The sequence below is a fragment of the Dryobates pubescens genome, chromosome 8 (genome assembly GCF_014839835.1).
Source record: "Dryobates pubescens isolate bDryPub1 chromosome 8, bDryPub1.pri, whole genome shotgun sequence".
NCBI lineage: Eukaryota > Metazoa > Chordata > Aves > Piciformes > Picidae > Dryobates > Dryobates pubescens.
The window spans coordinates 24,658,360-24,802,538 of NC_071619.1; the positions used below are offsets into that span (position 1 = coordinate 24,658,360).

Consider the following 144,179-nt stretch of genomic DNA (forward strand, 5'->3'; position numbering starts at 1 on the left):
GATAAAGGACTGCTAATGCTCCTGTATGTTTCGCTGAAACCAATTCCTGTTTTAATTTTTTTTTTTTACTTGGTTCAGTCTGGGATGCTGAAAATAAATAGCACTGTTGCTTTTCTGTCTGTTGTTAATGGAAAGCTATGAACTACTCAGGGGTTTCAGAATGGTCTAGATAATTTATTTACTCTGGACACCCCAAAAGTTAAAACCTCTGTTTGTGCTTTGCTGTTATCCACAGTTGTTGTTCTTGTGATTTGCACAGTGTATTGTTTGTCATGTCTGAACAATGTTCCTGAAACTACACAGTGCAGAAAGGAAGTAATTTCCAGATCTGAAGGTGAGACTTGCATAAATAGGTTTGTGTCTGCTGCTTTGATGATTTTAATGATTCTTCTGTGCATCACTACATGATTTTAGTTTTAATAAGGTCAGAGAAGCATGTAATCAATAGACAATGACTAAATTACAATAATGCAATAACTGGAATTAGATATTCTGGAATGTTAAGTCTGGATCACTTCTAGTAAGAAATACTTAATTTGAATGTGGCTATTTGGTGTGTGTGTGTGTGTTTAGGTACATTCCAAGATGCTATTCTGGAGTCAAGATTATCTGAAGCTATTTTGTACTTTGATATTGGAAGTGTAGGATGCTCATAGCACTGTGTGCTTTATGCTGGAGGAACCTTCACACAATTCAACTCGTGTTCGTTTCTTCACTTCTCCCACTACGTGGCCAAGATCTTGTGTTACTAGGTGACTTATCTGAGGTAATTTTATGAAATTCCCTTTATCAGGAGTACTTCTGAAAGTGGTATTGGGTGGTGAGTATAGTCTGCTAAGCAGTGTTAACAAGTTCTGCTAGTTGGAAAGCTTTTGCGGGAACTAAGTTGTAATATTTCCTTGCAGATATAATTGTTTGTCAACAGGAGGCCTTGTTAACTTCAAAATACTCCCTACTTTAAAACAATTTTGTGATGGTTAGCACTTCATGGTTTTTTCCTCAGTAACTTTTACCGCTGGTTACAAAACAAGTAGTTGTTCTCTGGTTCTTCACTATTTACCACTGCAAGGTTGAGAATTTGATCTCCTGTGTCTTGATTGTGTGACTGAATGTACTTGGAACTGCTTCTAAAATGCTCTCATGGGAACAAGTTGTGCAATAGATCCTGTTACCTTTTTTTTATCAAGCAGCCATTTTTTAGTATGAAAGGATTCTGTAGAAATATCCAGAGACAATTCTTTTACTACAATTTTTCATTAGCATCTAAAGTTAAACCCAGCTTCTCTTAGTGGAGATGAAGAAGTGGCAGCTGTCTCCAAATCTTCACACAGACCCATTTGTAATTTCTAAGTAGCTTTAAGTTGTATCTTGGCCAAGCACTATATGGATAGTGAGCACAGTTCCTTGTAAACTTTACTTCTACTGAGTCTCGTTACAGTAGCTACAACTCTGAAATTAGGACAGGACCATGACCTCAGATACTTGAGGATATAGCTTGTGAGGCTAAGCAGATGAAGGCTCTGAAATGAGCTTCAAAGTTGGAAATTGAAAGGGAAGTTTGTTTAAAGGTGCAGTTTTGGGGTGCTTCTAACCTGTTCAGATAACAACTGGGCTCACGGGTTGTTTCACAACATGTAGAACTTGAATTGGTGCCAGATAGCCCTTGGCAATGTTTAAGCTACAGCTCTCACCTAATCTAAATCCTCTTGTTTCAGATTGCATGGTGTAAGTTTTAGATAATTTTTTTAAATTATTTTAATTTCCCATTGATACAAGTAAGTTGTGGGTGGTGTCCTGATATGAGAAAACCAAACAGCAAAAATATTTTACCAAAGTGACGATTGCCTGGTGCTTCTCATGTAGTATCTTAGAAGACCACTCACATGGCAAGCTTTACTCTTACTGATGTTGGTAACTCAGTGGAGAGCAGCACTGATGCAAGTATCTGTAGGCCAAATAGGTAAGAAATTTTTTTGGTATGTACATTTCTAAAAGCAGAAGCTGTACATGAGCTTTAGAAGTGTTGTTTATGTAGCAGCAAGACAAATACAAAGTAGGGTTGGCAAAGCTGGTATTTTATTGCATTTGCCTCAGCAGCAGGGCAGGGTTGCTGTGGGGAAGAAGGGAGTTTAGTGGGGTGTCTCTCCTCTAAGAATCTGTAATGTTGTGACAGCTTCCTTGACCACATTTGCGTTGCTGTGACTACAGAGTTCTTCAAGGGTTTCTTTAACCTTGTCCTCTTCTATTTCTTGTCTCAGATCACCTAAACAGGAGATGAAGTGCTGACTTTTAGTGATGTGCCATAGCATAGTGACTTACAATTGTTCTAAGATGAAAGTTAGGAATACTTGCTGGTGAAAATGAGCTGCTTTATTTAAGTAAACATTTCTCAGTAGATACCTTTCAGCCATTGGAAGTAATGACCAGGTTAAGTTGTTGTTTTGTTTTTGTTTTTTTTTCCCCGATTGACTTGCAAGAATTCAATGAACAAAAGAAAAGTACTGTGAAAATGTATTACATTATAGATCATATCTGCTGTGTCAGTACTCTGCAACAGCACTGAAGGATGCAGCTGCTTTTGCCTATTCCCATATTGTTGTGGCTACAGGGAACTAAGAGTATATGCTGCAAAATCCAGCTTGTCAGCCAATAGAGAGTGGCTCCAGAATTCAAAAGTCCTCTACCTTTGTGGCAGATCCTTGCCAGAGCACAGTTGTTGTTTTCAGTTTACATGATTGATATATTAAAATGTGAGAATCTGCTGTGAAATCTTTGGACTTCTGGGTTGAAGTGGTGGTTTAGTAAGTGCTGCTCATACAGAGTAAGTCTGATCTTGTTCAAAGCATTTTAAGTCTTCCGCTGTGCACAAAGTGAGTGAAACTGGAACCATATTGTTCACGTTTTACTGAAAGGTACTGTGCAAAGGCAGCGTTACTACAATTGCTGGTTTATCTCTGCTTTCTGGTTTGCTTACAGCATAGGCAGAAGAAATATACATCTGCCTCTGGAAGATGGTACTCCATTTCTTTGAACACAAAAATGCTGTAGTAACAACAGGACCTGAGACTGCCAGACGTGTGTGGTGACTTTGGACAAAAGATGTCTTTATTCCAAAGCACAAATTTTGCTTTTTCAGAATTTGATTATGCCATTTACTCTCTAAAATAAAGCCTCTTTTAATTTTTCATTTTTTAAACAATTTATTCTTTTGATGGTTTAGTCAGCTTTCTAATAAAGAAGCTGCTGGCTGGGATTTTTGGTGATCAATAAAGAGTGGACCTCCTTAGTATCCTTTACTGCTCACCAACTGCATCACAAACATCACATGTCAGTAACAGGAAAAACTGTATTTTCATCATAAATATAGAATCATCACAGACCACTTAAGAGGAAGTTACCTGAATTAAGAAGACAGCACAAAAGACTCATGGAGTTATATTTCACCTCAGGACTTGTATTATTATCTTGTAGAAGCTTGTGTAAGCTTTGAACTAGCTGTGATTCCTTGAAAGATTCTTCCAGGACTTCTGGAAAATAAATAAATACCCTAATTGTTACCTGAAAAGAAGCTAGAAAGAGAACATGCTTGCTTTTTTAAAATAAAATGTTTAACTATCTTCCATTTCCAAGTGGTTAAGGATGTCTTGGGCATTGCTTTCTCTGCTGGAGAATATTTTCTGTGTAGTATTTCTCTCTCAGCCTCATTCTAGAAGACAGAGCCTGTATGTTATAGAGCATGCAAAATAATGTCATACCAGATTGAAATGATCAGCACTAGAAATTTCGATTTGCATTAGTTGCCCAGTCAAGTTTGAGAGCCTTAATGGTGGACCAGACAGTAACACGGATTCATTACTCTTTTGCTTTTAGGCAAGGCAAATTCCAGATGTCAGGATGACTATTAGTTTTCAGTTTATCTTTTGATGTATGTAGATTTCCCTCATGACTGTTTTCATTGTGATAAATTGATAACTGTTTTAAATGTGCTTAGTCATACAGGAAAAATCTCACTGTCTGTCTGAAAATAAGCTCAGTGGAAGTAGTTAGAATACTTACATTTGTTTCATTTGCATTGTCTTTTCTATGCTTCTACTTTATTCTATCCTACATTCAGATATCTGTACTCTGAAGATTACTTTCTCTGTAGTCTCCACTGACCACGTAAGTCCATTATTTGTCATTAATTTTGCCTTCCTTCAGATGTTCTAATCTTTTTCTCTACTCATCTTTGCTTTTCCTGTTTTTCTAGGTACACCTTTTTGTGTAGGTTTCTTATCCATACAACCTGATCATTTGACTCTACCATAAACAAAAAATCTCCAGGGAATTTCTGAAACCTACTGCTTTTGTGATCTGGGTGGCTCACCTCCTTTATTTCATGCTGAAGAGGTAAATCTAGACAAGAAATGCTTTTTCTTGGGTATTATATAGAATTAACAGCATGAGACTATTTCTTAATAATTGAGGATCTGGCACAGATAAATACTTTTAGGAAGAAAATACCTAAGTCAATTGCAGATGCTATTGCCAAAGCATTCAGAGCCTCATTCTGCATGATAGTGTGCTCACTTGTTGCCATGGAAACCAGATGCTTCACTCCTTGTGCCTCCTGGATGGCTTTGACCACTTCCTGTTAAAGCAAAAGTAAATCATCACAGATAGAAATTTGACTTACGAATACAGCAGAATGAAGACAGAAATGAGATGCACCCTTCAGCATCTGTATAGATGGAAATCATTTACCTGTTGCAATGTAAACTGATAGTTGAAGACTAGAAATAATGTTGCTTTTCACACTGGTATATGTCTGCTTAGGGCTGGTCTAGTTTACTTGGAATATGAATACTTATGTATATGTATATCTCTAAGATGAGAGAAATATAGATTTCTTTTTTTAAGGCTTTACTTTGACCTTATTCCAATTTTTCATTTCAAACCTTTAATCTAGCAAACATCAGTTTTACTTCATTGAAGCCTGTGTAGATACCTACTTTATTTTAATCAATCCCTCAAAGCAAGGCGTGGTTGGGATGCCTGGGTATCATAGTATGAGTTACAAGAAACAGAAGCTTGTTCTAATATGCCAGCAGATAAATCATGACAGCTTCATCCATCACTGGGTTAGATAGTGGGCTGCTTTGAGCTCCTGGAGGACTGATGTTGGGATGTGCCTGGGTTATCTTTGCCACTTTAATTTGAAATTTGAAGCTAATATTTATGGAAATACAAAAGCTTTACCTGCTTACCATTTGTCAAGCCTTGCTGAAGGAGGGTAAGAGTTGACAACTAATAATAGGTGACACTTCTACTCATTTCTTTGCTCTGTCTGTGGCTGTGGAGAGCACTGGTCTCCTGCTTCCCTCCCCCTTACTGGTATTGAGGCAGTCTAGAGAGGGGTTTACCGTTAGCCTTCATATTTTTAATAGCAGAGCTGTGTGTACTAGTTTGTATTTAGCCTCTATAGTTATATTTACAAGCTTTCAAAAGGTAAGAGAAGAATAAAACAGAAATGTATCAGACCAACAGTTCTCGTACTTGTGATCTGTTGTGACGCAAGATTGATGCTAGCAGACGATTTGCTTCTCCATGAATGCTGCTGTGGTCGTTAGCAGTGCACCATTGCACAAGTCTGTTGAGCAGCATGGGGTCTTGGCCCAAAATTTCAGCCGCATCAGCTGAAGAGAAAAGCATCAGTAGGAGACATTAAAAATCAGATTTCTTAGACTTTCTGTTACAGAAATATAAATGTAGAAGTAGCCAGGACCATAGCCCTGAGCTTACATCCTTTAAGAACAGTATGTAAAACCTCAGCCTTTTAAGGGATCCTGAAGATGCTTACCTGAGGAATGCCAGTTGTGTTTGGGCAACTCTTGGAGATAAAGGTCAAAGTAAGCTGTTCCAGTAGACTTGTACTTTTAATAGGCTATTGAAGCAGGGCTTGAAATAAGCAGCTTTGTGTCTTTGAAAGCAAATATTCTGTTGCTGTACTGAAGTCTTTATGAAGACTATCCCTTTCCTGTTTCATTTCTTGCACTCGCTCTGAACCCTGCACAGATGTAATCATGGGCTCTTCAGAGCCTGTTCTTCCTTTGACAGTGCTCTCTAATGGTGAGAATTGCTGTTGGTAGCATGTGAGAAGCCAAGTCTTCTCAAGCCTTAACAATGTGTGTTTAAGTGTGTATTAGGCATCATCAAAGCTTTCCCCCAGAGTTTGGAGGAGCCTTTTGTGTTCCTCTGTCTCAGGAATCCTATCTCCAGACTTACTGGAGTATTAATCTCTGTCTGACATCTGGGATAAAGAAAACTCAGTAGATAATATTTCTGAAGAAGTGCAACTCCAACAATATGCTGTGGTTTGACTTGTTGCTGCTAATGGAGAACACTCTGAAAGCTCTTAGAAGTTCAGCAGCTGAAGGAACTTTATTCATGCTCCATATTGCATAAGTTGAACACATGGTTCCATGTGAGTTTTCTTGCATTTCAGCAGTTAATCTCTAAAGTGCTGTGGATCAGAAGTGACTGACTGGTAGAAAGTGGTTTCCTAAGCAAACAAAAAATGCAGGTATAAGGATGCTGAAGACTCCTAAGTAATCCAGATGCCTTAAGCAAGGGTTGAAGCCTGAGAACATCCTGGTAGATACTGCCTCAGTAATTTCAGTTTGTTGATTCTGTTCAGTACTTAAGTCTTTGAAATTGTTCATCTTAGTTAAACTGGAATTTCCCTCTGAGTGAAGGGTACCGTGAGAAGGATTAAGTAAGAATATGCATGGCTTACACTGCCTTTTTTGGTAGGAATTGAGTGCTCCCTGATTTGGCTTTGAGCACAAAAGAGGTGTTCTGTAAACTGCCAAACCACTGTTTCCATGTATTCCAGCTGATGATGAACTAAGAGTAGCAAGTTGAGAGGCAACAGTGTTCCTAAGACAGGTGCTCACTTTTGACGTGGAACTATTCTATTTGCAAAATATACACCACAGTCATAACATTAAATTCAAATTTAGTAGTCTTATGCAGTTAATTATAATTAACAGGTTTTCTTGTTGACTTATTTTGGTAAGTTTTAAGTTGTGTTCTGTGCCTGTCCCCCACTCCTTGATGCTTGAGGACCAGAGCAGATGAGCATTGTGCATTGAGTGCTCAGAAGAGGGAATAAAAGCCTTCATGAGAGGTGTATGTTCCCCAAGAAGGGATGTAAAGGGGCTGTGAGCTTTTCTTGATATTTCTCTGCTTTTACAATCTTAAAATAGTTCCAGGCCTGGAACAAGGTAACCACGGAGATCCTTGCTCCTTTGGAAGCAAATTGAGAAAGAGAAAAATGGGGAGAGCCTTCATGGTTTTAAGATACTGTGAAGTTTGCCTCTTGGAACTTTGCTGTAGCAAAGACTTGAGGAAGAGACAACATTAATGTTTTTGGCTGATAGGGGCATCACCTTGCTCCTTTTTCTTTAACTATCTCTTTCTATTTGTGTTGAAAGGGTCAAAGAGAGCATTCACCAGAAAGTTGCTGTCAATAAGTCACATGATGATATTTTGCAGGAACTGTAAGTCAACCTATACTCTTTCTATTTTAGGGAGAGATGTGAGGATGGATGGACATTTCATATTTTCAGTTTGTCTGGTACACTAAGAACAATAAACAGGTCAAAATCCCACAAAGAATCTGGGAGTTTGTAGCCTAGTTGAACATGTTTGTTTTGAGATAAGAGTTACATGTTATTGCACAACCACCTGTGTATTACCTCCTTTAATAAAAGGGCTTTTGTTTCTACGTCAGCTGTTACGTGTTAGTCTGAGGAGATTATGATAATCCAGGTTAGTACAGACAGCTGAAGAGGTAAGAGAATGGTGAATGGAACCAGTGTAAGAGGTTTGTTCAAAGGAGGTATCTTGACTCTGACAGAGACTTCCAGATGTCTACCAGCAATAGAGCCAAACCCAATTAGTTATTAACAGAAACAGGAGGACCTTTTAACTTGAAAAATACCAGATTTGAATAGGCTGTTTGTATAATTGAATTTTCAGGTGAACTGAAAGTCCTTTGGCTGTTGAAGTGCACAAATTCTCCTCTGAAGCAAAACAGTTTTAGGAACAGGAGTTAATGTCTCCTTAGGCTAATGAAGCTGACAAATCTGCCTGCAGTTTTCTATATTTAGAGACCTGCCTTTTCTAGTCTGTAGGCCTCAGCATGCCCAGTGACAAAGTAATGAATTTATAATAGATAATGCAATTAACTAATTTAATGTGGACTTCTTAGATGTGTATTCATAAATGTTTCAGTCTAAGTTAATTAAAGGAAATGTTAGTTCATGGGCAAACAGAATAGCAAGTAATTAAAAGTGGGAGAGTTCTGTACTCATTGGCAGCAATGGGTAAGCACTGAATAATCTTTTACTACTCCACACTTCAATATCTGCAGTTTCAGATTCAGAAGGGGTTGTTTTTGTTTCGGTTTGGGTTATGTGTGTATGCACCAGATTCTGAATTCATGCTAAAGCTAGTAAATAACATTGAAGGAAGGTGGTGAAAACCCCATCATTTTAGCAATATGATGTCTCAAATTTAGAAGCTAAATAATCTCACTTATTAATTCAGATACAACTTCAGAGAAATGACCCTTTAATGACTTCCTTCAAAGCTTGAGAGCAAGAACGTTGTTTCTCTGTCTTGTAATGTCAATTTCTTGCTGTGGTGAAATATAAGTGAAAGCAGTTTTTTTTCTGGACTGAAACCAGTGCAAATTAATGAATGCTAGCTGTAAATTTTATATTGTGTATAGTCATTTGAAAAAGAATGCTAGTAACTGCAGACACCACCTTCATATGGCAGTGGCTCACATAAGTGCAGCATGGAGTATAGAAGATTGTGATGTTTTCTCCTTCCATATAACTAAGGAATTTGTGATTGCAGTTGTTCCATACCAGCTGTCATTTCCCAGTGCAAAACTGATGTAGCTTTCCTGATTCTGTTTTTCACCTATTTCTTGTTATTCCTGCACATCAAGGTGGACTGTACTGATTAGTGTTCTAGAGCAGCTATGCTGGTCATACAAAAGAATTAGAACACTTAGTAAAAAACCCTGACCCCACAACACTTATTTTTGTGTATCTTGGTATATAGAAGCTAGAGAAATCTAGGGATAAAGTGCAAGTAGATATTCCCATATTTCAACTTGCAAAGTAAATCAAACATTTGAGCCCCATCAGCAAGATAAATGTGGCAACATGTATAGAGAAAGTGTGGCTGGTAGAAATTCCTCCCCACCCCAGCTCTCTGGATCCTTTTATATCCTCTGTTTCTGTTGATTTGCTTGCTTGTAATTTGGCCCTCTAAATCTGTAGCTTGGCTCTTTAGCATCATACTCCTGTCTTGCATATGTATTTATTGTAGAAATCACCTTCATTTTAGGCCTTCGCCATTTCTCATTGACAGCTGCAGACTATTCCATTAGGTTTGCTGCTCATCTACCATTGAGGCTGACTAGGTAAGTATGGAAGGTTGGCAGCCTCAGGTAATCTCTGTTGGAAACTCTCCAGATTAAATGGAGTTAGGTTAGCAGGACACTTAGCCTGTAGTCTCCTTGCTAGATCCATTGTCTTGGAGGGGGAGGAGAAGGGTGTGTGACATCAGTAAACATTGTCCTTTCCCCTACCTTGACCATCTGCTAACATCCGTAGTGTTCCAAGAAGCTTAAACTGCGCAGGAGGAATCTCTGACCTTAGAAGTGACTGAATCCGTTTTGTCACACCTTCTTCCAGCATTTGTACCTTGTTAACAACTAGGAAATGGAAAAAGATGTATGGCTAAGTAACTGCACAAGCATCTGAAAATGTAGATAGGACATAACAGATATTGTGAATTTTCTCTATTATGTTTTTAGCAGAACATCCAACTTGTTAGAGTGCTCAGAAATGAAATCAGGACTACTTGACTAGGCTTTTCTTCTGAGTTAAAACTTAGTAGGAATTGCTGTTACGATATTTTGGTTACTGTTCATCTCAGCCCTGCTTGGAATAAAGTGCATGAAAGAGGATAAACAGAACTACTGCTTCTCTTTCTTCTTGAGGATTATCCATCCACTCACCTGAGCAAATTTCCTGTGCTTGCTCATCTTAACTGTACAGGCCTCAAACAGCCCCAGGGGAGGTTTAGGTTGACTATTACACAAAACTTCTTCACTGAAAGGGTTCTCAGACCTTGGAACAGGCTCCTCAGGGAGGTGGTTAAATCCTCATCCCTGGAGGTGCTTCAAAGAAGCAGAGATACGATGCCAAGGGACATGTTTTAGCACCAGCCTTGGTAAAGTTACATAATAATTGGACACAATGATCTTAAAGGTCTTCCCAAACAGAAACATTCTGTGGCCACATGGCAGGGGTGATTTACATAGTGATACTTCTTGAGAGTAGATTTTCCTTCTGTATCTGAGCTCACTGGTCCCCATTCATTCATGCCTTTGTTTCTGTAATTTCCTAATTCTTGTGTCTGTGCTCCAGTTGCGTTGGTGCAGTAATCCCTGGTAATACTCTGAAGCTTGTCTGGAAAGAGTCCTAATGCTGCTTAACTGTGTTACAGAAAGCTCTTTCTCCAGAGCAATTTTCCTCTTCCTTTCAGGAAAACTGAGAAGCAGACACAAGTAACTTCCTCTTTAATACTGTCATTTGTCATTGACACAGACTATTTGGTAAAGCATAATGGGTTTTAGTGGGTTTTGTTCTGGTTTTGTTTTGGTTTTTTTATAAGCACCTGTTCTCTTTTATGATCATTTGCAAGTGTTGGCCCATAAGTGATTTGTTTTACAATTTGGGTTTGCACTCCTGTTTGTTTTGTTTTGTTGTGCAGTGTAGGAAAAGGATTTTAAGTGCTGTGCATTGCCCAACACTTAAAGCATGCTGGGGAAGACCTAAAATGGTTTGTAATAGCCTCAAACAGAACAGATAATGAAAATAAACATTATATTGATGCATCGGTATTTTAAAATTCAGAGTTGCGCCTTCTAAAGCACAGCTGCAAAGAACATTATGATCTATGGGTACTATGTGTAGCAGGCAGTGATATAGGGGTGAACTTGTAAGTTGCAACCACATGTTTCTGGAGTTTTAGATCCTATTATCTCTGCATTTTATTTTCATTGCTTTAAGGAATCCTAAGGAATACCTGGGCTTGACATTGGAAAAAGTCAGTCTTGATATTTGTAGAGGAACAGGTTCTGTTGTGAGTTAGAACATGATCATCTCTGCTTGTCATCAAGGAAAGCTACATCAAAATAGCTATCTTTCAAGTGAGATTAATTACTATCTTTGCTGCTTATAATCATTAAATCCTATTGTTTGTACTGAAGTCAGAATTAAGCATTGGATACTCTTAGGCTTGTAGATAAAATCTACCTTTTCCTTCTAATAGGTAGTTACACTTTTGTCTGCTACATTATTTTCCCAATTTGAGCCTCATGGCTCACCAGGATTTTCCTGATTCCATGGTTATTGTGTAGCTCCTTTTTAGATTGTAACTGTTGTAAGGTAACTGGCACACATGGTTGAAATACTCATAGCAGCAAAAAACAATTGGCACAAACCTGCGCTGATGTAAATGGTGGTGGAAAATCTCTTCGGATAAATAAAATAGACATAGAAGTAGTAAGGGGCTTATGGTCTGAAATAAGTTTGAGGTTACTGAACAGATATGACTGGTTATTATGATCCAGTGTGTGGTAATACTGTAAGCCAAACTAAATTACTTGAGAGCATAACAAAAGTTATAGTTCTGTAGGCAGGCATCTGCAAGAAGAAATGAGAGTGTATAGGCTCTGAAAAGAAGCAGTAGAGGCAAAGTAGCAACTAGTATATTCTGAGGTTCTTACTTGTTCAAAGCCATGATTGTGTATAGAACTGCTAAATCAAGAATGCTGGCTAGCTTACGTATTAAAATTGGAGGACAACTTAGTTCTTTTCAGAAAACAGGGCTGTGCCCTAGTTTCATCTGGGATTGAGTTTTTTTTTCCTAGTAGATGGTACAATGCTGTATTTTGGATTTAGTGTGAGAATGTTGATAACACACTGTTTTAGTTGTTGCTAAGTAGTGCTTATTGTAAGTTAAGGCGTTTTCAGTTTCCCATTTTCAGCCAGTGAGCAGGTGCACAAGAAGTTGGGGGAGAGTATTGCCAGGACGGCTGATCCAAACAAGTCAGAGAGATATTTCATACCTTATGATATCATTTTCCATATATAACCTGGCCAGGAGTGGGGATTACTGTTCTGGCATCAGTCAAAGATGAACAATTGCATAGTGTATCACTTGTCTGATCTTGGGTTTTGTTTTCTCTTTTTGGTGTCTTTGTTACAATAATAATAGTAGCTATTATTGTTACTATATTTTATTTCATTTTAGTTATTAAACTGATTTTTATCTCAACCCATGAAGGTTTTCTCTTTTTCCAATTCTACTCCCATCTTACTGCGATTTGGGAGGAGTGAAGAAGCAGTTGCATGGGGCTTAGTTGCTGGCTAGGGTTAAACCATGAGGCATTGGTGTCATGCCTTTCTCTGGAGTACTGTGGGATGGTGTAAGGACTTTTGCAAGGTGCTGTACTGATAAATATCTAGCAAAACATTTTTAGCCTGTATTGCACTTTCACTTGGAAGCAGTAAATATGAGATGAGAAGCAGGACAGTTTTCTGAGGTGTATTAAAATACCACAAAAGTGTAGAATTGTTTGAGTTTGACGGGACCTTTAAAGGTCATCCAGTCCAACTCTTTTGCAGTACACAGTGACATCTTCAACAGGTTGCTCAGAGCTCCATGCAGCCTGACCTTGAATTTTTCCAGGGATGAGGTTTCTAGACTGCTCTGGGCAACCTGTTCCAGTGTTTCACCACCCTCATTGTAAAAAAGTGTCGTCTTTATAGCTAGTCTAAATCTCTACTCTTTTAGTTTAAAACCGTTATCCCTTGTCCTGTCTCAACAGGCCCAACTAGTTTGCTAGTACCTTTCTTATAGGCCTCATTTAAGTAGTCTAGTTACAAAAGTGTGTTACAAACACCAAATTTGCAAGGAATATTGACTTTAGAGAAGAGCAGCAGATCTCTGAAATCTGTACCATCTGTGATGTGATAGCTCCTCCCCATACTCTGTGTTTTAGGCTATAAACCCTGTTCTGCATTTTTCTCTTGAACTGCTGTATGCTGTTTATACAAAAGCATTTCAGCAGCTGGCAATGAGATCACATTTTATTATCTTTAAATTTTTAGTGTAGATGAGAAGTCCTGGTGAATTATTCAAATATGTCTCTGCAGGAGCAAAAAAGTCATTTGCCCCTCAAAATATAAGAGACTGAAATTGATGACTTCGAGAGAGCCGCACAGAGCTCCATTAAATGAACCATCTTTACAAAGCGTCACAGTAAGTTAACTTTCTTCAGATTCTGTACCTGGTATAGCAAGGTTGCGAAGTGCACTGAGCGCAGCGTGTTGAACAGAGACATCCCCACTCTCCACGTGTTTCTCCAGTAAGTCCAGAAGCTGGTCTATGACTCCCAGCTGTACCATTCGTACACAGTTGCCATCTGAAAAAAAAGAGGCAAAACCAAGCAGGTGAGAGAGAGGAGAAACACAATAGAAATTAGTAATTCAAATTTGAGACTTCAGGGAGTCTTTGCTTGGACTGTTCTTGTGTCTTCACAAGATTGAGACAAGTTTTTGCATTGTTTTTACAGCCTTCAGCTCTAGAGATGAGTGGGCATCAGCCACCCCTGAACTAATGCTGAAACACGTTCAAGTAAAGCTTAGCTTGAGAGCTTTCGAAGGACAATCACTGTCAAATTCAAACCCGTATGTTTTTCAGTCAGTTCCTTGCCCATGGTGCCCTATTTTTCCAATATGTGATGGAATACTGGTGGCATTTTCCATTTCTCCACAGGATAGCTTTAATATTTCATTGTTGCCATTTTACTGGTTTGACTATTGTGAGACCAGGGATCTTATCCAGCAATGGTGACTTTGGTATCAGTCAAATAATCTGCCATTAACTAATCATCTGAAGAATCAGGCCTAGGTTTTTCTGAACTTTTTTTGAGAAACCCACTTTCAAAATGAGAAATGTAATTGCACTGCACTCTCATGACACTGGGAAAATGAGTTGACCTAGAGAGTTCTGCTTGTGAAAAAGCAGAGCTGTACATTCCAAGGAACTACCATTTTACCCAGTACATGCTCTTCAGGTTTCTATCTCTCTTAGTTGAAAACCATTACCCCTTGTCCTGTCTCAACAGACCCAACTATAAAGTCTGCCCCTATCTTTCTTAGGCCTCATTTAAGTATTATGGTTATAAAAATGTTACGAATGTAGTTACAATAATGCTGAATGCTGTTTGTTAAAATGTGGCAAAACAGTGTGACTGATGTATAGAAAGACCACATCTTCACCTAAAGTAAACAGTTATCCATGGAACTAACATGCTTCGTGCCAATACAGAATCTGACCAAAAGTAGCTTTAAGTGCTTGTCCATGCTTGTACTAACTGCATGCTTAAGATGAACAGGCTTCTAATTTTCGCATGTGGCCCTAGTAATTTTAACACCCTTGCTGGTTTGAATGCTCTTTTCACCCTGAAGTACTAGAAATTTCTCCATGTTGTCTTTTTAACACTGCCTAGTATTCCTTTAATATCTTAGCATTTGAGTTATTATTTTTCCCCTGTGTTACTAAAGATTTTAAGTACTAATTTGTCAAATGGTTATAAAATATAAGCTTATATATTTTCATGAGGTAACTTGACAATTTCAGTTCTACTCATGCAAAAATCTCTTTATATCAATTTATGCATACATTCTCCAAAGCTTATGTTTTTCCTTGTGATAATTCAAATGTTTTCTTGTTTGGTCCTCACATTTGGAGATCACAGTATGTGAGGTAAGTCGCCCAGTCCTCTTTGGGAGCAAGTTCTCAAGGAATAGACTATCTCTTTTGATCTGACAAAATTCTACAGACAAAATAACTGTGATCTTCCTATAGACTAACCTTAATGGAATTTAATTTCTTTCCTCCTTTCAAACCAGAGAATGACAGAGCATTTTTTATTCTTGTAGTAAAGTGCAAATAGGTAGAACCCATTAGTGGTTGCCTTGCTTTGATTGTCACAGAGATCCAAATTGGTTCTCTCTCCTACGGGTTTTTGCTTGGATAGTAGCAGAGCCATCAATTTAATGGCTCATAGTTGGTCTGTTAAGAACAGCCACTTTCGTAGTTCCTGAAGCTGCCTGTCATCTTTTCATTGCCTCAGAAATCATTTGATGCTGAGATCAGATTTCCGTAGGACTTTTTTTTTTCTTCTTAGATTAAAGGCTGTGCATACATCAGTGGCATATGCTGGGGCCTGAGAGGGATTGTTCAGTTTTTCCACATAAAACATTTAATGGGTTGTGGGGAAGTTGGAGGGGGGAAAAAAAGGCAAGTCACAAAGCAAGCCGTTCAGCTGCATGAATTGAAGATAGCCAGTTTAAAGTCACTGTGTGGACTTTGTAGAGCTGGGATGGACAATGGCTGCCTCAGAGCAAGGTATAAGACAAGAAAGAAAGGGAGTCTAGAAAGGATATGGAGGGGAAGGGTAGAGATGTTTGTGTCATAGCTTGCTTTAAATGGGGAAAAAAAAAAAAAAAAAAAAAAAAAGCAAAAGCTGATAAGAGCAACTAACCAAACAGATGTGAGGAAGTAGTTTATGATAATTAATCACGTATTGATAGAGAAAGTTGAGCAATGCTGAAAAAAGCTCCTTTCTGTTAATTGAGTTTGAACCCAGTACAGAAGCTATCAGTGAGAAAGGACAGAAAACACAGTGGGTTATCTCCTGCAGACTGATGCAGCACAGTATGCCTTTCAGGAGTCTGTTTATAAGAGTCTCTCTGCATAATATTAAGGCTCATTGCTTTCTGTAATAGAATAGTGTGAAAGATGAAATGGCTTATCCTGAGATTTTTTTTTTTCTGCCCTAGGTGTTTCTGAGTAACTTTCCCTTTCTCAAAGTGACTTAAAACCTTAACCATCAATAACTTTGTGGGTTTGTTTCTTACTTCTAACAAATGCATTTGCTGTGAAATATATTCAGAGTTTCCCCTCTAATAATGTGAGATTTTAGGGAGGAGGGGCACACACTAATATGGAAGCTTGCATGCTTGACCACCTTCATTTTTACAATTCTGTCCCTCAAATTATTTCAGTATCATTAGTATCTGTAAGTTAAAGGTCTGCTGTCTGCTGAAGTGCAAGAATGTTACTGTTTCAGAGGCAGAGAGCAGTGAAATCGAGCAGTGTTGCTTTTCTGTCTGCACACAAACAGTAGCTTTCCCTTTTTGAAAGGCAGAATAACCAACCTTACTATGTTTTGGTAGAATTAGTAATAACTGTTGCTTCTGTCTCTGTAGCTGCATGTGTTTGGGTGTGATACAAATACCCACATTCTGGGAGATGATGCCATATCCCTTAGCAATAAAAAAAACTACTTTTCTGTGGTGTGATAAAGAAAACATCTCATGTCTGTTTGTAATTGCCCCCAAAGTGAACTGTTCTATTTGTACTTGGGGAAATTTGAATCAATGGTGATTTAATGATTGTTGTTATAGTTAATAATTTAAGACCTTTGAATTGTTGGCTGCTTTGGGACCGGAGTGCTGAGGGGTGGTATAAGTGTCTGGTTCTTAAGGTTTTATTCTTTAATCTGTATTGCCCAAAAAAACAACATAGCAGGGCCACCTAATCCAAGTTGCTGTTAGGTCTTCAGCCTTTTTGTGTTGTTCCTAAAATCAGCTTAAAGACTTAATGAAAAATCTAGGTCAGCAGTGTGTGCAGTCTGCTCCTAAGAGACAGATACAGAAATTGCATTAGAGGAAAGTCTTTGCATTTCATTTGTTAATGGAAGTGTTTGAAGCACATGTGGATTTGGAATAGTGAATGAGGAAACGTGAGTAGTACTGCGTGAACTTAATCTGTTGGTTAGTTTAAATTTAAAATTGGTTCTTAGACCAGCTTTGGAAGTTAAGTTTCAGAAGCAGGATGTGAACTGACAATCGCAGATACAGCTACAGTGGCCTGATGTTCTTGTGCTTGCAATTGCATTGTGTGTGGGAGTGGTCACAGTGGTATTAGATGACCTGAGGCAATATATGCTTGAAGGGAAGCATGGAAGCGTGAGCAGTAGGCTCCTATCAAAGTGAAAAAGCATGGTGTCTGAAAAGAATTGCCCCGAGGATTACAAAAAGATTGCAGATGTGTCCCTGTTAAGGAAGTGAAAGTGGCAGAGTGAATGGTAACTCCTCTGCAAAGGGGACTTTTTGATGTAGTTTCTTTATGTATCTGGGCTGAAAGTATTTATTTTATTTATTTTTTCTTTACCTCCAAGAAGCAGAGAGGCAATAAGATTTGATGCAGCCTTCAGAATGCATGTATCTTCAGCTTGTGAACTGCCCTTGAGCCTCAGCAGGATCTCAGACAACACCTCTTGCACTCCTGCCTCCACCAACTGCACTTTCAGAGCATCTGTAGAGATCACAGTAAAAGCACACTAAAAGCTTCTTGGGTCTTTTTAAAGTGTTTCAGACTAGGAAGCTAAATCCTTGAACTTTAGCCAGTCTTTTTTTCAGGTGCAGCCACTGTTTTGATTTTGTTTGTAACAGACATTCTGGTGCTAGGATGACACCAACACACAAGCTTTGCTCATTCTGCCTTGATCTTGGACATTTCTTGTGTTGGTAGTCATGAGTTTTCATTTCTTCAACATCTGTATTGGGTATCTAGGTATTTTTAATAAATTATTCTCAGTGCTTGTCAGACCACTTGGACAACTTTTATGCTATTTGGTTGTAATTTTTTTTTCTTATTAGAAAGAAAACTCTCTAGTCTGCTTTCCCCTTACACACCATGAATAATATGAATTTGAATCTGCTATATTATGGATCCAGTGAAATAGAGTGGAATGCTAGTCTCTCCTTCCTTTCTTGGTTGCCTTCAGTCTTGCTTAGGCCAGGATTTCATATGTTCTGAAGGGATTGCTAATTCCATTTGTAGGATCCCGTGGCAAACTCAGAACCCAGAGCTTAAGCTAAGTGCTAGTATTCTGTATCCCTTCATTCCTCTAAGTTGAAAGGAGCCTTACCATTTTCTGCAAGTGCCTGCAGGATCTCAAAGACTATTTCTAACCTCTCATGGCTTTCTGCTCTTCTCAGTTGTTTCACCAGCTGTTCAGCAACTCTTGTCTTGCTTAGAGCTTCCTTGGCAGTATCTGTGTATATGATAAAGTCAGGATTTTGATTTTTTTTCCATCTGTAGTATAATTAATATATCAAGTTGGCATACACAAGTTTGCTGTAGCAGTATATTTTCTGCCTTAATTAGATGGTTCTAGTCTTGGTGGGATCCTAAATATATACAAGGTCTATGTTACAAGGATCAATTTATTTTCTTTTTTAAAGCTTGCTGCTGCTTGACACAGAACACATTTGAATGGAATATGGAATTCGGTAATTTAGGAGATCTATAAAGGACAGACCTCTTTAAGTGTGACAGTGTGATGCCATACCCTCTTCTCCGCTTCTCCTCCATAAATGCAGCAAGCAGTACATCAGATTGTCATCAGACCATGTGCAAGGTGTGTTAACTTTCTACTTGGTCCTTTTCTTCCATTGCTGCTTACAACTTCTTTAAAGTTGTGCAAATATATTTTAAATCAGTGGTGCGGTCTTTGTTTTGAAAGTTGTTTAAATGAAAAGGGAAGCCGTTTCATTAATTTTACATAAAAACTGACATGTCAATGTAATTTTAATATGTATTTAATGTACAGTGTCCAAAGGAGTTAAAAGTGTCATTTTGCCCAATGAAGCTATGTTATGCCCTCTGTACTTAGTTCTTGGTCAAATGCTGTCCGTTACATCTTGTTTTAATATAGTACCAGCAGTTTTTGGTACTCTAGGAAAGAGTAGTTGCTTCTCCAATACATATGCTGTGGCCAGTATTATTTAAAAACAAACAAAAAACAACAACAAACCAAATAAAGAAACACCCCCATCACCTCCTGCCCCATATAACCCACCCAAAAAAACACCCCAAAAAGCAACCCAAATCAAACCCACAAGCCTGTGAGTATTCTGCATGAACGTGGAAGGGAAGTGATAATGTGAACATGATATTTTCCTCCCAAGATACAAGAACATTTACTTACCAAGGTCTGCAAGATTGTATAAGGCCAGTAGATCAACGTGGACAAGTGGTTCACTCTCTGCATAATCAGTTAATATTCTGACAAGTGACGTGATTACTCCTACCTTCACCAGCTCTTCCTGAAGATCCCCTGGTAATTGTAAGCATGGAAATTAAAGGTGATTAAATAGGAACAAATTAAACCAGCAAAAAGGACCCAACCAAGATAGTCTGTTTTTTGTCACTTTCCTAGAGTTTGTACAGCCTTTATGCTGTGGGTTCAGACTAATGCATATGTGTGGGAAATGCAGGTTGAAGACAGTTTTGTAAAAACTCCTTGTTCTACTTTGACTTGAGGAGTTAAGCCAATGTGAAAAATACATAAGGGCAATTGCATGAGCACAGAATCATAGAGTTGTTAGTGTTGGAAGGGACCTCAAGGATCATCTAGTTCCAACCCCCCTCACACTAGATCAGGTTGCTCAGAGCCACATCCAGCCTGCCCTTAAAAAACTCCAGGGATGGAGCTTCTACCGTCTCCCTGGGCAATCTGTTCCAGTGTCTCTCCATCCTCATGGTGGAAAAAATTCTTCCTAACATCCAATCTGAATCCACCCATTTGTGGTTTTGTTCCATTTCCCCCTAGTCCTATCACTACCTGACACCCTAAAAAGTCCATCCCCAGGTTTCTTGTAGACCCCCTTAAGATACTGGAAAGCCGCAATTAGGTCTCCTTGGAGCCTACTCTTACCCAGGCTGAATCGCCCCAACCCAACAGCCCTGGTCTGTCCTCGTAGCAGAGGTGCTCCAGCCCTCTAATTCTTGTGGCCCTTCTCTGACCACCTGCAGTACTGCTGAGGTAAACACTGATAACTGTTTTCATTCTTTTTGTAGTTTGTCTTGTAATGAATGAAAGCTTACTATCTGACATGATTTTGGAAATGCCAGGAACTATGAAATAAAGAGTTGGACAGTGATGGTTTCTTAACAGTACAATGACCTGCTTGTGCAGCAATGTTGTGCTGAGAGCTGGACTGGAACTTGAGTGATAACATGTGTGACAGACACCAGGAAGTGTCTGGGTGCTATTATTACATATACAATTGTAATTCAGTCAGGGAATCACTGAAGCAGTTTGTTGGTTTTGTTTTGCTTTGGGTTTTGTTTTTTTTTTGGTGGGTTTGGTTTGGGTTTTTGTTTGGTTTTGGTGGGGGTTTTTTGTCCTGTTATGTATTTATTGCTGTGTTAGAAATCACTAAAGCATGTATCTTACAGTCAATCATGTTGTCAAATCCCTGTGCCTGTGTTCTAGCAGATGTGAAGCAGATTTGCTGTGTGGCTCTATGCTGTAGTAATGCTGGTATACAGTAAGTGTGTGAGCCTTTTATGTAATCATAGTGGAAAAGTTCTTTTAAACTGTTATGTAGCATTCCTTGGCTAATATATGTAATTTGCAGAGGGCTAGTGAAATTTATTATGAGGTACCTATCATGCTTGGATTTCAGGGGAGCAGTGCAGGGAGGTAAACCCATAGCTTTTTAGATAAAGCTACAATGGTCTACACTAGAAAAATAAGAAAAGGTTGGCTGAAGGTAGAGGGAAAAGGGTAGAAGATACTGGGTGAAATGTTCTGAATTACCTCTAGTAAGCAATAAACATTTCTAGCCAATCTGGGAATTAAAGGTTAAGGAAAAAAAATCTTCAACTCTGGGTGCAAGTAAATTCAAAGGTCTTAATTTGTGAGACCAACAGACAAGCTAGTGTACTGGCTTTGTGCAAAAATAAGGAGCAAAAAGATCTTCTGTATGCAAGCAGTAGTTCCCAGAGAATCACACAGAATCACAGACTTAAGTGTTGGATGGAACCTCTAGAGATGGAGTTCAACCCTCTGCCAAAGCAGTATCACCTAGGGTAGGCCACACAGGAATGCATCTGGATGCATTTTGAAAGCCTCTAGAGAAGAAGACTCCACAAACCTTCTGGGTAACCTGTTCCAGTGTTCTGTCATCCTCACTATAAAGAAGTGTCTCACATTGAGGTGGAACCTCCTGTGTTCTAGCTTGTACCTGTTGCTCCTTGTCCTATCACTGGGGACCACCAAAAAGAGACTGTCAGCTTCATCTTGGCACCCACATCTCAATACTTACAGATATTGATAAGATTGCCTCTCAACTTTCTCTTCTCAAGACTAAACAGCCCCAGGTCTCTCTGTAGTTCTTCACAGGAGAGATGTTCATGCCCTTTGATCATCCTTGCAGCTCTTTGTGGGACTCTGTCCAGTAGATCCCTATCTTTCTTGAAATGGGGAGCCCAATACTGGACACTATATTCCAGGTGTGGTCTCACCAGGGCAGAGTAGAGGTGGAAGAAAACCTCCCTAGAGCTGCTGGACAACACCATTCCTTGCATAGTTAAAAATCTCAGTATTTTTTAGAGTGTGTTTTTAATGATGCACTCTTTTAAAAAGTGCCTGCCTTTATAGGATACTGTTATTAGAGGAAGACATAACCATTCAGGATTTTGGCCCAAGACAGTTCTGTAAAATTAAGATATGTAGGAGGCTCTGCTGCTCTAGTACCTCTGTGGTGGTAGTTCTGACAAAGATGTGTCATCTTGAAGGTAAAAATATAGGAGTTTAGGTGGTGTTTGGGATACATTCAGCTTGGTGTCCGAGAGCTTTGTGGATTATGTATCTAACTGGAGGCTGAAGTGTATTGTGTCTTCAGGTCTCATAAAATGTATTATGAGTTACAGATGACAAAGCCTTATAAAATAGCTGGGGAAAATTGCATGTTCTCGAGTCAGTACTTACGATTATCGTAACAGATACGGCCAATAGCCCTCCCAGCATGAAGCAACATTTCTTGGTCTGTGCTCTCCAGGAAAGGTATCAAAATTAGAACCAAATCTGCTTCGATGCATGGTTTCTTCATTTCCTCTGTGTAGGTAAAGGAGAGGAACTTGGCAGGTTTTTGCCATGTTTGAATGGAATAATTGCAATTGCAAAACCAATAGCTGATAGCCATGAAACAAAACTCAAGCAGGGATACATACAGCTGTGTGCTGGAATCACCCTTGTAGTAACACTCTAGTGCAACGTACCATTCTTGGCTATCTCTGAAAGCACCTGGGCTGCTTTCACTGCACATCGTGGATTGCCCTTCAGGATTTTTGCTAAAGTTACGAAGATCCCACTCTCTCTGAGTAGGCTGGAGGATCTCTGCTCTGTAATGATAAGAATGTTAATAATACCTGCAGTAGGTTTGCAACTTTTTATTTTTTTACATGTTGCTTTGTTTCGTGGAGCTCTGAATGGATGTGGGATCCAAGGTTCTATTTAACAAGGTACTCGAAGGCTGTCTTGGCCCAAATATATGGGAACAGTTGCAGCAAGTGTAGTTCCAGCAGATTATTCTGCTTCATGCTGAATTGAATCACAGGTGGCAAAGCAAAAGAGGGAAGCAGTTTTATCTTCTCTGACTATAAAAGGATGCTTGCATACAGCACAGGAAGTGAGGGATAAAGATTCTATTCCTGAAGTATCGTCTAACAATTTACTAAGTAGGCACAACACCTTTTTATTAGACTAGTAATTAGAATAGTCAAATCCTTTAGTCTTCTCTTCCCAACCACCCCCCCACCCCCACCCCCATTTAAAATATAGCTAATTGTCTGTAGGGTAGTAAATTACCATCTGCCAGGAGATTCAAATAAATAGTGGTTTGTGTGCAGAGACTTTAAAGACTTTCTTGTAAGGAAACCACAAATTACTTAAATTCCTGACACTCCAATTTATTCCTGGGAGTTTGTGGTAAGTAAGATAATAAACCTGGACTTTCTCTGCAGTTTCAAGTATTTAGTGACTAGTGGCTTTATCTGGTTACAGGTAGATCTGTGAGTATACAAAGAAGAAAAAAACCCAAACAAAACAACAGAACAGGCTGAGGACAGCTATAGTTCCAGCAGCAATAATTTCTTGCAGTATAGTTTATCACAATAGATGAAAACCTCCAGGGAACGATCTTAGATTGTGCAAATGGTTAAATAGTGATCTGAAATGATACTTAGCTGTCTTCATTAAGAGCCAGGAGAATCCCATTCAGACTTTCAAGAATCTGATCTTCAGCTTCTGTGTCATCTCCACAGAGCGCAAGGTACTCCAGATTCTGACTCAGGGTTTCTAAAGAGCATGGGATAGAAAACTGCAGTGAGCCAGTATGGAATGTATTTGAATTGTTACTAGTATTTCTTTGCAGTGACACTAGCAGACCATAAGATTATCTCCTGAGAAGTCCAGATCTAAATGTGCTTATTAAATCATTTAATCATGAGGACAAAGGCTTGCTCCACTTCTCAGCAGGCATAAACATGCAGAGATAAATTTGGTCTAGAAAAAGAAACTATCATATAAAAGCTGTGTCAGAGTTTGAGGTGGGGAGAAAAGAGGAATAATTAGACAACCTAAATCAAGCTTGTAATTTCTAAATAATTCTATCATAAAGACAGCACTTGCAGTTGAACTAGTTGTGTACTCCTGATGGTGTCCGACAGCCGGCACTGAAAGAACAGAAGGATGAAACTGATACAGTAATGTATTTCTCCTGTGGTTTCAGGGAAGCTTGTCCTTTAAAGATATCCCTAGTATTTACATCAGAGTATTTAATAAATTTTGATGGACTTCTATTCCCTGAATGTATTTAATTGCTAATTTAAGAGAAATCAAACTTTTGATCTCCACAACACACTGTGACATTAAGTTCCACAGTTTCATGGTTGTAAGAGGAAGATACTTTTTAAAATTATCTACCAAAAAGTTCAAAGCCTTTGAGTTTCTGTAGTAAAAGAAGGGAGTGCTCCTTCACTGTTTGCCCTTATCATGATTAAATGAATTTTTATAATACTACTTCTTTGTAATTTTTTTCCAATTAATATTTTCTTTACAAGATCTTTGATAACTTGCCTCAATTTTTTTCCAGTTAACTTTTTTTTAAATATATATGAGGAGTTAAAATTCAAGTGTTTTCAAGACAGGGATTGTAACATTTCATTTTCTACTCTTTTAATCCTTTATCTATTTGAGAATGAGAAATTTTGAATAGCTGCACACAACACAATGTCTTATGGGCAGAGTGGGGTAATTTAGACCACACCTTTATTCAGTCAGGCTATGTTTTCCCCATCTAAATTGGCTTGCTTTTACAAACACTGAACTTCATGTGCCTCTTTGTCTCAGGTTGTGCAGGATGAGATATTTCTGCAACTCTCTACAGTCAGTTTTAGTGTTGAGTACTCAAAATAATCCAAAACCTCTCACTGTTCTGTTACATTTAGATTGTTTACAGATATATGGAATAACCTCTAATAATTATGACTCTCTATTGTGAAAACAGTCTTTATTCTGCCCTTCAGACTTCATCAGATATCCTTATTTCATATCCCAAGATAACTTAGCTGATAAGACGTGTCACATTGGTAGAAATTGAAATGCGTTAATAGTATTTCCTTTATTCAGCTTCTTGCCAGCTTAAAAATATGCTTAAAGAGAGAGAAGTTGAGCATTACTTGCCTCCAAAAGAATCATAGAATCATTGAATCAATAAGGTTGGAAATTACCTCAGAGATAAAGTCCAACCTATTACCTAACACCTCAAGAGAACTAAACTATGGCTTCAAGTGCCACATTCAGTCCCCTCTTGAACACCTCTAGGGATAGTGATTCCACCATCTCCCTGTGCAGAACATTCCGATAGCCAATTACTCTTTCTGTGAAGAACTTCCTCCTCACCTCCCCGGTACAGTTTGAGACTGTGTCGTCTTGTTCTGTTGGTGGTTGCCTGGGAGAAGAGACCAACCCCCACCTGTCTACAACCTCCTTTCAGGTAGTTGTAGAGAGCAATAAGGTCTCGCTTAAGCCTCCTCTTCTCCAAGCTAAACAACCCCATCTCCCTCAGCCTTTCCTCATAGGGCTTTGTGCTTGAGACTTCTCACCAGCCTTGTTGCCCTTCTCTGGATATGTTCAATTGTCTCAATGTCCTTCTTAAATTGAGTGGCCCAGTGTGGCCTAACCAGTGAGTACAGGGGCACAATGACTTCCCTGCTTCTGCTGGCCACACTATTTCTGATGCAGGCCAGGATGCCATTGGCCTTCTTTGCCACCTGGGCACACTGCTGGCTCACGTTCAGCCAGCTGTTAACCAGTACCCCCAGCTCCCTTTCTGCCTGGCTGCCCTCCTGCCACTCCGACCCCAACCAGTAGCACTGCATGGGGTTGTTGTGCCCAAAGTGCAGCACCCGGCACTTGGACTTGTTAAATGCCATCATGTTGGACTCTGCCCATCTGTCTAGCCTGTCAAGGTCCCTCTGCAGAGCCCTTCTACCCTCTAACAGATCAACTTGGTGTCATCTGAAAACTTCCTAATGGTGGACTCAATCCCCTTAATCCAGATCATCAGCAAAGATATTGAATAGGATTGGGCCCTGCACTGATCCCTGGGGGACATCACTGGTGACTGGCTGCCAGCTGGATGTGGCACCATTCACCACCTCTCTCTGGGCTCGACCCTCCAGCCAGTTCCTAACCCAGCATACAGTGCTGCTGTCCAAGCCATGAGCTGAAGGCTTGGCCAGGAGTTTGCTGTGGGGGATGGTGTCAAGGGCCTTGCTGAAGTCCAGGCAGACTATATTCACTACCTTCCCCACATGCACCAGGCAGTCACCTGATCATAGGAGATCAGGTTGCTCAGGCAGGACCTGCCCTTCCTAAATCCATGCTGGCTAGGCCTGATCCCTTAGCCATCCTGCAGGTGCACTGTGATTGCCTTCAAGATGATCTGCTCCCATAGTCTTGCCTGGCACTGAGGTCAGGTTGACAGGCCTGTAGTTTACAGGTTCCTCCATTAAGCCCTTCTTGTGGATGGGCATCATGCTTGCCAGTTTCCAGTCATCTGGGACCTCTCTGGTTAGCCAGGACTGGTGGTAAATAACGGAGGGAGGCTTGGCCAGCTCATCTGCCAGCTCTCTCAGCATCCTAGGTCCCTTGAACTTGTGAGTATCCAATTGTCTCAGAAAGTCCCTAACTACTTCCTCGTGGATTTCAGGGGGACTCTACTGCTCCCTGACCCTATCAATCAGTTCAGGAGGCCAGTTATCCCAAAGGCCTCCTGTTTTACTGTTGAAAATGGAGGCGAAGGTGAATCTCAAGATTTTTCAGTCTATGTCCAGGAAAACAAAAAACCTGAAGTGGTTGTAACAACTTAAGAAACCATGCTGGAAAACATGTCTGAAGCAGTTTAACATCTATTAGAATATAAAGTAAGAAGTTATCAACAGCAGTAAAATAATACTTGTACTTCACAGTGTATTTAATTGGAAAAGATGAGTCATGAGTCTTGGCCTAGAAATTTGTCAGCTGAAGACTAATTAATCTACTTTTGTTGTTTTGTGGATCCATTCTTTCCTCTTTCCTTAATGCATCTGTTAACATGATTTTTTTAAAATTGATTTTTTTAATAAGAAAATACATTAATTTGGTGCTTACAGAAATTGATTTCAGAGGAATCAGAGGTGTCTCGACCCATTTTGAAGAGAGGATAAATTATAGAGGGGGAAGTAGAACATAATTAACATCTGTTACTGTCTTTTGAGAAAGGAAATGTCCTTGGCTTGAAAATATTAAAGCCATTATTTAAGAACGATTAATATTTTGTTTTTGTGCTTTAAACAAGGTGTCGTCTTTAGAAAAGTCATGGGATTAATCTGTTTAAAAATGTATGTGAGGAAAGTTCAGTATTTCTTATTTCAAGCAGGAAAGTGAGGCCATATGTATTGATGTCTTTTAGAAAGGCTTTGTAGTTGAAGGTAGCTATTTGTTCATCTTTCAATGGCCTCTTCAAAATTATGTGCTATGGATGGCACAGGCATAAAACTGGTAGGAGATAAATGTTGGGTTTGTGTTTTGTTTTGTTGTTTGTGTGAGGTTTTGTAAACCTAAATATTACTTTGGATTAGTTGACTTTTATTAATGAAATCAGACTGAAAATGGAATGGACATACAACAAAGATATTTCCTTTGGCCTGCCGTAAAACAAACAAAACACAAAAAACCCCAACCAAAACCCCAACAATTAATCACTGTTTTCCATTTGTGTCCAGTTTTTCCATCAACTTGCTGAATAAATGATTTTGTATGAATGAAATTTGTGTTGAATGCAATTTTCTTACAGAAGAAAAATCACCTGAGCAGCCTGATAACTGAATCAAATTTGATCTTAAATTTGACCTAGTAGGAGTGGGTGGAAAGCTGTAGCAGCTGAGAGAGACATGAAATAAATTAGGGGACTATGAGACTGAATTATCTACAGCATTCTGACTATCATCCTTTTCAACACCCAAAATGCACTGGCATAAGGTAATGCATTTGAATTCTAGTACTGTCTTCTAATTAGTGCAATATTGATATTTGCAACTCTATTATAGCTTAAACTGTATTAGAAATATATGAAAAGGTGAGCAGATCTCATAAACAGGGGGAGGCTGTTGTACAAATAACATGGACCACTCTACATTACTGGTTACTTTAGGTTGATATAGTGGTAGTAGATCAGTAGGATAAGACTACATGCATGATCACAGAATCACCAAAACATTCAGGTTGAAAAAGACCCTCAGGATTACCAAGTCCAACTGATAACCCTACTCTAAAAAGTTCTCCCCTCAACCATATCCCCAAGCACCACATCCAAACGACCTTTAAACACAATGAGGGTTGGTGATTCAAACACCTCCCTGGGAAGCCCATTACAATGCCTGACCACTCTTACCATGAAAATTTTTTTCCTAATGTCCAGTCTAAACCTACTCTGTTGCAGCTTGAGCTTGCTCACCCTTGTTCCATCACTAATTATCTGGAGGAAGAGATCAGCACCAAGCCTCTCCCCAGTGTCCTTTCAGGTAATAGGAGAGAGCAATGAGGTCTCTCCTCAGCCTCCTCTCTTTCAACCAAACAGCCCCCACTCCCTCAGTTGCTCTTAAGATTTATTCTGCAGGCTCTTCAGTAGCTTCATTGCCCTCCTTTGCACTCACTTAAGCACCTCCACATCTTCCTGGTATTGAGGTGTCCAAACCTGAGCACAATACTCAAGGTGTGGCCTCACTACGGCTGAGTACAAGGGGACAATCACCTCCCTACTCCTGCTGGACACAGTGTTTCTGATACAAGCTAGGATGCCTTTGGCTTTCTTGTCCACCTAGACACACTGCTTGCTTATATTCAGTTGTCTGTCAATTAGAACCCTCAGGTCCCTTTCTGCCAGACAGCTTTTCAGCCACACTTCCCCAGGCCTGTAGTGTTGCTTGGGGTTGTTGTGACCCAAGTGCAGGACCTGGCATTTGGCCTTGTTGAAGGATGACTTAAGTCTTTGTAAAATATCCCTCTGGTTACAGTATGTAGTGTTGTGAAATTAGTACTTTAAGCAGCAGAATTGACCAAGTTGCTGACAAAAGAGTTACATTTATAAACATCTTGTAGAAGGTAGCATTTAACTGTAGCCCTTTTAAAATACTGAATCCTCTTTGCAGATATGCAGAATTTTATCACATTGCATGTTAGTTATAAAAGCTTGATTAAATTAATCAACATGGACTCGTCTTTAAGTCCTCCAGTACTCCTTCTGAAGAGAAATTGAAGCAGTTGCTGTAAGACACATTTTTTTGTTGAAAGGCAATAATAGCAGCACACATACAGGCTGTGACTAAAATTGGCCAGAAAAGGGCGTGTTGTGGAAAATTCTGGGTTGTTGACCTTTTGTTTTATCCCATGGTGGAACAGAGTGTCGACATGGTGGAACTTCAGCAAAACAGAACAACTTCTTTCAGTGGGTTGTTTTTTTTTGAAATGTCATTCTTGCTCAGCCAGCAGCTGCTTGATGTACTGGCCTGATGCCCAGCTGGCTTGGTAGGCAAGTGGAAAGAAGCCAGCCAGGCCAGCCAGCTGGTCATGCAGCGGGAGTGCCTGCCTACCTTCTGAGGGGGATTTTAGCAGAACAAACACGATCTCAAGGCATATTTTCAGTTCTCTTGAATCAGCATTTTTTTCAGACTATTGTTGATCAGATTTAGTAAATCACAGTACATATGGACATGGGTTCTGGTTTGGAAAGCTCCAATTTTACTTTCTTACTGATTACCTGCAGAGTCTGAATGTAAAAAATACCAGGATACTGAATTACAAAAGGCTTTTCTCCTGAGCTGGAGCTAGATTGTAAATTCACATATAAAACTGTGTATAAGCTACTGAGCAGAGAGGCACAGGAACCTGGCATTTGCTGTGTGTGGTTGAAATTCCCCCCCCCAACATTAGTTTTGCCAGACCAGCTCAGTTGGAAGTAAATGAAGGCTGTATTTACAGGCAAAACTACACTCTACAATGGAATGCAATGAATATGTACAAAATATACAGTATTTACAATTTTATACAGATACTTGAAATTAAGAAACAGTACAAGACTCTGTCCCCCCCCCCATCCAAAAGGGGCACTGTGGGAAATTTTTTGATCATCCTAATGAGACCAGAAATGATAATGCCGAAATCTCACCTGTTTCTGCATCAGGGACAGAGCCACGAGGTGTGAACAATTGTGAATTTTTGGACTGTTACTGTGTCAATGCCAAGCAGAAGCTTTGACTGATGAAGTCCTCAGGGAGTGATAAGGAATCCTACACAACTTTATGTTTTAGTGTCATGTTATGCCCCCTCTGAAAGTGCATGCTATAAATCTTTGGGGTTTTCTTCATATGTAGTGGGAATTATTTTTTTTTTCATACATTTAATATTATTTATTACCATTTGTTTCCTGAGTAGTGTGAAGTTGTCATGATACAATTTGAGGGCTTGAAACAACTTACTCAAAGCAAATGCATAGCTTTGTGTGTCTGCTGCTGCCAGCTCTTACTTCAGTAATTTCACATGCTAATTATGTTCTTGTCACATATCTTTAATACACGTTAGAAGATTCTTCTGTGTATTTATATTATTATTATTATTCAGCGCTGGAAAACAAGTCAGAGTAATTTTCCAGAACGTAAAGATATAGCAATTGTTTACAATAGGGGTTCATGTAGCTCAGTGTAGTGAAGAGTATAAGCAGACAGTACATATTGTTTTCCTAGTATACTTTCTTAACTTGTAGTGATCAACTCCTTAGTTATTTTCTTTGCTGGAAGTTTCATCTTCTTGAATTGCATTTAAATTCATGGAAGTATTTATTTTTTAACTTGTCTGTAATTAGCTTCCAGAACATAAACTGGTGATGAATTCCACAACGTAATTTTGGGCTGTGAGAGAAAATAACTCATTCATGTTTTTTCCTGTTGAAATCATCACCAGGCCAGGGAAGACCACTCTTTGTTGAGTGTGTCCTGAGTTACAGCTGAGGTATAAGAGTCCATGTTAATAAACTGCTACTAGACTTCTGCCAGTTAGGAATAGCTGGAAGGCATAAGAAGAGTCTTGAATAAACTCTAATTTCAAAGCATAATACTGGAAAATAGCTGTTGGGTCTGTGTAGCAATTTAATAACAATAGAAAAGGTTGACCTGCATTCTTATTTGTGTGGCTCCTTGCAAAATTATGTAGCTATAAGCCTCTGTTTTCTCGCAGTATTCTTAATGCTCTTCCCTGAAATAAGTCAAAAAATATTCCTAGTCCACATATGTCCCTTATAAACCAACTGTAATAAATGAATGAAACATTAATAAGTTGTAAATTGGAGATGGAGACATCTGGAAAGGCTGCTAAGTATATGTGTTAGGAGCAAATAATGCTTCTGCTGACTGTCAGTGGTGCAGCTGTATGATTATAGCAGTTTCACTGTAACTAAGGGGAAGTAAAAGCTACTTCTTTTGACTTCAGTGGCCCTATTCAGGAAGGGAGGAGAAATTCAATTTGAGGAAAAGTTGTTTTTAATCTCTCCAGGGGTGAATTACTATATTAAATTGCTAGAAAGGCATGCAACTATTCTGACACTGGGGTGACTTGTTCTTTCCAACATAACTATCTTACCTGGGTATATATGAAGAAAGTATCAGAGGAACAAATTCTCCGTGTCTTTAGACTTTTGAAATCATGGTAAGAAAATTGTCCCATAAATCAGATAAGCTATTATCTATGTCTTCATAAAAAATCCATTTATGGCCATGTTAAAAGCTACGTTTTGTGTCTTTGTCACTGCATTCAACGACGAAAAGATGTAGGGGAAAAATCATTAAATTAAAAAGAAGCTGGGGAGTGAATTTAAAACCAATATCCTAAGGATGACATGGATGTAATTATGAACAACACCTCACCTGACTTTTGTCTTTCACTCTTGTTTTAGATTACTCATGTCTATTCTGTAGCCATAAAAAAGTCACAGTAAAAGTAGATTTTTAAGGATTCCTTTGACTAACATTTTGTAACAACTTTTTTGTGCAAGTTACTTGACAGTAAACATCTGTGGATGAAAAATTCGTTTTAGTTTGTGGACACATTTGCTTTATTAAGACTGGAAAAGAGCAAAGAAAGATTTTGAAAACTTGAAAGCCTGAGACAGCTATTTTATTTGCAGTTCTCTTGGATATTCACTGAAATGTCCTTGGTTTAATTAAGCTGAACTGAGCTTAAGGCTTGGTCCAATGTGTATGGGAGCATGGGGCTGAAATCTAAAATGTTGTTTGGAATGACACCTGACATTAATTCAGCCTAGGCTGTCCAGTCACCAGTGTCATGTGGGCTGTTATAGGTTGAGGGCTAGCTGTCCTACCATAGAGATAAAAAGTCCTCCAAGGGCTAGACAGTCTAGAGGGAGGCACAGGATGTTGTTATTATTGTTATTCCATCCCATCGTCCTGCAATCTCTATATAGCCGGATCTCACAGCCTGTTCTTTCTCTTTTTTCCTCCCTTCTCTGCCGGTGTGTGCAGCTCCTGTTATCTCTGGTTTGTGGGGGAGTGCAGGCTTACTGTGGCCTTTGCAGCAAGCTAATTTCTAGCTATGCCACTAGGGCTAGTCGGCCTGGCTTGCGGGGAGGCATTGTGGCCTGGGGGGCCTTTCTTGGAGCTGGGGTGCAGTTTGGCCTGCTCCTGGGCCTACTGAAGCTTAGTGTGGGGGTGGGGTTTTAGCCTAGTGAAGCTTGGTAGGCCCAGGTAGAGAACTCAGCCGCGGTTGATTTTGGTTTGTGTATGTATTTCCTTTGTGCCTTTATATCTTTTGTGTTTTACATGGTTGTTATTCTGTTCATGGATTGTTGGGAGTGTTTTGTTTTGTTTTTAAAGTAGTATTTTTCATCTAACCTCCAATTCTGTGTGAGTGTTTTTATTTACTCTTTTGGGGTAAAATACTCTCTGTCCTTTTGCCCTGAGCAGCTTGTGGCTCAAACTGGGACATGGGCATAGACAGCCTTTGTATCTTTCTTTCCTATGCATCCCACAGCAACCCTCTTCAAGGAGGAAAGGAACAGAAATGGATGGCTTGTCCAGGTTGTCCTAGAAGGCTGGAGTTCATGTCATTATCTGGGAATTGAAATCTTTCCTTTGCCCACTCTCAGAATCTGAAAAGGACCATATTCTCCCCAATATTTTTTTCTCCTGGTCTAGACTATTGGTAAATACTATCAATCTAAATGGTCAAATAGGTACACTTGCTAAGCATACTTCAAAAGTAACCTGTTGTGAAAAGGGGAAAATACTGGAAACCTCACTGTGTTGTTTGCAAAAAATAGCCTTTGCCCATTGCTTTTTCAGCCTTTTTTGGTTGCCTTGACCCCTACTGATCATTTTAGAAGAGATTTTTACTGTTTAGGCTGAGTTGCAGGTTGAAAGGATGATGAAAACAGGATTTAAGCCTGACAGGGTCACTGCATTAGTGTTCTCTATTAATTGCAAGGATTTAAGGAAGCTTTCTATAGTCCAAGTCTAAAAGTCTCTTATTTGTCATAAACCAGCCAGGACAACCATATGCATACAGACTTGAAATTTTAATGCCTGAACACAAGCCATTAGACATAAGTGCATTGCAAGGGAACGGGGAGCAGAAAGTGTTAGAGGGAGTTCCCTAATCTTTCAGATGTTGATTACCACCACTCACCCATTACTTTTGAGGGGTTTCCATTCTTATCTGCTCATTGGCCTGCAGCTTGTACAGAAAGCTTAGTTCATTTTGACCTTTGCTGCCAGATTTGTTTCCAGACCTATTCAGAGTATTGGAAAACAGATGGGTGGACAGAGTGGGTCACTTCCTAACAATATGACTGCCCTGAGTGGGGAAAGCCAAGCTGATTGCATGGCTGAAAGATTTAAAAAGAGTAGAGTGTGCTGATGCAAGAAGGGATTTTACTGATAATGTTTATAATTTGAGAACCTGTGCATAGTTTTAATTTGAGCAAAGTATAAGTGAGTAAAGAACTTGAAAATGTAAGCAGCTAAAGGAGGTGTAGAAATATTGCATTATTTGGGTGGGAATTACATGGCTGAAGCTTAGTTTCATAGTGCAATGACTGAAGTGCAAAGCTGTAAGTGCATTACCAAAAGCATTTTCTTTGTTGATACAAGCTGCACACAAAAGATATTTGCAGGCTCAGAGGAAAAAGCCTTTGGGGGGGGTGGGGAAGGGAGGTGATATTCAAATTTATCCTTGGATAGCTGAATTCCACCAGGGAGGGTCTGCAAAACAGAATATGTATGTAGGGAAAGCTAGGAGTGGAAACTGGATCATACTGGCTTGTGGCTCATGCTGAGCCCTGTAGAGTCAACAAGAAAAAATGGCCGCAGGACTCTGAAAACACATAAGAGGAGTAATGTGGTTAACTTAGGATAACCTCAAACAGGTCAGTGAGATAAGTTAGAAGAAAGCCTGACTGACTTCATTTATGGAAGTGAAAGAAATCCCTTTGTCTTGCTTGCTCACTGGAGATGTAGTTTTCTGCATTTCTTGTAAGTGAGGTTGGTCCCTAAAGGTACCTTTGATCACTCAGTTAATGTACATCTTCAGCAGATTATGTTTTATGTGACGGGCTTGCTGTGTGCTCACATTCTGTAGTTTTGCAGCGCAAAGTGAATTAAAGAAACCTTCCCTTTGGTCATTATGTGCATATGGGAAGTAGCCCATAGTAGGCCAAATAGCATTCAGTATAATTTCCCTGGTTCCCCTAATTTAGGTTGAAGAGCTGTCAGTGGAGGCAAAACCAATTAGACTCCATAGCAGAGAAAACACTAATTTCCTTTGGCTTGACAGCTCCTGCAAGGGCTTTTTTTCAGCCAAGTAGAAGAACAGCTGTGAAAAAAAGAAGCCTTTGCATTGATATCAAGGCTTCAGCCCAGTCCTCAATTATCCCTGTTAAATGGTCTGTTGGGAGCATAGGTGAATGTTAGGGGACTATACACAGTCACAGTGAAGCTAGTGGTGTCCAGACCCCATCATGTCTTGTCATGTACAAGAAAGGAAGAAAGGAGGATCTGGGAAACTATAGACCTGTCAGTCTGACCTTGGTACCAGGGAAGGTCATGGAACAGATCATCTCAAGCACCATTACATGCCATCCAGAGAACAACCAGAGGATCAGGTCAGTCAGCATGGGTTTATGAAGGGCAGGTCCTGCCTGACCAACCTGATCTCCTTCTATGACAGGATGACCTGACTATTGGATGAGGGAAAGGCTGTGGATGTTGTCTACCTAGACTTTTGAAAAGCCTACGACACCATTTCCCACAGAATTCTTGTGGACAAACTGCTCGTGGCTTGGATGAGCACACCCTCTGCTGGATAAAGCACTGGCTGGGCCAACAGGCCCGAAGAGTGGTGGTCAATGGAGTTAAATCCAGCTGGTGGCTGGTCACAAGTGGTGACTAATTTTACACTCCACTTTACAAAGGACCCTAGCAAAGTCCCCATACCAGTTAATATACAGGAATATAACATCTTAGGGCACCGTATTTTATTTACTTAATTTAGAGTGGTGGTTTTTTTTTAAATGGAGATAACAGAATCCCAAAGTACAGGAATGATAGTTTTAGATGAATGGATATTAAAAGTTACTTGGATTGTAAGAGAGTAGAGTGATGTCACGTTGTGGTGCAAACAAACGTTTAGAAACAAAGAAGGAAAGAAACAAATAGTGAAGTGCTACGGGGTATGAACCTTTAAGAGCTGTTTCTCCTCATATGCAAGAGCTTTGTTTCACAAAGAACATATAGCTGAAATAATGCTGAGAGACATTGAGTTAACTCAAAACTATGCTGTTTGGAATCTTGTCTCCCATTTTTCAGGAAAGCAACAAGCTTTGTTGAGTCCAATTTATGTAAGTGCAGCATCTGTGGGATTTCTGTATGGTATTGATGTATTAAGGATATAGTGCTGTTGAAGCCAATGGGCAAGAAGCTGGGGAATGCTGAGAACTTCACACACAGAGAATTTATAATGTTGTCCAGGCTGGCTTTTTTTTTTTTTTTTTCATGGAAAGTTTACACAGTTTACATCTCAAAATTGCCAGAATTCTTACTTGATTTTTATGCAAATGAATGTTTCCTTTGAAAATGAAAGTTTGACAAATCTGTACTTCGAAGTGCATGGGTTCCTGTTTGCCATTCATTACTCTCCTGTCTGCAATTTCATACAGGGGGAGCCAGAAACAGTGCTGTGTGACCAGATGCGTGCAGTAAAGAGTCCTAAGAGAAATGGGAATAAAAACTGAGCTGCAACCATCAAATATCTCAAAATATTGAGCCTCCCGACATGGCATTTGGAAGGTAGTACAGGTACATGTGAACTGTGTAGGAACAGAAGAAACAATCCAAGTTGAGTTATCTCCACCTGAATTACAGTAGACATTCCTATGGAAATAATTTTGTACAAATCGAGCTGGTTTAGCCAGAAGTGATGCCTGTCTAATACTGGTTTAGTCCATCTATGTTTTGTGCCCATCTCTCTGTGTAAGGTGCTATTAAATTAAATTTTGACCTGATTTTTATCCATGTTCTAAAACTACTGAGATGTTTAACTTCACTTGAATAATGATCTAATTGACTAGGAAGGTAATTACTCTAAATGGATGCTAAGTTGTCATACTGCACTTAGAGACACATCATTTCATCTTTAAACATGTGGAGAAGTACTAAGATTAGTTCCACTGATGTCATGAAGTCTAATTGTGGAATCTATTACCATCATGTGAATGAAGGTGGAAGGCTGAACCCTTTGATCCAGTTACCTAATGCCTTTGAATAATCTGGAGAATGATGAAAATTGAAGTCTCAAAGGTGTATTTGAAATCCAGTATGAATGTCATTCCTTTTACATAGAATGGTAAGGGCTTAGACTCCATCTTTTCCTAGGCTACGAGCTGAGTCATATAGAAGTACATTCAAAGGCCAGACTTCTGAAAGGCAGTTTCAGTATTTTCAGTAGCACTTGACAAAGTGGCATAGGTATGCAAAGGCATACGTGAGCAGCTTTGCTTTGGCATATGTTGTACTGTTGATAGTGTGATGAATTTTAGTTCCCTTCAAAATACTTGCATTTGTAAGAATTAATAACTTTCCAATACTTTATTTTTCATTGACATTCTCTTAATTTGCCAGTGTTCTTTAAACAAACTGTAATTTTGTGTTAAGTATTTGAAGTAGGACGCAGAATTTCCCATCACCTGTAGTATTGCATCTATCAAAGAACTACATGTCTATATTTAAATAATCCAAAATCAGTTTTCTGTTTCTATTGCATACATTTACAATTCTTACATGAGAGAAAATTAATTGGATATTAGAGACCATATCTATCTATAGTTAACAAGAGCTTTACTTACCCATAAAAGCTGTAGCTTTCCAGAAGGGGACAATAAAGAGTAGCTGATCTGTACTGTGAGCCGCTGTCCTTTTTAGCTAACAAGCTGTGAGTAGGGGGAGAGATTTTATATCTTTCAGGCTGATGATCAGCTCTCAGCATGCTCACTTGCGTTTCTCCTTCTGTCTTTTTTCTGTGACCCTGCTCTTCAAATGCATCTAATGCTCCATAATTACTTAATCCTCTGCTACTGCTTCTGTTGCCAGTTCTAGAGATGTCATTAACAGAAAAGGAAACACAGTAATTACCATGCTGGGAGAGAACCTTTCAGATCTTCGAAATAATTTATATTGAATTTCCCTCTCTTGTCATTTGGAAGAGTGATTATTGAATCTAATGAGGGTCAGATTTCCAAGCAAAACCAGATCCCTTATTGGTATCTAGATACACCAGCCAGGTTTAAAAAGTATTTGGCTCTTAGAAGCTACTTCTGAAGCCTAACCAAATTGTGTATGTGCCTGAATCTTAACCTGGTGTGTGCTAAGAGCTTGAGAAAGCCTAATTCAAACTCATCTTACTCTGTTTCATATTCACCATTCAGGTTTGTGTGACTGAAACATGGGAATATTGTTTTATCTTCCATAAAGATTACCTTAGAGTCTGAAGCTGCTATCTCTGCCTTACTATTTTTGATCACAAAGAATATTTTAAAATATTCTCCATTATTTGGGGTAATGGTTATGGGGAAAGAAAAGCTATTTTTCAAGCACTATCTCCAAAAATGTACATTTTTTTTCCCTTTTATTTTATTTTTCTGCTGTCTTTTTCAGCCCCCTTTGAGAGCTGAACCTCTTACAACTAAGACCCAGTTATAGGATGGCTTACGAAGTTCTATTGAGGATGTGTTACAAACCCTTAGCATTGCTGCAGTATGAGTTAGAGGAAATGCTGTCTGCCAGATAATGCTATTTAAAGATTGTTCCAGTAAGTGGATTGAGCTTCCCAGGGTGGTGCTGTCTGGCAGTGGCTGTGTATTGTGGTGTTTGTGGTGGTAGCAGTGGGCTCCAAGTCTGTAGCATTCTGAAACTTTGCTGCACCATGGAGCTATAATTGCTGTGGTGATTACAACACTGGAGGGAGTTTAAATTGCTGACACTTAAAGATAAAAAGCTATCTGATAATGAGTTTGGAGCCTGAGGATCCTTTTAAGGAGATTGGGATGTTTTACTAACTCTCTTGCTAGATAATTAAAAAGCTGGGCTTATGGAGAGGGAGGGTGAATTGAATGCTTTCTGGAATTCTGCTTTTTGGGTTTTTTTTGTTTGGTTGGTTTGGTTTTTTTTTTTCAGTTATAATGACATGTTTTGCAAAGTTGCAAATGAATTGGGAAACAGAAGTCCTAAGGTGATGATTGCTGTATTGCATCTTGTAATGGGGAAAATTGTTTGCATGTGACTTTTTTGCATTGTCACATTCAGAAAAACATGTTCTACAGATACTGCTGAAATATAGTCTGCATACTTGGCTGCTTAAAAGAGGTCAGGGCCAGTTGTGGGGTAAGCTGTGTGTCACAGAATGTTGAGACCTTCCTGGCAGTTCAGGGATTGACAAGAATGAATTGGTTCTTGAACACTTTTGGGTCTCAAATGTACTGCTATTTATTGAGGTCAGAGTGCAGACTGAGTCTTAAGCAGGATTGCCATGTGCTGTCAGCATGGACAGAGGTTGTGATAGTTCTGAAAAGCAAGCAAGGGGAGCAAATGTTAGCATGTTATGGGCAGACATTGTAAACCATGAAGCCCTAAAATAAAATACAAAGTACAGAGGGGACCAGTTAGGTGGTGTTACTGCAGTACTAGATATGCCAGAAGCATTTAACCTTCCCAGGGGCCTGTTCAGTGTCTTTTGAAGTCAGCGGAATGTTTTCAAAGGACTACTGACTGCATCAGGCTCATGGATATTTAGAAAATTGTTAATTAGGTTTTTCTCATTATTACAACTTTCCTTTTTGTCTTCAGTCTTTTATAAATGAAACAAGATGAGGTACACAGTAAATAGGTGAAGACAAGTAAGAAATCATATCAGATAAACTCATCTTCAGTGTCATTCATCATCTTGCTGTGGTGAATACTAATAGGAAAACAGAGATTAATAATATTGCACAAAGCACTGACAAACAGCCAGGCACGGAGATCTTGTGCCAAATGAACTGTGATTTTTGTATGCAAACTTATCAGTTACAAAGATTAGCAAAATAAGATGGTATGAGAATCCAAATTTATAGAACAGCATTGTCAAGCTAAAATACTCTCTTCTGTTTGAATATAACCCTGCAAACCTGTTGCAAGAGCCACTGCAGAAGCTTCTTGCCAACATCGAGTGTTGATTGTGCAAAGTGATGTATAAATGCACAGTGAGCTATTTTTGTGCTGAGCAAGCTTATAATCAAGCCCAAAATCAGAAAATATCTTGTCAGTAGCAGAGGTGGTGAGAGGACCCATCTGTGTTCCTCAGGTGAAGGGAGGTCCAAGCTCTGCTCTGATGAAGCTAGCTAGTCAGCACTGCTGAGATGGACAGTGTGCTTGGATCTAAGACCTACCATATGCCTCTGCAGCTTCTGAAATAAAGCTTAGTCTTTACTGACCAGCACCCTCTGCCTTTGGGGCCTGAGGTGTATTTATGCTTTCTGTTCTAGACATATCCCCGGGCTGACAGACACGGAGAAACTATTTGCTCTACAGATGTCAACGAAAAAACTTCCTTTCAGCAAAAGAAATTATCCAGAGTAAGAAGTGCTTTTTTTTTTTTTTCTTTCTAAATTGATGGATGGCTTTGAATGGAGTTAATCTGATACTCTGCATTGTGATGTATCTCTCATCTAAAGGTTAATTTACTGCTTTAAGTTTTTCACTAGGTAAGAATTTGATTTATTTTGTTGTGGCTTCCAGTACACTGGCCACTGTTTAGAAAAGAGGTGGGCAGTGGGTCCCTTTGTTGAAATGTGCGGTATCATATCAGAAAAAGGCTTACGGAAAGGACTTTTTATACCGGGCAATATACAGTGCTTCCATATATGGTATTGTTGTTCTCTGCCTTTGAATGCCAGTGAAAGGATATTTTAGTCTGGTTCACAGGTCTAGTAGACGCAGTTATTTTGGGAAAATAAGAAAATTTATAGAAACTCTCATCAGCTTAATTGCTCAGCATAACATTTCTGTAACTATGTTGAAAATAAACTAACAGAGCAGGAGGAAAAGTGGAGGAGTTAGAGCAGAGGGTGAGTATATCAGTGAGTAGAGCTAAGGCCTGTGGTCATGCTTCAGCAAACTTTTTGGGGAAATAATTGGGAACAAGCTGATCTCCACAGTGGGCCCCATTCTTTTCACAGGGGCGTGTCATCACACAGGGAGCAGTACACAACATCGCAGTGCTGTGAGACAGGGCTGCAGATCTCCCAGCATGCTGCAGTGCTGCTTTAGCTGTGGAGAAGGCATTAATGGTGTATTACGCTGCAATTCAGATTCATCTGAAGTACTTTGATGGGGAATCCATATTAGCAAATATATTACTGGACCTGGAGGTATCCTTTTGATTTATTATGAAAATAATTATTTATTCTTATTTCTAAAACCAGCAAATAACCACAGTTACTGGAGCTCTGTCCAAGATTTCCTGGAAAGAAGCACACGCATCTGCTGTGCTCTGGATTTAGTGTGCATGCTCCTGTGGGTGTTGGACGTGACTTGAGCATGTTGTTTCTCTTGATATTTTTTTTTTTTTTAAATGTTTTACAATCCTCTTGTAACTCCAGCCCTACTTTGGCTACAGATATCCCCAAATGTAGGATAAATTGCCATTAGGTATCTGTAGCACTAATGCACATCCTGAAGACCAAATCTGTACACATTTAGGGGCCATGTTTGGAGTTCAAGGTTGTGCAGGGATGTACCTAATGTGTAGTTTTCTTCCCAGTGGCAAAAAAAAAAGAGACTTGCCAATGAATGTAGGAATCACTGCTGTCACTCTAACTTTGCAAGCAGTATTTACCAATACACATTCAATACTATGACAGGAATTTGACCATCAAAAGTTTGTCTACCCATTAAAAAGTCATGGCTTTATGAAACTGAGGCAAAGCTAAAGAAATGTGGTCTATGAATATTTCTATAGAATCATATGAAAAAAGGCTGAAGTAGGAAGAAAATTAAATAAATTAAAGTCTGGAGGATACAGTCTTCAATTTAGCTGAGCTGAATTCTTTGTGTAGCCTTGGGGTCTAATGGAGGGGCCAAAGTTCACATTCCTGTGTAGCTTAGAGAAGCCTCAAGGCTGTTATATTGCTCTGCCAGCATTTTCTTGGCCCAAGGAGACCTGAATATATGCATCTTTTCTCTAAATAAACTACCTTTAGCATCCTGGCTTGTGCCAAGTAGCTTGTCCTTCAGCTGGTGTATTTGCTTGGTTTTGTGAGCTGCCTATACTGTATGCAGCAGCACAGCCTGTGGCTTGGGGAGTCTTTTGGAAACTAGGTGGTGTTATGGTCCCTATGGCTTCCAAAGAGCTGCATTGAAGGCTTGTATTTCCCTGTCCCTCTACATATGGCATAATACTCCCTTGTACTTAATGGGCTTTTTTTTTTTCATGGAAGATGAAGTGTCTGATCCCATTTCTTCAGTGACCTACAAAGCTTTTTAATATTTCACACACTAGCTAATCCTATTGATTTTACCAGAGCTGACTATACAGCATAAAGTTAAGTGCTTGCTTCAGTCTGTATTTTCATTAACAGCTGGGCCAGCAAAGAAAAGAGACTCTGCTGGTGACAAATCTGCAAGCAAATCCAATAAATGTTAGAGGGGTATCAAAAGCTGTTTTGTTTTTGTTTTTGTAAGAGTTATAAGGATTATTACTTTATACAATCAGAGTAAAGACTAAATAAAATTATCAGCACAAGTGCTGCACTACTCCAGTTGCATTCTGGCAGTTATCCTGTTTAAGTGCTAGCTTCTTTTTGTTAGGTGGTGCCAGCTCCACTTGGGAACAGTCTGTCTCACTCATGGGTGAGTTTATAGATTCATAGTAAATAAGCCAGAAGGGACTATTAGATCATCTTCATCACAGGCCAGTGAAACTTCACTCAGTTATCCATGTAGCTTTTGTTCTTAAGACTGGATATAAAAGTTTTATGACCTTTCTGAGTTCCATAGGAGAAAACAGGGTAACTTTATGGGAATTGTTGGAGCACTCTAGCACTTGGAATTCATGGTTAATTTAGTTTGCAAAGAACTATTTGTAGGGCCAGCAGAGAAAAATAAAAGACTTGCTTCTGACCTCAGCCTTCAGCTTCTTGTTAGTGACTAAATGCCCTGATGTCTCACCTTTATTTCCATAAACTGATCTGATTTACTTGCTCTCATGAGGAATAAACCTGTTATGCCTATGTTCAGCTGGGAAGTAGCAACATACTAAAGGGCAATGTTAGCCCAGCTTTTGTAGATGGGCCAGTCTTGTGGTTAGTATGAAGAGCTGAGCTGCCAGTGCACAGGCAGTGGTCATAAGGTTGTGTGCCAGCCTGGCCTGGACATTGGAACTGTGAGGAGAGGACTGAAAGATGACTAAAGAGGAGAGAAAAAAATAGCTTCTTTGTAGCTTGGAGAAGAGCAGAACAGTTATTTAAGGCTTCTGGAGTTCATGGCAGTGTGGGTAAAGGAGACCTCTGAGATAGCTGGTTGTGTTGTCTGTGGAAAAGACAGGACCTATTAGGACGGCAGCTACTACTGTGGAGTATGGTGAGTAAGCCTCTGTATGAGACATCAGAATCCTGATAATATCACAAGAGTTGGACTTCAAGGAACTCCAGATATTCCAGGTGTAATGGAAATGGAGCTATAGGCAGTTGCAGTCACCTGTGAGTGACTTTCCACTGGCTACTAACCATTACAGGCATGACTGTGCACATGATTAGAACACATAAGTGCAGCAGCTAACAGTTCTACTCCACATTTCTGAGGACAGCTGACAGCAGTTTCTGTCATACAATACCTTGCAGAGAATGGGAGGGATCTGAACTGTTGATGATCATACAGGGAGCAGTGACAGCAGAAAAATGTAAAACAGGAGCAGTACACTGTCTAGTGCCTGGACAGCACACTTAAGATACAGAGATACTTAAAGAATTCTAGGATGAGTACATCAAACTAGTTTTGTTTGGCAAGTGGAGAAAATCTTGTGTTTTGAAATCTCAGGCACAAAGCTGATAAGGCTTGTATTGTGAAAGGTGGCTTAATCCAGGAATTGTGGTTTGAAACTGTTAAGATGATTAGAGTAAAAAAAAAAAAAAAAAAAAGAAGTAAATTTCAGCAATGTCCTGAGCTGTACTTTGGCTCACAGTGTGTGACAGGAGTGAAGCTCTTAAAAAGGCTATGAAGTAAAAGGAAAGGATCTTCAGAATACTTCAGATACTGTTTTTCAGACCTTTTGGATAGCACCTCACTGTCAAGACACAGAAAAAGCTGAATACAATTTGGAGCAGAAAGTTAAGGGTCTTGTCTGGCAGAGGTTTTGCCATCTTAGGAGGTGGGCAGCAAGCGAAGCTGAAAATTTAAGTGCTTTAAAGAACAACATGATACCAAAAGTGTTTGTGTGTTTTTCTACCTGACTCTTGGAAAAAAAAGTCTTGATTCTTATGGTGAATGAAATACTAAAAAAGAGAAAAAGACCCTGAAAGCAAACACAAAAAAGCCCTACCGGAAACAAACCCCCTAAACAAAATAATCAGAAGTTTGTTTATGCAATTCGAAGTGCCAGCTACATTTGCCTAGCTGGATTGTTGATCAGGTCTTGCAAACAAGACTCTGAGAGTCAAAATGAAAAAAAAAAAAAAAAATAGGCAATATAGGCTGTGTGCAGAGTATGCTCTGCCTTTTGGAAATTTTATTGCCAAGAAAGATGGCAAGGACGAGAGGTGGCCTAAATGGGCAACATTCTATGCCCTGAAATAAAATAGCTTGCATGATGGCACTAAAGCAAAATATTCTGTATAGAAAGCTGAGGAGTTATTTAAACAATTAAAAAAATTCCTATTGGTGGCCTTCAATTACAGAAGTAATCAATCTAGCTACCATAATGCAGTGTCTAATATGGTATGAAGTTAATATGCTATGAGTGCTGCATTGTACATAATGCAGCTAAATTGTACCAGGGAGTATATTAAAGAAAATTAGCTCTCACATGATACATTTTGCTGCACTTACAGTTAGATGGAGAAAGGTGAATTTACTGAGCATCTTCATAAGTTAATTTATACTGGAGAGAGGAAACTTGCAAAATTTAGAGTCTGATGTCTCTTGGGTAACTTATTGTAATGAATTTCATTGAAAATATACCAAAGGCTGGAATAATTTCATGAATCAATTAGGTCATGGAATCCAGAGGTCTTTTGGGCTTTGCAGATACACAAAGCAAGCAATTGATGTAAAGAATAATATTGAATTCCTGCTTAAAGATACATATCGTGTTGTGCAGAGAGCCAGGTCTTGGAAAGGTGTGTGCTCAGGGGCAGGGGAGGGAAAGCAGACTGTACCAGTATTCTTTAAGTAGCTGTCTGTCCTTGGAGTCCTGTCCTAGGTTAAGTCTGAACTAAAAGTTGACAAACTTCTATTAACCTCAGACCTTTGTAATGTAGGTCAGAATTTCAAATACCTGCTATCAACTTGAAAAATTGGAATGGTGCCATTTCTACCCAGCTTCCCAAATCTCTGATAAATTGTGCTTGAACCATGAAGGCATTTCAGGCTTCAGTGTAATCATGTGTACAACAGCTGTAGCACAGAACACAAAGGGATAGGCCTAAAGTAATCTTGCTGGGTAGGGTTGCCACGCTTCCAGGGAAGAATAATCACTGATGTGACTTCTTCTGAAGGGCAACTAGTGTTGCAGAGTACAGAATTAACCTTGGGAGAATAGAGTGATGACAGATTGCTCTATTGTCTGCAGCCCTGGACTTCAGATGCTACTTTCTCTGGGTTAGTTCCAATCCCTTGCCTTTCCTGACTGTCAGTGCTATCTATATTTGAGATTGGCTGATTTCTGCAAGGGGCTGAGGAGTAACACATTTGGATTTTGAAAAACATTCCAGCTATCTGATGAGCCTTCTGCCACTCTAAATTGTCTCTGCGCCATTGCAATCCCCATCACTTCACTTACAGCTATGTGACTGACAGTAAAAGACGTATTTTCTCATTAATTGGTTTGTAGCAAAGCTGCATTTCATTTTTCAGATAAGATTTTAATGCTCTTAATTCCTATATTGCTATACAGACCTCAAGTGCCTTCTCTCTCTCTTTTTTTTTTTTTTTTAATTATTATTATGGCAGTGCCTTGTCGAAAAATCAGTCTTGAGCCAGTAGAGAGAAAACAAGCACACAAAGCCAGTCCATGCTCCAAAACACTTCATAGTCAGATTTACAGATACAAGCCCCATATGGAAAATAAGGTCTGGGAACACATACCCTCGTTCTTGCTCTATGTGATGCTATGTAATGGAATAGCAGCTTCAGGGAAATGATCGTTCTGATCCAGCTGCAGATTGTGCTATTGAGGATCTCATTTTAGCCTTTAGGGGGAGCCATAGCCTTGGCTATGGAAATGGAGGCAAAACCAGGGAGGTTTTGTTACGCTCATCTGTGGTAGAAGAGTTGGGGACGGCATGGTTCTCAAATTAGAAAAATGTGGTTTTTTCTAATTTTTGGCTGACAGCAGTGTATAAGTCAGACACAGGAATGGCTTGTTGTGGTGAATGCCCTAATGTATTTCCTTTTCTAGTGGTAGATTTGTAGAGTTTAGAAGGCCTCAAACAAATGTTAATTTTACCTTTCCCCTTTCACAATTTCAGCTCCCTACTGTACCATTCAGTTCCAGATTCCACTGTTCTTTTGATGCTGACACAGCAGGACTTGAAAAATTCAGATCCTGTACACTGACTCCTCTTAAAAAATGAAAAGTATGAAAATAAACACAAACCACAAAAAATTGATTAGGGTAATGGAGTTCATAGTCTGGAGCACATATAATTGCCATATTTCTGTTTGTTTAGTTTTGATCATATTCATTTCTTTAAAGAGAGAGTTAGATTCCACTCTTCTCTTTCCCTTTAGTATGTAGATTATAGCAGAATATGTAAATTATATGGCTAAAGTAGGTTATATGGCTGTGTAGTAAAATCCGAATGAACATGCTGTTCTGCTGGCTCAGCATTACCAGTGAGCTATTCAGTTCAGGGAATGGAGAATGCACATGCTTGCAGGAAAATGGATGAGGAGATTTGCAGGCCTTGGCCAATTAAGCACTTCCCCTTTTCTTAAAAATGAAATTAAAATGATGTTCTGTGCCTTTTCTTCTCCCTCCCTCCCCCCTTCCTCAGCAGATGAATTCTAGTGGCATCATTGAGGACTCCTTAGCTAAAAAGATGCTGTACCAAAGATGGGACAGAGTGTGTCTTGTCCCAGAAGATACTGTTAGAGATCAAAAGAAACTCCACACTTATTTTGAACAGCTCTGAGCTCCTTGCAGAGACAGCTACTAATTACAGCATCAAGTTCTCTGGCAGTCATAAGGTAATGACTGCCAACAAAGAGCTGCATTAATAGTAATCTGTATAGGCTGTTGAGATGTGATGTCTTTCTGTAAAAATGTTACTTCAGTTTGAACTGTTGAACTAGGAATAGCCCAGATGAGCAATGGAGAGGTCATTACCCTTCTAAATTGTTCAAAATACTTCCCAGAAAGGGAAGATGGTGAATGAACACAATCAGAAATCAGGCAGTCCCCTGATTTCCCTGTTCTTCCGAGTCATTTGTTCATCCATATCTTAATCAGGTGTGGGGAAAGGAGGAGAAGAGAGGGTATTTTTATTTTGCAGCAGAAAGCTTTATTTTGTGTTTTGTCTGACTTATCTTCTGTTCCTCTGCCTTTTGACTGGCTGGAACTCCAAAGCTCATCCATCAAAAATATGAACTAATCCTCTAAGTAGCAAGAGGTTTTAAGGTAGATTTGGTGTTTCTTCATGGTTGCTTCATAGGTTTTTCCAAATTTTCTGGGAAATCAAACTATTCACCTGGAATATTTACAAAAAGGTGTCTCCTAGGTTAAAAATGCAGCCCTTTTATCTCTGTCTTCAATGAATTACTTACATGACTGAGGTTCTCTGTACCTTAAAATCATATAGTAATTATTAAGGGAAAGGAAGTACTGATAAAAATGTTTGATTCTCCCCACTGGTCCTCTTGGGTTTTCCACCCCATAAAGAAACTGAAGTTAGCTACCAGTGAAGGCAAAGAGGGAGTTGATGAAGAGCTGCCATCCAGGTGAGAGTCTGAAGACACAATATTCTGAGGCAGAATATTTTTATCTTAGATGAGAACCTAATGCCAATGTTGTTATATCTTTCTCGTTCTAGTGAATGTTGCCCTTTCTTTTAGGGTATTTCTGTATCTTCCTTGTTTCCCCTTTACATTTCCATGACTTTTTTATTTTGGGCTTGCTGCAACCCAAACAAGGAAAAGCTATAACAGAGGAAGTTGAGCACATTCATAGCTGTGATTAGATGATAACAATTCCACACATGAATTTAAAAATTGAAGATTCCCACACAGATTAATTCCACTTGATCATTCAGTTACCATCTTAAATATTTTTTGTGTGAATAATCTTCAGGCAATTGATTGTTAGTGAAGTATTAAATTAATCTTCTTGCTTTTTGTTGTATGTTTGCTCGTTGCCTGAAAATTTGTTGGTATACTGTCTTTTACTTTGTGTATCCAACCTGAACTACTTCAGCAGCTAAATGCAGTTCAGAAATTATTTTTTATCATGCTTACATGCACATAAGCCTTGATGAAGAGTTTGTTCTTTGTACTATGATAGCTTCTGATCAGGATTTGATTTCTGTTCTGTGAAGTCAAGTAAAATAAAATAAGAAAGATGACAAATGGGTAGAACAGCAGAACTGCTTGCCCTGAAGCCTTTGCAAAGGCGAGTCTTTTTCAATTAGTGCCAAAATGTGCAGCCACAGCTCTAGTATAATTGAGTAAAAGCAGAAAAACAAAACCCAAGCCCCCTAGGCTCTCCCTGTTCTATACCTGACCAAGTAAAATACAAAAATGAAGCCGTAACAAAGTCTTTCTTACCCTAGGTTTTTTCTTGCCAAACTGTATTACTTGTAAAAAAAATGCTTCTATGTGATACAGCATCTTGCCTTGAATTTTAGTTTAGATCAGGTATATTTTCTGCCTAAATTAAGGTGACAGTTTTTTGCATACCTCAAAAGAATATTACATGAATAGATGCATTAGCAGTATAAGTTTTTGAATATGAGGGCCATGGAAGTCATTAAGAGTTTGACAAATACACATCTATAAAGCAGGTTTCTTGTGAGGAAATGCAGATCTGCTTTTGCTCTTCATTCTTGTGTAACCATCATGCAGTGGGACATGGCTCAGTCTGCACATGTGACCTGTGTTTTCAGAGAATCACAGAATCAACCAGGTTGGAAGAGACCTCAAGATTATCGAGTCCAACCCTATCTAATCAAGTAGACCATGGCACTAAATGCCTCATCCAGTCTTTTCTTAAACATCTCCAGGGACATCAACCCCACCACTTCCCTGAGCAGCCCATTCCATTGTTATGACTCCTTGGTTCTTCTTAGAAGATAGCCCCCTTACAACAAAGTGCTACTGCTCCCTGGAGAAGCTCTCTGCCCAGAGAAAGGTGGCTCTGGAATCCAGAGGGTTTATTTTATTAGGGTTTTTTTTGTGTGTGTACGTTGTTTTGACCTTTTTTTTATACACATAATTCAGTGGCTGTTGGTCCTGATGCTGAAATAATACTATTTTACTGATTTTTGGTAAAACTGTTGCAGAGTGAAAAGCCACAGTTCACTTAAAGAGCAACATTGTAACTATCTCCAATCACAAAGTGAGAAATTAATTAACAGCAGAACTTGTGTAGTCCATATGAACTACTGAGAACTTAATATTGTTTAATTAATATTAATTTGCTATTCATAAAGTCAACTAGAATCTTGTGGCTTTTATTACATTTGCTTTTAATTTTAGAGGCATTTTAATTGGTTTGTCTGCATGACAATATTTGTCAACACCAGGTAAATAGGACCTCTAATATGATCTACCCTGTTGAGACCAGTTAACAGGCTAGACTGGGGAACAATATGCAAACTCGTTTCTCCTCTCTTATCAGAAGAGATCAGTTCCCAAAGTGACATAGATATTGTTGGTGTAGGTGATACCTTTAGACATGACATCACTTTAAACCCCTGGGCAACACTTACACCCTCGGGAGTGCATTGCTGCCGAAGGGAACTACTTGAGCTGAAAGTCTAAGACTTTCTCTACATTGAATTTCCTTCTGCTCAAGAGAGCAAAGCTGATGGGTTTATTTGAGAATACCTTATTTTTACCAGCTTGCAGTCAGGAGCACTGAAGTGGATTTTTTCTTCCTCCTGACCTTTTCATTGTTTGTTTGTTTGTTTTTCCCCTTATCCTTGTCTGTTCCTCCCCCTTCCTTTCACTTGACACCTGCCTCTACCTTTGGAGGATGAGATAAGCAGAAAACTGTTGGTGTAAGAGACCAGGAGCAGAATATGCCTGAACAAACACGGCCAGAGAAAGAATTAAACCTCTCCTGTGCAGGAAGGTGTGGGAGAGCTCCTTTACTGCAGGTTGCTTTCTGGAGTGCCATTTGTGGGTCATTGTAGTGAGTATAATTGGAAGCAAGTTTCTCTCTTTGAGGGTTTTTTGGAGTTATCATGCTGCAGCAAATATTGCGTGATATGTATATTGACCCTGAGCTCCTGGCAGAGCTGAATGAAGAGCAAAAGCAGATCTTGTTCTACAAAATGAGGGAAGAGCAGCTGAGGCGCTGGAAGGAGAGGGAAGAAAAAGCACGAATGGAAGAAGCAGTGCTGAGAAAGACAGCAAGACGCAAACAAAGTAAGATCTGTGACTTTGTATACTTAAAAGTTGGGGATGGTGGGAATGCTACTGGTTAAGGATTTTTATGTTGTACCATCCCTGCTTCTACCACTCAGCCATGCAAAAGGCAGTCTTGCTTGTGCAGTTGAGGTTTCTTGACTTGGCATTGAATGTTTCCAAGTGGCTGGAGTAGAAGATAAATTCATGAATTTGATAGTCTTCAGGGTAGATTTTAAAATCTATTAAGCTTCAATATTCAAAATTTATAATAATTTAGGGTAGCTGATTTTGACAAAGTGCTTTAACAGCTATGTGACTCTGCAGTGTTTAAGGTATTGTTCATCTTTAACACATGCAGGGTAGAAAACTTTGAGCACCTCTGTACAGATCAGTTATTGGATTCAACTGGCAGACTTCTTAAAATAGTTGAAGCCTCTGAATCCTGCAAAGAGCCAATTAGATAGTTAACAATTCAAAAGCTATTATTAAAGAAACATGGTTCAAAGCAAAACTAATTTCCGAGACTTACTTGAAGCAAAGGGCTTCATGAAATGACTCTAAGTTACAATAGCAGCTTTTAAATGAAGGAGGAACATCCAGAGCACCTTAATCAGCTACAATAGGAGTTTAAAATGTCCACTCACAGATTGCAGGCAAGGTGGACATTTGAAAAACCTCATTTTGTTTAATTTCTATTTTCTTCATGTTAGTGTTTTTACTGTGAATGGTGCTCTCCTAAGAGGCATGGTGTCAAAACAGCTTCTCTCATACAGCACAAAAACCTTGTTCATTTTGATTGATTTGTGTTTGAGAAAAGAATTAAAAATGCAGTTCAGCTCCAGAAACCAAAACAACATTATATCATTGAGATAATAATCTGTGTTATGCTTATTCTTTCAGGAAGACAGATACATAAAAATCTAACTGCAAAAATGTTTATGTGGTGATTTGTCACAGTGTTGACATCTAAATTTCCATATATAAATTATACATTAAACCTGTTCAGCTTCCTACTACAAGAGACCACTTTCTAGGTAATTAATTTTCTGATTTATAAAGAATAAGAGAAAGGAGAGCTCCAGAGTAGTCTATAGATTATATTTATTCTGATAAACGTATTCCCAAATACACATGGAGTTAAATTTCTCAATAGCCTGTTTCCATTTTAACTTCTTAAACTGCCAGTTTTAAGTATTGCTAAGGTTTGACTTTTGGCCACTGTTAGAAACTTTGTTTCCTTCAGAACTATGCTAATGAACTGATCTTGCTTATGGTGTTGGGGTTTTATGTGTGTGTGTGTGTGGTTTTGCTTTGTCTTGTTTTGTTCCTTTATTTCTGCAGTGAATTCTTCTGGAACTAGATTTGCAAATTAGGCATTTGGTTCCACTGAAAATAGATTTTGACTTCCATGAGCTGATGTGGGCCAGAAGTAGAAAAAATAATTTCTTTAAGGCATGGTGGTCATTAGCTATGCAAATACTTATAACCCAAACAGCATAGCAAAAGGAGTGGATTTTTCAAAGCAGAACAGGGATTATGAATTCAATATTGATTTTTCTGCAGTGACTTGAGGATGAAGAATTCTTGTGCAAGGTTTAGATTTGTTGTCTTAACAGAAACCACAAATGCAGAGTTGAGGAGGAAAAAGTGGCATATGAAGGTCAGTTTGGACTTGTGCTACAGTTAAAATAATGAACTAGTTTAGGGAATGCTTATCAGCGTGATCATCTTTTAACAGTTTGGAAACTAACTAGCAAAGGCCCAAGATCTACAGTGGGTTTTTTAATAGAAGCATTGGTGAACACAGATTGCCCATAAATATCCTATGCAGGACATTTATCCTTCTTAGAAAACAGAAGCAAGCTCAAACCGTGAAATAAGACATAAATCATCGAGAGTATTTAGCAAGCCAAATAGTATAACAATTATTCTTAGTTTCTGAAGAAAATGCTATTAGTCAGCTTTAGTAAATACTAAATTGTGCCTGCTTTTCCATCTGGATTGTTTGACTTCTTGTCTTGAGGAAAGGTTAAAACTGAAATTTGTATCAGAATAAGTCAATGTAAAATATCTCACTTTGGGGATGAATGAAATGTTTTCAGATTATTTGACAGTTTTAATTTCCTTCCCTTTTTTAAAAACACAGATGGATGTCTGTAAGGGATATAATATTTAAACCTCACTTCAGAAGGAAAGATTTCCTTCATAAGACATTAAATAAACTCTTCCCACATTTTTGCTGTTTGTACCTAGCCTATATTTATACCTTGCGAAAAATCTGAGTAGAATTTGAGCATCATTTGGCTTCTCCCAGAACTTCAGCATTTCGTGGACTTACTCAAGACAAAATGCGTGTTTTGTAGCTTTAAATGAATCATGGCTGCTGATTTGTGCTGAAATAGCTTCACAAGTAAGCTCAATTCTTGGAGGTCTGTCTCCAGTTCATTTAGAAATTACTCCTTGACAGATCTTTCAGAAACATATTTTCATTGTAATAAAACATACTCCATTTTCTTACTGTGCTAAAATCACTAAGGGAAGTCTCCTGAAAATTTAAAGATCCCTTTGGGATTTGCTGAGAGTTGGCTGACAGGCAGCTTTGCAATCTATATAGAACCTTATTTATTTGATTAGGCAGTAGCCCTTAAACCAGTGTAGCTGAGTTGGGAATAAATGAAGGACCCTGCCAATTTGTATTTTGAGTCAGATGCAGTATCCACACCTATCAGCATACCCAAAATGAGATCTCAAAAGCTGTTGAGATTTAGGCACCTGAAGGACAGCCATGTGTGAGAGGGGACAACACTGCTCTGCTGCTGCTTATTCTGACATTTATTCATTGTGAACTGCAGCTCATGATGTTCAGATGGGCCATTTGTAAACACTGTTATTTACCTGTTGTTAATAAGAGTAGCTGGGAAGGAATTAGGTAAGCTTATCACAGCATGGCTGGAAAATAATTTCTTTACCTAAATGGCATTTGTGTTAGAAAATCATTAGGGAATAGAAGAAGCTGTTTGCAAGCAAGTATTTCAAACATCACAAGTAGATGGCAGAAGGATACATCAATGTCAGATGTGAAGGGCAGTGAGTGGGCATGTCTCAGTGTGTATATGAAGGGTGAGAGCCTGTGTACATGCAGGGATATTGCTTTCTGTGTTTTTACGCTCAGAAATGTATTCCTGTTTATACACCCTGATAACATTTAGCTGGGATTTTATCTCCTATGGAGACATATTCCTGGCATTGTTTTTTGTCTCTCTATCATTAGATATAGGTCTAAACAGAGACATTACACTTAAGTATTACTGAATGTGGTCTTGAATTCTGTAGAGCCCTGACATTTGTTTTCAGTTCAGATATGACTGAAAAACTAACAGAAGAGCATTAGTGAGAGTATTAGAATAAGTTTTATTAGGGGGCTGAGACAACTGATTTGAAGCCATGGGAAGAGTTTTAATTTAACATTCACAACATGTATAGCAGCTTGTGTTACAATGCCACTTTGTTAAAGCACTGTATACCTTTGGGCAAGAACTCAGGTGCTCAGAGCTCATACTCAGTGTGGCTGTGTATTGAGGTACAGTTAAACAGCAGCTTCTGAACTGTTCACTTTTCCAAACCTGGGGTAGAAAAATACCTCCAACTTCTGTATGACCTAAATATGTACCAGATGGAACAAATCCAGAGGGACTTCTCTACCCTCCTAGAATTATCTGTGAGTCTGTGCTTTTTCATCTTATATCTACCCTGCAGCTGACTTCCTCTGTTTTGCAGAAAAGTGACAGCAGAATATTGCTGGCAACCTGGGCCTTATTACAGCTGGAGGTTTCTCTTGCACGCAATGTGATCCTCAGTATTCCTGTTGTCTGGCATCAGCCGCTTTCTGAGAGAGGCTGCTGGGTTAATTGAGCCACTGGCATGGAGAGCACTCCTGTGTTTCTCTGTGGCATTGTGTTCCTCAGCCTATCTGGACACAGTAGTGTTAGATGGACTTTCCTGTGCATACTGGTGCTCTGGTAATGATATGAGGTTGTGACTGCAAGCTCATGAATACTTGATATGGAAACAGAGCAGTCGCGTGGCCAAGGAGGGAACTGGGGTTTGCCCATGCTGATACAGTATTTCCTTCCTGATTTTGCCAGTTTTTCGTGTAAGTGACTAAAACATGCAAGGACAGTGGCACCAGGATTTGGAAGACATAGGAAAACTCAATGTATTCAAGTCAGCAGAGGATTTAGCCAGACATTGAGGATGGTTCATTAACCTTCAAGTCCCCTCATGTGCTGTGGTGCTAGAAAATCTTGCTGTATTGGTATAGTTCTCCCTGCTTTTGTCATCCTGTGTGCCTGATAAAAGAAGTCAGTGCAAATCTGCCATTCTGCATTTAGTATAGAGAAGTCTGGTGCAGAAAGTGATCCATAGTTTTCTTTGTGACAGAGAGCCCTTATCCCTCTGCTTTGAGTTTCTAGCAGACCCTGAAGTAGTCATGGAGACTTATTGTTTATTCTCCAGCAGTGGGAAACCCTGGATGCTTTGTGATAGCTCTGCCCAAGAAAATAAGCTGAGTATATGAATTCTATTCTTTACAAGACGCACTGGGGTCAGAATTAATAGTGCTATGTTCTTGACTTAATTTTGTAATGAGGAAACAAAAAATGAAATTAGTTCAGAATCACAGAATTAGCCAGGTTGGAAAAGACCTTTGAGATCATCAAGTCCAACCTATCACCCAACACCATCTAATCAACTAAACCATGGCACTAAGTTCCTCATCCAGTCTTATTTTAAACACTTCCGGGGTGGTGACTCCACCACCTCCCTGGGCAGCCCATTCCAATGGGCAAAATTGAAATTATACTGATATGAATGTTTTTACCTCCTTCCACTGTGATCTGAGGTGGATGTGCATTTTTATGCTGCTTACAGTGAAAGGGTCATTAAAATGAACAGACAAAAAAATATCTCTAGATTCTACACTGAGTCAGAGCAGTGTCTATAACAATGAGATCTAAATGTTATCACTTAGTTGCAAGTGGGCAAATTACAGAATTGCTATGTGTAAGTGTACCTTGGCTGGAGAAGCAAGAAAATAACTGGGACATACTAGATAGAGACCACACAAATTATATTTTATTTCTTTTCTTTTTGCTTCTTTCTCTACACCCCCCCCCACCCCCCCTTTTTTTTCCCCTCTCCTTTTCTTACCTTCTTCTTTCTTTTTCCCCTCTGTTCCCCCTCCCCCCCCTTTCTTCCTGTCTTCTTTTATCTGCTCTTTTCCTCCTGCTCTTCTTCTCTCCTCTTTTTGGTTTACACCAAGCCTCTATATACATAGTGTATATATATGCAAATCCACTTACCTTTGAGTGCTTTGTACAATTATTTTTACTATATTTGTTAATTACCATAGTCATATTTGAATAACTGCTTCTTCCCATAATGTTTGCTTTCTTGCAGTCACTCTTCCTTTATTTGATCCTGCAGGGGTATATTGCAGCATAATTATTTCCATGGTAACAGGCTGTAATTCCATAAACAGAAAATTGAGTTTGTTATATGATCAGGAAGTAGCTGGAGAGCCATGAAGGCTGATTTTTTTCAGCAGTGGTGAGATCCTGCAACCCTTATTGGCATATTAATGTAAATGAGCTGAATTTCTTTCTCCTGCACATCCTCCTTTCAATAGAAAGGCACACAACACAGGTTTGAAATTGGAAGGTGTGTAAATTTAATGTTGTGGGACTACTTGCATTTCAGAGTTTTTCCTCATTTTCTTGTTTTGAGAATGGAAGTGATTGGGATTTTTGAATGTACACTTGGAAAACCTGGGTTTGTGGTCCTATGACTATTTCCAGGAGCAGACAACAGAATTAATTATAGCAGATCTTCAGTTTATTGTCAGATTATCATTGGGAATCATTGGGATGCTGTAACATGACATGATACAAAGCAATGACACACAACCTCGGAGGAAGGAAGATGACTCCAGCAGTGAAGAAGTTCTTCACAGAAAGATTGGCCGTTGGAATAGGCTGCCCAGGGAGGTGGTGGAGTCACTGCCACTGGAGGTGTTTAGGAAGAGACTGGATGGGGCATTTGTTGCCATGGTTTAGTTGATTAGATAGTGTTGGATGATAGGTTGGACTCGATCTCAAAGGTCTCTTCCAGCCTGGTCTGGTCTCTATGCCATGCTATGCCATGCTATTCTCTCTGATTATTCTTATTTTAAAGCACTTTTCATTAGAAGCATGCATAAAAATTAAGCTAGATACAGCCCAAAACCAAATCCACACACACACAAAAAAAACAACCCAAAAAGCCAAACCTCATAAACCCCCCAAACCCAACCTGTAGTTCTGGGCCTCTGTCCCAGTTAGCAGAGGCAGTGTAAGGCCCAGTCCTCTGTTGTGTAACTTCATGTATTTAAACCTTTAGTCACAGCGTGGAAGTTTGAGATGATTGGAATTGAGGCCTGATTTAGTCTGAACATTGCCTGCAGGCAGGATTCCCCTTCCCATGTACCTTCAGGTGCTATTTTTCTCTCTCTCCTGAGGCTCTGGCAGTGTTTGTGTGTTCTGGTAGCCTTCACCAAGGTTAGCAATTGTAATGGGCCTACACCAGGAACTTCCTAAGGGTAGCACAAAGGCCAAGAACAGCCTGTGATACCATATAGCACAAATCATAGTTGCTCTGTGTGTGTGAAATTAGCAATGCTGCTGGTAGAGGCTAATAATTCGTACAGGTGAAAGCCCTAAGTTTACTATTGCTCCCTAGGGCACTGTTTCATACTTTTATTGCTGTTATAGAATTGTCTGCATAAATACCGAAAAACATAAAATGTGATTTGGTCTTACTTTTGATTGTGTATAGTTATATGTGCAAGTGTGTTACTGTTGGTTCAGGCTATAGGTCTCCAAGAAAGTTTTTGCTGTGCTCCATTTGTACTGCAAATTTGAGATACCTGTTTTTCCATTTGTCTGGAGTAAGGAGTAATAGTCAGAAACCAATTTAATGATTTCAAAGCAGTATAGATACAGGTTTAGGGGAACTCCATGAGTGATACTAATTTAAGGAGGAAGGTAGAGGTGAAAAGAACTGCAAGAATTAATGTTGTCTTCTTGTGATGCTGCAGAGGTGTTTTTTAGGCAAAAAAAATCCCAACCAAACCAGTCAACCAAACAAAACCCCCAACCCGCCCAGCAGAATACTACAGCCAGTAAATCATTGGTCTGAAGAGCAGAGATGCAAAAGACTTGATAAATTATTTAGTACATTTTCTTGGTAAAGCAGTGTTTGTTTCTAAAACAATATTATATCCATTCTCCAATCCAGAGAAATCCTAATGGTAATTCTTTGCAGCCTGCCACAGTCTCTTCAGGAAAGGAAAGGTATCTTTGTGATCAAGGCAGAAAACTGCAACAGCTAGAGCTCATGAAATTTACTTTTTATTTTCTGACTCTGCATTAGGCTTTCTGACTTGGCTCAGAAGCCTGCTTTGAACAGAAAATGTAAGTTTTACATGCCACTTTCACACCTAAATTTAAAATTTGTGTAGTTAGGACCTGTCTCTTCCCTTTAGATTTAGTTGCATTTTTATTTTTCTTATTTCCTTAATTTCCTATTCTTATTTTCTTTTTTTTCTTTTAACTTTTTCCCCCTCTCCATTACTGTTTCATTTGGAAATGAAGTGTGTTAACAAAATATCTTGTTGTGCATGAAAATATAGTGCAGGAGAGAGACATCTTAAAGCAGAAGTAATTTTATGACGATCAGCTCTCAATAGCAGTAAATCTCTGCTCACAAAGCAGACAACTCTTCTCCTAAAATTATGAAGTAGTGAACATCAAAATTTTCTCAAGTGAAGACCTGACAGTACCCACTGCGGACATTGTTCTGAAGGCTGCAAAGACTTCTTGGCGTGGCAGGAATTCAGTTTTTACACTGCTGGATTTTTCTCCCGATCCACTCATTTCTGTTCCTGCACCCTCATGTCTGAATGTTATTCTGTGCTAAGACACTACCAAGTTCTACGATGGAGTGTACAGTCATTTCTCAAAGTCAAATAGAAAAGATGGTTGGATATGAATAAGATGTTTTCTTTTTCTAAAGAAAAATCAGAATAAAGTCCTATGCTCTCAAGTCAAAAGTATTTTAAAATTGTACATGTGGAGGTCTGGCTGTGTAAGGCTGAAGCTTGAAAGTGCCAGATTGTTTGATACAGCTATTATCTTTCGACTTGAAGTATGGGCATGTGTACAGTAGCATACTGTCCTGTAGTATACAGTAGCTGGCACTGAACCAACACTGTTACACTGATGTTTGCAAGAGAGTTTATACATCTACCGCTTTAGAAGAGAGATCCATTGTTTTAAAAGGAAGAAATAGAACAATTTCTCAAGATGTCTACAAATCAATTATTTGGTTTATAGGTCTGGATAGTAATGGACAACTTGTGCTTCCAGGAAACATAGAAGTAATTCTTTAGCACAAAAAAAAAAAAAAAAAAAAAAAAAAAGCTATTTTTATCTGATAAATTCATAAATGAGCAGTAGTGACGTTGTTTCAAAACAGTTCTAGAAACATTTGGTATCTATCAGTTATGACACAAATAAATTAACATGAAGTATATTGTTTACAATGTTTTCTTTAAAGTACTAAATAAAGGAGGGTGAATCAGATATCCAAATTCCTTCCAGGGAAGAGGACATTGGCTGCTTTCAAAACAAAAGCTGCCATTGGCTATGTGGGATCATTACTCCTGGGAAATTATTCCACACTTCTCAAGATACTTTCCTATGAAATTCAGTAGGTAAACACCTTTCAGGCAAATACTGACATGGCCAGTCAGTTCTTGGCAGATGATGTTCAAGTGCTGTAACCAAAGAAACTCAACACAAATGTTGTGTTGACAGGAACACAGAAATATACATAAATAAAATACATTCGTGTTTATAACCTGAGATATAATCTGATAGACTGTGAAAAAACAAATGCTTTTCAGAGTTATTGAAGCAAAACATTATTAGCTCAGATTTCCACATCCTCCCTTGAAGTCACTACTATTAGGCCAACACTTGGTCTTACATATAAATCACATTTTAAAATTGGTTCTAGAATATTAACTTTTGCTGAGAGCTCTGATATGTTTGTTGCTCTAAGTTTATGTTGTCAAAAATTGGGAGTGCGGGTTGGCACTGGCACTGCCTGCTGTCAACATCTCCACTTCATTGCATCCAAAAGTTTCCTCTGGTCAGTTTGGAATGGCAAAAAAAAATTATTGATTGTGTATTGGGAAACTTAATCTGCTTAAATGGATGCTGTCCTATCACAGAACAGCAAGCAGCTGAAGGTGAGAGTACCTAAGCTGATGCTAGTTGAGAAAGATGTAGAAAGATGGGAGCAACTTGCCCACCCACATAGGACCAGGTTTCTTTTATCTCTCATGGGAACATCAGAGAAAAACTACCTAGGAAAATGTGAAATGTTTTGAAATGAGACATGATGCCTTTTATAATTGTGGTGATGCAAAATTAAATAACCTTAATATTTGGGCAAGAGGGTGAATTCTCTTGTACTGTATGAGACAAGCTACGGAGCTTTCATGGCCTTTTAGTCTTCATTCTTTAAATTAAATCCATTGTCTGTCTTGGCAATGGTAAAACGGTGGAGCCTCCTTTTGTGAAGAACTATTTCAACAAGTTTATGAGACATAAAACATAGAAATGGATGTATAAGAAGCATTTCTACCAATTCCTTATTATAAGCCTCCAAAATGCATAAAATACCTATGAGTTATACATAAAAAAGGAAAAGATCAAACCACAGTAAGGCAGGTAGGGTATATGCCTTAAACTGTATTTAGATGGAATCTAATCTAGTGCCCTTTGTAGTCAGCAGTTGGTTCTTGGACACAAAGGTTCAACAAATGCAGTCTGTTTTTAAAGTAGCATTCAGTCTTTTTTTGGTGTTTGTGCAATGCCTCTGTCATCACAGTAACCATAGATTTTTGCACTGTGTAATTCCTGAAAACTAAACCGGTAACTTAATGCCTTTCAATTGCCTACCCAAACAGAAAAGCAGTGCTGAGTGGTGTGCTCTGAATATGCAGGCTTCCTGGAATTTCTTAGCAGTGGGAGCAGAAATTAATGGACTTTTTTTTGCAGGGATTCTAATGAAGTCTTTTTATGCTCAACACTCAATGTTGTCTGTGTGCTGAAGCATTGCTGGTCACATAATGTAACTAGTTGTTATTGCTCCATTTTTTCCCATTCTCTTGATTCATCCCTTGCTGAGTGAAGCAAGAGAATGGAATGGAATGGAATGGAATGGAATGGAATGGAATGGAATGGAATGGAATGGAATGGAATGGAATAGAATGGAATAGAATGGAATGGAATAGAATGGAATGGAATAGAATGGAATAGAATGGAATAGAATGGAATAGAATGGAATAGAATAGACCAAACCAGGTTGGAAGAGACCTTCAAGATCATCGTGTCCAACCCATCATCATCTAATGAACTAAACCATGGCACCAAGCACCCCATCAAGTCTCCTCCTAAACACCTCCAGTGATGGTGACTCCACCACGCATGTAAGAATTAACAATTCTTTATTTTTGTGGGACAATGAGCCTTCAATGATTGTGTGATCTAGAGTGTACAGACCTGTGTACCCATGTGGTAGATCTGTCAAATCTGAAGATTGCATCCAACGTTTTAGTAATGTTTTTATTATGAATTGTAAATTATACAGTGTTTCTAAATTGCAGGTTTCTCGTCTTTTGATCTGTATAAGAATTTGAGTCTTGTTTATATTTTTGGTTTGTTCTTGGTGACTGTTGCAGGTAATGGCAAACATGTGCAGTGGCTGCGTGGGAAGGATGGTGAGGTCTGGGTCTGGGTTATGGGAGAAGCCCCAGGCGACAAGCCGTATGAACAGATATCAGAGGAGCTAATAGCAGAGCGAGCCAGGCAACAAGCACAGAAGGAAGCAGAAGAATTATGGTGAGGATTTAAGAATATGAATTCAGGGTCCACTTGGCATAATGGGAGACATGGCCTTGTAGAAAGGCAGCAGGTAATGGTGGGTAAAACTGGTAAGTATGTTTTGTGAGCATTTGCTTTCCCTTGTTTTGGCATTTTTTCAGCATGTAAAAATACGTATTTTTTTATTGAATATTGAAAAGCAAAAGTCCTGAACCACCACACCCTCTTTCACAAAAAAAACCCACACCACCACCAACAAAAACCCAACAAAACACATTTGGGGAATTTTGCTAAACCATTGACCATTTTGTAATACACTAAAAATGAAACAATCTGGTTTAAGATGATTAAATTAGAAATGTTTGTTTTGTCACACTTCTATACCCATGATGGGGATTTGGTGCATAAAATATTTTTGAAATCAATTTTATTTGCATATCCTTGTATTGATTTTTATCCCAGCAGTTCAGAGAATAATTACACAAAGTGCCATGCTGGTGTTTCCAGCAGGGCCTCTTCCAGATTTGAGAGATTCAAAAGTGTTTTGATGCTTGATGTTGTTAGGAAATAGGACACCTGCCTCCTGTAATTCCTTTTGTAGTGCAGCACTGAAGTGACAGTTTAAATAGCATATCATTCTGGTATTCCTTTTTATAGGAGGTGGTTCCTGTTTATAGTGATTGCATATCTAAGGAGAGATTAAAAGCTTCAACTTGTGCTCTACGTTAGTTTTTTTTTTAGTGTCAGTACTAGCAAACGATCTGGAGTAAGAATTTTGCAGACATCTGCATTGATATTTAAGAGACAGTAAATTCCCAATCATGCTTTGCTAGGCTGACCAAAAAAACCAAAACAAAACTGTTTTTTCAGCCAAGGTATGAAGAATATGGTCTGACTTAGAGACAGTCAAGAAGTACTTCTCTAATGTAGAAGGTATTATTTTAATTAGTTGTTTATCAAAAATTGAAAATGTCTGCTTTCTGAATATTTTCCTCAAATCTGATTTATAGTAGGTCTCTTTTAAAATATATTTAGATTCTTGTGTATTTCCATAAAGTCTTATGCTAAATATTTGTTGCAGCCATTGAGCAAGTGTTGATCCTCAGTTTAAAAAACTAATCAATGTCTTAAATGATTTTTCTTTATTTCTGAATTTTTTTCTGAAGGAGACAAAAAGAAGCTGAAATTACAAAGAAATTTCGGGATGCTATGGCTCAAGAAAAAGCCAGAATAGTAGCAGAGAAATGGAAAATAGAAATAGAAGATCGGAAAGCTGCCAAATTGGAGGAGGAAAAAATTCAGGAGGAACTGAAGGTCTGCATACAGTAATTCTGCTTTTTTAGTAGTGTTTTTATATGGAGTCAAAGTTCTTGCCTTAAGTTTGTTTATTAACAAGCTTTAAAAAACAGAATTGTAACTGTTTCATTCTAGATTGTACAAATAGCTACATGGTGTTCACAAGAACAGCTGGGTGAGTGGTGCAAAAAATTACATATCTCATTCAGAAGTGTCAGGACAATCAAACTGGTTGTTCATCTCACACATTAACAGAATTGTTCAGTCAGCTGTGCTGAGTGAATCATACTGGGGTGAAAAATGTAGAATTGTGAAATGTCTCATTTTAAGTTTATTTGCTTGAATGTATTTTGAATGAGCTATTCACATATTTAACTTGAAAATTCTGTCATTGCTTTCTGTAAGATAATGAGAGGTGGATCCTTCTCTCAGCATGTAGGAAAAGTCCAGTTGACTTTGCTGGGAGAAGTTAATTTGCCTCATTTTTATTTACTTAATCATGAATTTTTATAGGTTCAGTTATAGAATTTTAAGAGTCATGTGAGAATAGTCCTTTTCCCCCCACACACATTGTTTAAAGTAACAATTTAAAAACTAAACAGGAAAAGATGACCTCTGTCTACCCTTTTCATATTACTTTATAAAGATAAAATCTTGTTTAAATATGAGAAAACAAAATAGAGTTGGTTTAGTGTGCAATGAAATCATCAGTCTTCCAAGTATGGTTTGTACACTCTAGGACTGCATAAGACTGCATTGGCGAGGTTGGGTTTCCATGGAGAAAGCCCGTTGCAAAATACCACTCCTAGGAGATCTGCATCCAGTAACTTCTGTCTACATACTTCTCCCCTGCTGACAGCTTGCTGTGTCATTTTTCCCATCCTGGGAGGTGATTAAAGGTGCAAAAAGTGCAGATAGACATCTGTCTTGTCCCTCTGTGATGGGAGGAATGCTGAAAAACTCAGTGTTAAATTTATGTGGTTTGATTACAAACTAGTGTCTGCAAGTTACTTGTCATTCTATAAACTGTGAGCCTGGGCTTTGAGGGTGATTATGTAGCAAGGGTAGGTCCTGTAGTCTCTTCTGCAGAAAGTTGTTCATTTACCTTTGCACAATTAATTTGAATCCATAGGAGAGAACACTGCCTTTGAAATTTGATGTCAATAAGTAATGAAACTTACTTCTCAAGTGCTTTATTAATGCATGAATAATGAGCACAGCAACTAATTAAAAACTCTTTCCTCTGCTTTCTGGAAAGCAAAGCCCTCTTGAAGAAAGACCAATATACCGTTCGCTTGTATCTCTGTCACTACATTATGGCGTACTTGATGGGGTAAATGTCCACAAGCTCGCTGTTACCGCGCAGTTTGAAAGAGACTTTTTTAAAAAGGCAAAGTCATCAACTTGTGAGTGGCCAGCAGTCAGAATTTTCTGTTAAGGAAAACTACTCTTGCAGTTGTTGATACATTTTAAAAGGAATGCCACTGAATTCTGCTCATTTTCACGTTCATGGAAAGGTAGTGTCACAATGGTCTGTGTTCCTGCTGTTTGTTGGGAAGTGAGCAGGTATGCTCCATCCAGCTGTGTGCCTGGAAGGAACAAGAATTGCTGTAAGTGGGAAGAGAATTTGGTTCAGTTTCTACTTTGAATTTCAAATACTAACCTTTGGCCAGAATGTCTTCATCCCTTATCATAAAGCTGCCAAGACTTTCACTTTATCAAATAAAGAGAAACTCTTTCCCCCTATGGCTTCTTTAAATCAAGCATTTTAAGAGAGTATTTGCAAAAATTTAAATAAATGGAACAATTTTTTTGTAAGAAATGGACTTTTTGGCTTCAAAGATGAGTTTGGAGATGAGATATTATGCAGTGGTTGCTTTTTAAACATTTTGAGTGTGTTCCTGGCATTTGCTGTGTTAATCTGACAACATAGTCTAGTTACACCTCCAGCCCTGAATCTTCAATTTGGTCTATAATTGGAGGTCTATTAGGAGGGACTTGCACAGAGTACCACCAGCAGAGATCCAAATGCAGGACTGATCCCTGGTACTATAGAATAGAATAGAATAGAACCAACTGGTTTGGTACTCAGAAAAGCAGCTTATCTGTTACTTGGTCTTGAAAGAGCAGATCATGTACCTATGTGCTGTAGAACTACTTAAAAACAGTAAAGGCATTTCAAAGACAAGAGAATCTTTCAGGGTAATATGGGGGGGTTAACTCTCTGTCCACTGGCTTATTTAGGCTCATTTGGCTTTTGTTCTCCTTCCCATTTTATTCTTTTTGCAACTACTCTTCTTCAGTGGAAGAACTACATGAAATATTAACAAGCTAAATGAATGGAAAAGTACTTAGAAAGGAAAATAGAAAGTTATGTTTCTGGCATCTCCTTCCAAGTACAAATAGTGAATAGAACTTAGGTGTTGAAGAAAAAAGATGAATTAATGAGTCCATTCATGTATGACTGCAATCATGAAGAAATGTACCTTTCATGAATGATTCAGGGTGTGGAATGAGATGCAGATCAGTTATCAAGCCCACTTTAACAGGCTTAAAATATTTAATACATTGGTAATCATCCTTTGATGATGATGACCAGCCTGTGTTTAAAGCGGTCTCCAGACTAGGGTATGAAAAGTTCAGTCTCTGCTAATACTTCATCTTGAAGAATTTTTACTTGGGAGATTGAAACTGTCTGGTTTTGCTAGTGTGTTTAATTTACAGCTATATTGTATCTCAAACAGTGCTTTTACTCCTCTTGACCTATCATGGGACTTTAGGGCTGTCTGCACTAGATAAATGACACCTTGCATATCAAAGTGAACGATCATCCCTGTATCCTTTTCCAGCACTATTAGAAAAGTATTGCTTGCTTTGATGTTTCTTAAGCAGAAATGCCTTTAATTTATGATGCTAGAATATAAATGTTGACTGCTCTATTTTTGCAGTTTGAGGACAGCTATTCTTTTATGCACCTATTGCCAAGGACAAATAAAAGAGCCAATTACTATCATTAATCTTTTTGCCAATTCACAAAGGCTATGCGATCATAGGTGTAATTTTCTACTGTTACCAGTTGCTGTCTTTAAAAGTTGTGAACAATGTGGTGAGCTAAGGCAAATTAAAGGTATGTCAGCCAGCCCCAGGTAGGGGGTATGCTTCAGCTACATTTAGAAATTACAGAGTGATCTCTCAGCTCTACTTAAAGCAAGAGAACATTAATTTTAAAGTACTGTCTGCTTGTCATATCTGCCAAATATTTTAAAGCTATATTGCTTCTAAAAAATTCCTTGGGAGATGAAATGTGTGCATTTTTAATTTCTTTTTTTAAATTCAAGTTTATGATCTTTACTTCCAGTTAGGATTGGAGTGAGTAAAGTGAGCTTTTTCTAGGCGCCATGTCTTGGTTATTTCCAATTCTATGAAAGAAGACAATGCTACAGTTCAGGAAATCTTTAATAAGGACAGCTTATACTTAATAGAATGAACACACTTCAGTCCTATTGATTTGGGTGGGCTTTCAACACATCTGAGTGCTTAATTGTGCCTAAAAGTGCTGATTCTTCAGGCAGTTGCTGCCAGGTGTAGAGTTTAGGAATACTGTAGAATGTTACTGTCACTGCTTACAGAATAGAGGGTTTCTTATGATTTAGCACTAAGCATTCCGTCTCAAGCTGAAAAAAACCCTCATCTTCAAGTAACCATCAAACACTTGAATGGGCCTGTTATTTTTAAGTGCAAATAAGCTGTAAGTTCAGCTCTGTGCTTGGCTGTGCCAAGAAAGCACTGAAATCTTTCCCAGGGATAGCACATTTAGAATCCAGGAATATGACAACAGCTTCTTGCTGGGGATTGGCATCTAGTTCAGACTGAAAATGCCTCAACTGGGTTCCTTCAGTTCAATTAAAATAATTCAGTAATATTTAATTTTCTTTTGTGTGACCACAGTTCAGAAATCCTTTTTTTGTTTGTTTTGTTTTTCTTTTCTTTTACTGAATGATGCTGGAAGTAAAGCAGCTGTTAGTTTCTGTTGAGAATCAGGCTTTCAGGTTTTTCTATCCTATTTATGAGGAATTGTGATATTAATTTTAATGAAAAATCTTTTCCTTGGTGACATCAGTAATGGTTGTGCTGCTGAAGTCACTGTATTTATTCTGGACTGCTAGTAAATTTATCAAAGCTTTTATATTTTCCATGGATAAAATTGGGAAAATCTGAGCCATTGATGAGGATAGTTTACCTATCAGGAATGATGATCTTTGAGGTTGCAAGGGAAAGCAAGGCTTGGCTCCATAACTTCTCTAGCTTGAAGTGAGTAGGCTCGTGGCTTTATCCCAGGCTCTGGACCCGGCACTCAAGGTGAGGCAACTTGAGGCAGGTTCAAGCAAGGCAGGTCCAAGGCAAAGCAGGTTGAAGCAAGGCAAGGCAACTAGAAATCAGCCTGTATAGGTATATCTTGCCTGAGATTCAATTGGGCCAATAGGGCAACTGAAGCCAGCACATAGTTACCCAATGAAAAGACCAGGCTGTGGCTATAAAAAGCAGAAACATAGGCCTGGTCAGGGAGCAGTGGCCAGTACATGTGCTCTTACCCCAGAAGCAGATTTGTTTATCCAGACATGTTGGGGGCCTCTCTTTTTTCTGCAGGAAGGAGTTGGGGAAAGGGGGCCATGTCTAGACACATCAGGGTTTGGCTGGGTTTGTAATGGGGCTCATTTGGCCCTGCCACGACACTGAAGTACTGAGGAAATCCAAGGTACCCTTTGCTTCTGAAAGGTCTGCTGTAACGACTATGCCTTGAAGATTTTGCCCTGAGGAGGATGGCAGTCCTTCAGCTGCCTTGCATTATTCTGTAAAGCTCCCCAGAAAGACCTCAAGACACATGGCAGCCAGAAGCTCTGTTTTCCATTGTGAAAAAATCCAACATCTGTATTTTGGGTTTTCCTCAGTGCATTTTTTTTTTTTTTAAAATCTTTCTGCAGCAAAATCTAAATGCTGGCCTAATCTCTTCTCATGTGCACTGGGACGAATCATTAGACGATAGCAATGACTAATATTAGATATTACTTAGAGCTGACTGCAGTAAAGCTATCAAGCATTGTGCGGCACAGATTTACACTAACAAATTTGTAGTAAATGCTCAACTGCCAGAGGCTAGATAAGATTGTTTGGCATGTTCAAATTCTCCAGTGGAGTTAAACCAAGAGTATTACTGCTGCCTACTGAATCACCAATGTGATTTGTTGCAGCAGGTTGGTATTTAGTGGCAATTTGCATCTCTGTACTGAATTGTCACCTTCCTATTTATTCCGGAAGAGCGGAGAAGGTTACGGCATGCAGTACAATCTCTCTCAACTGTCAGACAGAAGATGTCTGATGTGCAGGATTAGGTCCACAGGGAGAAGCAGTTTAACTGGTTGCTGTGTTCTTTCAGTGGAGTAAATTTGAAAAGTTTGGTTATTGTTCCTTTTAAATACAAGCATACATTTTTTGCTTATACTTTGTAAAAAGATGATTTTTCTTTCCCATGTCATTCTAACAAGGGCTGTTTCTACTCACACTTTTCAGGGGCTGTACAATATGCACATGCATCCCAGTACCAATTTGAGTAACAGAACGTTTTTCTTCCTTTAAAAAGGAAAATTGTATAAAAACCTTGCACAAATTCAGAATCAAGTGACAGTAATGTTTGTTGTTGTTTCTTCTTTGACTTAAATCTTCCTTATTAAATAACTAAATAAAGGTATTACTTTCTTAGTAGGCATTACTGCTTTTCATTAAGATTTCAAACCATACTTGAGTTTTAGTTTTTGGGGTTTGGTCTGTGTCCTTTGGAAACTTTCATCATTTTAAAACCATAGAATTCCATTATTTGGATGTGAGATGGAGTTAGAAAAGGTCCAAGAGTTGCTGCATTAAAACAACTTGTGACAGAATTCTTGTGTGGGAAACTGCTGAGAGATTGATTTCCCACATCCCATCCCCTAGCCCCATATTAAATTTACCTTGTAGTTTGAGATGTTGAATAAAGAATTCTCTTGATAGCCCAAGATTATGCCTATGTCTGTCCATCTTCCTGAAAAGACAGTCTAGATGTAGTGGATTTTTGAAAATTGTAAAGCTAAGTGAATAAATATTCTCCTAATAAGAATAAAGAATAGCTAATTGAATACTTTTTCCAAGGAAGGAACAGAGGACATTTAGTAGCAACTGAAATATGGGATCTCTAATTCTATGGGATATTTAAAAAAATCCTTTAAAAATAATTATTATTCTGAAGAAGCTGTGAAATCAGTCCTTCCAAAAAGCACTGACTTTTCAAAAATGATGAACTGTCTACTTCAATCTTTTCAGGACTCAGGAGATAATAATTGGAGGAAGATGTTAGAAATAATCAAAAATAGTAGGACTAGACTTGACTGACGAACAATACTAGGCTTGTCTTTGTCAGAAATAATAAGAACAATCTACTGTATTGTTTATCATGTGTGTTATGGAACTATTACTCACTATACAGGTACATCACTATTTATATCAAATAATTCAGGTCTTTTCCTTTCTGCTATTATAAAGATGACAGATTCTCCACTGCTGTAAACTGGTGGAGCTCATCTGTGCTAAATAGAGAAATGTTGATTTATCTTACTTAGAGAAACGTAAAAGTAGTTGAATTCTTTCAAAAGATGGAAATTTATATTTGTTCTGTTTTCCCACTCTGAAGACAATGTAGCCTGTCACTGCTAAATTGATTACTACTTTTCAGTCTTTTTGCCATTCTTCATTAAATGTGCTATTTATATTACTGATAATCAGAAAAGCTAAGCAGTCTTGATTCCTTCTGCTGCTTCTGACCCTCACAGAGCTTTCAGAGGTTGCAAATGTTAATATCGTTTGCTTTGGGAAGCTGTCTTCTGAAAGAACTGGAGTTGTCTTCCTTTAACTCCCCGTACTCTGCTCTTGTGATACCCCACCTGGTGTACTGTCAGGTTCTGGTAGCCTCAGCATAAGAAAGATATTGAACTGCTGGAGCGAGTTCATAGGTGGGCCACAAAGATGATCTGAGGGCTGGAGCACATAGGCTGAGAGAGCTGGAGCTGCTCATCCTGGAGAAAAGGCGGCTCCAGGGAGACCTTATAGCAGCCTTCTAGTACCTGAAAGGGGCCTACAGGAAAGCTGGGAAGGGGCTTACAAGGGCTTGTTGTGGCAGGAAAAGAGGGAAGGGGTCGAAGCTCGAGGAGGATAGATTTAAACTGGATATTAGAAAGAAATTCATTACAGTAAGGGTGGTCAGACTCTATAACAGGTTGCCCTGGGAGGTTGTGGATGTCCCTTCCCTGGAGGTGTTCAAGGCCAGGTTGGATGAGGCCTTGAGCAACCTGGTCTAATTGAAGATCTTCCTGCCCAAGGGGCTTGTAAATACATGATCTTTAAGGTATTTTCCAATCCAAAACATTCTATGAATGTATGGATTGCCTGTTTGACCATTGGAAAAAATGTGTATGAGTCCCTCTTAGGAGAGTTAGCAACATTGTCTTGACATTCGTATTCAGGTTACATTTGGTATTTGTTTCCTGGCATGTATTAGGGTATTACAAATGACCTTTGAATGAGTACTATACATGTATTATAAAATACAAACGATTTACTTTAAGGAAATGTTAATCAATTAATTAATATACGTTTTTACTGAATTAATACAGCTGTTGGACAGTTCTGTTCCTTTCAGCCTAAAAAGAGACTGAATTATAACACTGATACATAGTGTGAACTTTCATATAGGTAGCATCTTCACACATTGAACAGAATGAACCAATGTGTTAAAACAATAGGTATGCAAATTACTATCTGCAGGATTATGAGCAACATCAGAGTTTTGCGTCTCTGAACCCACAGATTTAGAGAATAACAGAAGTCAGATTTGGGCCCTACTTTTGAAATCTTTTCACTCTTCTTTGTAGTACTTATTAAAATAGACCATGGATTGTTTTGGTTATGCTCTGAATACTGCTGTGATAAAGAGTTTATTTTCAAACTTTGAAAATACGCCCTTTCACAAAGTTTACAGTGCACAAATGAGATATAATAAGGAAGCTCAATATGTTTGATTCCCCTCTGAGAGTGGGAGCAAACCCATCTGAACATCATACCATGTCTTAAGAAAAAAATAAAATTGCCAATACTGAGAAGCATTTGCTCAAATATGTCAGCTTAGCTGAATGGCAGAATATGTTGGTGCATTTGAGAAAATTCCTTTACAGTTTAAAGAAATCAGGGTTGGGGTTTTTATTTTTGTTGGTTTCTTTTCTTTCTTATTTTTTCCTGTGCTCAACTATTGTTGGCCCCATTGAAATTAGACATTAAAATCCTAACAAAAGGGAGCAAATTTAGGAAAATGCAAAGATCTTATGAAATCCCACTTCTGAGCTTTAATAAACAAAAGTTCTTTAAAGAAGACAGCTCTTCTTAAAACCTCCTAATGTAAAAAGCAGAGCTTCACCCGATTTCAGTTGCTTCGCCCTAGAAATTTGGTAGGATTCATTTTTCAACAACTCACAGTCTATTGTGGGCTTCCCTTACGTACACTTTATGCTAGGTAACCAGGTGGTAGTAATTGAGGATGATTCTGCTTAGTGACTTATTACTAAATTCTTATCCAGACGTTTGTATAGTGTTGGTTCCATTAGAAAATTAAATAAAAACCTGTTTGTATGCACTGTTAAAGATATCTCAATAATATGAATAATGTTTCATGAAATTCAGGTTTAGGTCTTTTAGGGGCATTCTATTGAATAATGAATAAACTTATTAGAACACTGACAAGGATTCCTATTTGTGCACTAATCAAGCTCCTGTGTTATTGATGATATGTGGAAGGCCAGCTGTAGAAGCATGCGTTAACATATTTCCATGTCCTTTAAGGTCTTCTTGTAAGAGAACTCTTTTGTATGTTACTTTTAGCTACATTTTGCATAGTGACTGGTGTGTTGTGAAGGATCTAGTTTTTCTTCCAGAACATCATGATCATGATACTTGAAAAACATTTTTCTCTGTGTTGCTTATGATGACATGTGGTCGCGGTTCCTAAACTAAGAATATCAGTAAATCCTTTTCTGATTTCTACAGGTTCTGCAGATGATGCATATCTGTTTGAGTGACAGTGATCTCTCCAGTGGGAGTACAACATTGACTTAAAATGAGCATTGCTTATGGATTGTAGGGTATCACGGCTTTGGTGCTGTGTGATAAAACATGTTTTCCATATAGATTTCAGGTCTTAAATACTTATATGTTGCTTATTCCGGTGATACCTGTGCAACTCAAACATACTTTCCTCAAAAATTCCTGAGTGGTAGGAAACTTCTGTTATGCCTGTTGTGGTAAGTTAGAAGTGACAGTGACTTGATGGGGTGCTTGGTGTTAGTTGGGTTAGGTGGTGTTGGATTGGTTGATGGGTTGGACGCGATGATCTTGAAGGTCTCTCCCAACCTGGTTTATTCTATGTATTCTATGTGTTCTATGTATTTGTCCCAAGTAATGTAGCTGCTTTATGAATAGAAGCGACTGAAGCAGTATCCTAGCATTTGCCATGTTCTTGCTCTTCAGTCATCTCAGTTTTACTTTACTTTTACTAGAAAAGAGAAGAGGAGGAAAGACAAAAAGGTGAAGAATTAATAAGGCAGCAAGAAGAAATTCGAGCAAAAGAGTTGTATCTGAGCCTCAAGCAAGCTCAGCAGCATAGTCAACACAGCGATGATGACCAGGAGTGGGAAGAACAGTGTAAGTAAAATTGCCTTCACAGGATGAATCCATTTCTAAAAGCAAATAGAAAGAGACATGTAGAATGGAAAAAGGTGGTGTTGACAGTCTCTTCTGCCCAGAGCAATGCAAAATACTATGTTATTTTGCAGGAAATTATCAACTTGACCTTTCAAACAGCAGGTAATGTGATTTCACATTTCTTTCTCAGTAAGAATTCACATCAATGTCTTCTAGAAATTTTTTTTGTGTGTACAGTGACCGAGATAATTAATTATTATCCAATGTAATTAACAGTTTTGGCTTAGTACTATTCTGGATACAGTTATTTCAGCAGCTTGTTTTCAGCTGTCTCTGAAGAAGTAAAATCTGTCTTCAACTGCATTTTAATTACTTTCCTATGGTGATGGGGTCAAGCTATGACTGAAACATACTTTGTTTCAAAAGATTATGGCAAATAATAATAGCGACCCTGTAATTATTAATATATTAGTACTTTCTTAAAGTCTGTAAGGAACAGAACAATTATATTACTACTTATCTACGGTATGTATACATATATATATATAAAGGCTTACATTATGAGTAAATAAGACTTAATAAGTTATTGTGATTGAAATGGAGTCTATTTTATAGTTGGTTTCAGAAGTAAGAAATTTGTTTACAATAAGAATTGTGACATTTTTGGTGGGAAGAACATATGTTTTTTTTTTTTACATTTATAGTGGTCCAATTACTATGTAGAAAAAGGAAATGTAATGACTGGAAAATTTTAGCTTGTGGGGTTATTGTATTAATTATATGTAACACAAAGGCTAGCCAACTAATCCTAAAAGTGGAACTACAGGGAACTGATAGCATGTTTTGTATGAAATACCTCATGAAGTAGGAAGCAAATACCGCTGTAGTGTTACTTATTTCCTGACAGAAGTCAAAATAAATGTTTCAAAATATGCAGTGAGTTTATGTTATGGTTTCAGTCATAGATTCAGGAGTTTCTGAAGACTAATTACTGAAGTCCTAGTAGCTGGATTTGATGTGATAGTAACTCATTCTGTACAGCTTCAATTAAATCTATATAAGCTACACTGGTGTCATTTTCCAAGCTTATGGTAGTCTATGCTTATTTTTGTCAATAAAACCTCTGTATGTTATACTGCCAATAAAGAGAAGGTAGTTATTTCCTGGAGGATTATCTAAATCTAGGTGTACACGTTTATTTGGAAAGGAAACCTCTAGTTTTCTGTATGTTAGGAGTTTAAGAGCAGAATGAGTTGGGGAAAAAATATCCCTTTCATTTTTCTTTAGAAAATGTGGTATTGCCAATTAGCATCAGCTGGCAAACTAGTGTAGAGGGATAGTATTATGTACTTTAATATCTCTTTGATGATAGATACGGAAATATAATACATTTGCAACCATGTTAAAAAAAACAACTAAATAATGAAATCCAACTTGTCTTTACACTGACATTGGAAATACTGTAAACATTACTAAAATCAGCTATGTTTTCCTATTATTACAATTAAGAGATAGCTGAGGTTTTATAGGTTTGTATCAGGTTTCTCAAGGAGCGCTGGTTGTACAGGGGCAGATACAAGAAATGCAAAAGTGAAGTTATAGCAGGAGGCAGAGAGGAAAGGAATAAGATGTGAAAGGTGCTGACCATGATTTTTGTAATGGCATTCTTATCTGTTAAAACACTTTTAACTGCATCACATGCTGATGAATATAATCTACAACCCGTGTTTTTTCCTTATCTAACCTTTGGAGAATTTGGTATGTTCTGAAGGGTTCTGTGTTTCAATACCTATAGAGTTGTCTGCTTGTGGTCAAAACAGTGACCAAGAGCAGCTCACATAATCACGAACTATCTAGCCTGCTCACCAATAATAGCACCGCCATGGCAAAACAAAAGCTCAGCACCTTCTAGCTGGTGGCATCACAGTTGGGGTTTGCAGCCTACTATAAATTCTACTCTGCCAGAGTTTATGCTGTTATCAGTAATTGATTTAGCATTAAACTAACTGCAGAGTAATGACTAAAGTGTATCACATCCTTGTTTATCCTCTTATACTTATCTCAGTGTCTCCATTTATTCCAGTTGGTTTGAGGGCTTAGAATTGTGCTCCATTAGCAAATGGGTGTGACAACTCAAGATAAGCAGATGCAGTGTTTAGTGCCATATCTGAAACTAGTTCCTGTCTGGTTTAGACTATCCCATAAGACTTTCATTAAGCTTCCTGAGGCATGCTAACATCCTACATTTCCATAATTTTGCAGCAGAAGTGAGAACCTTGAGCAGACAGGCAATAGCAAGTAATTGGGTGTGGGAACATATGAAGTTGCTGTGGAATGAACTAGTACCTCAGGTTCACCAGATTTATTCCCTTTGCTATTGGTTCCAGATTTAATTATTTTTCCTTTCTGTGGTAACTGTGTCCTCAAATTTACTCTGTGTCCATCCAAAAGGAATAGTCAACTTAAGTAAAGCCATCCACTTATCATCTTTTCGAAGCAACAAATAAATGCATGAATACATAAGAGAATTACAAGCAGATGTAATATTAACATCTTCTGTCTCTACACACCTGCAATGGAAACCATATTGCCCATTAGGAACAAGGCCAGGCTCCTTTGTGCTGTACCTCCTTGAAGTCAGCCCTTCATATGCAACAGTGGTGGAGGTCAGTGCTGGAGACGAACAACAGTGCTACAGCAGCTATTGTAGGGAGAAAATGTGGCCAGGATATTGATGACACTAATAATTTATTTAGTAGACGGAATTCAGGCCATGATGAGGATTCATCTCTCTCATCACATTATCTCTCAGCTGTTTACTGACAAGGCAATAAGCAAAGTGTTGCTAATATTAGTGTCTGTTGTTCAGTTCAGTTTGCTTCTGCTGTATTTCTGATTGTGCTGAATAACAGCAAAAGTCCTTAGAACCACAGTGTTAATTGAAATGCATAATTGTAGTGCTTTTTAATATACTAAATGACAAAGGAAGGTAGAAGAACTTGAAGAATCAATACTAAAAGGAAAAAAGTATTTTAAGAGCAATTATATACTCTTATTTCATATCACAAATATGAATATTAGAATAGTGGAAAAGGATGATTCAATGAATCCTCTGTTCAAAGCTCTTATTCTTTGAAACTAAGATGTGAGAACTAAGGCTAAGCTTCAATAGAGAAATTTATATATTCTGATTAGTTTGTTCCTTTCATAGAATCAATAAGGTTGGAAAAGACCTGAGAGATCATCAACTCCAGCCTATTACCTAACACCTCATGACTAACTATACCATGGCTTCAAGTACCATGTCCAATCCCTTTTTGAACACGTCCAGGGAGTGCGACTCCACCACCTCCCTGGGTAGCACATTCCAATGGCAAATTACTCTTTCTGTGAAGAACTTTCTCCTCACCTTAAGCCTAAACTTCCCCTGGTGCCACTTGAGATTGTGTCCTCTTGTTCTGTTGGTGATTGCCTGGGAGAAGAGACCAACCCCCACCTGGCTACAATCTCCTTCAGGTACTTGTAGAGAGCAATAAGGTCTCCCCTGAGCCTCTTCTCCAGGCTAAACAATCCCAGTTCCCTCAGGCTCTCCTCATAGGGCTTGTGCTCAAGGCCTCTCACCAGCCTCGTTCCCTTTCTCTGGACACATTCAAGTCTCAATATCCTTCTTAAATTGAGGGGCCCAGAACTGGACACAGTACTCAAGTTGTGGCCTGACCAGTGCTGAGTACAGGGGCACAATGACTTCCCTGCTTCTGCTGGCCACACTATTTCTGATGCATGCCAGGATGCCATTGGCCTTCTTTGCCACCTGGGCACACTGCTGGCTCATGTTCAGCCTACTATCAACCACTACCCCCAGGTCCCCTTCTGCCTGGCTGCATTCCTGCCACTCCAACCCCAGCTAGTAGCACTGCATGGGGTTGTTGTGCCCAAAGTGCAGCACCTGGCACTTGGACTTGTTGGATGCCATCATGTTGGAATCTGCCTATCTGTCCAGCCTGTCAAGGTCCCTCTGGAGAGCCCTTCTATCCTCTAACAGATCAACACTTGCTCCCAACTTGGTGTCATCTGCAAACTTACTAATAGTGGACTTAATCCCCTCATCCAGATCATCAATAAAGATATTGAATAGGATTGGGCCCAGCACTGATCCCTGGCGGACACCACTAGTGACTGGCCTCCAGCTGGATGTGGCACCATTCACCATCTCTCTCTCTGGGCTTGGCCCTCCAGTCAGGTCCTAACCCAGTGCTGCTGTCCAAGCCATGGGCTGACAGCTTGGCCAGGGGTTTGCTGTGGGGGATGGTGTCAAAGGGTTGCTTAAGTCCAGGTAGACTACATCCACAGCCTTCCCCACATCCACCAGTCACGTCACCTGATCATAGAAGGAGATCAGGTTGGTCAGGCAGGACCTGCCCTTCCTAAATCCATGCTGGCTAGGCCTGATCCCTTGGCCATCCTGCAGGTGCGCTGTGATTGCCCTCAAGATGAATTGCTCCATAGTCTTGCCTGGCACTGAGGTCAGGCTGACAGGCCTGTAGTTTCCAAGTTCTTCCATCTGGCCTTTCTTGTGCATAGGCATCACGCTGGCCAGTTTCTAGTCATCTGGGACCTCTCCAGTGAGCCAGGACTGGTGGTAAATGATGGAGAACAGCTTGGGCAGCTCATCTGCCAGCTCTCAGCACCCTAGGATGGATTCCATCTGGTCCCATGGACTTGTGAGTATCCAAGTGGCTCAGCACGTCCCTAATTACTTCTTTACAGATTTCAGGGGGCCTTTACTGCTCCCTGGCCCCATCTACCAGTTCAGGAGGCCAGTTATCCGGAAGTTCTCCTGCCTTACTGTTGAAAATGGAGGGAAAGAAGGTACTTAGTACCTCAGCCTTTTCCTCATCTTTAGTTACAATATTCCCCGCCAAGTCCAATAAGAAGTGGAGGTTCTTCTTGCCCCTCTTTTTAGCATTAATGCATTTATAAAAATGCTTTTTATTGTCTTTCACAGAATTGGTCATTTTAAGTTCTAACTGGGCTTTTGTCTCTCTAATTTTTCTCCTACAAGATCTAACAACATCCTTAAACGTATCTCGAGTTGCCTCCCTCCCTTTCCAAAGGTGATACAGCTTCTTTTTTGACCTTAATTGCTTCAAGAACTGCTTGCCCATCCAGGCTGGTTGCCTTCCCTGGCAGCTCATCTTTTGGCACATGGGCACAGTCTGTTCCTGTGCCTTCAAGAGTTCCTGTTTGAAGTAGGTCCAACCGTCCTGTACCCCTTTGTTGTTAAGGACTGCTACCCAGGGTACTCGCTTAAATAAGCTGCAGGCTGTTCCATTTTGTATGTTTCTAGAGTATATTCCATAAAGAATATCCTGTATTGTTTCTAAGTGTGGCCTCTTTTTGGGAGAGCAGAAAGGGAATCTGCAAGCATAGTAAGAAAAACTAGCATAAATATTCATCTGCTTGAATATGACAAAAGGCATTCTGTTAGTACACTTATAAAACCCTGCAAACCGCATTAAGAACTGAAGTGCTCAGATACCATATGACCAGCTGTACTCATCTTCAGACAACAATGATTCCAGTCAAAATGTAAGCAGAGTTGATCTATTCTTGTGTCTTTCCCTAAGCACCCACTTCTGGTCTCTGCTGGAAGTAAGATACCAGACTGAGTCATTATGGCTTTTATATCATTGTATATTTATATTCTTTTACAAACTATGTCTAGGAACTTGTTTTTCCCTTTTTTTTGGCCAAATTTTAAAGGAATTTATGTTAATTTGCTACTATTCTTCCAGAGAAATTCAAGTGAGTGAGATTACTGGGAAGCATATTTGATAAAATGCTGAATTTTAAAAGCAAGTCCCCAGTTCAGCTATGCATTCACTGAGTAGTTAATTCTAAGTATGTGCTTTCTGAACTTCAGTAGGTCTCAGATTATGCTGTTGAATAGAGATGAGATTACTCACATGTGTTCAGATAAGAAGATTGCTGAACTGGACCCATATTGCAGAGCATTTGTGGGAAGTTATTTTCCAGTTAGGAAAGGGAAAAGCACTGTGTGCTCAGCAGATGTGAAGACTGAACTTTATCTATTAAGTAGTTATTTTGAATTGCTTGTAAACAAGCTTCCAAGAATTATTAACAGGGGTAAAGCTGAAACAAAATATTCTTTAAATGAGGATGCATATTCATAGAATAACAAGTGGGGTTTTCCCCTGCTTTTACATAGCTCTGACTACAACTCACAGCTCCTCAAAAAACCCCACAAAATAGATTATACAGAATGGAGAGTTCCTGGTATTTCACAATTTAAGTGATCAAGTTCAGCTGCAGCACAATGTGAATTACTCTGCATCTATATCAAAACATTTTATATTAGATCTTTGCCAGCTATGCTAATAGATTGTGTTAAATTAAGTTGCATTCCTGTCCCACAGTAAACTGGGCAGTTATCCCACAGTAAGCAAAACCAGTTATTGATGCCAGTGACTGACGCACAGTCCCTTAACCAGTCACAGAGTTTTAAAAGACATTTGGAATAACACAGAAACACAGATACACAGCAGGAGCTGTACTAGACAACTCCTAAATATACAAGAAAGAGGGTTTTGGAAATAACTAAGAGAAAAGGTATAGGGAAATAATCTCCAATAATGAGAAAAAAAGATGGATTAAGAAACCCTATGTATCCCTATGACCAGATACTTCAATGGGGAAGTTTCAGTAAAAGTTCTTTATAATGTGAAATAGATGCTTATTTATGTGTGTGTGTGCATATATATGTATTATATATATATATGTATCATGTATATGCATGCATTTATATATGACATGCAGCCTTCCCTTTTCTGACATATATACAGATACTCATGAACATGTGTTGTGATCTAGTGGAAAGTGTCCCTGCCCATGGCAGGGGGGCTTGGAACTAGATGATGCTTGAGGTCCCTTCCAACCTTGACAATTCTGTGACTCTATGCATATGTAAACACATACATGCATAGGCGAGACTGCAGGTCATACCTCCTTTTTTTCTGAATGTTGATAGTTAACAGCTGCAAACTATGCTACCTCTCCCCATTGTTTTGTGACAAGAAATACCAAAATTGATAATTTATTAAAACATAGTGCAGATCACTAGCTTCTGATAGTATAGATTTGTTAGCTAGCAAAAATACAGTAGGAATGTTTGTGGCTGAGGAAAGTGGGGCATGAAGATACTTTACCTTTTTTGTTACCAGGCAGCCTGTACATCAATAGAAAAGAATCCCCAAAAGCTCCAAGCAGTCTGCCCTTATTCTGTATATTGTGACGGTCGCAAACAATGACTGGTTTCTAAATGTCTTACCTAGCTGCACTGTACTCATCTTCCTTACTGTCTGAGTGGCTTTACAAAAGACAAATCACAGAACTCTTATAATTAAGATACATGAGCCACTGAAGTATCTAGATGATGTTGTCTACCCTTAAAAAAAATTATCTCCAAGATACTGAAACCTGTTTGGTTTTCTGTGCTGTACATTTGTTACTGTGTTAGCTAAAACTACAGGGTATGTTGTTCAGTGAAACTGAAATCCTGCCAGTGGTATACATATGAAATATTTGTGACTCAGTTATTATGCTACCTTGAGCTTTTAGTCCTATATATTTTTCTACCCATGATAATATTGATAATTGAGTACGGTGTCCAGTTCTGGGCCCCTCAATTTAAGAAGGACATAGAGATTCTTGAGTGTGTCCAGAGAAGGGCAATGAGGCTGGTTGGAGGCCTCGAGCACAAGCCCTACGAGGAGAGGCTAAGGGAGCAGGGATTGTTTAGCCTGGAGAAGTGGAGGCTCAGGGGAGACCTTATGGTTGTCTACAACTATCTGAAGGGAGGTTGAATCCAGGAGGGGGTTGGTCTCTTCTCCCAGGCAACCACCAACAGAACAAGAGGACACAGTCTCAAGTGGCACCAGGGGAAGTTTAGGCTTGAGGTGAGGAGAAAGTTTTTCACAGAGACAGTTGTTAGCCATTGGAATGTGCTGCCCAGGGAGGTGGTGGAGTTGCACTCCCTGGAGGTGTTCAAGAGGGGACTGGACGTGGCACTTGGTGCCATGGTCTAGTAGGCATGAGGTCTTGGGTGAGAGGTTGGACTTGATGATCTTTGAGGTCTTTTCCAACCTTGTTGATTCTATGATTCTAATATCATGTAACTCCAACCTTAAAGGTCATTTATCTTTTCCTCATTTGTCCAGACAGTTTTATGTAAGTTAATTTTGCTTTGAGCATTTTTATTTTTTGATTCCACTAAACCTTTTCACAACTTGGAGAAATGCATTTATACTTCTGTTTGCTTTAAGTCAGGAGTGTAAAGCAGAGGCATGCAAACAGCCTAACAAAATGCAGCTGTCTGGTATCACATTGTGTATTCCTAGTCACAGGTACAATCCAAGTAAAGGAAGAAATAGTGTGTGCACTGTATGAATTAGGATGATCTAAGCCAGGATAGCCATGGCAGATTGATAATTGCTGCTGGAGGCAATAACTGCTGCTTTAATATTTGCTGGATGCTAAAGGGTTTCTTTTTTTTTTTTTGCACTGGAATAATTTGCTTGTCTGAAGTTATTTGTTTAAAAAAAAAAGTCATCAAAATGGGGCTTGAGGCATGAGAAAGGAGCTGATAGATGACAAATATTTGTAGTACTATTCTTTTTTTGCATTTCACTGATACTGTTTTGAAGATAGGGTTGCTGGTACATTAGTTTTAAAATGAAGAAGTTGTAGTGAAAGCTGCCTGACCTGCAATGGTGAGCGAAACAGCCTCGCTGCAGTTCACAGCAGTATGAGACTCCCTGGTCAGTGCCATTGATCGGTGTATATTAAATTTTCTAATACAGATTCTGATCTTTTCCATGCAATTTCAGTGACTGAAGTGTGAGACAACCCCATCCATAGCATCAGCATACTCTTTCCAATGGCTATTAATTTCTCTCCTGTTGCTGAAGCCATTTTCAGGATGGAGACAGCTATGACTCTAATTACTGTAACAAAGATAACATATGCCTTCCAGAAGGAAAGCAACTTGAAGAGCAGAAAGTGCAACCTACATGTTAATTCTTATAATTGTAAATTTTGTGAGTAGCTCCTGCAGTTCTAGTTATGTGCATATTTGCAAAGAACTCTGTTAAACACGAACTCAGCTTTAACCAGTAGTGAACGTTGTCTCTTGAAACTTAAAACTTCGCGCTTTGCCAGTTAAAAAGACATCCCAAAGAAGATTTCTCTAGTTATAGCCAAAGTATGAGTCAGATGTAATCTCATGTAGAGGCTCAGTTATTGCTAACAGTGATGAAATCATGGATAGCTCAAGACTAACCTTCTTCTACTGGTAGGCCTATATTTGAGGCATTAGGGAAGGCATCCAGTTAGCCATCTTTTTGATAGTGCATTGTAGTTTAAATGTTCATAAAATTGGGTCACATAAAGAATAAAGGCAGTAAGTTGTTCTTTAACAAAAGAGGTAAATGGCTGTTGGCATTTCTAAAGTCTCTCCTCCCCACCCCTTCCAATTAATTTCATGCAGTGCGCCGATCCAAAGCTGCAGATGAGGAAAGGAGCCACAAGGCACGCAGGGCCCGGGATGAATACCGTCGACAATCCTTGCGTGCCATCCAGAAGGGAAGAGTGGCTGGCCTGAGCAATTTGTTCCAGGGGACAAGCCTCAATAACGATCAGGAGATAAAACTAAACAACAGTAGTCCTTTGACTTTCTCTGCAGCATCCAGGTTGGTTTGTACAGGAATGACTGAAACAGTTTTTCGTTGAACTGCTGCCTCTTCAATCCCCACCATTTCAAGAAACACTTTCTCACTTGCTGGAAATTCTCAGAATCTTGCTCTTCCAATGTGACCAGAAAAAGAGTATTTAAAGAAAATTTCCTTTATTTTTAATACAGTTTTCTCATAGTTCACACAGAGAGATGAGTCTTTCAATAGTCACTATTTAATTAGTATGCAAGACTGTGATATAGAGAAGTCAAATGGACAAATTCATAGGCATGTCTTAAGCCTTAAGCCAAAAACTGCCTGCTGCTTACTAGCTCTTGGAAATATTTTACAGGCAACTGCCATACTTCTAATTCTTAGGGGGTTTGAAGCTTTTTTTTTGCCCACCCTTTTCCCCCCCCACCCCCTCCTTGTTTTTTCTCCCCCAGGCAAAGCCAAATGGTTTTAGTGTTTATTAATCTTTCATCTGCCTATTTAGGGAGTGCCATGAATTGCAGAAGACAAGAATCCAAACTGGCAGATGGGTGCTACAAAGCTGACTAGTCACTCTACTCTTTTCCTGCTTATGTCTTATATTAATTTGGCTTCATATGGTGATGAAGACATGTAATCATTGGCAGGATTCTAGCATTAAATGCTTAAAAGAAATTATTAAAATCCCAGCAATCATTATCCAGGCTCAGAAAGGAAAGAGTCCCATTACATTCTTTTTCTTTACGACTCAGTGCAGCACCAGTGCTGGCCACTCTCCATCATGCTCAATGTTTTGGATACACAACCTATTATAGCCCGTTCTGATTTAGAATTTCTTGTCAGTGAGAAGGAGTATACTGTAGGCAAAAAAAATAAATAAATCATCTTTACTTATCAGTATGTGCATTGGAATAAGAATGAGGTGGAAAAGGAAAGCTGGCTGAAATGTGCATTGCATCTTTTTTGGTAAATTGGTTTCCAGTTTAAGTTTTGTACTTAAGAAAATGTTGGCAGTTCAACTGCAAGTGTAAAATCAAAATATTCAATTTTCAGTAAAAAACTCTAAATTGCTGTAACAAAATTGAAAAAGGTTAAAATTGTTCATTGAGCTATACTGAACAGCAGTTATCCTGATCTTTTTGTACTTGCATGTTTTGTAACTGTACTGAAAAGAGCTTATGATTTATATTCTCCCTTGCTTTCATACACTGCTAATTCTCTGTATGATTCCATAATTACTTGCTTTTCAATGCAGTAGTAACATCTGGGAACGTCCTTCGAGACCCTTTTCCCGAGATGTCATCATCCGTTGGTTCAAAGAAGAGCAAATCCCTCGACGTGCTGGGTTTGAGAGGAACACCAACAGGATCGCACAGTGGTTTCATGGTAATACACTGATTCTTTACCTCTTATATAACAGAGCTGCAAGCATAAACTCAGGAAATAAAACTTGCCACCTTTCATCACAAAACGGAGCATCTACTAGCAGAGTGAAACCTAGCTCTTGTTAAAACAAGATTTTTGCATCGTTTCTACTATTATCATTTGATTTTTCTGATTAAGTAATTTAATTTATGACTAATATTACCAAAGATTTTTTTCAGGAATATTTTGGCCAATATATACTTGTTATAAAACAGCAAGCCAAGCAGGATGAATGAAATAAAAGGTAGGATGAAGAGGGGTCCAAAATAAACTGGCACATACCATAGTGATGTCGCATGTGGATGACTAATGCTCAAGTTTTCACTTTGCTTGTTTTGCAACAAAGGCTTGTACTTGTATCCGTTTAATCCCTGTTGTACCTTTTAAACCAGGGTAACATTTTTATCATTTTCACTTTCTTTTGTAAACAAAAATTATTGAAAGATCTTGGGTTCTTTCTTTCTTTTCTTTTTTTTTTTTTTCCAGAGAGACTTGGAAGTGTATGATTTTGGGTACTTTTTGTGAAATGGGAAGAACAATGCTTGTTCAGGTCCATAATTTACTGTCATATCTGATGGGGTTCCTAAAATCTCTGAAGCTTTTGCTCTGTATAACATTTGCAGTGGAACGGAATCTTTGCTACCAAATTCTCAGGTCATAGGTATTAGCAATGATCTTTATTTTCTTTATACTTGAACATGAGAAAAAGAATCTGGGTTAATAGCTGCATAATTGAGGGACTGGAAAGACTTCAAAGTTAAATCTCAATATTTTCTTCCTTGCTGCTTTGGGTGATTCTGGTATTTCTTTGTTCAAAGCACTAAAATGATCCTGATCATATTTTCATGATTCTTTAAGCATACAATGAAAATGTGTGTGTGTTCTAAACTGAACCAGGCAGTGAAGATTTCTGAACAAATTTAGTGTCTCTCATATTTCAGGTTTCTTTTTATGTATTACAAGATATCAGCAACCCATTTCTTGCATTGTCTTACATAGTCAAAGACACTGAAGTCAGTCACGAATAGCTTGTAAATTCTACATACTTTCCTTTCTTATGAACAATGATGCAGACAGGGTTTTTTGTTTTCTTAAAAAAGACATTTGGTGTGGTGTCTTTCTGACAGACAAACTGATTAAAATTTCATCTGTGAATATATTTCAACCATGATCTTTCTGTGTGGTCCAGTGGTAAACGTTTTCCCTGCTTGTGTGTGTAGTTATGAACATAATTCACACCTTAAGAAGGCATCTGATTTTGAGCTATACCTGTGCAGTCTTTTTACTGACTTCAGTGGCTTTTGGGTTAGTCTGTTAATCCTGCAAGAACAGAGCAATTCATGATTTTTCTTCAGTTTCTCAGATTGTGCTGTTGATATTGTAATAACTTGTGACTATCTGGTGAATTCTACAAATATGAGCAAAGTACCTCATTTGTCCTCCTCTCACTCTGTTTTGGCTTCTGCGGCTCTAGTCAGATTCATCATAACCCTTAGTGAACAGTTATAGAATCATAGAATTGTTAGGGTTGGAAGGGACCTCAAGGATCATCTAGTTCCAACCCCACCCTGCCAGCACTTCAGCTGGGCTGGCCATGCTACCCTCTTAGGTGAATCCCCCTTGATTCCCTTGGGGTGTCCTCAGTGCTTTGTCCTTGACTTGCCTCAGGGCAACAAGTTGAGAGCTCTCTCTAGCACTCCATCCTTCTGCCTCTGGTGAACTTCCCCAATATTTGTCACAGGCAAGCATGAGATTAACAACCCCTTCTCCCTTTGAATCTAGTTTAAAGCCCTACCAATGAGCCCTGCCAAATTCTGCTCTAGAGTCCTTTTCCCGCTTTGGGACAGGTGCATCCCATTGGTTGCTTGTAGCTCTGGTGCCCTGTAAACAGAGCTGGGTGCCCTGTAAACGGGGCTGTGATCATAAAATCCAAACCCTTGTTGATGACACCGGTCCTGGAGCCATGAATTGACCTGTTGGCTCTTCCTAAATGTTCCCTTGTCCATTGCCAGTGTCCGAGGGATGGAGAAGAACACAACTTGAGCGCCTGATCCCTTTAGCAGTTGCCCCAAGGTTCTGAAGTCTCTTTTAATCGAATGTGAGCCTCTCACTGCTGCATCATCACTGCCTACCTGAAAAACCAGAAGTGTGTAATAGTCTGAAGGACTCACAAGGGTGGGAAGTTTACCTACAACATCCTTTACCTGGGAGACAGCAGACCTCTCTATGAAGTGGGTCCAGTCTGCATATTGGACCCTCTGCTTCTCTCAGCAGGGCGTCACCTACAGTGACCCTTTGATTTTTCTTTTCAGGGTCAGTTTTTATGGCTGGCCTGAGGTGGGTTGGCCTTGGTGGTACTTCTGCCCTTTGTGGCACTTTTGGCCTTCATGAGCCCTCATTCTTGCTCACAACCAGTTCCTCCTGAAGATCCTCATACCTGTTCTGCAAGGGCACTGTGGGTGGTGTGCTTCTTAAAGGAGCATGTTTGCTCCATTTGTATCTTTTGTCGGGTTCCCATTGACCCTGCACATGTGAGTTACTGCAGGAAAGCTGGGGGGCTTGCTGATGAGAGGATGTCAAATCCTGTGCTCCACTAAGAGTCAACTCCTGTTCTGTATTTGTAAAGATCAGTTTGTGAAAGTCATCAATTTACCTTTCACTCTCTCTGATGCTTCGTAACCTACTAATGTCTTCCCTGAGCTCCATCACTTCATCCTGGAGCTGTGTCAGCCACACCGCACACATCCATAGCCAATGTTGCCCCCTGTTGCCTGTGAAAGGCTGTGGCATTCCTCACAACCTGTGGCCTGGATGCCAGTCTCCGGTTTGGTCGGTGCAGAGAGCACAGTCTTCCTCCTCCAAGTAGCCACCATTATACCTTCAGTGAGACTGAAACACCTTGTGTCCTGCCCACACACGCTGCTTGTGCCAACTACTGAGCAAACCCAAATTCAAAAGGAGCCCCTGGGATACATCACACCCCACTCGCTGAGATCCAACTGAGCTAATCCAGAAGGAGCCCCTGAGGCACACCCGGTCTCCATTTCCTCTCCCTGTGCCTGTTTTAGCCTTCCGGTACCCGTGGCCAGGCGCTGCCCGCTGTCTGACCACGCCCCCTGCCTCTCGCGCCCCGCTCCGGGTTCCCGGGAGCGAGGAGGCTGCTGCCTCGCAGCGCGCAGGTTGAGAGCCTCTGTCACTGTCGCCGGGTTTAAATCTCCCGAGGCTTCTCCGGGAACGCCCCCAGCCGCATCGGCCTCTCAGACAACCTCCCGAGACGACAACTCCTGTCGGGTCGCCTCTCCCCATTGCTCTCTAGATCTCCCTGTCTCCGGGAGCCCTCTTTTCTCTTCCAAAGTTCTCAGCACAGCAGGGAGCTAGCCGGTGCTGATGCCTCGCAGCTCACAGCCTCAGGTCACCTGCCTTCTTAGCCTTCCAGGGTGGTGGAAGCTAAACAGCAGGTTGTTTTGTGGCGTCATGTAGTGTCTGCGTTACAAATTTTGAGGGGAAAAAAATGCATCCAAACAGAAACTGTAGAGCAAATTATTAGAAAATGCTGACGTGCTTTAATTTTGTCCCCCCCACCCCCCGAAGCTGCCCCCCTCCAATTTTGAAGACAGATGGAGGTGAGGAAGGGAAAGAAACAAACAAAACCCCAAACTTTTAATCAGTCCAAGAAAGTTTTTTCTAATCTTTATTTACTTTTAAATGAAAATAAAGAGTGTGGCTTCTATCATATAGTGCTATCTAGGGTCTTCTGTGTTGTTGTTTTGCATTATATTCAGGGAACCAGGACATACGTGTTTTTGTGTATGAATAAGAATGCAGTAGAGTGTATCTGACTTTTATAAGAAATTGGTAATGCAAAGCCATTTCTTCCAAGCTATGGCTAACTGCCTGAGCCAGTGGGGCAATAATACAACCATCACTTGTACAGCCGAATGTTTCTGTGAAAAGAACTGCTGGCTACAATTTAACATTGTCTGGTACTATATTGACAGGTTCTTAAAACCTCAAGCATCTCTCAAAACAGATATAATCAAGCCCTTCATGTTTTTTGAACAAATTTTGTATGTTTTTGTTTTTATATCCCAGTTTTGGACCATAAAATGGGAGGATAGCACTCTGCCTCACATTAAAGGCATTTTGAATTCAGTGCCCTAAAGGATCTATTATCGCAGTACTGAAAAAGTAGGTACTAATTTGTTACAGAATTATATAGTTTTGCTGAGGTCAACAGACCTTTCTTTACCTGCTTTGACTGTCAGGTTATTGAGCGTTTTAGCTGAAGTTCAGCATTAGCTCATTCAGTGTCTCCATATTGCATTGCGAACACGTGATATTTTCCATTGTACACAGTTTGGCTAAAATATCGATGTGACTCTGCCCTCATGTATTTGGCTTATTTCCCACGCTGAGTCATCAAACTTATCTGGACTGTGTTTTTAAATGCGTGTTGTCTAGAGCATTCTCATAGTATGTGAAAGAGGGTAACTATGACATACTTGTGTACCTGAAGTTTTTCTTGTAATATTCATTTGAGGAATCACTGCAAAGAGTAGTAAAATCTTTTTAAATCTGAGCATTTCCTTCCTTATTCACAAAAAGTTACTTAAATGAATATCAGCTTCAACCTCATCCATCTCTATGTCTCTTGAAATTATCATCATTTGAACTCCACTAGCATGATCTTAGCATTTGGAAAGGGCTTTACTGTTTTCCTGACTAAAAATTTTAAGATGTTGAAAATACTAACTATAGTGTTAAGCTGAATTTCAGATGTAAATTCTCTTTATTTTACTATGAGTAATGGGTCCTTGCCAAAAATGAGACCATATACTCCTTCAGTACAGGATAATTTGTGAAGAAAACAATATTTAAAATTTCTATTTTTAAGGTTTATTTATAAATTAAACCTTTCAGAAACCATAAAATAATGTGATGTTTACTTCCTTTGTATTGGGAAGCAATAAATCATTTTTCAAGAGTCTTATATTCACTTAATGGCCACAGTCCAATGAAGCTGAATTCTCAACTGCTAAAATACAGGAGAACTGGAGCAAGTGATTATGGTGTCACTGAGACTGTCTTGGGATATAAGGTAATTGGTGTCTATATCTTTTGTACAAAACTCAGCTGTTTCTTTTGTATTATATACTTTTAGCCTTAGGTTTGAGTGAAAAGAGTTATGCCTTCATTTTTTTGACTGTGAAAACTAATAAATTCCTCTAAATTTAGCTAAAGGTAAAATATGATTCTTTTGATAACCAGGAAGTTAGTAATCTGACTGGGCAGATGAATCTAACTTACAAGGGCATCCTAATTGCTCTATCAAGACTTGTAAACCTTTCTTGTAAATCTGAATTCAGAACATGCTGAGAGGGGAGACACGCACTGCTGCCATCCCTGTTGTCTCTACTCTGCGGTTAAACAGAGCATATTCGTTTTCAAGGCTGCTTACTCCTGTGCTTTTCATCACTGCTGAATTCAGACATAGAGAGGAATGATAGCCATGCATAACCATCACAGTGGTTATGCAGGATGAATGAGAGCCCTCTGTTGTATTTTATGAGGGAGCTGCTGAACAGTGAATGAGACAAGTCTTGCTGGTAAATCTGTGTCTAGCACTTGGAGGACTGACGACAGACTCAGTCCGGTTTTGCACCATGGTCTTTAAATAGTAATAATACTGTAATTTTACTTTACTTTGAAATAATTATGCAGTAGGAATGTAATATACATGAACTAGTTTGTCCTTGCAGTTGTATATTTATTCTCTGTATAGATGGATTTACACATAGTTTTTCAGAACCATGATCATCTGTTTACTCCCTGTAAGATGAAACATTATATTGTATATTTTCAGAACATATTCCTATCAAACATCTGCTGGACATTTGGAGAGTATTTTGCAAAAATAGTACAGTATTTGGAGTTAAGCATTTTGATCTTATGCTAGATCCTGGTAGTTGGTTATGGGTGTCTTGAGTCAAAGCAGACCCATAACATATGACAGAACCCAGATACCTAGCATTATGGACTCATAGAATATTTTGTGTTGGAAGCAGCCTTTGAAGGTCACCTAGTTCTACACCTCTGCAGTGAGCAGGGACATCTTTAACTAGATCAGGTTGCTCAGAGCCCTGTTGAACCTTACACTTGAATGCTTCCAGGGTCAGGGGTCCTACCACCTCTCTGGGCAACCTGTATCCAGTGTTTCACCACCCTCATTATATTTTTTTTCCTTATATCTAGTTTAAATTTACTGTCTCTTAGTTTAAAACCATTACCCCCTTGTCATATCACAACAGGCTTTGCTAAAAAGATTGTCCCCACCTTTTCTCTAGGCTCCCTTTTAAAGTACCAACAGGCAGTAGTAAGGTCCCTCCCAACAGCCCTCTCTTCTACAGGCTGAACATCACTAATGCTTTCAGCCTTTCTTCATAGGAGAGGTGTTCCAGCCCTCTGGTCATCTTCATGGCCCTTTTCTGAACCCACTCCAACAGGTCCATGTCTTTCCGGTGCTGAGGGCTCTAGAGCTGGGCACAGCACTGCAGATGGGGATCTCATGAGAGTGGAGCAGAGGGAGAGAATCATCTCCTAGTGGATGGAAGGATGACCATGTGCTCTTGTGGCCAAGAAGGCCAATGCCATTCTGGGGTGTATTAGAAGGGGTGTGGTCAGTAGATTGTGAGAGGTTCTCCTCCCTCTCTACTCTGCCCTGGTGAGGACACATCTGGAATATTATGTCCAGTTCTTGACCTCTCACTTCAGGAAGGACAGGGAATTGCTTGAAAGAGTCCATCACCACAAAAATTATTAAGGGAGTGTGGGGCATCTTCCTTATGAGGAGAGATTGAGGGTCTCTTTAACTTGGAGAAGAGGAGGCTAAAGGATGACCTTATTCATATTTATAAATATGTAAAGTGTGAGTGCCAAGAGGATGGAGCCAGGCTCTTCTTGCTGATGCCCAATGACAGGACAGGGGGCAATGGGTGGAAGTTAAGGCATAGGAAGTTCCATGGAAACATGAGGAAATATTTTTTCACTATGAGGGTGACATAACAGTGGCTGCCCAGGGAGGTTGTGGAGTGTCCTTCTCTGGAGATATTCAGAACTTGCTTGAATGCATTCCTGTGTCATCTACACTAGGTGACCCTGCTCTGGCAAGGGGGTTGGACTAGATGATCTTTTGAGGTCCCTTCCAGCCCCTAACATTCTGTGATTCTGTGATTAAACAGAACTGGTCACAGTGCAGACCCCTGGGGGACACCACTTGCCACCGATCTCCCTCATGACATTGAGCCATTGACTACTACCTTCTGGGTGTGACCATCCAACTAATTCCTTTTCCACTGAACAGTCTACTCATCAAATACACATCCCTCCAATTTAGAGAGAAGGATGTTGTGGAAATCAACATTAAACATATTAGACATTAGACTGACATACTAGAGCTGCCTTCATCAGCTCTAATATAGATCTCTGCTTCCTTAAAAAATGAGAAGTGTTTTGCTGTTTTCTGAGAAATGAGATGATTGTTCATGTAGTAAGTCATTCCAGTTAGGTCATAATCATTGGTTTAGTTTGTCAGTTTGAGGGCTTTGGAATTGTTTTTCTAGTGCTGTTACAGTTCCAAAGTGTCTATGCAGGCAGATTATTAGCAAACAAAATAAATGTTTTAGAGTCATGACTCCCCCTGGAAGTGAGGAAGGTATTAAAGTGAGGTAATGTGAGCTGCAACATGCTGCAAGGAGAAAGGAAGCACAAAAGAACAGCAGGGAAATTGTAGAATGAGGCAATTGAATAATTAATGTAAATAGGCTAATTGCTAATGTTAAATGAGCTTTCTTGATTCTTTTACAGTATGTTCTCCTCTGTGACTGCTTTTTTAATGGGAAGCAATGTTCCAAAGATTAGGTGTGTTCTAATGATAGAAGGCAGCAAATTTTCTGAACAGGTATTGTAGACACTAGAAGTGAGAGATGATAAAGAGCATGTGACCACAAAGGGAACACAAGTTTGCTGAAGTGTCAACAGTTTCATATGTACAAATAGGTCAGGTGCAGTGGCCATACAGTGCACTGACAGCCAAAGATTTTGTTTGTTTGTTTATAAAGAAAAACCCTTTTGAGTTCAACTTCATACCAGGCAATTCGACGCATTTGTGAAGAATATGCACCAGCTTTTTCATTGTGTCTATTTCAATCTCTTAATAAAAAAATAATAATTTGCTGTTGAAAATCAAGTTACTTTACATTCTGAGTTCTTGCCCCTTTCATTTGAAACACTTCAAGGCTTTCTTCTCTATATGCTACTGTTAGAGTGTGATATAGTGAGCAATTATGATTTCATCATGGTAGCTTAATGTATTTACCTTGTAGTTTTACATGAGTTATGTTTTCTGTCTCCTTATTGACCTGGACTCTGTGAGTACATTTCTCTATTACTGCAGCTTCTTCAGTCAGTTTCTTTATCACATTACATAAAACAAAAAGGAGAGGTGTTTCTGAACAGAAAGGCCTACTGTTAGTGTTTGGAAATCACAAATCCTCTAGAAAAAAGAACAAGTGATAGAAAAGCATGAGTTATTTTGAAGAAATCATATATAGAATTAAAACTGATCAATTTTCAAGGAAATAAGGGACAGGAAGTTCAAGTGAAAAGTCCTGACATCTGTGAAAGTTATTTACACTAAGACTGGAAGAAATTATGATGACTGTTTATGGTGACCCAAGCAAATGCAGAAGGCCTTGTTCATCTCTCCAGCAGCCTGAATCTGAGCTATGGTACACTTTTACAGTCTGTTCCTTACAGGCTGGGTCATGCTTTCTGCTGTCAGTGTCAGCTGTATGTGTGTTAATTGGTTAGTTTATCCATGCACAAGGTGCACTTAGGGTCAGTAGCTGCCAGCGCAAGACATTCCGCTTGTACTGTGTATCTTTAAATGATGTATCTGGATGTTTTCTCATAATCCCCTCTAGCATACCACAGGTGTTCAGTGTAGATCCTTGTTAGTCTTGGATGAATTGCTGATACCCTTCTTATTGTTAGTCTATCTCTAACTGTTTATCAGCCATGCCTCTAGCTCTTGTTCCTTTGACTGCACACTTAAAACAACAGGCTTTGTATTTTAGAGGCTTCCATGTATTTTTTTCATCTTATGCTAAGCTGAATTGTATTTATTTTCTTATCTGCAGTATTTTCTGTTTATAGCACAGCAAATACTTGCAGACCCAAGGTCAGAAAATCTTGCTGTTTTCCCAGCAGGTGGTCGTCTTACTGGTCCTCTGTCTAGCTATGCAAAGTATAGAAACCACAGTCCTACTGATCCAGCCTTGAGGCAAAAGATTACAAGTTACTCGTTTGACAACTCCTTTGAAACTACACTTACTTTCCTGCTAAGCAAACACAACCTTTTCAAACAGGGTACCAACCAGTATGGTATGTAGTCATGAAGAGGGCAAAAGCACTCAACTGCCCAAAATTACGTTGCTTAACTCCAGTTCATCCAGTTAGGAGTAAATTGTGATACTTTTACTGCTTTTAGCCACAGAAGATAAACAGTAGGATATGATAGGAAAACAAAGGGAAGAGATTTCTGTGACTCTGTAGCCAACTAACCTGTATATACAGTTTTACCATGTAATGCTGGTATGGAGGCAGAATGAGGTAGGCTTTGTATCACAGAATCACAGAATGGTTTGGGGTTGGAACATTATCTAGTTCCAGCTCCCCATCCATGGCCAGGGACACTTTCCACTAGACCAGACTGATTAAAGCCCCATCCAGTCTGGCTTTGAACACTGCCAGGGAGGGGCATCCACAATCTCTCTGGACAACTTGTTTCAGGGAAGAATTTATTCCTAACATTTAATCTAAATCTACCCTCTCTCAGTAAGGATTTCAATCTTTACCCCTCATCCTACCTGCATTCCATGAGAAAGAGTTCCTCCCCATCTTTAAGTACTACAAAGCCATTTGAAGTTCTCCCCAGAGCCTTCTCTTCTCCAGCATCAAAAGTATTAACTGTCTGTCTGTCCAGTGGAAGGTGCTCCAGCCCTTTGATCATTTTTGTGGTCTTTTTCTGGACCCATTTTAACAGATTCCTGTCTATCTTATGCTGGAGGCTCCAGAACTGAATGCAATACTCTAGGTGGGATCTCACAAGAGCAGAGTTAGAGGGGGTGAATTAGAAATTAACTGAAGAACTATCTTTGGTTTGGTGCACTCCATTGAAGCCATTTCTGCTTACAAAATAGTGGCTTCTAATTCTGAGTTTGAGCCTAGGTGCTGTATCACTTACCTCAGTCCCTGTGCTGAAGGGAAATGATGTTATTTAGTGACTAGTTTTTTGTGTCTTAACTGAGCACTGGATCAGATCCCAGAGAAATGTCCAGAACTGGATCACTGTAAGAGCCACACATGATTGTTATACTGCTACTCTGGTGCTTTTAGGCTATGCCTTTAAAATTTAGTTACAGCTTTTGAGCAGAAAAGTAGAAAAATATAAATAAATCACTATTGGGTGTAAAAAGGAAAACAAAAGATTATTCTGAACAAATTCATTGGATAAATATCTAGAATAAGATGGGCTGTACCATAACAATTCTTTCTCTTCTGATCTCTGCTGGTTTTGCTTTGCTGAGGAGAGATTAACATGCTTGTCAGCTAGCCTTGGCCTAGCTGTTAAGTCTACCCCACTGCTTTTCTCTCCGCTCCTTTTCTCTCTTGGGACAGGGTGGTTTGGGGGGGCAGTGGAACAGCTTCCCTGGTCTCTGACCAGGGGGGGTTTCATGTTGTTTGCTGATTGTAAATATCTGTATAAAATTGTAAATACTGTACATATTCATTGCATTCCATTGTAGAGTGTAGATTTTGCTTGTAAATACAGCTTCATTTGCTTCCAACTGAGCTGGTCTGGCAAAGTTAATGCTGGGGGGAGGAACTTCAACCCACCACAGCTACTCATTAGATGTGAAGTTTTTACTATCCAAACATTATTCTTATTTGACTTTCAACAGTGCTTCAGTGTCTGGTTCACATTATTGAGTAATTTAAAGTAACTTTTTCCCCTGAGGGACAATACACTAAATCAATATGCAAGAATGTTTTGAGCAGCTAGAGAGCACTGTAATTAACAAAGTTTGCTTCAAGTTCCCAAATCTAGCCAAGTGTGTGAGAAGAAAAATTCATTATCAACATAATCACTAGATGTTATTCTTTTTCAGCTGGATAAAGAAGTATTCTTTCTTAGGTACTTATAGAAAATACCACAATCAAGCTGTTTTGTAGAAGTCTATCTGGAACTACTATTTTAATTTGAATATAGGAAAATCCTCCAGATAGAGAATAAATTAAGTTTATATCCCTTTTGGCAATAAAAATTCTAATGATTACTTGATTAAAAACATGTTCAAAGATTTCTTCAAAGCTCAGTGATTTTTACTTGTGAATAGATTTTGGATTTAACTGCTAATTTACCTAAAAATATATGCATTCGTCGCATTCTTAGACCTTACACAGATGGAATATATTTGAGGCAGAAATATTTTTCTTCACCTGTGAAAACACATGACATGCAAGCAATACAGCGTATTTTCTGTAAAATCTGAATTCCAGGGCCCCATGTTAACTGTGACTTTTATTTTCCTCCTTCTATTGAGTACGCTCTGCTGACACTGAGATTTACTACTACAGTTGTCTTTTAGGTTTATGGAAAATATATCTTGACAACTTATTCAATACCTACAGGATTGTATTGTTCTAGGGGTCTAGTGGGTCTACGAAGGCACTTGTCTCTTCTACTCTGCTTTGGGGAGGCCACACCAGTTTTGGGCTCTCCAGTTCAGAAGAGGCAGGTCAAACTAGAGGTTTAATGAGTCTTGTTGAATGCAACAAAGAATCAAAGTCTGACTCCTGTATACTCAGATGAAAAGCAAATTAAGATAGAAATAGCATAGGTACATCAATACAAATCAGTATCAATATGAAAAGGCCACTGGAAAACATTAGCAACTCTAGGAAATTAGCAGCCTGTCCAAAGCTGCAATGTGATTTGTTTACTACCATGTAACTCTATTAACTTCTAGATATTTCAGTGTCCATTCATTGAGACTGCTAAGTTAATGAACTTGTATTCATAATGTATTCCCAGCATACTGAATGACAAATCAATACTAGCTCTGAATATTCCTAATGCTCAAAAACACAATCAACCTTGATATCACCTCTCTGTTAATAACCAGTGATACAAAACCCTTCCCACACAGTTTTGCATTTTACATGATACTCTTCAAGATGTTCACAGAAATTTGACACTTGTATAGACCTTACTAAGTACGCATGTGTATGGGGAGATTTGGTTATCACTTTTTATACATGAGCAGATTTCTGAATATCTCACAGTCCTTACTGATGTCAAAATCTTACTTCTCTCTCTCACAGAAGTAATTGTGAAGCTTGTTTGGTTTACGTACTATGTCAGTTTATTCAATATAACTTCTGCTGCTGAGATGATTTAGAAGATTGTTTGGATCCATAGACGTGTCAGTGACATCTGCTAGTCTAAGGCAAATCCAGTTGTCTTCCATTTTATATCACTAGCACAATCATTCTTTTTCAGATGTTCTTGAAATGAGCTTTTACTCAGTACACCTCATGTATTTTTTTAAGTTTTATTCTAAATAGCACCTGGGTATATTTCCTGTTTGCCTGAAGCTGTAATTTGTATTTTTCATTCCCTTATAGCACCCAAATAGAATATGTTAACCCTCTGATAAAGACTGTAGTTCATTTTCTAAGTGCAAGTTTGAAGTGCTGGGCTTTATCTTAGTTCACCGGTATGTACTGGAGATCTTCTTAAACGTATTTTGATTTTTGTAGTTAAGAAATTGTGTCACATGTGTGAGACACATGAATGAATTGATGCAATGTGGAGAAGAAAATAATGGGGTTTGTTTGCTTGTTTGTTTTGCAAGGTTCTTGGAGATGCTCTGATAAAGGCAGGAGAACCCATAAAATGTGGTTGTATAGACAGTGCAGCTTTGCTTTTTTTGTCCTTCTTGTAGTCAAGCTCTGCATGTGCAATCAAGTTCTTGTTCATTTTGCTACTCCTCATGTGGCTTGATGAAATTTGCCAGTAGCTTCCTATTACCTAAATATTTTGTGCTGTTTTGACAGACGGATGTTGGTCTCTTCTCCCAGGCAAGCAGTACCAGAACAAGAGGACACAGTCTCAGGCTGCGCCAGGGGAGATACAGGCTGGATGTTAGAAAAAAGTTCTATACAGAAAGAGTGATTGCACATTGGAATGGGCTGCCTGGGGAGGTGGTGGAGTCGCCATCGCTGGAGGTTTTTAGGAGAAGACTTGACGGGGTGCTTGGTGCCGTGGGTTAGTTGCTTGGGCGGAGTTGGATTGGTTGATGGGTTGGACGCGATGATCTTGAAGGTCTCTTCCAACCTGGTTTATTCTATGTATATTCTATGTATATTCTATGTATATTCTCTTCATTTAGTAAAACTAGTTGCTATGTTTCATAGTTATTTACAGCTATGGCAATACTGCCAGAGAAGAACTGCACTAGGACTTAATGTTGGTATCTTGCTTCTTCCTTTTCATATGAAACCATAACATATTACAGTGCCCAGTCATCATTATTGCTGCTGCTGTCGTTGCTGTTGTTATTATTAAGCTTTTTGGCAGCTGGTTGTTTCTTTCCAGTCTGAGTAGCCAAGAGCCTGATTTTTTAAATTTCTCTGTATTTTCTATACTAAATTGCATGATGGAAGAATGGGTATAATAGGTCACAAAATAGCTGCAGAATAAATGGTGACACAGCATACAAGGCAAAAGTAAACCAGGTCCTAATTGTGCTGCCACAGTTTATGTTGAGTTGTTGTATCTGTTCAGTATAATGTCATAGACACAGCCTAGGCCTTAAGAATTTTGTGGACACTAAATTAAGTCCCCTGTTTTCCTCTAGACATAGTATGTTCACAACAGAGTGTGCAAAAATGGTAGGATGACCACAGCTGGTCTTTTTAATGAACATACATTATTGTTCTCTGCTCTATGCATCCTTACAGGTGGCCACATTTTTAGAAGACAGGCTGATCACACAAACGATCCAGTCTGCATCTGTAAATATAATTGATTGTTGGCCTAAGCATCCATGTCTTTACTGTATGGAAGCATCAAAAAGGATTTACATATTCATGCTGTATGGCTGTTAAGCAAATCCATATATAATTTTTTCTTACATCAAAATTATTTGAGGACAGAAAGAAGTATCTTGCTCCCTAAGAAATGAATATATTGAAATGTGTTATACAGAAGCAGAACCTGCTGCTAAAACAAATACAGTATGTATTTTTTAGCTTTTCTTTTTCTCTTTTTTTCAATTCTGCTTATGGAATTACACATTTTGTGAAATACTCCACACTCTAGTCAGTAATGCTTATTTTGGACCTAGTAAAATACATATGCTGTTTTAAAGGATTGTGTAGTTTATCCTTCTAGATAGAAGTTTTGAGCCTGATTGGTACTTTCTGTTGAGATTGAACACTTGTTGATTTGCAAGTACAAGTAGTTCTTCTGGCACTGGTTTTCAAATAAAATCTTGGTGGTTAAATGTAGATATATGCTTGGAGGAAGCTAGAAGCAGCATGCTGATAAACGTCTGAAGGACATGTTTTTCCCAAAAGCACTCTCTGAGACTGACAGTGGCTCTAATGCTTGCAATTTTTTTTATACTCGTCTTCCTCTTAGAGAATATGGGAAACAGTAACATTTACATGGACTAAGTGAGCAGGCATATAGAGTTTTAAGTTCCAAATGCAGTTTGCATGGCAAGTGAGAGAACTTGCACTCAGTTCTGATTATAATACCTTCAGCATTTGAAGTGTCCAGCAACCAGTGATTTTTGAATTGCAAATAATTTCTTCAATATGAAACTTTATTCAAATTCCTTCTTTACAGGAGCCTTTGGTTTCAAAGAATAATTCCCCTCAACATCAGAAACATTTCTCAGTTTCTGTATATTCAGGACTGTATGTCCTTCAGCAACGATCAGCTCCTTGAGACCATGTTTCTGCAGGAATGTCATCCCAGCCAATGCTGATCTTTAGTAGTAGCACTGCTCTTGTCTTTGGTCCATGTGTTCCTCCTGGAATGTCATCTACCATTATTGCTTCAGAATGGGTTGTACAAAACTGGGGAGGTGTGTGTGCATAGCTACAAGGAGACTTAATTCTTCTACTTTGTCATTTTACAGAAGTCTAAAGCAAACTAATATCTCACTGTGGGATTTTTTAATTTTTGTTTTAATGCATTTGGTCTGGTAAAAGCTCAGTCTTTCATATTTTTTGATGTCCATGTTGCCCTCAGAAGTATTTAGGATGAACAAGGACTTAACAGTCGCTGGAGTTATGAGAACATAAATAGCTCCCAGGAGGGCTTTTGTGCTCTCATCCCATTCTCTCACAGATCAGCTTTCTCATCTTTTTCCTTGATTTAGATCTCATTTGCATACCAGAAGATCTTTCTCTCCCTGTTTTCAAATTCAGCAAAATTTGAGCATTTAAATGAGAAGTAACAAGGTGAGTAACATAAGCAAGAGAAGTGGGTGAGATGTGTTTGCAAATGATACTAGAATGTCCTCTTTTCCTCTTTTGCTTGCAAGATCAAGACTGGAAAAAGTGCAAATATTTGGTCTGTGTGGAGAATGGGTAGTGAATATTAGCCACTAACCTTCAAAAAGACTACCATGCTTTTCATTTTTAACCAAAAGCACAGTATCACCGACTACTGTACCAAAACGGATGTGTTTCTCTTTGCTGGGCCAGGATCAGAGCTTAAATCAGCTTCTTGGCTCAACAGTGGTTTTGTATTACACCACTGTACTACTTGTAGCTTTTTCAGGCTGTTCAAGTAAGGTATTTCTGTGTGCTTTACTGATGAAGTAAATTTTAATGCTTCAAAAGCTACACTAAGATGTTGATACCTGCTTTGCATGTGTCCCGTCATGATCACAAAAGTGTCACAAAAGTTTATTGCAGAGTCTGTACAGTTTGCTATATTTTTCACACTTAACAGAAATAAAAATTTAGTCCATCTGTATTGTAAGGAAGTGAATGCCTCCTGCAGGAATAATATTTCTAACAAAGTTCCTTATTTGAATTAGCATGTTTGTTTCTTCCTTGGAGTCTCCAGCCAGCCTCATGAGTACACTTCTTTTCAATGCTGTTTGCAGGAAATGTCAACTGTAACAACATCTAGGATGCTTATCTATGCCTGGAAGTATTTGCTGATTTATTTGTTTAAAAATTCCCCCACTTTCTTATTGTTCAGTCATCCTACCAGCAAATTGGAAACCGCCATTTTCAAAAATACATGTACTGCTTAGGTCCTTCAAACCTCCCTGTTGCTCCTCTGCCATTTGACTCGACCAGAACATAGAGGCTTCCAACTTTAGTCACTGAAAACAAGAGAAAATTAAATATTCATGCCCTTAAATTTCTGCCCATTTAGTGATTATAGATGGTAAACTACATGCAGAGAATGTAGTTTGAGGAACCACTGAAAAGAGTTAACTGTTCATTTTTTTAAAAATTAACTTCTTTTTCCAAAGCTTTTCAGATGAGAAACTCCCAGCATTTAAAGGGTAATAGCAAGGTTTGATGCAGGGATATCAGGTCAGAAAAGCCCGATCTCTAAAGAAAAAAGGAAATAGATAAATGATAGATAGATAGATAGATAGATAGATAGATAGATAGATAGATAGATAGATAGATAGATAGATAGATAGATAGATAGATAGAGGAGAGATCTCCCGGCCATGGGCCTGATTGGGCCCAAGACCACGGGGGGATGGGCAGTCTCAGATCTGGCCAGCTGAGACCAGCCTAATAGTAGGGGGGGGAAGGAGGAGCCCTTGGAGTTTTGGGTGCACCCTCAGGTGGGGTTGGGGGTGTTTCTGGGTTTATTTTGGTTTCTTTCTTGTCACTATGTTTTCTTTTTTGTGCACACTCACTGTTCTCTATTTAAACTCTCCACTACTTTTGCAATCAGTTTGTCTGAGTTGTTATTTCTGCGCGTGGTGGGGAGGGGGTTTGCCCCAACCCATTACACTAATGCAATTTGGAAGCTGATCTGAAAGAAAGGAAAGAAAGAAACCGACACTGTGCTTTGAGGAGACAGCAACAGAAAAATTTATAGCTCTATTATACCACTGGTGTATTCAGACAACCTAACTTTTATGTGCTGCACTGCTTGTTAGTGAGTATGGTGTAAATATTTTGACAGTGAGGATAAAGGGGTTTTACTGTATTTGATAGTTTGGATATAAAATGAGCTTTAAAGGAGACAATTAAGTGGTGTATTTTCTACAGAGTGCATAGGGAATTAATTGTGAGCCACACTGGCAACAATGGATGTAGCACATCTGATCTTCTTTAAAACCTGAAGAAAAATACCCATTATAAATGCATTACTCCTTTAGATAGGATTTTCAAAGATTCCAAGGGGAGTAAGGCACCCATTTCCTTCAGAATTTCCGTGGGATTTTAATTGCTTTAATGAACCTCAGCCTTAGGGAATTAAGAAAGCTTCTGAGGTCTGAGTTTTCTTTATTATAAGGGCTGCTTTATCCTGACAGAGAAATGAATCCATATTACTTATTTTAAAAAAGCTAAGCAACAAAACCAACCAAATAAAGAAAATAAATCCCAGGCCTGTGTATTTTTGGATCTGACACTTTTCCTTGGTGAATTTCTCCTGTATATAGAGGTGCAAGATAGTCCTATGAATCACACAAATCTTTAAGGAGAGCTTGTTTAGGACACAGTGCATTATCAATATGCCTCATCCTTGCCAGGAGGGATCTCTTGCCACCAGAAAAACAATACTCCTTTGGACCTTGGTTTTCTATACTGGTCTGTACATAGCTTTAGAGAGCATACTGTTGTGTGGTTTCCCAATTCTGCATATATCTAAAATGTACCAGGATAGTTACAAAGAAGAGGAATGATGAAGAGTAGGCACTGAACTGGACTCCTCACAATTCAATAGCACAGATTTATCCCTGTCTTAGGTATGCTACTGCACATATTGCTTCTGAACTTGCACAGAAGAAAAGGTGGAACAAAGAAAGGTTGCTCCAGAGGCTCCCTAACCAATGTCACTTTGCCTTTCTGTAGCTCAGGGAGGAGTCCAGCCCCATCTGACCACTCAACCTATCAGCAACATGGTCAGTGAATTTCAAATGCATTTTTTACCAGCTGATTTCTAGACACATCCCAGCTTTGTCTCCCACTGCAGTTCTATGCATGAAAATAGTTTTACGTACTAATACTTTAGATTTTGCCTTTTGTGACCTATTGCACATCTTTTCTCAACTATCAGGACAGAAGCTTGTAACCCCTTACTTAGTAACATTTATGGATACTGTGCTATTTACTAGGACTTAAATCAGATTACCAACATACAGCACAGCATGAAATGTCTGTCATGACCTATAAGCAGGAAAGGCATTTCACAGAAACTGAGCATCCCTTGGGTTTTAGGCTCTTACCATAACACTTGTAGCTAGTTCTTGAAGAAAAAAAAAGCACAACAACCAACCAAATAAAAAAAAACCCAAACCACTCACAGTCATGGTGTTGGTTTGCTGTTGACATGTTTGGTTTAGGTCTGTTTGGGTTGGGTTTTTTGTTTGGTGGTTTGGGTTGGGTTTTTGTAGGGGGTAAGTTGGGTTTTTGTTTTTAAACCTGGCAATTTATTTTTATGCCTAAGTGGGAACAGAACTCTTCTGAAGATCTAGTCCCATGTGAGTTTATCCAGCATTAACAGCAGATGGTGAATAGCTTCAACAGCTTTGTTTCTGTTACCAGCCATCTTTGATTTACTCCCTTGCTTTGCTTTTCAGTCTTTATTGCCACTATTCTGAAACAGCAGAGGCTATTGTTATCTTGCAGCAAGAGCTTTTCTTGCTGTGGCAGTTTAGGCTGGGTGCCTCCTGTTCCTGCCACATAAGTTACACCTCCGATGTCCAGACTGTCCAGTAGGTGGACACAGGAAACAGCATATTTCATACCCATAATGTCCTGTGCCCTATAAATCCATCTGCAATGTTCTCTTCCTTTTTCTTCCCTCTCTGCTCCCGTGGGAGATGCTTCCTATTGGGTAACACTGGGGGAGTATCTCAAGGCCTCTTAGGGCTGGCTAGGCCTAATGCCAGGAGGAGAAGGCAGGGGCAGTCTCAGACCTGGCCAGGCTGAGACCAGCCTAGCAGTAGCGGATGGAAGAAAGAGCCCTGGGGGTTTTGGGTACACCCTCAGGCGGGGAAAAGGGAAGTGATGGGAGGCTTTTGGGTGTCCTATAGGGGGCTCTGTATGCTTTGGGATTCTTTTGTCACTATGCTTGTAGCTTCTGTAAAACACTGCTTTTTCATTTAAATTTTCCATCACTTTTGGAATCCATTTGTGTGAGTGTCATTCTTTTGCCCCTCTCAGGGGCAAGAGAGGATCTATCCGGTCTTAAGCCAGGACACTTGCACAATACTATTGATCTCTCCTTTCACTATGTTTTGTCACACTATCCAAAAAGGCTTTGTGACTAAAGGGAAGGAGACAATAAAAACTCTTTAATAGTGTGGCACCTTGTAAAATCCTATAGCTGCAATTATTTGTGCATGTATTTAATTGCACATGCTACTCCTGCTGTAAAAACTGGAGAAATGACAAGACATGACCTAGATGTATACAGTATCCTTTGGCTATTTCAGTTGCAGGTCAGTCCATAAACCACCATAACTGAAAACACTGTTCTTCATACTTGACATCTGTAGTCTCAGGGATAAACATAAGTGAAACATATTCAGTCTAGACATCATAGTTTTTTAGATCATGTCATTCACAGTGAAATACCATAAGTATGTTTAGTCAGCTTAAGAATTCACATGCAGACTTGCACCTGTGGGAGAGAATCGAAGAAGTCAGTCTGAGTAAACTATTGCTTTGTGTGATGTAGACTGCTTTTTCTCAAGACCATAAACTATAGCTGCTCTAGTTCATGTGCTGCAAGGAAGCAATCACTTCATCTTCCCTGCCTTTATGCTTTTGATCTTTCTGAGTGGTTGAGGAAGCTGGATTTTACAGCTTCTTCCAGACCAGAGCTGGTTTCTAGTGTCATGCATTTGAACATTTGTTTCAAGCTTTTACTGTCCCACCTTGTTATAGGATCTGAAACAGCTCAGATTTATTATAAACCTTAGTTCTCCAGCTTCAGTTTTCATCTTAGCTTGTGTTTGTTCCTCATGTATATCTTTCTTTGCTGTGAAATCTATGACCCTGTTCATTAGATTCATAGCCTAGTATTCCTACGAGGTGTTCTTGCACTCCCTGACAGTGGCTTATATTAACGTTGGCATGCTAATGCAGGCTGCAGGTCTTCCTAAACCATACTGGCTGCAATTGGATGAATCCTTTCTGAATTTATCCTTACTTTTCTGATCAATTCTTTCAAAACTAATTGCCTTGATTTATATTTCGGTCCCAGGTAGGTTGAGTCTTTACTTCCAACTACATAAATGTCATTATTCTAATGATATAAGCAGAACATTCCTGTTTTGATTTTAGAAATGCAACACCCTAAAATCTGTTACACACAAATTTATTTTCAGGCTTTTATAGTGGCTCATTGCAAAGTTTTGTTGGGTTTTTGGTTGGTTGGTTTTTCTTTTTCGTTTGTTTTGTTTTGTTGTTTTGGTTTTTTTTCCAAGATGAGGTTTTAATCCAACTTCTAACTCTCAGGTCTCAGAGAGAAGAAATGTATTTTGGAAGATTCTGGAAAATTCACTTTTGGAAGAATTTTATACCCAATGGTATATTTATAGTAGTCTAGCTCAGTTTTTCAGTTTCAGAAAAAGAAGAGACTGGCTGGTGCATAGCAAACTGATCCTTCTAACCCTTGTGCCGTTTTATCACTGTATTTCAAATTGATGTTTAAATCTTCCTGTATAATTGGACAAATATAGGCCTTTACATTACAGGATTTATTTGCTAATTCCTCATAATTCACTGTGTTTAGTCATTTATTTACTGTTTTTACTTGATGGATGTGTAATTTGTCTGCATGACCTTTACCGTACACATTATTCACATAACGATTGCCCAGAATATTAGTATTCATAGGGACTTTGTGCTAGTCCCATTGAAAATGAGAGACTGGTACTGGCTTCTGTTTTGGATCCTGCTCTTCATTTTGACTGAAGACCTAAATCACATACACTCCCCTGGTTAGATGTCTGAAGTTGTATAAACAGGGTAAGTCTCTTTCATCTTCATTGATTACCTGTGAATATTCATAATTGTTCAACAAATTAAATTTGCATAAAATGGAAAGCTTTTCATCATGGTCATGAAATCACTTTTGCCATGAGTCCTATCATTGTGATATATTCATGGTGGTGCTTGTGACATTTTTGCTTGTTGATTGAAACCTCCTATACTAGTGTTTGAGATCAAGCTAGTGAAAAAATATGAAAAGAGGAAACATGAACTAAGCAAACAGCTTCTATTGCAGAAGGGTAAATGTATGCCTCTGCGCTGTGTTTGTGCCTAATGTTCCATCGTCTTGCCATATATGTGTACTAAAAAAATATCTGTTGATCATTAAAGACCAAATTATACTTATATGTTGACATTATTATTACAAGGTATACTGCAGCAATGCACATGATATAACTTTATAATAAAAAAATAATTTTAGGCTTTTAGTATGTAGTCTTGTCTAGTAGCCTAGTAAGTGTTTGCCAACAAGGCCAAGTGTATCAGCTTTTCTAGTTTGGATTCACGCTGTTTATGGCATTTTCTTAGCAAATATTTACGTGTTTCATCTGCTGAATTTCACTCAAGGATGTATGGAGGATAATGCTTAGAAGAGTGGGAAGCTGAGTGTCATGGCAAAATATTTCAGAACAGCATTTTCTGCTATTGAGGCTTGGAAAGCAGCATAAAGATTTATTAGCTCTGCACACTGAATTCATAATGGATTCACCAGTTCCCATATGAGCTTAATATACTCTAAATGTTAGGATGTTCTTTTTCCTTTTTGGAAGCCTGGTGGCAGGAAAAAAAGGATGTAATTATAACAAAAATGTTAAGATTTGTCTCCATCTACAAATTCTTATTGCAGGCACTCTATTGAGAAATGAAACTGTTAATTAGGAACAGTTGATGATGGATATCCTGTGATTTGAAATAACTGCCTACTAGAAGGTTTAAAGTGGACAGTTTTTATACTCTGAGAGAAATTATTTGGCATGACAGGTAAAAGATGTGATTTCCAGTGGGGTAGCTCACTGCTGTACAAACATAGTAGTGTGTATTTGGCCACAGGATGAGTTAACATGATGATTCATGTTGGATGGATTGATTAATTGTCTGATATTTATTTAAAAGACTGATTTGTGAAGCTGTGCCTTATGTGAAAGGATTACTGGTTTTGACACACTGTTGCTTTACATCAAGTGAAGATGTGCCTTTTTTTTTTCCTTTTTTTTTTTTCCCCCCCTCAAGAATTTAGCAAGAATTAGAGAGAGAGGGAAAATAGCTTTCAAAGCATCAGTGGATTCTTTTCTAGATAATATTTCTGGTTTCACAGATGTCTATTTCTATACAGATGTCTCAGTAGTGAGCAGTGCCAGTCCTTTTCTAGTTGTCTTGAGAACAGTATAACATTTTTTTAAAGGGTGGAAGGAGACTTTCATTGCTGCAGTCACCACCCAGTGAAGAACTGAACCAGAGAAAAATAAAATAACTGGGAGGCAGAGAGAGGGAAGAGGTGGTGGGAAGAGATAGTCTCTTATGAACTGTTAACATAATCAGGAGAGAAAGAGGGAAGAAAGCAATTGGCTGATAATTTATTACACCATCTTTAGCAGATAAGAGAATTAAACCAAAAAAGAACTTGGCCACAAGCAATGTAGCATTTCTCATCTACTCAGTGATATAAAGCACCCAGAATAAAAATAAGGTCTTGTAAAGAAGATAACATCAAGTGGGAGCCTGCAGTGTTTTAGCAACAATGGTGGGAGTTGAGAGCAGGTGAACAGATTGTTTTAACACTAGACTAATCAATGCTAAATGAATTTCATATTATATGCCTGATAGTGATGGTCATTTAACCCCTAGAAATATCCTAAGAATAATGTTCACTGAATAATACAAGTGCTCTTTTTTTACAGCTCCATTTTTTTTCATAAACACTCTCTTTTTATAGATGCTAAATTGCCTAGGCTCCCTCGTTCCCTAGGAAGGCTGCTTAATAGTTCTGACACAGCTTTAAGTTATCAACATCATTACAATCCAGAATTACAGTATAAATATTGATTATTGGGATTAATGTAGTATTTGGTGGTAATGGAATTGTTTTTCCTTTCCTGTATTGTTGAATGCTCTGAGCTTGTGGGTTACCTGCATGTATTTCTAGCAAAGATTTGTCAGAGAGATAGGCATTGTAATCACTAATAAAACCTTATGTTGTGTATTTAAATTAGGGAAATTTGAGAGGAGATTTGATTAATAAATAGTGTGAGTCCACAGTTTTCTGTGTAATTCTTGGCACATGGCACCTGGTATTGGCATTTATTGATGCAGCTTCACATGATATGCCATATCATATGGATTTATATTAGTGCTGTGTTTCATTTGGACAGCGTTCAAGACTTGGTAACAATTTTGGAGTACTTCCACTAAAAGTGGTTTTAGTTTTGCAAAGTGCAGCAGTTGACACTGTTGGCTGAGCAAGGTGCATGCTGTTTCTAAACACATGCATATGTTTGCATGTTTATTGCCCATTTTGCATGTCTGGCACAATGACGTAATACCCTGTAGAGAAGAGAACTGTTCGTCACTCAGTAGAGTGTATATGTGGATGTTAGTGCTGATGGTATTTCAGTAGGAACTTCTGAGGCCCACTGAGATTGAGTCTTTTTTCTGTAAAGTAAATCTGTAAAAGAAATTAATTGTCTCAAAGTACACATATCTGAAAGGAGGAGATGCTTCCCTGTCTTTCCTGACATCACACAGTGCTTGCTTTCATGAACCAGATCTTCTCAGTCCCTTCTTGTGTCTCCCAGGGGCATGATTTTCCTTGGGGGCTTAATGAGAATATTTCAAACTTTGGTCCTTTTGGTAGGCCCTTTTTATACAAAGTGGTAACCCCAGGGCTATAGTTGTTACTGCACTAAAACAACATAGCTTTTCAGTACTTGAACCCCATGGAGTTCTCATTAGAACATGAGTAGAATTCTATGATAACAAGCAGTTCCATCAAATACTACATGTATTGGTTTGAGAAAGTTTAATTTCACAGAGGGTAACTCTTTGAAACATGTACATATGTTATTTATTGACATTTGTGCCATGTTCACATTCAGGATGGCCTAATTCAACATCTGTTCCTGATTAATGTGAGCATCTGGTATTTCACAAATAATTATGAGACATAAGCATACTATCCTCTGGGTGTACCAGACAAACTGGAACCAAGTTCCCTGGGTGGAAGTTACGGTTCAAGTGCTGGTTGCAGTTCTAATCACACTTTTTATGTGGGGTGTCATCAGAATAGGGTTCATCTGTTACAACCTGTTTTCAAGCAGAAGTACCAGCAACGTCAGTGTTGTGTCCTAGGAAGAGAAACAAAAAGTGAGATGAAGATTTTTCCAACACAGAAGGTTAAAATGGGAAAGATCTTGAGAGTTCTACCCCATTAAATGTTTTCCCTTGTTTATTCTGAAAATCTGAACTTGTGATCCTTCTCTTGTCCTGACAATTAAAGAAACAGCTTGCTGACCAGTATGTGGGGCAAGAGTGTGTTCCCTCAATGAGCCTGTCCAGAGAAATAAGTTGTCTCATAGAGACAATGACCACAGGATGACAGTTATGTACTGCAAGAAGCCCCAGCAATTTTTGTCATCTCTTGTCCCAAGGCAAGGTGCATAATTCATTATTTTTCATTATGAACTGTAAAGACAAGCTCACTTCTGATCAACAAATGCAATAGTCAGTCTTTTTTCTGTGTTGTACTTCGCTCATGTCTACAGTTTTTAACTGGAGGAGTCTGATATTAAGACTGAAAGGTCCCAGAAGGAAAGGACTGTGAGCATTGATCCTTGTTTTCCTCTGTGATAGTGTGCCCTAGAAATGCAAGCCTGTGCATAAGTCATCTAACATACCCATCTCTAAACAGTTGTATGGCAACACAGTACTGCAGTACAACTGCAATTATCAACAATTTATTGCAAATTCAAATTGCAATGCCAAACTACACTGGTCTGCTAAATGAGCACTTGTACAGAATTCACTGTTCTGACAGGCTGGTTGTGTTTATGCACGTCCTTTGAAAAAGCAGTAAGGATGAGACAACACAAGTTTTAATCAGGAAATTAAATGCATATTCCACCAGGCTCCATCCAAGCTCCTATAGCTATCCTTCAGGAGAAGACAGCATAAACATTGTCATCATAGCACTATCTCCTCCTATAAACATTTAAATCCTAAGTAGTTCCAACATTTGAATTTCACTTCTACTCTGTATTTGTTGCTTTTGATTTACCCTGACAGATCTGTTATCTCCGTAACCACAGGCTTTTCCCTTGCCAGGTATTATCAGCCGCCAGGAGGCAGAAGAGTTGCTGATGAATAAGTCTGAAGGAACATTCCTTGTGCGAGTCAGTGAGAAAATCTGGGGCTATGCGTTGTCTTATCGCCAGCAAAGTGGGTTCAAACACTTCCTGGTTGATGCTTCAGGGGATTTCTACAGCTTCTTGGGGGTAGATCCAAACCGACATGCAACACTAACAGATCTTGTTGATTTTCACAAGGTAACACTTGCTAGGTAGAGATCAATAGCCTTAGTGGAATGGATGAATAATTTAAAGAGGAACCATGTAATTTGAAACCACACTAGAAAGCAGTAGTAACCGCAGTGGGGAAAAGAATATTCATATGTATTCTACAGTAAGCCTAGCTCTAACTTTCATAGTTTGTGTCTTTTTGCTGGAGGTTTTTCCCCCTTCTTTCAGATGATTCAGCCCATATTTGTGTCCCCTTCTAAGCAGATTCTTATGCAATGCATAGTCTCCTGGACTAAAAATGGAGTAGTCAGGGCAGACAGAGCTCATGCTTTCTGAGCCTTCTTGCTGTGCAAAATTGGATTTGAAATACCATATAAAGGTCTTTGAAATGCTATCATTTCTCAGCCTTTGATCTGAGGGCTGCAACGTGCATAAGCAAAGGACTGTGGGCTTGCAGTAAAGGAGGGAACATGGAGAGATTCTCTTTGAGGGATGTGCTAAGGATCATTCCTTATTATGCAAAACAATAATAGAAGAATAATTTACTACTCATCTTTGACTTTGGGTGGGTTTGAATTACTTTGCCTCCAACTTGTGATTCTTGTTGCCAGACTGCGACTATAAACAGCAGCGCTGTTTGTGACAACACAGGTGGTTTTCATCACCCTGCTTCTCTCCCCATCTTCATCAGTTTTAATTCTAGTTTTTTTTCACAGAGACATTTACTATTCTCTTCATGCTCTTTTCTAGTTCCCTTTCCTTCCTTATCCTTCTCTTGCTCTTGTCTCAAACTAATTCCAATAACTTTTTGCTCCTCCTTTTCTTCACAGCTTTTTAATTTTTGTAGTATTCAGCCTCACAGATGCTAAGCAGAGATTATTTTTTAAATTTCCATTCTCTTTTGAATCTTCCTTTTGTTTCAGCTAGTTTGCAACATCTCTTCAGTGCTGCCATAGTGTCCTCTCACAGATCACTAGTGCATTTTCCACCAATTGTGTTTCCACATGGGAGAATAGTAGGTGTCAGGGTATAGTAGGGGGAAAGGCTTTTTTGGCTTCCAAGGTGAGAGAATTTAATCAAATTAAGGGATTCATCAAATTTGATGAAATTCTCTCACCTTGGGAGCCAAACCCACACATTCTGTTTTCCCTCTATCCTAGTTCTAGTTGCTGAGCATGACATTGTACCGTTTAGAATATGCTTCCGGACAGTTTGGGACAGCGAACTGTACTGTGTTCCCTCCTAGCTTCTCACTTATTCTCTGCCTACTCACTGCCAGCAGGGCCTGAGTGGGGAAAAAGAGAAAGCCCTGATGATGTGCACAGCAATAGCCAAGACAGTACTGTATTCTCAACACTGTTCTAGCCACACATTCAAAACACACCACCATACAGAACTGCTGTGAAGTAAGTGCATGCTATCCCAGACAGATCCAGTAAAACTGGAAAGAGTCTAACCAGGGCCTTGTCAGGGACTAAAAAGCACGCATTGGATGTAGGAGCTGTAGCTATAGTATCACTTGTGCTTCTGAAGAGGGGTGATGGTGACAACCAATTCCAACTGTATCTGCTCCAGCTGTGTCCCTATATTTTCTTTACAGCTCATCATTGGCAATCACTGTCCTAGAAACACATCTATCTACAGACAGCAGTAGGGCACTTGTCAGAAGCAGAATGGCTTTTAGTTCCTTACATTCAAAAAGTTTTCTTAGGTGTCTCTTGATAATGGTTAATAGCTCCCCCTGTAGTAAGCCTAGCAGAAACTAGTTCACCTTTTATTTCACCACACAAATCTCTTTTAACTCTCTAGCTTAGTAGCTATATTAAAACTGGTCTCTTTGGCAGTCACTTTAGGTGGCATCTTATCCTGTCTTTCACATTTGAAGTTTCTCTGCCTGCCCTTTTGGTCAAGTCCCAAAACCATCTGGTAACCAACTCTCTGTAAACGACTATGCTGCAGGAACTCTTTCACCAAGCATACATTTTCCCACCCCTAAAGTTGCATGGACTTCTCTTTGAGGGTCCTTTTTACTTTTAATCTAAATGAGCCAGGCTGGCATAACTAGCATACATACGGGTTTAGTTGGTTACACTTACTCATCTAAAACTGCTTCCTTGTGATTTAAAAACTGAAATTAAGAAGAGGTCACTCAAGCAACTTGCTGACAGATACAAAGGGGTGGTAGCCTTTAGCTGAAAGAAAAAGCTTACATAAGAGGCTGTAAATGTGCACTTTCTCTTATTATCATTTGTATTTAAATACTGTGTGGAAAGCAGCAATAGCACATCCAAGATCATTGTTAAAATTTTTTATTTACTTATAACCTGCTCAAAAGCATTTGATTGGAGTGGTAGCTCTCTGATGTAGTAGCTCTTAGTCTGATATAGTGATTGGGAAAGACCCACAACAAGGAACCTGCCTGTGTTCTGAAGAAATCAGGCACCAAATATCTGTTGAAATTTGATAGAAACTGGGTAATTTTTAAAAAATGTTAGGCCCATCTATAGCTCCATAACATAGTTCTAAATTGTCAGTTGAAGAATTGCTTTTTTTAGTCAATATAATTCTGGACTATGGCTCATTTTAGTGCATCTATGATTCTTAAACTTATAAAAAAATAAAAATAAGCACAAAGTCCAAGTTCTCTACTTTTCCAGTAAGATTATTATATTAATCTTGATAATCAGTTACTGGAATGGTAGACTTGGCATGTGAATATTTAGTTAATGAGAATAGGTGCTGCTTTTAACCCTAGCAAGGTTGATATCTTTCACCCCTCTAATCAGAAACTGTTAGTGTTGTGTGTGAGCATTGAGCTTTTGCTCAGTCTGCCTGGGGAAGCTTCTTTCTTTCCAATGACTATGGTGACAAAATAGTAGGACTGATGTGTCTGTCACATTAACCCTTGAGAACATTCTTTATAGGCCTCTGTAGCTGTTTCTGTCAAGTAGCTTAGCAACTTACAGGTAGTACAAAATCACAGCCTGCAGTGTACATCAACTGATTTCACTATTTGATACTAATACAAGTTACTACTGGCAAAAGCATGAGATAAAGCATGATGAAAATGAATAGTTAATAGGATCACTTTGATGGCCTCTATCAAGTGGAGTGATCATCTTTATTGCTATCAGATGCTTTTCTCAGAAGAGAGGGAAAGGCCTAGATTTTGATATTTTAATTGGGGGGATGGGGTTGTTTGTTTATTTGTTGTTTGCTTTTGTTTTCTTTTTAGGAAGAAATCATCACATCTTCAGGTGGGGAGCTACTACTGGAACCATGTGGACAGCAGAAGAATCCACCAGACTACAGCCCTCTATTTGAATAACTGATCCAAGACTAACAGGAATGAATTCTGATAGCTGTAGTAATAGATAGCTACAAAGGCAAACACTGGAAAATAGTTAACAAACTTCTGAAGCCACTGTCCTTGTGGCCAAAATGTATCCTCAATAAAAGGTCCAAAATATTTCTTTTTGCATCTGAGTTGTCATCATTTTCTCCTATTGCTAACATTTTAAAGGTGATAAATTGCTGGTAAATTACAAGTGAGGGGTATTCCCAGAAATATTTCAGGGGATTGTGGCCAACTGCTCTGAACACTAAGTTCCTATCTTAATTTTCTTCATGTTTGAAGTTGACAATGCAAAACACAGCAAGAAGCATGGACCAGAACTACTTAGAGTATTGCATCAAGTACCAATATTGGTGAACGTCTTCTTTTTTCCAAACAAGGTCTGTCAGTTTCTGTTGACAATCTCATTACTCAGTGGTGCACATTCGATAACAAGAGAAGCAGTTTTAAACCATCCTTTTGCAGTTTGTGGTTGCTTAAATGGTTAGGTATAGCTGGAAATTTGCCACTGATCTTTGGAATCCAGGCTTACATAGTTCACCACAGCAGAGGTCATTCACATTTTATTTACAATATCATGGAGTCAAACAGCCTTGGAAAGAATTTTACTCCTGTATAGAAAAGTGGTCAGTTTAATCTAAACTAGTTATTCTAATGAAAGTAGCTTAATTTGCAGCAACAACTCCTCTCACTGGCCTTCTGCTTTCTGATGTGCAAAATACGTGCTGGAGATTCCTAGCTTTACATATAGGACCAGGTATTTTCCATAGCTGAGCTGTGAGTGAAGGCAGACACGGTGTATTCAGACATAGAAAGGATACAGCTAATTGCATTATTATCATGCTATTCCATGTTTAAAGAAATTTGCACATAATATGTTCTTTATCCATTGCTAAACCCCATAAAAATAGACCTGCAGAAATTTGTGTTTGAGCAGTCCTAGCACTCTGGTTTTCACATGGTATAGACGTAGTCCTGCATTGTTTCACTGGTAAATGGATACTGCTGGGGCAACCAATTCAGGAAATGGAAAAAGCAGAACTGTTACTCTTCCATCTTGTGCTCCTTGCTCTGTTCCCTTGAAAGGCAAGATAGAAAGTGTTGAGTATAGAACTGTTCTTTTTAACCCCCATAATTCATTTTGCAGGGCAGTATTTCAAATAATAGGACTGTGACACTTTTGTATGCAACTGATTTGTTTCATGAATGAAGTGGGACATGAGGGAAGTAGTTGTGTTCCTATTGGTACTCATTAATGCCATAATCATGTTTTTATAGGCAGTTTCTCATTGCTTTTTCAGGTGATGTGTCTTTTGAGATGTGCAGTGGACCAATCCAATATTACTTGTACCTCCATGGCTATTTTTTTCCTAGGTGTCTCTGAACACATATGGAGGGCATACTGAATGTATTTCTATATGCTCCTTTGGGTAGTCTATGAATTCCTATGTGGTTCTCTTCCAAATCAAAGTGTAGGCTTTTCTCCCAAACCCCATGTAAAGGCATTACTCCTCAGGCAGTCATATCTCTTGACTCACTGCTATCTTCTCTACCTTGTCTGACCTAGGTGTTATTGAAGCTCATGTAGGAAAAGAGACTTCTCATGGCCAGGTTTACAAAGCACACTATACATTCAAAGTGCTACATTAATAATACCTGTGATAATAACATCAACAAAATTGTTCATAATTAATTCTACAGTTAGCCCTTAGTACAGACTTTTGCACACAGATTTTTCTTTAGTTAACATTGCCTTTTGTGTGATTTCATCCAACAATATTTTTGACCCATGAAAATAAAATTGTAATCAATTCTCCACATAAGCAATGCTTACTAGCTAGAGCAGCTGTTCTTACTCAGGTAAGACAACAGCTGGGATTTTCACAGCAAGTAGGCTTACAGAGGTAGGACATTTTTAGCTATGTTTCAGCCTTAGAAATGTATAACTTTTTTGCTTATGTGTCTTCTTGTGATGTAGTTAAGGTCACAACAGCATCATAGTCTTCAGTTCAGAGCACATTTCCTACTTTAAGTTTTCTAAATTTTCCTGTCCAAATTCTATCCATTTCCCCTTCTAGGTTTTACCTGGCTATAAAATAAATCCCTTGTAAGTTTTCAGTGTCATCTGAGAGTTTTATTATGCTAATAACTGTTAGAATTCTCAAGTAAAAGAATTGCCTTTTTTTTTCCATAGCCCCATGGAAGTAATGAAAAACACCCAGCCAATTCATAGTTTCCGCATCAGAAAAACTCAGCAGTACATAACCAGAAGCAGCAGCTATAAAATAAAGTGCACCTTAACTGAAGATGAGTTTTGAAGGAAATGAAAAGAGATTATAGCAAGCAGAAATTTAAGAACAGAAGCTTTTCTTGGTAGGCATTTGCAGCTGCTGCAAATACACTAGAGGACTGTGGGTGAAGAACAAGCATGCAGATGTTTTCTAAGCTTACAAATACTTCCTTGTTGCCTTCCAGAAAATACATGAACTATGAAAAGGTAACCAGTTAGTAGGAAGAATAGAAAAGAAAAAAGTGAAGGAGTAAATATGGAGATTCAAGGAAATAAGAAAGGGGGAAATGTACTTATCCCATTGTTCTGAATGCATTTTCAGTTTTGCTGCACTGGGAGGAAGACTAGGCACTGCTGCCTCCCTTTTACTCTGTAGGTCTCTTAAGATTTCAGTGTTGAGCTAAATCTACCTTGGAGCTGTATTTTACATTCAGCCTGTTAGAGTTGGGCTAGTCCATGCTGCAGCCTTGAATGTGGCATCTGCTTCATGCTGTCTGCCTCTAGATTTGGTGCTGTCTGAAGCTGTTCATTACAGTATACAAAACCTTTTTAGTGCTGCAGTTTCATTGTCTGGAATGGCTAGTTTTATTATACAGCTTTAAGCCTTGCTTTCTGATCTGTTTTGCTAGTGGTAGCTATTGTTGATTCGTAAGAGGTGAATGTTATGTCTTTTTATTATAAGATTTCCTGTCAGTATTTCTTGTCAATGAGACCACTGGGAATACACTGAGACACCTGTTACGGTAATTCTGTTTCATAAGAAAAAATGCTACAGGAATACTTTTAAGGAATTAAACTTTTCTTCATATCCATTTCACAGCAATAAAATATAGTATATAAGGTCCCAAGCTTGTTTACAGGTATTTTTGAAGCAGCAGCTCTTGAGGTTTTATTCTTGTTTCTTCCTGGATCCACAGATTCATCCATTGTTTCTATTTTTATTTTAATCTGTTATTATGCATAGACATCTGCAATTTAATACTGCTCTTTTCTACATGAGAACAAAAATGAGGGGGAAATGACAGCAATAAAAGATGTGATTTTCAAGGCTGCTCAAAGAACGTAGATGCCACTGCTGCTCATTCTTCCCCTGAGTCCCCACAAACCTGAACACGGAGCATTAATGGACTTAGACCACATTTCACTGCAGTCAATTCCTTTTACATAATGCCACAACACAGACTAGGTCTCAGGTGAAATGTGGTAGTACAGAGTGTTCAGAGAAATTTTTCTCTTCCTCTGTATGCATATATTTCTTCACATAATATACAGCTTGGAGTTTATTTTTCAATTATTTTCAAGGACTGACTTTCTTTACTGTTTTAATATTAAGATTCCTATTTTTTGCTTTCCAAGACAATAGGGCTAGTGACCTCTCTGAAGTAGTAATGTGTCCCTGGCTGGGCTGTCAATTGAAGAACGAGATGCACTTGACCAGATGTTTTATTTGTGCTTCCTGAGGTGAATCTTCTGGATACATAATGTCTGATGCTAAGGATGCATAACTGTGGTTATTGTTGTTGGGTTTTGATTTGGGTGGTTATTTTTTGTTTGTTTGTTTAATGCCTAATTTCTTGCTATGCAAGTCCTGTATGAAACCTCCTCTTCCAATATTTGTTTACTGCCAGTGATTTATTCCTGTAGCTTGTATATTTACATTATGATCCATAGCCAATGCAAATTTCATACTAGGCTGGAGCCTTCAAGGAGTTTGCTGTTTGGTTTTTTAAAACTTCTTCCAATAGTTTTAAATGAAGGTAACATCATTTTGTGGTACCTTTATTACACATCAATAAGTGATTTATCTTATGGAGGAGACTTAACATCAAAAGAGATTTGATGCTTAGTTTGGTCCTAATTCTGTTCATTTGATCTATGTGCATGTTAATGTCTTCTTTAATGTTTAGCTGCTGTTTCTTCCCTGTTCTCAGTTTTAATGAGAACCATATGTGGGAGAAGGTCATACGCTCATGAGAAAAGGAGACGACAGAGAGGAGGTGGAACTGCCTTATTCCATATGATTTTGCATATAACAGCAGGCAGAATCTTGAATTAAGTACTTCCTGAGATGCTTAGTGCTCAAAGGATCTAGGCTGAGACCTATTGTCACTACTTTTCCCTTACACAAGAGGAACTCCATACTGAGTGTGACTGAGTGGAGTTGGATGAGCAACATTACAGTGTCCCAGGAATGGTACAGAAGTAGTGCACACCAAGAATGTGGTGAAGACATATTTTTTGTATAGGTGTGTAGAGCTAATTGCAAATTCTTGTTTGGTAGAATTTAATTGATCAATTGTACCATTGCAATTATTGTTTAATGCATGTGAATGCATGGCCAGTCTTAATGCACTTTCTATTCCACAGATTCATAGAACACAGAAAATAAGAAATATTTGTCTCAGACAAGAGTTGATGTGCATTATTATATAATGTCTGGGGCACAGAATTTTCAAATGTATTATGCATCACTGTCAGGATATGAAAATGTGGAAGCTAAACACTGCTTACCACATAAAGCATAATGAATTACTTAGGGTAATTTTTAAAGCTCTTGAAAAGTCAATGAAGAATAAACCTGTCCCTGGTTATAGTCTTCTCCTGTAGGAAATGTTGTCAATATTGCAAACAAAAGAATATTTTCTCATCTAGGAATTTAAGCTTAATAATGGACTTAAATGTTATAGCAAATCATTTCAGAGCTGTATACTGAACACTGCATTCCAATTAGTAAGATAGTCTGTTGCACTTATGTTTGCTCTTGGTTCTCAAAGCTGTCTTGCTTGTGATAGCCTGATGCTAATGAGAAACGTGTTTTTATTAAGTCATTCAAATCTAGCTTTATGGAAGATGTAATCAGGTGTATACTTCATTGTAATTTTTACCATTAATATTTTTCTCCCAGGAAATCCCAAGGAAAAAATTATTTCTAAAGGTGATGACTAAATGCATACAGTTCTGATCTTTTATTACCTTTTATGTGTGTACTCACAGCACGCTGGTTCATTAATTTTGACTTTCACTATGCTATGTGCTACATTGGAACAATATTTAATAACAGTAAAGAGCTGTGCATATGAGCAAACTGTTCTGTGAGTGTCCCTAGGCATCCACAGAAGTTCATATGGCAATCCTCAGTTGATAAACATGAGAATTTTTGGTAAGGACTGCCTGTTAAAAGCACTTTTCACTTGCCCCAGAAAGGAACTGAGCTACACTAAAATCTTCCATTGGCACTCTTTATTGGAGAAATAGTCTTTCTTCCTTTTTATTATTTTCTCCCCCCAAAATGCAAAGCTTTATAATTTGCATTTTATAGAGTAAAATAGATTAAAATTATTGAAAAGTATTTTAATTGCCAGAAAATGTTAAAAGTATGTACAATTTAACACCAAAGAAACTTAAATTTTTTTTCAGCCCTTAAAGAATGTGCTGCATTAGGCTCCACAGTCAATACAGACATCCAGTGTTTTGACATTTCATTAGGTATCTATTCTCTCCCTTAATGGTGGTTTCCTTTTCAGGGAGAATGAAAATACCTAGGGAACAATTATTCAAAATGTCAAGCCCATTAAATATCTGATTTGATAACTGAAATAAATTTATAAAGGTTTAAATAATACTCCAGATAATATTTTCTCCAGGAAAAAAGTTAACGAGATGGGCAAGTTCAGAAAAAAAACCCCAAACTGATATATACTGTTCACAATTTTGAGTTTTCTGTGTCACATGATCCTTACATTTGATTTCCATTTATACTAAAAGTGTATGCGCTGAAAATATAACTAACTTAAATGTATTGACAGCCGCCTAAACATGAGCCAGCAGTGTGCCCAGGTGGCCAAGAGGGCCAATGGCATCCTGGCCTGTATTAGGAATAGTGTGGCCAGCAGGAGCAGGGAGGTCATTGTGCCCCTGTACTCTGCATTGGTTAGGCCACACCTTGAGTACTGTGTCCAGTTCTGGGCCCCTCAGTTTAGGAAGGACATTGAGACACTTGAACGTGTCCAGAGAAGGGCAACAAGGCTGGTGAGAGAGGCCTTGAGCACAAGCCCTATGAGGAGAGGCTGAGGGAGCTGGGATTGTTTAGCCTGGAGAAGAGAAGGATCAGGGGTGACCTCATTGCCCTCTACAACTACCTGAAAGGTGGTTGTAGCCTGGAAGGGGTTGGTCTCTTCTCCCAGGCAACCAGCACCAGAACAAGGGGACACAGTCTCAAGCTGCGCCAGGGGAGGTTTAGACTCAAAGTGAGGAGAAAGTTCTTCACTGAGCAAGTCGTTCGTCATTGGAATGGGCTGCCCAGGGAGGTGGTGGAGTCACCATCCCTGGAGGTGTTCAAGAGGAGATTGGACATGGCACTTGGTGCCATGGTCTAGTCGTGAGGTCTACTGAGACAGGTTGGACTTGATGATCCTTGGGGTGTCTTCCAACCTTAGTTATACTGTGATACTGTGATACTGAATAATGGAAATTGTCTTCTATTCCAGTTTCTGTGGAAAATACCAATTCTATCAACCCTATGGTTATGTAAAAGACTAAGCCTATTCGTGAACTTTTGCAGGATAAAGGAGATAATTTTCCAAGTTGTCATTGTGACTAATCACAATAGAAATCTCCTCCTGGATGAAGGTCTCTGATTAAAAAAATACGAAGTTCTTACTACACATTCAAATGCTAAATGGAAACATTTGCAGTGGACTAGTTGCATGCAAATGCAAAACTTCCCACAATAGCCACCATAATGTAGCAAAAATAAACAGCTTACACTCCAGTTGTTCACCATAAATTGGACTAGAAATGTTGACTTGATCCAGAGTTCCAGGTTACAATCAGCTCCTCTGTTAAAGATTGCTGATTATTTGAGGACATACAGCATCATGAGAGATCAAGAAAACTTTTTAAACTTTGAAATATTTCCTTGATAAGAAAAAAGTACTTTTCCTTCCTCACCCTACATGAGTCAAGTTGCAAAGGAAAATAAGGAGGCTTTGTGAAACTGTTGCAGATATCTTTTTCTTGTTGGTGAATAGACATTTAGACAGTTTGTTGAAGTAAATGAGAAGTAAGCAGGGAATAAAGATTTCACAGTCGGGTCATTTTTTATTCATTCTGTTCTACAGCATACAGTTGTGAATTGCAAACCCATCTGTTCTCGGAAGTTGTTCAAATCCAATAGACTAAAGGCATTCTGTCTGCCAAGGAGACAGGCAAGGTGATTTGAAAAAGCTTGGATGCATTTACTTTGGGCCACCATCTGCAGATTAATTAAGAGGCATCAAGGTTGTGGGGTTTTGGTTGGGTTTTTTTCCTCTCCTCCTCCCCTAGACCTATTAATAATGAACCAATTTCACCACAACCAAGGAGAAACCCTCCTGCTGGCTAATACTCAGTTTGTAATACTGTGTCTGCATTTGCCCATGGCACTGAAATTAATTTTAAGTTATACTTTAGTAATTGATGATCACTTGCCATATCCCTTTATAAAGCTTTTTTATTATTGTCTTTGGTGGTTCATTTTGTATCAGTAACAAATCAATAAAATTTTAATGGAACAGAGTGCTCTACTTGAGACTGAATTAATGACGCTTTACCTGGTTCAATATCAAGTAGAGTTTTCAACCACCAGAAGCATGCTAGTTTTTCAGGTTTTTTTCCTTTGATAACTTTGTTTCCACACAGTGGTGGCATCCTTGTAATTGCTGTAATAAAGATTAAATGCATTAATGAACTTAGTTTAATGTTAGACATGTGCTGTGAGAGACAATGGAAAATGTGGGGTTTGGAGCTGATAGCTGGATCCTCGTAAATATAAGTGCCAGAGAGATGTAGCAGAAAACACATTAACTCCTAGAATACCAGCTGGGGAGCTGGAGAGGATCTGAAATGGTTTTAAAACCTCCAAGGTAATGAAGCAATTAACTATGCACGGGGAAGTACAAGGTCATGAACTGAGTTCCCTTATTTAAAACTGTAGGAGAAGCTTCTGTTACTGTCTGAATAACCTGACAGCACTGCAGGAATAATATCAACCATGGCACCCAGCTCAGAATAGCCTGTGAAGTGCAGATGTCTTGCCTGTGAACTCAGCACAGGGGGAGTACTGGGGCTTTCAAGTGCATAAATCCTGCCAGTCTGTGTTTCACAAATTAAGAAATTTATGGATCTTGAGCAACTCCAACAACGTATTCATTATCTTGGAGCCATCTGTACAGCAAAGTGAGTGAACTGCTTTATTCCCTTGAAGAAATTATTTCTTTGTGGTCCTCTAATCCATATGAACTAATTATGTGGCGTTTCACATTTTTTTCACTACTGAAGATGACTCAAAGCCATATAACAAAAGAAAATGAATTACACTCAAGCTTATATTGATTAGAAGAAATACAAACTTTTCCCTGAGAATTTAGCACATCCTGTTCTGCAGGTTCTGTGCCATTTCAGGAATAACTAAAGCTGAGGCCGTGCCCTGATTATCAGTGGGTGGACCTGGTAGAGACAAATGGCACTGGCGATATGCAGCAGATCACAGGAGCTGTCACAGGGCTGAACCAGGGCTTGTAGACTTATGGAATAGGCTGCCCAGAGAGGTTGTGGAGCCTCCTTCTCTGGAGGTTTTCAAACCCCACCTGGACATTGTATTCTTATGTAACAGGTTCTGGGCAAACCTGCTTTAGCAGGTGGCTTGGACTTGATGATCCCTGGAGGTCCTTTCCAACCCCCACCAGTCTATGAACGTGTAACAGTGCATAAAGCATGGGAGCAGAGCCTGCCTGCAGCCTTAACGTGGCACAAGGAAGGCAAACAGATTTCCTCGAGGTTAAACCTTCCCACAAACTGAATCTTTCAGCAGTGTTTAGACACACACTTCCCTCCACCCCCGCACAGTTTTAAGAACAATTAGGTTCCAATTGCTAAAGCTGGTGTCAGTTTGTTGAGCAGCCCTGTCCACCTGTGGCTGCCACCGTCCCTCACGGAAAAGCGCGGGGAGGCTCCCAGGCGTGGCCCGTCCCCGCCCTTAAGGCCTCGGGCAGGAGCCGCCAGCCCCCGTAGTGCCCACACGCAGCCGGCGGCCAGCAAGTACGTTCTGTCTACGTTCCTAAGGGATGGGGCTCGACTTCACATCGCTTAGGTTTTAGACATTCTGAAAAAAAACAACCCACACCCTGTTCTGCCAGTTTTGACAGACTTCCCTCTTTACCCCCTCCTGCTCCCCGGGCCTCAGTCTCTCACTGTGGCACCTGGATGAGGGAACTGCCCTCTAGCGCAGCCTCCTAACTGTGTCTTTGGGGATGAGAGGTGCCGCCGCGCTGCTGGGGAGCGTGGAGGAGCTGGCAGCTCCAGCACCTGTGGACGTGGAATGCAGCTGTAGGGCATAGTTTGCTCATCAGTGCTCTGAAGTGAAGCCTTGGAGAGTGAGGACTTAATCTTGCAGCTTTACTAGAGTAAACTTTCAATAGCAATTTTCATCTGCCAAAAACCTACTATCTGGTGAATCCTGCCTGAACCAGGGCCCAAAATGCGGGTCTGATAAAAACTTTTTCCATTGGTTGATTCCTCTCAGGCTGAACATAGCAGATAACTTCCAGATTGATAAGATAAAAGTGGCAATGGGAAACACATGGAGAAATGCTGAGCTATCCAGATTTAAGGACTCTCTGCTGAAGAGGATTTAGCTGTGCTGCTTGTGGTTGGACAATACAAATGTGACAACCCTAAGGAAGAAACCTACCATGTTGCCTGGAAAAACCATGGGAAAGAGCCCTTGTCTCCAGTAATACTGCCTGAATGAAGTTTGACTGGTAGGTAAGACGCATTTTTTTTTTTCTTTTTAAATTGTTACTTGGCTTTGTGTCCCAGAATTGCCAGGTTAATGGTGCTGGAATGCAGGAAAGATATTGGCTGATTTTTGAAATCAGGAAACCTACAATGATTGCTAAGGAGGTTGCCACTCACTGGTCCAATTTGTTAACCCAAGCCCAAAGTTCAAGTGGCAAAATACTGTGCTCTGGTTAATTTGATGTGCTTCAATACAGTCTATGAACTTTCAAAAACAGATTATTTAATGCATACTGGAATAATGTTCAGTAATGTAATAGAGTTTTTGCATAGTAGAGAATGTTAGAAATCCCTACCAGGAATATAATGATACCTGTGTTTCTCGATGAAACTATTGTTTTGATCTCTTTTTCTAAAGTAATCTCAATATCCATCCTTTCACTACAGAAGAACAATCCAGAGAATATGTGAAATGAAGTTTATGTTTTCTTAAATAGTTCAGATGGAAAATTTATGCTTATTTAATATTTTGTGGGTATTTTCCATGGTAATTTAATTTTCAACAAACCGAGGAGTCCAAGGGAGAAAATAGAATGTAGACATATGCTGTTGTGATTTTAGTTGATTAAAAGTGCAAGTAAAAGATGAAAAATGTCCTGCCCTTGTCTGCACAGCATTATACTGGGTTAAAAGGGCCACTTCATGATGTGAATGAAAGGAAGCTGCTTTTAACTCAGAATGGAAGAATTGTAGAATCACAGAATAATTTGAGGCTTTAGGGGGTCTTTGGAAGTCATGCCTCTACTAAAATTTGGGGATTGTTTCCCCTGGATCTATATGGAGTTTTTCCTCAATTTCCTTTATAGTTTCAGAATTTTTTTTCTTGTTGCTGTTGTCTTCCTTATTTTGTGTGTGTGTGTTTCTTTGTTTAAAATCTGTTTGATGGGATTTGTTGAAGGCTTCATTTTAGCCAAGACAGATAGTTTCTTCATTAAGCTTCATATTTTATGGTGGCTGCTGTCGTTCCATGGTGGATAAGATGTTGCTATGAGTTCTGTAGCAGCTAATGAGAAAGTGTCTGGAGTCTTGAGAGGTTTATCAGGGGGGAAAAAAACAAACAAACAAAAGTAGCCCATTTCTAACCAAAGAACTGAAGGAAATAATTCATCACTATTGACAGCAGGAAAATGAAAAAATACGGCAGGAGATGTTTGTCTACCTTATGAATTTATATTAGCATCTGAGTGATGTCCTGTCTCGGGAAGGCTAGTAGATCAGTATTATTGACTTCTTTGATGAAGATTTTCCTTTCAGGCAGTGAATTTGTGGTGTGAAATAAACATCTTGTTTATTGTTTTTCTTGCATTCCTTTTACTTCCTAAAGGAGTATGAAAATTGCTACATTATACTACGTTTTAAAAAAATAATTAACAAAATCTCAGCTGTATGTCCAGATATAGGCTGCAATATTCACATTTTTGCACCAGAATAGAAGTAGTGTGAAAAGTGTCAGATATTCTCCATAGTTATATATGTACAATGTGATTGACAGCCACCTAAACATGAGCCAGCAGTGTGCCCAGGTGGCCAAGAAGGCCAATGGCATCCTGGCCTGTATAGTGTGGCCAGCAGGAACAGGGAAGTCCTTGTACCCCTGTACTCTGCACTGGTTAGGCCACATCTTGAGTACTGTGTCCAGTTCTGGGTCCCTCAGTTTAAGAAGGACATTGAGACACTTGAACGTGTCCAGAGAAGGGCAACAAGGCTGGGGAGAGAGGCCTTGAGCACAAGCCCTATGAGGAGAGGCTGAGGGAGCTGGGATTGTTTAGCCTGGAGAAGAGGAGGCTCAGGGGAAACCTCATTGCTGTCTACAACTACCTGAAAATTGGTTGTCACCAGGAGGGGGTTGGTCTCTTCTCCCAGGCAACCAGCACCAGAACGAGAGTACACAGTCTCAAGCTGCACCAGGGGAAGTTTAGGCTCAAGGTGAGGAGAAAGTTCTTCACTGAGAGAGTCATTCATCATTGGAATGGGCTGCCCAGGGAGGTGGTGAAGTCACCGTCCCTGGAGGTGTTCAAGAGGGGATTGGACGTGGCACTTGGTGCCATGGTCTAGTCATGAGGTCTGTGGTGACAGGTTGGACTTGATGATCTTTGATGATCTCTTCCAACCTTGCTGATACTGTGATACTGGAAAAATTATGATTCAATATAGATGCAAAATAATAAATTGAGTTTTTATTAAAGCACAGAAGTTCTGATAGCTCTTGTCAATCTATTTAGGCAAACATTATGAGAGTCCCTATAAAGCCTCTCATAAGACTATAAAAGGAGCCAATGGATCATGTTTTCTGGAACAATAAACAGCTAATTGTAGCACAACTGTTATGATTGTATGGTGGTCATAATATTGAATAGGCAGAATGATTAATAAAAATATTAGTAACTCTATTAATAAAAAAAACCCACAGAAAATATTAATAAAACCTATATACCGGTTCAAAATATTCAGTTGTGGAACAGATGCCTCACCAGCAGGAACATGTGACAATTTAAGCAAAATGAGCAAAAAACCAGAAACAACAAACAGTAATTTAAACTGTGAAGGAAAAAAGAGAACAGTATCGGCAACATGCCGGAGATTGCTGACGAGGTGGGGGGTGGAACGGTAGAATTCTCTAGGGCAACAGACCTTTTAACAGATGCTTATCAAAATCAAATCTTACGCACTGCAAATCACTTTGGTCTACTATGTTCAGCTTCAAGGTTTATATTCCACAAATTGTGGTACCACATGACACACATGGGGATTTAAACAAAACCAAAATGGCGTCAAGCACTTGAAAGCTGCAGGAACACACTTTCGCTTTCTATTTGCTTCTGCAGCTTGCTGCTGTAGCACATACAGCATTTGTCTCTGAAGGCTTTATAGCTCAAAGCTTTCTAGAATCTAAAGAGATTGCTGCTGAGGCTTGCAGGGCTTGTCGGCTTGGTAGCTTTGCCTGTCTGGAGAGGTTCTCTGGCTGCAATCTTTGCAGTGGTTCTTGTTATAAATTACTAGAAAATGAAACTGTCCCAGGGTCTCTGCTCTTTATGGGGTTTGTCTCTTGGCCCAGCAAAACACGTCTCTCTGCTCCTGCGCCAGGGGAGGTTCAGACTCGATGTTAGGAAGAAATTCTACACAGAGAGAGTGATTGCCCATTGGAATGTGCTGCCTGGGGAGGTGGTGGAGTCGCCATCATTGGAGGTGTTTAGGAGGAGACTTGATAGGGTGCTTGGTTTAGTTGATTAGGTGGTGTTGGATGGTGGGTTGGATTTGATGATCTTGAAGGTCTCTTCCAACCTGGTTTATTCTATTCTAATGCTTTTCAGTGAGGGACCTTGCAGTCTTCCTGTGTAAACTGAAGCACACCTCGGATTCCAAATTGCAAGGCAAGCAAGCCTTGTGATTTCTCTCAGAGCTTGTACAAGGCAAAGCAAGGTTCTGGCTCTTTAGGCTAGTATTTATAGATTTCCCAAGATAATGATGGCCAGTGACAACAAAGACAAGGAAAACTCAGATAAATAACTTGGTGTAACAGAGGAAAACTATTTTGGGGAAGCTGAATTCAGTCTGGTTTTATATGTAACAATACCAGAACTCTTTTGAAGTTTTAGAAAAGCTTGGTGCTTTCACTTCCAGTCTCCCATTTATGCTTTCCTAACTTCCTGATTCATACTGGTTTTGAAGGAAGTGCTTAAAGAATACTCTGTTAATGCCTGCCTGATCCGAACCTCCTGGAAATCCATACAAGTCTGTTTTTTATCTTCATTTTCCAACTTGTTAAATATCTGATACAAGAAGGTATATAAAGAATGGGAAGTCTTAAAAGGAGACCTTTCTAGGAATAAATCAATGGACCCCAAAGACCTGAGTTCAAGGAAACAGTTTCAGATAAGTGTCTGAACTCTTATGATTCATGTAAAAACGTCTGAACTTTTTGAGAACAGCCAGACTCTGATGAAAATGTCCTTATGTATTTTTTAATCCATCCTGCTACTTTGGATGACAAGTTCTTTAATAACTTCAGAATACATCAAAATGTCATGCTGTGCCAAATGCCTACTTTTTCCCCTCTGAATCCAAGCTTAAAAATGAATGTTGTACAGTAGGAGATCATTTTGGATTACAGAACAACTTCTCAAAATGTCAGTGGTAAATAGTCAGGAAATCCCTCATTATCAATAAAATGACACCAGTATTCGGTAAAAAGCCATTTGTAATGCTTTCAAATCTATATCCTCACAAATCTTTTCTCTTGTAGCAGTTCTGCCAGCACTAAGCAAAATATAGTTTAATGCCAGAGGGATCTTTGGGATTTTTTTTCATGCCTAATGAACTTAAGTAAATATTTTAGAAACTCGTGCTGGACAAGGGACTTGGATTTTAATAATATTTACATGAAACCATGTTTTTAATTCATTTTTTTTAAATCACTGTAATAGATCCTTTAGTACATGTTCTGATACCATTCAGTGTCTGGATAAGAGCCTGTTAATTGTTTATGAAACTGCTTTGCTCTGAATATTATTTTGAATGTCACTAAATAAATCTTGTTGAGGGTTTTGGTAAAATAGAATAGAATAAACCAGGTTGGAAGAGACCTTCAAGATCATCGTGTCCAACCTATCATCCAACACCACCTAATCAACTAAACCATGCAACCAAGCCACCCTATCAAGTCTCCTCCTGAACACCTCCAATGATGGTGACTCCACCACCTCCTCGGGCAGCACATTCCAATGGGCAATCACTCTCTCTGTGTAGAACTTCTTCCTAACATCCAGCCTAAACCTTCCCTGGCACAGCTTGAGACTGTGTCCTCTTGTTCTGGTGCTGGTTGCCTGGGAGAAGAGACCAACCTCTGCCTGTCTACAACCTCTCTTAAGGTAGTTGTAGAGAGCAATAAGGTCACCCCTGAGCCTCCTCTTCTCCAGACTAAGCGACCTCAGCTCCCTCAGCCTCTCTTCATAGGGCTTGTGTTCCAAACCCCTCACCAACTTTGTTGCCCTTCTCTGGACAAATCAGAGGACTTGTATTTAGTTACCTTATTCATTTACACATATTCTTTAAATGCTCTCAGACTTGTGTGAAGTGAAAACAACCTACCTCTCTAGTGTTACTTGTGTGGATTTTGTAAGCCAATAGGCCTAAAGCCTCTTTTTTTTTTTTTTATGTAAGTCATTTGTAGCATTCCCATTGACTTCATTGGCTGAGAAGTTACACCCACACGAGACAGAGAAAACAAGACAGTAGAAAAAATACTGAGAGAGTTTTATGCTATCAGAAAAAAAAAGTGTTGATAGTCAAGACAAAATGTGTGGATGCTGTGATAGGCATTGGTGTTAGATTGAAAAGTACAAGCTTGTTTAACTGTAGTGCTGTTAAACATTACTGTACAGTTCATCTTGGTTCCACAGATTTTAAGACTGGGAGGATGAATTTGACTCTATGCTTCTGACTTAGCTGCTGAGGTTTTTGACTGGTGAGTAGGTAGCTGTTTACTGGTATTCCCGTTAATGTAAGACAGCTCATTTTACATTAACTTGTACAACTCATCAGCCTTAACTGAACTGTCCTTGAGGAAATGACTCACAAGAGCAAGTCTAGGTATCTGTTTGCAAGATGCTAGCCAGTCAGCCACATGTGAAATATTAGAAGAGCTTGTACTATATAACTTATAAAAGAAAAAGTTTACTAGTAGATAAGGAGATCTGTAAATTTCTTTGCAAAAGAGTAACAATGAAAATGGTCATGTAAAATGCAGCTGCTACACCTTAGATCCAGTCTGAGCAAAACAGTGCCACAAATGTGTACCAAAGTCATTCTCAAACACAACCAAAAAAAAACAAAAAAAACCCAGTTTAAAATCAAATTCATGAATAAGAGCTGGTTTTTACATATTGTTTGTGATGAGCATGTGAAAAACACGTAAAAAACATTTCTAGACCAGTGGCAGACTTTACTAAACACTGTGTAGCTTTTATTTGTCAAAATTGTGGTTCCTGAAAATAGGTTATGATTCTTTCTCCAGGTTCTTTTTCCTTCTAAACTGCCAGTCATGGTCCATAATTGAGCAGTTGGCAGTGTTGACAGTGGATTGCATAGTTGAATCTCAAAGCACTTTCTGCTAGAAGTACAGATTAGGTTACTGCAATGGTATGCCTCATTTAACACTTGAACAGAGTTGAAAATAGCTGGGGGTGAATTTATTTGAATAACTCTATCCAAAAGGGAGAGAGAGCATGCAAGCTGCAGAGGATAATCTAGACACACTTCAAGATGTAGAAAGCAGAGCTTTAAGATGTAAAAATAGACCTCTTAAGGTTTGGTGATCACCACTACAGCCCCTTTAAGGTAAATGCAAGTAAATGTGTGTCAAGCCATTTCTATATTCTATGCCTTGGCTGTTACGATTCTAAAGAACATAATCCTAATCTTTAAATTCATTCCCTACATGGGGATTTAGATGACCTTCTTCCCTTGGCATTGCCTAGTTCTTTTGTCCTACCGGAGTAGAATTCAGTCCTATTCTGAAGATAGGCACACAGCCTAAGCAGATCTTAAGTACTGTTTTGAAGCTCCTGAGCACCTGTGCAGGAGGGTGTTGGTATACTGGGAAAACTGTAATGGTTTCCCCTTCCATGAACACTGTGGTTACACAGCCTGTTGAGCAAGGCAGTTGGATGTGGGCTGGAGACAGAACTGGTGAGGTTGTTTGCTGCATGGTGGGCTGCATTCCAGTGAAGGCTTATTACAGCAGTAACTTAATGATGGAACAACTTCAAGTGAAACACTAAATGCTTCAATATAAAATGTTAGGTGTGTTGTCAAATAGTGAATACTGTTCCTGAGCCAATGTTATGTAGAGAAGAGGCTGGTTGTGCAGGAATGTGTCTGCCTACAAAGGAGAGGAATGCTAAGAAACGCATCTGTCTTTTTTGGCTGACTCACCCTCAAGTGAATGTGGACAAATTGGAGGATAACACCTACTAGAGCACTGGTAATCAGGTGAGAGGGATGATGAATGCTGTTTTGCCCCAGCAGTCTGTTGTTACCTCCACTGGTTAATGCAAATTTAGGACGACTTCTAATTTTCTCTCCCCCTTCACGTTAGTACACAGTAAACTTCAGTGCAATATAAAAAGCCACGCAGACTGAAAGGAAGTGGAAAGAAAATCAATCCCTTCTAGCAAGTCCCTAGGCAGTAATTTTTCTAGGAGTCAGGCAAAAGTTCTTGTCTGTTTTTCATGATTTGCAGCTACTGCTTCTGCTCTTCCACATTATCACTGCAAAGAGTTGTCCTTTCCACTTTGTACGTTTCAGGGTCTTCAGGTAAGTGTTATTGGGAAACTTCCCCCCCCAGGAAGACAATGATGGACTGAAAATATGGGTTTTCTTTTTGCTATTTCAAATTCATTTCAGTATTTGAAAATTTAGTTTAAAATGTGAAGGTTAACCCAGAGTTTCACAATTGTAATGACTACTAAAAATAGCCAGCTCCATGGGGACCATTGAGAACTGGCTTAATACAAGAACTTGAATTTCTGTCTCCTACATCAGGTTGCTGCTTTTATAATTAGCAGTCTTTTGTCAATATTGGATGAAAGCTTTTTCTCTGTTGCTCCCTTCCTTTTCATTGCTTCTGTATTCAAAGAAATTTAATATATGTAATCAACTAATCCTCCTAATGTACCTTGTAACCTTCTGCCTGTGCTACCAACACTGGATGAAGACAGAAACAGATTTGTTGTTTGTGTGTCTTGGGGGAGTTATGTTTGGCTTTGATGTATGTTCTCCTAACTTTCTCTCACAACTTGAGCAAGAGATTCCTAACAGAAAAACCGAATTTGTCAAGTTAGCCAAGGGAGTAACTGGAGGATGACTGGTAATGGAGGGTGATGAAAGTGATTCATCATGTGATCAGGAGAAAGTAGATATATAAGTCTGTGTGATTATTTGTATATCTTAGGTGAATACTAGTAGAAACAGTAAAGTTGCTAAGAAGCCCTAAATTTTGGGAATGTCTTTGTCATACACCACATCACTGCCAAAGCTAGACTGCAGACATAATGGCTTGAATAGTATAGCATTATTAATCACATTTACTAATTAAGACAGTTGCACTATTCTGCCCGAATATCATTAGAGAGAAGTTATACACTAATGACACTTCCATAAGAAATCAACATTAAAAACAGTTGCATTTCTTTTTTTTTTTTCTCATAATACAAGTATTTACTTGTATTAAGAGGAAGAGTAGGAGGAAAACCAGCATCAGCACTAGATTCCATGCATATCATAGCAGTGGATGCTGTGAATCAGGGTTTAAAAAAGAATATCCCTACTGTGAATACTTTGTGTCTTTTTTACAAGATGCACCAACAAAACAGCAGGCAGATATAAGCTATTTATTTTGAAGAGCAGAAAAGGGCTTAGCTGTTGTTCAGACTCTTTCAATGGCTTAAAGATAAGCTTAAAAAAGCAGTCAAGTAAGCTGCTAATGGTAAAGATTCAGGAATGGTACATGGAATCATTCAAGTTGGAAAAGAGCCTTGAGATCATCAGGTTCAACCATTAACCCTATTCTACCAAGTTCACCGCTGAGTCATATCGCAAAGTGCCACATCTAAATAACCTTTCAATACACCCAGGGATCATGACTCCACCACTTCCCTGGGCAGCCTGTTCCAATGCTTGACCACTCTTTCAGGGAAAACATTTTTTTCCCAAATACCTAACCTAAACATACCCTTGTTCCCTCTTGTTCTATGACTAATTACCTGTGAGTATAGAACAGCACCTATGCCTCCTTTTGGCTAGTTGTGGAGCGTGATAAGGCCTCCTCTTCCTCAAACTAAACAGTCCCATTTCCTTCAGCTGCTCTTCATAAGCCTTATTCTCTATGCCCTTCCCTAGCTTTGCTGCTCGTCTTTGCACCCACTCGAGGAGTATGTCCACCACTGAAAGACTTGGAGTATGCTGTGAAAATGTCACTGAATCAAACGAGTGATGATATCTTTCTTTTTATATGACTTCTTAACTCACTCTCTCTCTTTTCCCCCTCTCCTTTTTCTTCCTATTTCCCCTCTATTCCAGTCTGTTACTGAGAGTTTTCACTGGCTCTAATAAAGCCAACTCATCAGATGCTTGGTGTTGGGTCACTTTAATTTACTCCAAGGGAATTTTTGAATTCTAACTCTAGGCAGCAAGGGGTGGTTGTATTTATCTTGGGAAGCTGGGCCATACAGGTGCCTCCCAACCCCAAATATTCTATAATCTGAGAAATGGAACATTGGAAAGAGGCCTTTTCACCTAGCTCATCTCCTTTCAGTAAAATAAGATTTATGACAGATACTTTGTCCTTCATTGTCTAAGCAGTGACAGGCTTTTCCTGGCCACTCAAAGACAGAAAACCTCTGAATTAGAAATTTTTGCCAGTATTTATCTGAACTATCTAGCTGCTGCAACCAAAGTTTATTTCTGTTTTTTCCTTCTCCTGGTAAGGCTGGAGAACAATCAGTAGAACATTTTTACCAACCTTCATATTAGAGAGCAGGTGTCATGTTACATGTAAGATTTCTCTCCTTTAGACTAACCCTATTAAATTTCTGCATTTCTTCCTCTTAGTTCACATTTTAAAAAACCATTATTACTCTTTATCTTCCTTCAGGACCCAGTAATTTGCTTTTGCCTACTTTAAGCAGATTGGCCACAATGCAGTCAGTATTCCAGATGAGCTCTCACCAGGATAACAAAAAGCAAAGAAGTTTGCTTCATTTCACATTTACAGGATTCCTGTTAGTACAGTTCATAACAAGTGCCCCATATGGTTGATGCTTGTTCAGGTTTAATCTTAATAACCAGATTCTTTCCTGACATAATCTGATGGTTTCTCTTCTTTGCATCTATGCTCCTTATTTCCTCTTCCTGTGGGCAGTGCTTTATACTGGTCTTTATCTTACGGATTTGAAACCATTTTTTCTGACTTACCAGGGTCACTTACAATTCTAATCAACATCTTCATAATGTTTGTAAATTCTCTCAGTATGATGCCATATGTGGGTTTTATGTGTTTACTTCATTACTCAATTTACAGATATTATGGCTTGAAAGGTTAAAAAGTAAATTCTCAAGACAGATCTCTGAAATACCAGATTCAAAGTCTTTTAATTTGATAAAATCATAAAATGATATATTTTCAGATTAGTTGGCTTGCCATTCTGTAAGTATTTCCAGTTTATTACAATGTCAAATATCTTGCCACAGCTGAGGTGTGGCACATCTGTTGCTTAACTTTGTTCATTAAACTAGATAGAATGAAATTCAATTGCTCTAGTGAGATGTTTTTGATAAGACCATACATCATGGAGAGGGTTATTTTATTTATTTATCACTAGTCTCAGCATGCTTAGCAACACTTCCAGGAACTTTGTGGGTATCAGATAAGGCTGCATGATCTGTGATTCTCGGGTATGCCTTTACTCTGTTAAAAACAGCTATTATTTTCTTCTGTTTGCAATTTCAGACATAGATCATGATCTCTATAGAAAACTATGTCTGATCTTGAGGGGCAAGTGTACACATCTATGTTCCTGGGTGAGCTCCTTTCAGCTGTAATTTTATTCACCTTGCCATCTCAGTTGTCACTAGCTAGATATGCATGCCTGTATTCAGTCACTCCCAGAAACCTTCATATGAAAGAACTGACTTCAGAAAAAGCAAGATAGTTTTTAAAAATGTATTGTTCTGCAGGCTCTATCTCACAGCAGCAGTATTTTAAAAATAAGTGTCAATGAATGCCTCAGGAGTGGAAGTTTACTTGTACCCTGTAAAATGGATGAGTTAACTGCTAAGATTCCACATTGCACATTCCCTTACATGTATATGTATAAGGTGCAGTACAGTGGATAATTATTTGGTTCACTTCCACATCCTGAACATAGGAAGGAAATTAACAGAGTATCTCGGAAAAATATGAGTTTTAACGCTGACTGCTAGATAGTTTGAGCTCCTTCTCTGGATAGGCCCATGCAGAAAATATTGGGAGGTCTCAGCACAGGAAAGCCAGTCTCAGCTCGAATTATCTAATTATAGTAATAGAAGGACTTCTACTGTTAAGCAAAATTAAAACAGTTTGTATAAATTAATTTGGAACTGCAAACACACCCACACCACCTCCAACAGTCAACCAACTATTTGTGTGTTCCATAATTTGGGAAAGAGGTCAAGGGCCTTGTGACCATTTTAGGCTGTGCCTTTAAGAAAGGGGCAGTTGCTGGAACACTCTGGATGAATGTTTTGGAATAATAAAGAAAACAAGATATTCTGAATGAATTTCATTGGTAGAATGCAACTTTAAGTTTTAGTTCTGGTTGAGTCTCAGTCAGTTCAGTTCTGTCTTTTTCAGACTGTCTGTTTCTCTCTCTCTCTCTCTGAGCAACAGCTGCTGGACAGAGTTAACCTTGAACTAACAGATAAGAATAATTCTTGCATACGCTTTGAGCTAACAGAATTTCCTCCTTAATAGTTACCTTTTCTCTCTCTCTCTAGCCCTTTTTGGGAAAAAAGGGAGGTAGGGGGAGAAAGGGGGTATGGGGGGGACACCCTCCTGGCTGGAGGAGGGAGTTTTGTTCTGTATTGCATTCTTTGCTGTATATTTCTGTATCAGTCATAGTGTCAGTCAGGGCTGGAAGGGACCACAAGGATCATCTAGTTCCAACCCCCCTGCCATGGGCAGGGACACCTCACACTAGATCAGGCTGGTCGGAGACTCATCCAGCCTGGTCTTAAACACCTCCAGGGACAGCGTCCCAGCCACCTCCCTGGACAACCCATTCCAGGGCTTCACCACTCTCATGGTGAAGAACCTCCTCCTCATATCCAGCCTGAATCTCCCCACCTCCAGCTTCATTCCATTCCCCCTAGTCCTATCACTACCTGAGATCCTGAGAAGTCCCTCCCCAGCCTTCTTGTAGGCCCCCTTCAGATACTGGAAGGCCACAATTAGGTCACCTCGGAGCCTTCTCTTTTCCAGACTGAACAGCCCCAACTCCTTCAATCTGTCCTCATAGAAGAGGTGCTCCAGCCCTCTGATCATCCTCATGGCCCTTCTCTGGACACATTCCAGCACGTCCATATCCCTCTTGTAATAGAGGCTCCAGAACTGGATGCAGTACTCCAGATGGGGTCTCACCAGAGCTGTGTAGAGGGGGAGAATCACCTCCCTTGACCTGCTGGCCACACTTCTCTTAATGCAGCCCAGGATCTGATTGGCTTTCTGGGCTGCAAGTGCACACTGAGAGCTCATATTGAGCTTCTTGTCCACCAGCACCCCCAAGTCTCTCTCCTCAGGGCTGCTTTCCAGCAAGTCACTGCCCAGCCTGTATTTGAGCCTGGGATTACCTCGACCCAGATGCAGGACCTTGTACTTGGTCTTGTTGAACCTCATGAGGTTGGCTTGTGCCCGCCTGTCCAGGTCCCTCTGGATAGTATCCCTTCCCTCCAGCATGTCTGCTGCACCACACAGCTTGGTGTCATCAACAAACTTGCTGAGGGTGCACTCAATGCCACTGTCCATGTCACCCACAAAGGTGTTGAACAAGACGGGTCCCAGGACTGATCCCTGAGGGACTCTGCTTGTCCCTGGCCTCCACTGGGACATGGACCCATTGACAGCCACTCTTTGGGTGTGGCCATCAAGCCAGTTCTTTATCCATCTAGTGGCCCACCCATCAAACCCATGTGTCACCAGTTTGGAGACCAGGATGTGGTGTAGGACAGTGTCGAAGGCTTTGCTCAGGCCCAAGTAAACAACATCAGTTGCTTGCCCCTCATCTATTAATTTCGTCACCTGTTCATAGAAGGCCACCAGGTTGGTCAGGCAGGATTTGCCCTTGGCGAAGCCATGCTGACTGTTCCAAATCACCTCTTCACTATTATGAGACAGTAGTGCCTCCAGGAGGATCTGCTCTGTGATCTTTCCAGGCACAGAGGTGAGACTGACTGGCCTGTAGTTGCCTGGTTCCTTCTTCTTACTCTTTTTGAAAATGGGGGTAATGTTTCCCCTTTCCCAGTCTGTGGGGACTTCCCCAGACTGCCATGACTTTTGAAATATAACAGAGAGGGGTTTAGCAACCTCATCTGCCAGTTCTGTCAGTACATATTGTAAATACTGTATATTGTGTATACATCCATGTGCATCTCATCCTGCTTGCAAATATAGCTTTAATTCATCTCTGCTTCTCTGACGGAGTTAGCCGTGGTTTCTTTGTGTGTGTGTGAGAACTGAACTTTCTCTCACCACCACAGGCCCGGAGGTGTCTGTGTCTTTATTTGATATCACGCATTTGGTGTAGTCTGATATGGGTCACAATACAGTGGGTGAAGTATGATATTTTCAGTGCCATATATGTTACAGAAAGTTCCTCATTTAAGGAGGTGGTGGAAAACTATATCAAAAGATGAGTTAAGAAAGTTGCAAAAACCAACTTTGTGCTTGCTTTTTATTTTAGATTAATAAAGCATTGATTTTGTTGCATTGGTGGTTATTTGCTAGTATGTGTTTAGGAACCTAAATGAGAATGCCTGCGATGTTAGAGCCCAGCCATTGTCACTGGATATGTGCAAGCAAATAAAGTGAGAACAAAGGCATAAGAAAATATTCAGTATGCTTTAGCCAGCTGCAGTTATTTGGTGAAAATGATTCAGAACATATCTTAAGTCCTCAGGCATGGTTAGGAGAAAACCATTAAGCATTTGATGTCAATATATAAAGTTTATTTCTGAATTCCATGCAAGGACAATTACAAACAGCAGTCTTGCATAAGATCTCAAGGAAGCAGATTGACACCATTCAGATAGCGCTACCATCTCAGTGTGCTGTTCCTGGTGTTCACATGTGCTGACATGGGTCAACTCAAAGAGCAGGTGACTACAGGAGACTCTTTAATGTACTGAAATTAGGCGTAATAGTACTTAATATTATTAAGTCAGAAGGGCAAGAAAGTATGCCCCTAAACTCTGGCAAGAGCCCTGTAGGTTGATTATTGCAGGTGAAATATATCAATTGCAAGGGAGTGGAGCAGAGCTTCGTCAGTGTATTTCTTTTTTTGGGAGACACTGCCTTAATTTCAGTTAGAATCATTGTGTGAGGCTGAGATTGCCACAAGGATAGACAGAAGACTCTAAAAACAGGATATTTTATGAAGTAATCTGAATGGCTAATTAGGTGATCAATATACATCTTGGAACATGGCATTGAGACATAGCCAAGACTCTATTCCAGACCAAGAACTCAGTTGGATTCTTACAACGGAACAGTTTTGCAAATTGTCACAATGAAAAATCAGACCTTCTGTGCAAGCTGCACAACTTCTGTAGCATCAGCTGAATTGCCTCAGTCTACACCAGCTGAGGATTTCTCCAGTGGACCTGCAACAATAAAAGCATGGGCAGTAAGATAAACAAAACTGACATGTCAGACTTCCTTTTTGGGAGCTACAGTTTATCTGGGTATTAAACTTTAAAATTACTGTGGAGAAAAAGCCTTTTAAACACGAAAATAACTAATGAACATTAAACAGCAATTAAAGCAAACTTAAAAGTGAATAATCATCCCTTTCACTAGTAGTTCACATATAACGTGGTGGTATTTTTCTTTCAAAATGCTCAGTCAAAAGGACTGAATTAAGAAGGGAAAGCAAGATAATAATAGCCTCCTATTTTAACTGTAAATGCTGATTTCTACATCAAAGGCTCCATTTCTGCTTGTAACACTAAGCTGAGAATGTTTTGAGGATGTAATATTTTTTTTCCAAGCTGACGTTTTTCAACTCCAGCATTTCAAACCAATTCCACTCTCCCAGTGTGTGGTCTTTCATCACACTGTTAACTTTGAGAAAAGTCTTTTCAATTTTTCAGAAAATCTTTAATAGAATAAATGGCTACAGCTACAATAACTGGTTATTCTAGCCCATGAGGGTGCGTGTTTCTGATAGGTGATGAGCAAACATCTTTTAATATGTTGAAAGAGAACACATTAAAGCTGTGATAGGTTTTATTCTCAAGACTTCATCATGTTCATTAGGCCTTGAAATTAAAGTTTCTTGTAAAGCTGAATGTGCTTCTACTAAGATTTGCCTGGACAGATGCAAAAGCATAGTCATACTCACTAAGTGGATATTAGTGCCATGCCTTCTTAAAGTTATTTGACACTTTCAACAAAAACCTCTTTACATTTATTTTTAATTCTCTTTTTCCAGAAAACAAAAAGGCTTTTGACTTTTCTAAGAATATGTGATGAAGAAGACTGGTTACAACCACCCCATGCAATGCTACTGGCTTGGGGAGGAGAGGCTGGAAAGCTGCCCATTAGAAAAGGAACTGATGGGTGGTGGTTTACAGCCAGCTGTGCAAGAGCCAGCAGTATGCCCAGGTGGCCAAGAAGGCATCCTGGTGTGGGTCAGGAATAGTGTGGCGAGCAGGAATAGGGAAGAGATCATGCCCCTGTACTTGGCACTGGTGAGGCTGCACTTCAAATACTGTGCTCAGTTTTGGGTCCCCCGCTCCAAGAAAGATGTTGAGTTGCTGGAGACTGTCCGGAGCAGGGTCTGGAGAAGTTTTATGAGGAGTGGCAGAGGGAGCTGGGATTGTTTAGTTTGGAGAAGAGGAGGTTGAAGGGAGATCTCATCGCTCTCTACAGCTACCTGAAAGGATGTTGTGATGAAGTGGGTATTGTTCTTTTCTGCCAAGTAACTAGTGACAGGGTGAGAAGAAATGGCCTTATGTTGCATGGAAGGTTCAGATTGCACCTTAAGAAAAATATGTACACCAAAAGAGTGGTCAAGCATTGGAACAGGCTGCCCAGGGAAGTGATGGAGTCACTATGGAGGTGTTCAAAATACATATAAACATAAAACTTTGGGAGACAGTTTAGTGGGCACGGCGATGGTGGGTTGATGGTTGGACTCGATCTTAGAGGTCTTTTCCAACTTTAGTGATTCTATGATTTTAAGCTAAAAAGGGAGAGGTTCCAAAAATGCTGCATCAAACTTTCCATCTTGCTGCAAATTGTATGCAAATTTTCTGTGACCTCCAAGCCACTTTTTCCTCTATATGTAGTTTCAAATTGTTTTAAACCACCGATAGCTTAAAAAGCAATAGCATGATGACAAAGGGGACCATACTCAGTACATTTAGCTGAATAAAGAACCTCTCTAATCTTCAATAGTGTGATGGAAGACTTAACAATTTTCTGTGTTGCTGCCATTTAGAGTTTAGAACATACCACCTTCACTTTCCTTTTTTTTAATTTCTAGATTTATAAACACATGTACAACATATATGTAAATGTATAGAATCTGCAGTGACAGTTGTGGCATGTGCTGGAAACAGGCAACTGGAATTACTAATTTTGCTTGTTCTCAGACTGAAATCTCTGAGTAAAGTACATTACCTACGCCTAAAAATGAAATTGATGTGTCTTATTCCTAAAATCAGCTGACAGCAAATGTTTAACCTAGAGAATGGTGTCAGTAGTTAATACAGAAAGGAAATTGTGTATTTACAACAGGTTCAGTAATAATATAAAAATAGGAGTACTGTAGTTTAAAGGGACTAGATGTTGTTCTTTCTTACACCTTGCTAACATTCATTTGGTATGAGTCAAATGAGTAATCATGCAGAATGATAACTTACAGGCTAATAACATTCAAGAGTCTTTTGGTTAATTTCTCTGTTAGTGAATTGAGAAACTGTAGAGATGCACCATGAAAATACTGACAATATGTAATTATGCTGGCTCAGCTGACATTAAGGCACTGGAATGAAACCGTGCATTACTGAAAAGGATATCTTAAGAAGCTCAGCATATTTTTCTTCTATATAAAGGTCATTAGGAGTGGTATCTTTCTGGGAAGTTTCTAGTGCCATGCAGCTGTTGATACCTGAAGCAGTTGTAATTGAACCTGGGTATTTATATTCCCATAATCTTGGAGCACATGTTTACAAGTAATTGTTATGAAGTTCATATTACAGTGGCGCACAGTTGCTATGTAGAGATATCTTCATGCTGCTTCTGCTGGGACTAGAACTTGAGTGGAATAATCAAGCTATTTTTCTCGATTTCATCTGGCTTTGATGTCCATGGTTAAGGGTCAAGAACTTTAATCAATTCCCTAAGAGTTGTGTGTATCTGATTTCATGCTACCCTGAGTCCTTCCATAGTGAATTCTTGCAATCTCTCGTCTACTGCTATTATTGTCAAGAATTTCTGTTGGCCCCCAGCAAGATGAGGGCAACAGAACTGAAAGCAAATCAGGAAAAATCTAGTGCATTCTAGGTAATCACTGTTATACTTCAGTGGACACTTTGCAGGCACACAGTAAAAACCAGCCTGAATAGCAGTTAAATAATCCTGTTCATTTTAGTAGCTCAACAAGAACAAAGTTACAATCTTGAAGATACCACAAATTGTAGGAATCCTGTCTACCAATATTAATGTCTTGGTCCAGAGAGGGAAAGAGGCTTAGTTCTTCTGAATATTCCCATGTTATGAAATTGAGGCACAAACGAGGCCATAATATCAACAGTGAGGCTATTTATTAACAGAATAAAGTGAATGGATCAGAAGGAGAGGGAGAGAGAAGAGGAAAGGCATTGTATTACCACCCTCCACCCTCCAAGACAGTTTGGGTCTGTGGAGTAAGGGTGCAGCTTTGTTGGCTGTGCTATCCTCCACTGGAGGAGGGGAGGGAGAGATCCCAAAGTCCAAGTCCTTCTCTGAGCAGCCTCTTCAGTTCCATGAGTCGCAGCAGGCAGAACTTAAAAGCATGGAGAGAGGGTTCCTTCTGGTCTGCTTCTTCCAGGCTACATAGTGATGTCTCTGTCCTTTTCTCTCCTGGTATTTTCTTTGTTTTTCTTCAGAGCGGCATTGCCCAGGTCTTTTCCTTCATTCGAGCCAGTAGTTGCTCAGGTCTTTTATACAGTTTTTTAGGTATGTGTCCAGTTGGTGAAACCATTGTTCTTTTCAACCATCCTCCCTTTCAGAAGTAGCTGGTGGGTGGAGATGATCTTGTCTATGCACATTCCAGAGAGTTGTTATCCAGTGGCCTCTGCCCAAACCACACCAGCTATTGTCTGGGCAAGGAGCAAAGGTGATTTTATCCTTGTTGATTTACATCAAGGGAGACAAGATTTAGTCTCTTATACCACCCCATCAATCGAAGATAAAAGCAGGAAAGAAAGGGAAGAAGTTTTAAACAATTTTTACAATAGACATAAGTTTTGATTGGCTGATGGCACAAATCTGTTTTACACCATCATTAGACACAAATTGTATATTGGATACTTCATGTTGAATCAAATTTATAAACCAGGCAATTTCACAAGGCAAAAGAGTAACAATACTAAACCACGTAACAAATAGAACAAAATTAAAACAGGGAATTACACAAGGTGAATGAATGGATCTGCAGGGATATGAGGAAGGTACAGTCCTTGAAAACATGTCTTCTGTGATGATGCTGCAAGGAAACTTTTCTCCAGTGGTTGCAGCCTGCAAAACTTGAGAGGTCTTTTATATTGTAACAAGACAAGTCCTTCTGACAGTACATCAAGGACTTCAGCATTAGAATTTAAATAAGAAACACAACCTCAAAACATACCAACCTGGTATTTCCAGGTTTCACACACACAGAGGATCTCTGAGCCGCCCTCTCAGGTGATGTCCCTGAAAGAGTTGGTTTAATAACTTCGACCCTGTAAGTTTCCTTTCATTGTTTCAGCTTTTCTCAAAGCCAGGCTAAACAAAAATCCTTTTTCCCAAACCATGTACAATTTTTTGGTGATCTGATGGATCATGCTTCACCCCCACACACACATTGAGGAGTGAAGTCCTTGGTTCCCCTGGGAAGCACACCCCTCCCCTCATCAAGTGGCTCCACTAAGAAGGGAGCAGAAGGCTCAGCCCTCTCTTTAGGCTCAGGCCAGCATTTCACAATCATTTCTAATTGCCTCGTGGATACCCCATCAGTCACTCCTTTTGGAATACCTTTCTTCTGACCCCCCACCCCCCCCAGTATTGTTGGGTATTCAAGTGTTCCCTGCCCCTAGCCAGGTGCCTACTAGGAATAAGCTCAACTGGCCCTGGGGGCTTGGTGGGTGAATCACTTTCATGTGCCTCAAGCCTCTAGTTTCAGGTTTTTTAATTTCCTCAGGTATACCATACTGCCTGACATGGTCTAATAACTCCCTTCCCACTTCTACCCATGTCTATTGCTTCAGGTCAGGCTGGCTCCCTCCAGATGTTAAATTTTCCCTTAGAGCAGCTTGCATCCTTGAAGAGAGTGGAGTATCATCTATTTCTTTTTGGAGCTGGATACCTCTTATTTTAAGCTAACCAGGGAGACCCCTGACCAAAGGAGTCATTCTATTTGAATCCACCATATATCATTTGCAGGCATGCAGCCTTTTGCACATTCCCCATTATCTGATTCATCCCTCCCTGCAGGACTAAGGATTCCCCTCTCTCCTTTGGATCAAAACCTCCTGCCCAATAAGCAGCTTGCTGAGTAAGGCTCCAGGGTCCACTTCTGTTTTTTGTAGTTAGAAAAACATTATCACCCCAACAGCCCATGGCTTCAGCTTCTGTTAACATAATCTTATCACCTCCAGTTTTTGAAATTCTTCATACATATTCCACCTCAGATTCCCCAGCAGATTGTGCAAATTCTTTGTGGATTTTGGCTAGCTCAGTGGAGGAGAAAGGTGTTTCTTTAGTTGTGATAGTGGGGGTAGTTTCCCCATCCTCATAGAAAATTTCAGTTTTAATGAGAGGTCTAACCTGTACAGCAGCTTCCTTAGCTGCTGCCAATTCTGCCTGAGAGTATATGAGGGCAGAATCTGGGTAATTCACATCCTGTTTTGATTCCAAACATAAGTTTTGCCTCTTCTCCTTTTCTAATTGAAGTTTAAGATCTGCCACTACGTCTTTCAAAGTGGCAACGTGGCTTTGTAGTGACTTCACAAAGCCCTGAAAAGATCCTTTGATTCTCTTTCTCGTGCTATTCCTCTTTCTCCTCTTTTTCTTCCACTGAAGCTGCTAAACAGGCACCTAAAACTGCACAAATAAAAGCTTTACCTTTACTGGATTTCACTCTTGCATCTTTCCGTAGGGCCAAAATTTGCTCTACCACACTCTGGAAATTACTCCAGTTCTCATGGGCCCAGTCAAGCCCTTGCACAGAGGGGCGCGCACCGTGAACTTCTAAAAGGGAAAAAAGCCTCTCAGTTGGGGCTGTTCCCTTTGTTTCACAAAGCATTTTTAATAGGGCCCTAAGTTTCATGGGGAAGTCAAATCAAAAACACTGTTTGTACCCAAAAAAAGTCTTCTTTGGAAAAACATACACTTTTGAAAGCCTTGTCCAAAATACTCTTCTCCAGGAAAAATGCACAATAGATTTCTCAGGAGAGGTCACACAATAAAAAACCAACCTGGGCTTCTCAAGCTAGAGTCACACTATTCCCATGAGAGAACCCACACTTGCAAAATATTCTGAACTTTTATTTCTCAATTTTTCTGTTACAACAGGATAAAAAAAACCACAGGGTTTCTTCAGGAAGAGTCACTCTGTTTCCCTGAGAGAACATACACTTGCAAAAGCTTCTCAATTTTTGTTTCAATACTGGGCTTCTTGGGGAAGCCACACTACTTCCCTGAGAGAACTCTCACTTTACAAAATATCACCAAAAAACTGGGTTTCCCAAAACAGGGTACTGAGAATTCTCAGGAGGTCACACTATAATCAACATTTGTAGCCCAGTTAATCTTCCCCGAGAAAGCACACACATTTAAAGTTTTTTAAAACTTCCACCCAGTCTCTATGCAAATTTTTGCTTTGTATGATTATCTGTTTGAGAGTATTCTGTCTGTCCTCATTGTTTTGGATATGATTCCCTTTTTTCTCACCTACATTTTTGAAAAAGTGAATATATAAGCAAGTTTAGGTGAACTCCTAAGCCCACAATTCCATATCTTAGATACACAGCTGACTTACAGAAGAAACCTGAACAACCAATGAAAAATTATGCTGAATTATGCTATCCCTGCCCCCACCCCCCTTTACATTTATTTTTTTTTTTTCCCTTCCCCTAGAGAGGACATATATCAGATACCTTTAAAACTTACCAGCTCACACCTTTAATATAATGTATTAAATCTCAGGGAAACATATATCTCTGGGTTTTACCTCTCCACCAATTTATGCAGTATAGAATTCACTGGTTCTCTCTAGCTGCTTCTCATGTGGAACTGATTAGGCTTGAGGTGAGGAGAAAGTTCTTCACTGAGAGAGGCATTTGTCATTAGAATGGGCTGCCCAGGGAGGTGGTGGAGTCACTGTCCCTGGAGGTGTTCAAGAGGAGATTGGACGTGGCACTTGGTGCCATGGTCTAGTCATGAGGTCTGTGGTGACAGCTTGGACTCGATGATCTTTGAGGTCTCTTCCAACCTTGGTGATACTGTGAATAGATATGTTGGCTTATTATTTAAGATAACACCTTGTAGAAATAAGTCCACAGATAATAGTGGCTACCTGCCTAGCCAGTCATTTCCATGCATATATTCCATGTTTACTTGTACATCTGTGTTTGCATGAG

General features: G+C 39.2%; 2 protein-coding genes across 2 annotated transcripts; one reads left to right on the forward strand and one right to left on the reverse strand.

Annotated features, from left to right (window-relative positions):
• Window positions 1-2,061: 2,061 nt before the first annotated feature.
• LOC104307838 (rap1 GTPase-GDP dissociation stimulator 1) lies at window positions 2,062-37,174 on the reverse strand. Its single transcript, XM_054163678.1, has 13 exons — window positions 37,011-37,174; window positions 23,249-23,359; window positions 22,282-22,404; window positions 21,992-22,117; window positions 19,202-19,330; window positions 18,140-18,265; window positions 17,380-17,523; window positions 13,424-13,558; window positions 9,650-9,775; window positions 5,536-5,675; window positions 4,504-4,630; window positions 3,399-3,527; window positions 2,062-2,263 (listed from the first exon to the last, which is right to left on the reverse strand). Exons 1-13 carry the CDS (start codon window positions 37,012-37,014, stop codon window positions 2,130-2,132), a joined length of 1,554 nt encoding a protein of 517 aa, XP_054019653.1. The 5' UTR covers window positions 37,015-37,174; the 3' UTR covers window positions 2,062-2,129.
• A 12,366-nt stretch (window positions 37,175-49,540) lies between these two features.
• Window positions 49,541-112,519, forward strand: SH2D4B (SH2 domain containing 4B). Its single transcript, XM_054163473.1, has 8 exons — window positions 49,541-49,998; window positions 60,827-60,986; window positions 62,135-62,282; window positions 71,897-72,041; window positions 81,607-81,808; window positions 83,037-83,167; window positions 108,869-109,089; window positions 112,298-112,519. Exons 1-8 carry the CDS (start codon window positions 49,815-49,817, stop codon window positions 112,388-112,390), a joined length of 1,284 nt encoding a protein of 427 aa, XP_054019448.1. The 5' UTR covers window positions 49,541-49,814; the 3' UTR covers window positions 112,391-112,519.
• Window positions 112,520-144,179: the final 31,660 nt, after the last annotated feature.

What these genes read in the sequence shown, in the direction of transcription:
- LOC104307838 (XM_054163678.1), bottom strand. An exon ending in CCTGGCTCTTAATGAAGACA is followed by an intron (nt 22,405 to 23,248) that starts GCTAAGTATCAT and finishes TTATCATTACAG; the next exon opens with AGCAGAGATCCTCCAGCCTA. An exon ending in CCGTATCTGTTACGATAATC is followed by an intron (nt 19,331 to 21,991) that starts GTAAGTACTGAC and finishes TACAATTACCAG; the next exon opens with GGGATCTTCAGGAAGAGCTG.
- SH2D4B (XM_054163473.1), top strand. Translation starts at nt 49,815, where the DNA reads ATGCTGCAGCAAATATTGCGTGATATGTATATTGACCCTGAGCTCCTG. An exon ending in AAGGAAGCAGAAGAATTATG is followed by an intron (nt 60,987 to 62,134) that starts GTGAGGATTTAA and finishes TTTTTTCTGAAG; the next exon opens with GAGACAAAAAGAAGCTGAAA. An exon ending in CCAGGAGTGGGAAGAACAGT is followed by an intron (nt 72,042 to 81,606) that starts GTAAGTAAAATT and finishes AATTTCATGCAG; the next exon opens with TGCGCCGATCCAAAGCTGCA.